Source organism: Vanellus vanellus, assembly GCF_965231255.1.
Source record: "Vanellus vanellus genome assembly, chromosome: 3".
Classification (NCBI taxonomy): Eukaryota; Metazoa; Chordata; class Aves; order Charadriiformes; family Charadriidae; genus Vanellus; species Vanellus vanellus.
The window spans coordinates 101,634,030-101,778,208 of NC_138907.1; the positions used below are offsets into that span (position 1 = coordinate 101,634,030).

The 144,179-nt window shown below is 37.8% G+C and overlaps 1 protein-coding gene across 2 annotated transcripts; it reads left to right on the forward strand.

Annotated features, from left to right (window-relative positions):
* Positions 1–649: 649 nt before the first annotated feature.
* COL21A1 (collagen type XXI alpha 1 chain) lies at positions 650–90,494 on the forward strand (the record flags this gene model as incomplete). Of its 2 annotated transcripts, XM_082481131.1 has the most annotated exons (29): positions 650–737; positions 3,196–3,747; positions 8,010–8,178; positions 8,312–8,528; positions 10,876–11,049; positions 15,632–15,709; positions 18,004–18,012; positions 19,497–19,580; positions 21,799–21,861; positions 32,999–33,052; positions 33,973–34,026; positions 36,581–36,634; positions 37,461–37,514; positions 38,763–38,816; positions 38,895–38,948; positions 42,819–42,872; positions 62,913–62,957; positions 63,318–63,371; positions 74,068–74,121; positions 75,420–75,473; positions 75,991–76,062; positions 80,618–80,653; positions 81,343–81,387; positions 83,456–83,488; positions 87,243–87,389; positions 87,486–87,540; positions 87,839–88,039; positions 89,401–89,478; positions 90,218–90,494. In XM_082481131.1, 29 exons carry the CDS (start codon positions 650–652, stop codon positions 90,403–90,405), a joined length of 2,874 nt encoding a protein of 957 aa, XP_082337257.1. In that variant the 3' UTR covers positions 90,406–90,494. The 2 variants fall into 2 exon arrangements, with proteins under 2 accessions (XP_082337257.1, XP_082337256.1); XM_082481130.1 differs by lacking the exon at positions 18,004–18,012.
* Between the last annotated feature and the right edge of the window lie 53,685 nt (positions 90,495–144,179).

Here is a 144,179-nt window from a genome sequence, read left to right on the forward strand (position 1 = left end):
AAGGGTCATAGAGTGACTGAGGTTGCAGGAGACCTCTGGAGGTCATCTCGTCCAAACCCTGATTGCCCAGGACCATGTCCAGAAGGCTTTTGAGTATCTCCAAGGAAGAGACTCTACAGCCTCTCTGGGCAGCCTGTGCCAGTCCTCAGGCACCAATGCATGTACTTCCTCAGACCAGCAGTTAATTCTCCCTTTTTCTGTCAGGGTGTTCATGTTTTCTAGAGGAGGATAAAATGTAGTTAGAAAAATTGCATTTTTCATTGTGAGATGAGAAGAAAGAAAACAAGAGATTCCATATACTTTTTTTCAGAGTCTTGAAATGAATGGATCTCTAATACAGTACTCCAAAAATGTATCTGTTCCCATTATGATTCTATTTTTTTTTTGCAATAAACATAAGCCATAAATATGGCTTAATTTAAGTAAATTTGCCAAATAATATTTATCACAGCAACATGAGACCAAAATTGCATGTTTACTTCAGGATGCTTTTGGGGATATAATTCAGAGACCATGACAACAGAGGAGACATAAACAGAGGAAAAAATCAAAAGTTGAAGATGCATATAATTTATATAATAATAATAATATTTTATTTTCATTTCTTCCCCATCTAGTTTAGTCTCAAGACTTTGAAAATACAATACACATGGCACAGATCATAACATTTTTTCAGATGCTGTTAATTCTGCTACTTCATGATTACATCTCAGCTGAAGATGGGGAAACAAGAGCAAGTAAGTGTTAATTTTTATATTTCAGATAAGGACAACTTCAAGGCATGCCTTGAATTTATAGTATCCATTTTCAGGTCCACATGTACACTTCTGTTAATGACGATTTTTTTTTCCAGTATAACTTTCCTGGTGAAAGTTCTATAATATATAATAAGTAACTTAAATATCTTATTTCTCCTTTAGGAAGGCGTTGTGTTTTAACCCCAGCCATCAATTAGGACCACGCAGCCATTCACTCTCTTCCTTCCCCCTGGTCCCCAGTAGGGCTGGAAGAAGAGGGAGAAAAAGGAAAAAAACACCTCATAGGTTGAGAGAAAGACAGTGTAATAGAACAGTAATGGAAGAGAAAATAATAATAATAATGATAATTATGGTAAAAAATATACAAAATAACTGATGCAATATAAGTGCTCACCACCTGATGATTGGTTGCCCAGCTCATCCCGAGCAGTGATCATGTATTCCTGCCCCCGCCGGCCAACTCCCATTTCTATATGTCATGAGCATGACATCTATGGTATGGAATATTTCTTTGGCCAGCTTGTCCTGTCTTTGCTCTCTCTCAGCTTCTATGAGAAACTGAAAAAATCCTTGACTTAATAAAAACATTACTTAGCCACAACTAAAACAATGTGTTATCAACACTGTTCTCATACTGAATCCAAAACACAGCAGCCACTAGAAAGAAAATTAACTCTATCCCAGCTGAAACCAGAACAGAAGGGAATATCTTTATTTCTTTTTGTGTCTTGGAAATATAAGTTTTCCAAAAGTCCTGATTTAAACTTGTGTCTTGAGTATTTGTATTTTCATTTCTTAAGAAATCATTTGTTGAATAGTTTAATGTTATGTGAGAAACTAAATAAGAAAAATAAAAGTTCTGTGGGAGGAAGCTGAGATAACCCCAGCTCTGAGACAGACCTTCTTCCATGTTCTTCAAAATTAGCATCTGAAACCCCACCAGACCAAGTTTTATACTCTAAATATAGTTAATGGAAAATAAAAAGTTAAAGTAAGGTAGCTTTTTGAAAGACAAAGTAGCTGAATAAAAAGAGTGAGGAAAACTTTCCTCTGGCCACAACAATACTTTCAGGGTAGGTCTTTTCCTCCGGTTTTGCTCTCAATCCAGCAATTTTCAGTATTTTATAACAAACTCCATAAAATTCCTTTTGGTCTTTAGAAAGACTTCTTTTTTTCACTCTACCTGCTCTAAGCTGGGACTGCTTTCAGCAGGGTCCAATGATGTCCAAAGTCCCTTCCGACTGAAATTACTCTATGATTCATATCCGTGGACCACAGAGCGATGCACTCTGCTCGCCCCTTGCTCCTTCTCCCAATGTCTTTTCTCTTCACCACTACCTGCATTGCAAAAGCATCTCTCCAGCAAACTGTGGTCACTTGCTTTCAAGGAAGATTAAATCTTGACCTGACCAGAAGTGTCCATAGGCCGATGTCAGATCAAGGCAAAACTCTCCTTCCTGTGAGGAGCTGCAGCATTTCACAAAACAGAAAGGACAGTAATACACAGCAACCCCGGTGACCCCATGTGTCATGGGATCAAAATAATCTGTCCTGGTTTTGGCAATCTCCTTGGCATCTTGTGTCAGTTGCCTAAGCTCCTTTCACAGTTGATGGAAAATGATTCTCTCCTCTAGAGAGTTATTCCCTCCATCTGAGGATGTGCATATAAGATGGATAGGACTGTCCTGTAGAAATGCTTGTGTCAATCCATGGCCTGTAGTTGGCAAGTTAGTCTAAACGCTCCATTTATAAATGACTACAGCTAGGAGAGCTGAATCCATCCCTGTGTCATCATGCAGTTACATTGTATTTGTTAAGTGCTTATGTGATCTTATATTCTGGAGGTTGAACTCGATCACCGAGCATCTTTCTTCTACTAAAATCAGAATATGTTACCAGCAACATTCAATCAAGACTCAGGATTTTGTCATAACTAGTTTTGTAAGTGCCAGGTAGCGGTGTCAGAAGTCAATTAAAATGTATTTGTAAGAGGACTGGATGTTACTGCTGAATTCTGGAGTATTCAGACTATAGCCTTCCTCTGTAGTGCGCTTGGTTTGCTAACAAAAAAGAGTTTTTATGTTTATCATCTCTGCAGACAAAGAGATATGGAAAAACCCCAAATGTATTCCTCTCTGCTGATTGCATGAAATGAGTTGCCAGCTGAGGAACTGAATTCCAGAATTTTTCATAGTTGTTTCTGGTGATAATGTAAAAACCAGAAGATGGTGTGGTTTTCAGATACCAAGTGGGATCTGTACGGCTTACAGAAACAATCTTGTTTTCTTTGACAAACTCAGCTGATTTTTTAAAAATTGAATGTATTTGTCAATATAGATTCTAATACAAACAGTAATTGATTTGAAAAATATTTCCTGTGGAAGAAGAAAGTAGAAGGGTTTATTAAAATATTTGTTTGGTTTTTGTATTTTTTTAGGTTGCAGAACTGCTCCAGCAGATTTAGTTTTTATCTTAGATGGCTCTTACAGTGTTGGTCCAGAAAACTTTGAAATAATCAAAAGCTGGCTTGTCAATATTACAAGAAATTTTGACATAGGGCCAAAGTTTATTCAAGTTGGAGTTGTCCAGTACAGCGATTACCCTGTACTTGAAATTCCCCTCGGAACTCATGAATCCACCGAGAACCTCATCAGAGAAATGGAGTCCATACACTACTTAGGAGGAAACACAAGAACAGGAAGAGCTATTCAGTTTGCCTATGACCATCTTTTTGCAAAATCTTCAAGATTTTTAACAAAAATAGCAGTTGTTCTCACCGATGGAAAGTCCCAAGATGAAGTCAAAGACATAGCAGCAGAAGCAAGAAAAAATAAAATCACTTTGTTCGCTATTGGTGTTGGCTCAGAAATTGAGGAGGATGAACTTAAAGCTATTGCCAACAAGCCTTCATCAACTTACGTATTTTATGTTGAAGATTATATTGCAATATCAAGAATTAAAGAAGTTATAAAGCAGAAACTCTGTGAAGGTAAGTAATTGATTATAAAATATTTTTGGTGTGCAGAATGTAGTTCTGTACCCATATTTCTTTATTTCACAAGCAGAATGCATGATTAATGTAACCTAAGGGACGTAAAAATCTTTACTATGATCTTTCATTTTGATCTTGTTTGCGGAAATCTCTCACAAAATGCGATTTTCTCCATTAAACAAAGACATAACTTTGGGTGCTTTAACATAGTGTGGTTTTGGTTTCAGTGTGTAGCATTTTGCCTGGAGCCCCAATTTTATTGCGTTGATAAAGCTGAAACCCTAAAATAGTTGAGCAATTCTCATAGTGCTGAGACTATAGGGCTTACTTTATCCTTTTCCCAGGTGTGGCTGATACTCATGCACAATCTAGTGTTTCTTCTTGACAGTTGAGGGGATAGCCTATCAATCATTACAAACAGGAGTTCTTCTGCTAGTATGTATGGAAAAACCCAGAAGAAAGACTCTTGGCAAAAGTGCCTGGAATTGTAACAAGCTGTTGTGATCTTTTTTAGAAGGATTTTATAGAGGAATTAGCCAAGACCAACATTGTAAAATGACTTTTTAGCCTGAGAATGCTAGCAGTGTTACTGCATTGAGTTTTCTGGTAACTTTGTAAAACAATGGCTTTCCCATATAGGTAAAAAAGATACTAACTTGCTTCTAAAATATGTCACTTGGGACTGTATTATAAAGCGAATATTTATCAGTGCTATTCTGTACATGTTTTATTACCAAGAACTGATGCAAGTCGTATTTCAGTTGTACCATATTTCTGCACTTATCAAGAATGAAAACGTTGTGGTTTAGTTTTCATTTGGTCTCACTTTGAGTATGGACCTCATTGAAAAAATATGGTGATACTTATGTTGAGGATAATAGTGTTTGTTTCTTGATACGCTTATGAAAATCATAATAATTCCTTGTAGTTGATGTAGTAAGGTGGTCAGTCCAAAAATTAAATCAGCTAAGTGCAGCTAAATTCTTTAATAAAACTTCACACAGGGAGAAATCCCCCAAAATAAGCACAATATTTTTTTAAAATAAAGTTTAGAAGAAGTGACATTATATTTCATCAAGATGGATTTTCTGCTTTCATAATTAAGTTAACTAGTATCCTTTAAAATTCAGCTGCAATATTTGACACGACTCTTACAGCAGTAATCTGTGAATGTTGACTACGTATATAAAAGTGTATTTACTGTTTTACTTAAAGTGACCCTTTGCTTCCACTCTCTTAGTTGTGCTCTTCCCTTGTGTTAGCATTGAGATGCCTCTCTCAAATAGCAATCAGAGCTGGTTGGCAGCTTCTTTTCTAACTGCAATGTCTTTAGCAGGTGAACTGAAAGACTAGTAAACTGGAAATTTTTATATCTGTGCGATGGATTATTTTATTCATGTTGTTAATATTCACTCTGACTCTGGGAGAGGAAGTTCCATGAGGGCAGAGCAGCAGTGATTTGGCTGTGATCAACCACATGAAACTGCCTGAAAATTTTACAATTCTCTCTGGATTGTTTGTTTTAACGTCTAAAACAAAGGCAAGCCTTTACTCTCTGTTGTTTTTAACTTTGTTATTATGTGAACATAGATAAGAGCATAGGGGCAGCATTTCCTTTCTGGGAAAAAGAGGCTGAGGTTTGGTGGTTCGTGTAGTGAGTTGTGCTGTTACAAAGGGTGTTGCAGATGGAGGGCTCTCATGTGCCTTTTGGGAACTCTAATGTTCGTTTTCGAGTACAGCAGGGTGAAAAAACCTGCTGAACCTGTCATCCAGAAAGGATGACATGGCTAAGAGAGTCCCCAAATATTTAAGGAATATTTAATATTTATCCTGGAGGGTGAATTTTCCTGTAGTATTAATATTCTCCAGAAAAAATATAGAAAAGATTCTATGTCAGGAATGCATTTAAAAGCAATACTCAATGCAGACCTCAAGTATGTCTGGAGGATGCTGAGAAGAGTTCCTTTGTGCTAGATAATGGGATTTAACATCAAAAAATTATTTGATGCTTGGGAAGGAAAAATAAAGCATCTGAAAACTATATAAAGACACTAAAAGGGAACAAGATTTCAGTATAGGCTAGAGAGTTGCTGTGACTGGTGCTATGGACTGGAAACACAACCCTGTTTCCCATGGAAGACAGTTCTTAATTTTGCCACTTGCTTCTGCATCCTGTATAATGGTGCAGTTAGCTATCAAAATAGTCCTGCCAGAAGGTGATCCAGAGACCCAAAAACATCTACCTTACTCGGAATGTTTTTTATGTAATTCTTCAATGTGCCTTTGGAAATAAAGAATAATTTCTTAATATATAATTTTACACATGCTTAATCTGTATTGTATTGGTTTAGAATAGTTACTTTGGCTTTGGATCCAGAATAATGGCCATCTAACATTAAGTAATTCTATTTCTGCATTTATTTTTTGATTTTATACCAGATTTCTAATACTGTAACTAATAATAGATTCTTGCATTCATTTTCTCGTCAGTGAATATGATCATCTGTAATCTGTATTAATGGCAATATGACCATTATTCAGCTTTGAAATAAATGTTTAGAAAATATTTGCATGATAACAAAGCACAGTGAAGAAAACTGAAAAAAATGAAGTGTTATTACTCTTACATAATTTCATAAGTATGTTGACTTAAATCCTGCATCTGTGTTTTGAGAAGAGTGAGAAGGAAGATTGTGTTTGACTTTTTATTTCCTTTTTTTTTTTTTTTTGGAAGCATTCAGAAGGTAGACATTTTAGTTTCCAAAATGTGGGTGGAGAGTTCTTGCAATTCTTTCTTGTAGAACCAGACAGATAACTTTAAATGTCTTTTTAATTTGGTAGTCAGGTGATGTTTTGCTGTGGGGAGGAAAAGAAAACTAAGGGGAACATACGTGGCTTCTTGCTGCCGTCCCAGGCACCTGTGACATGTCCCCTTAGGATGGATTATCCTTTCCCCACCGTGGATAGTTTGTGCATACACTTAGCTGAATTTTCCTAGAGTTTATATGTCCTGCCTCCCCCATCAGAACGGTGTAGCTTCTGACTGCCCTTGTGTTGGTTAGAAAGAGAAGTCGTGCGGTGTTGCTCATGTTATAAAGAGAAGCCAGTCTAGACCTTTGAGCTGAGAATTCCCTGGCACTGAAACATGAGTTTTTCAGCCCATGCTGGTCCAGATGGAGATGAGAGAACACTCCACCCCTTCTTTGGAACGTATTCCTAACCTATTCCCATTCTGTGAATTGATACTTTTCTGAAGAAACAATGGGAAATGAATAATGAAATGTATTTATTGTAAATAGCTTAGCATAATTTTAATAAAACAAAAAGTTGCTTGCTTTCTTTGCACTGATTTATTACTCTAATACAATGTTGGCTTTAGCATTATATTTCACTCTGCTATCTCACTTTTTTTTTTTTGAGACAACTTAGGTCCACTGCCTAGTATTGTTTTTTTTGTGTAAAGAGAATTAAACAGAGATAACATTCAGCTAACTTTAGTTTCCACAGAAAATATATCACACAGTATTTGACCAGTGAGAATAGCTTCAAGCAAATTTCAGTGTGAGAGACAAAATAGATCAAGAGCCCATTTTGAGCAAAAGAAGATGGAAAAAATAGTTGTAGATAATTCTACCTTTGTCCATTTTCAACCTTATTTTATAGTTTGGAGGGATGCTGGATTAATCCAAATAGTTAATTATAGTAATTGGGCACAAGTTAGAACACAGGAAGTTCCGTTCAAAAACACGGAAACAGTTCTTTACGGTTCGGGTGACAGAGCACTGGAACAGGCTGCCCAGGGAGGTTGTGGAGTCCCCTTCTCTGGAGATTTTCAAGACCCGCCTGGATGCAGTCCTGAGTAATGTGCTCTGGCAATCCTGCTTTAGCAGGAGAGTTGGACTAGATGATCTCTAGAGGTCCCTTCCAACTCTGATAATTCTGTGATTCTGTGATTCTGTGATTCTGTAATTAATAGTTTATTAGATAATGTAATACCTTTTAACTGCAATTAGTGACAACTCAAAATAGTGTGTGAACGTAATTGCAGTAAAATATGACATCTTGGTGTTCTTGCATCATGTCTCTGAGGATTCTGCATGTCATTTTTCTCGTGTTAACTCGCAGTTTTATTTCTTTTATATCTTTAATTTCTCCTTTATTTCTTGAAAGGCAGCCACAAAAAATTAGGTAGGTGGGAGGTTACTTTTTGAAAGTTTTAAGTCAAATTTTGAACTATACTTGCATTTATTACTTTGCAGAATCTGTTTGTCCGACAAGAATTCCAGTGGCAGCTCGGGATGAAAAAGGATTTGACATTCTTGTAGGATTAGGTGTGAAGAAAAAAGTTAAAAAGAGAATTCAAATACCAACCACTAATGCAAAAGCTTATGAAGTAACCTCACGTGTTGACCTCTCAGAATTAACAAGGTATTTAGATTTATAAATACACTGCTAAATTTAATCAGATTTTTTCATTTGCTTAAAGTGAGAGAGACTTATTTTAAGATTTATGCAAATGTTCTAGTGCTGTCTTTTTTTTCCCCCTTTCCACCTGATTTAGGAATGTGTTTCCAGAAGGTCTGCCTCCATCCTATGTGTTTGTTTCCACTCAAAGATTTAAAGTAAAAAAGACGTGGGATTTGTGGAGAATTTTAAGTCTGGATAAGAGACCACAGATAGCAGTCACTATTAATGGAGAAGATAAAACATTATCATTCACTACGACAAGTTTAATGAATGGCACACAAGTTATTACTTTTGCTGCACCTCATGTAAAGGTAAGGAGTAAGTAATTGTCGTGCTGATATACTCATTATTCCTTTGCCCTTTATGTTTTTTAAAATAGCATGGTCTTATTTTTGGCTGCTTACACATTTAAAAATTGATGGGGGGTATTTTACCCACGTTTCCAGAGTGTCCACGGTGATTGTGACTATAAATGCCTTGTGGGTGTTTCCTATTCAGTAGTTTCCAGCAGGTAATTGTGAAGGTCACAGAGACTTTTTTTCACACAACTCTTTGCTTAACATATGCCAGAAAGTATTTTCTGCCTTTGATATGGAGACTAGAAAATGTGAATGAAAATAGTCCATTTTTTAGAGGGAGTTTTTGTTAAGTGCCTAAATTCCTTGAAAACGCATAATGGCAGAAGTTACTTTTTCTTCTCCAGAAGAGTAAATAGCAGCTTAGAAAATAAGAGTTCAATCTGGATTTGTCTAGTTCTCTGTTGAATAAATATTCAGCTACTTATTTTTCTCACTGAATGGATTCCCCTGTTTGTGCAAACCAATTTTATTGCCTTTTGGTGTAATCTGAAGGTTCTCCTTCAATCTTTCTTCAGTAATTTCCAGTAAGGTATTCAACTCTTGAAAGAAAGATTATCTCAGTTGCAGGTGAGGCAGAGGGAAGGAGATTGAATGTCTCTACTTTTGCATTTGTAGCAGTATATGAATATGCAGCCTGGAGATTCCCATTCCTAGTATTTAAGTGAACAAAGAGGGATGCTTCAGCAGACACAGTGGGAAGGATTTACTGCTAGAGCGCTTCATGGCCAAGTGGTTTCAACTTTTCTTGGAAGCAGTGGCCAGCATTTGAATCCTTCCTCCAAATCAGGCTGAATGAATTTGAAATATAAATCCTCAGAGAAGGAAGGACTCCTATCCAAGAGAAGGTTTTAACTACTAAGCTTTTGCTAGGGAGAGGTATTTAATTTTTCTGTTATTGGCTGGAGAATTTTACTTTTTCCTTCCAAATTTCATCTGTCTTTTTATGATTATTTGTAGGTGAAATAATGAACTTTTTTTTTTAAGAAGCAGTGTTAAATTTGATTTACTGGAAATTGTTAGAAAATGCAGTTTCAAGTCAATCCAAAAATCTGTATTTAATTGTTTCTGGCAGCTACAGTGACAAATCAATCTTATTCCTGCAGTCCCAGGTATCCATGAACTTCACCATGAAAAGAAGACTTTTGCTTTTTTTCTTTTCTGTTTCTCCATGCTTGTATTGGTGTTATGGAGAACAACAATTTTATGACCTTTTTAGAGCTGTATGTCTTTAAAAGCATTATAAATATCGCTATGCTTTTAATGAACCTTTTTATTTAATAAACCTATATGATAATTTATCACTTTTATTCAGGAAAATGGAGATTCTATATGTTCTGATCTGTTGTTTATTTTGTCTTGTAATGAGACTCATTGTGCATAAGTAAAAACCCAATCTACAAATGAAAATTAATTAGAAGCAGAGGTGCTACCTAAGGGTGTATACTATTAAGTGAAGTAAGCTTAATTTCTGTTTATTTTTACAAAAGGTATCAAAGATATATAACATACTGAAGGATGTATGTTTCAGTTTACTTTTATGTATGCCAATTTAGTGCAGGATTAATCTCTATTAAATTTAGCTATATAAAAGGTAAGCATCTAGTCTAGGTTAGGCTAAAGAGCTAGATTGGTTTTGAAATTAATGGATAGGCTCAAGAAGAAGGCATTTCTTCCCATGTTGAATTCCCGTATCTCACCTAAGGTAGGTGAGATAAATCTTTAAAGGTATCTCTCATTTTCTATTACTTGTAGAACTATGTTATTTGTTTAAACTGAATCTTAAGCTTTAGATACCTGAGGTTTTGTGAGATGATGAATGTAATATTTGGTTTATTCATTGCAATTTTGTGATTCTTTCTGCCAATATCATGTCATCTTTAAGATTTTTTTCATAAGAGGTTAAGTAGAAAAACTTTCAGGTACTACTTTGTTTTCACTATGATTTAAGATCTGAAGCGTTTGAGACATTATACCACTACTGAAAAAGAGGTCTCTGGCTTCATGTTTTTAAGAAATACAGGTTTGAGCATATTCAAGATCACAGACTAAAAAATCTATGTGAGTTATAAAATAATTATGAAATAGGGATTGATTATTACCAAATATAACCTTTGCAATTAAAATATTATTTGGCAAATACTTTTTTGCCTATAGAGTTTGCAGTTTTTTGTGTGACAAAACCTGAAACATTGATCATCTCAACCATTACCAGTAGTTTAAGTGTTGAAGTGCAGTTTTATTGTTATTTAAATTGAAGACGTTTTGTTTCAAACAATTCTGTTTTCTTCACTTTTCTTAGACATTGTTTGATGAAGGCTGGCATCAAATTCGTCTCTTAGTAACAGAAGACTTTGTAACTTTGTATATAGATGACCAAGAAATTGAAACGAAGCCATTACATCCTGTTTTAGGTATTTACATCAGTGGCCTAACCCAAATAGGAAAGTATTCTGGAAAGGAGGAAACTGTACAGGTAAGCATATGCTAAACCCACAATAATTCAGAAATTCTACAGTAGGTTAACATTGCATTGGTGCCTTCTGTTTTCTTGAGCTTACTCTTCTAATTTACACTAGGCTGAAATTTAATATACAAAATTTTAATAGTTAAGAGGGAACATAAATGGTCAGGAGGACTCAGCACAACTGATATATCCTGTGCAGTGGGTGCTTAATTGGTCTCACTGACTTCAAGGGGCATTTGTTTTTGCTGAAACACAAATTTGATGCAACACGGTCACCCAAATTTGGGAAACAGTGTCTCAAAGCAGAGGATTTCCTTTGTGCTTGACACTTGCATAAAATTTCCATCCGTGTATGGGTTATGTTGGTAAAAGAGGGAGAGAACAGAATTTTGGTGAAGTTTCTTTCTCATCACTAGCTGTGAAGAACGTACAAGGTGTATCAACTCTGTTTCTGTTGTACTGCAAATATTTGATACTCAAACAGCCACTGTTTGATTCTTCTGTGCTGGAACCCCCCCCGAAAGCTCTGTACCATGGTTCTTCTCTATTCTGAGGAACGTTATAGTCCTTTTGCCTTCAGTTCTTTGCGAACACCAAAAAGCTGGTTAAAACTTCAGGCTGTATAGGTAAAGGATGTGTAGACCAGTGGCGAAGACTATTATGTTGACAGCGTTCTAGATGTTGGCTAAATAGATTGTTCCTTATATTTATAGCAATATGTTAATGACATTACTAATCAGACTAACAGTAATGGAAACAATACTCAGAAATACTGGGTTACGTAAGTAGCCGTTATTTTTGAAAGTTATGCTTTTTTTGTACTCTAATTTCATGATCCTTACTGCTCCTATTAAAATCTATGAACGTGTTTTGCATCATCTTCATTAACTCTCTTCAGATGTCTTTGCTTAGTTACTCCTGATTTTTATATTTTTGTAGCCAGGCTTCAGTTCTATTATTAGCATATTCTAAAAGTGTATATGGAAAATTGGATGACATGCTGTGTGTGTGACTCAGCATTTCTGGTAGTACCATTGTCTGTATACTAAAGTACCTCTTTGCGAAAAACAGTTATTGCAAGGAAAGTAGAGATTTCAGAATTGTAATCAATCGCCTTGTGCATTTTCTCTGTTGCTACAGGATGATCCCATTTTTACAGTTTTGTGCATTCTAGGATTAGAGGGTTGGTTGGTTGTTGTTGTTGTTATGTCTTGTATTTTCTCTTAAGTTGCTGCAGAAATGGGGCTTTCACAGAGTCCCACTAATACAGTTTCTGAGTTAAGGAATGTTAGTAGCAAGGCATGTTATCTAAAATAAAAATGAAAACATTTTTGGAATGTCGAATTGTGTAAGATCCTCTTCTGATAGTGTACTACAAGAAAAGTAGAAAATCTGCCTCAGGTTGCAATTTTATATTTCCAGATGATTTCTATAATCTGAAAATAAAGTTATTTCTTTTCTCCACTTTCTCAGACTGCGATGCCTTCTGCAAAGCATTAACAGTCAAAATTTGCCAGGATATTTCTATTTAAACTATGATTATAGAGAAATATTTTAACAAATCTGCATACCACCTTTCAGTGAAAAGGTATTTTGAAGTCCTTTAAGAAGGAAATCAGTTGGAGTTGAATACAAAGTATGATACAAGAATCTTCAGAAGTACTTTGGTGAATTTTCATTCTCTTTCTGTGCTTTGAATCAGTTGTTTTCTACTGATATTTTGCAAGTGTTCTTGGTTTAATTAGGATCTTACTGGCTGAAGTGCTGTCCCGTATAATGATGATACACTTGTGAATATACATAAGTGTTGTGACTTGTAGACATTTTAAATTTGAAAACACATATTACCAGGCATGGTATTAACAGACTCAATTTTCTGTGCCTTTTTCGCTTGATAGTCCAACTTATAATCTATAATTTCAAATAAGTGTAACAGGGCTTTTTTCTCTTTGCAGTCATGATAGTTTATGCTAGCAAAACTGACTTCAGTGTTTCCGTTTTTCTGGAGTATAGTGAGAGAGCAGAATGGCAGAAACTTTTGCTTGTCTGGTGCCAGTGTTTTTATTGATTGCTTTTTAAAGCTTTACATTATACAGCTAAACTCTACATCAAATTCTTTCAAGTGTCAGGGATACCTTCTGATGCTTCACCAAAACTTACTAATCTTATATCTAGTAGAGACAGGTCAACGCAGAAACATCTTCCCAGGACTGTTTAGGTAAAAACAGGCCTCTTTAGGGATCTGCTTGGCAGAGGGCAGAAGCAAGGACAGGTATGCTGGGAAGAATACAGAGAAGTTGTCTGAGCAGCCGGGGATCAGGCTAGGAAACCTAAAGTCCAGATAGAATTAAATCTGACCAGGGATGTCAAGGGCAACAAGAAAAACTTCTACAGGTATGTTAGTGATAAAACGAAGAGTAAAGAAAATATGGCCCTCTCTGGAATGAAACAGGTGACCTGGTCACCTGGGATATGGAGAAGTCTGAGGCACTCAGTGACTTTTTTTGCCTGAGTCTTCACCAGCAAGGGCTCTAGCCACACCACCCAAGTCGCAGAAGGCAAAGGGAGGGACTGGGAGAATGAAGAACCACCCACTGTAGGAGAAGATCGTGTTTGAGACCATCTAAGGAACCTGAAGGTGGACAAGTCCATGGGAATTGATGAGATGCACCCATGGGTCCTGAAGAAACTGGTGGATGAAGTTGCTAAGCCACTATCCATCATATTTGAGAAGTCGTGACAGTCTGGTCAAGTTCCCACTGACTGGAAAAGGGGAAACATAGTGCCCATTTTGAAAAAGGGAAAAAAGGAAGACCGGGGGAACTACAGGCCAGTAACTCTCATCTCTGTGAATGGCAAGATCATAGAGCAGATTCCCCTGGAAACCATACTAAGGCACGGGGAAATTAAGGAGGTAATTGGTGACAGCCAACAAGGCTTCACTGAAGGGAAATGTTGTCTATCAAATTTGGTGGCCACCTACGATAGAGTTACAGTGTTGGTGGATAAGGAAAGAGCAATTGACATCATCTACCTGGACTTGTGCAAGGCATTTGACACTGTCTCGCACAACATCCTTGTCTCTAAATTGGAGAGACATGGATTTGACAGGTGGACCACTCAAAGTGGTGAGGGCTTGGCTGGATGGTTGCACTCAAAGAGTTGTGGTCAATGGCTCAATGTCCAATTGGAAACCAGCGATGAGTGGCATTCCTCGGGGGTTGGTATTGGGACCGGTGCTGTTTAACATCTTTGTTGGCGACATGGACAGTGGGATTGAGTGCACCCTCCACAAGTTTGCTGACGACAACAGGCTGTGTGGTGCGGTCGACGCACTGGAGGGAAAGGATACCATCCAGAGGGACATTGACAGGCTTGAGAGGTGGGCCTGTGTGAACCTCATGAAGTTCAACAAGGCCAAGTGTAAGGTCCTGCACATGGGTTGGGGCAATCCCAAGCAGAAATAGAGGCTGGGAGGAGAATGGATTGAGAGCAGCCCTGAGGAGAGGGACTTGGGGGTGTTGGTTGATGAGAAGCTCAGCATGAGCCGGTAATGTGGACTCTCAGCCCAGAAATCCAGCCTCATCCTGGGCTGCATCACAAGAAACGCGATCATCAGGTCCTGGGAGGTGATTCTGCTCTTCTACTCTGCTCTGGTGAGACCCCACCTGGAGTACTGTGTCCAGCTCTGGAGGCCTCAGCACAAGAAGGATGTGGACCTATTGAAGTGGGTCCAGAGGAGGGCCATGAAGATGATCTGAGGGCTGGAGCACTTCTCCTATGAGGACAGGCTGAGAGTATTGGGGTTGTTCAGCCTGGAAACCGTATAGTGGCCTTCCAGTACCTAAAGGGTGCCTACAGGATAGATGGGGCCTCTTTATCAGGGAGCGTAGTGACAGGATGAGGGGTAATGGTTTTAAACTGAAAGAGGGTAGATTTAGACTAGATATTAGGAAGAAATTCTTTACTGTGAGGGTGGTGAGACACTGGAAGAGGTTGCCCGGGGAAGCTGTGGGTGCCCCATCCCTGGAAGCGTTCAAGGCCAGGCTGGATGGGGCTTTGAGCAACCTGGTCTAGTAGGAGGTGTCCCTGCCCATGGCAAGGGGGTTGGAACTAGATGATCTTTAAGGTCCCTTCCAGCCCAAACCATTCTATGATTTAATGAAAAAGGAAAAGGCTGGTTTTGCCTGTGCTGTTGGAACTTGTTTCCCGATTATATTGGCATCCAGTGTAAGCCGTGCTGTGCGTGTTTGGATTTATTGCCAAGGGTTAGGGAGGGTGATTTCTATTATTTTAGAAAAGAAAAATCTTGGATTGATTATTTTTCTTTAAATAATTCTGTTACAGAATATTTAATTGGTTTCACATATTAATCATTGTGAGTAGCCTGACTAGAAATCTTTTTACATCTTGAATTGATTTTTAACTGAAGTGTACACACAGAGCTTCCAGCTTCTCTTGCTTTTTAGTATTTTCTTCATTTTTTGAAACTTGTGGATGACATAATTTAAGAAGAGTATAGTTTAAACGAACTTAATGTCAGATTATTAACACTTTCTCTAAAAAAAGTCTTTTATGTTTTGAATTATAGTTTGATATACAAAAACTGCGAATCTACTGTGACCCAGAGCAAAATAATCGAGAAACAGTCTGTGAGATCCCAGGATTTGTGAGTATGATAGATAAACTTTTGAGGACTACCTGGCAATTTTTTACAAATCACTCTTTAAAGCTAACTCAGTGAATTCTTAAAATGAGTAGTACTATATTGATTGACCTGGTGCAAACAAATGCTTGTTATCCGTGCAACATCAAGTGACACTGAACTTGTCTGTTTTCAGCCTTATTTTTGCACAAATGTATTTTAGAAGGTTTTTTTAGTTTAGATATTTGATGGTGAAAATTTGACAGCAGTATAGAAGAATCTCAGAATCTTCTGTTAGAATTTAAGATTTCAAACATCATAAATTGATAAAACTACTAGGTTACAGCAGTGTAAAATACTTTAAACATTACTTTTTAACTTATCTGATATAATTCTTGCTACTTGTCAGGTCATTTAATCTCTGAAATTCTGTATATAGCCAACAAGTTTATATTTTTAAATCCCCTTTTCCTGTCAGAAGTGTATTTGATGCTGTCTCTGTTAAACATCCCATTAACTGAAATGTTGCCAAGATTTCATGAAGTATGTTATGGATAAGGCAAAAATAAAATCCTGTTCAGGATTTTATGGTTCGTGTACACATTTAGCAATCTTGTAGGGATCCTTTGACCCTCTCTTTGCCCTCTTACATAGAGTTAATTATGCAATGAAATGTAAAACACATGCAAAGAGATTTGGTAACCATTCATGACACACAGCTGCAGCCAGAGTTTTAAAAGCATTCAGTTCCCATCTGAAAATATAAGCAAGAGATTGTTTTATATGTACAGTTTCCTTCAAAATGTCCCCCTTTGGTGTCTAAAACAAACTGAGCTAGAGATAAACCGACACCAGTGTCTTTCTATGTAAACCCATATTCTTTATGTTGTGATTTGTTTTAGTGTTAGGACCATTTTGACAGTTTGACAATAGAACTTGTAAATCTTCAACATCTAGACATTTTGGGGTTTTTGTCAGACTTGCGCAGACCCCCAGCTAGTCTGTTTTTCTTCTATTTATTTGAGGCCAGTGTGTCTATTGCCATCAGCCACCTTATTTGGGCTTTTTCAAAACTCACAGCTTTCATTTAAGTAACAAGTAGGTGGATGGATGATTAGCTGTTCTGAAATCTGACTCTGTGTGTCAAGAATTAATGGGTTCAGGAACACTTTTGTAAAGTTAGTTTTAATTCCTGAAGTATTTTTAGTGTTTCGCTATTTAACTGCACCACATGTCTTTTTTGCTCTTTACAAAATAGACATAGGATATGAAAAGTAAACAAATAAAAAAAAAAAAATCTGTGCATAAAGAAAGCAGACACTAAAAAGTCCATTGTATTTTGCCTTCTCTGCAATTTGGCAAGAAGTCCAAGCAAAAAGATAGCTTTTTGCCAGTTTAGTTTCACTTGCTGTTGTAAATTAAATTTGGACATTACCCATGAAATTCTGGACTCCTTTATAAAATAAAAATGTTGGATGATGTCCAAGGAGGAATATGTGGTTTGTGGTTGTATTCTGTGAGAGTGTGGTTGTCTCAGAGCTCCTGAACTAAGCAGAGGCTGTACGTACCAATTACAGCCTGAATTCATCCCCTTTGCCAGAGATACATAGCTGCATAGTAATTTTAAGCTCCCTCTATGATCTGTAGAGAAAGATAACCTTCTCTACAGGTTGCCTGAGATGAAAATTGAATACAGAGGAAGCTGTCTTTCTCCACAGACTAAACCATTAAGACAGACAATTTCATGGTTGGTAAGCTGAAATATTGGGGGATGGATTGTTCTGTGGTGTTGCAGATACCGGAAAACTCAATTCAATTGATAGCAGAGTCTAATGCAGTCATACAGGAAAGCAAGAAAAAGCCAGGCTTGCTTCTGTGCTGCTGTATGTTTTGCCAGATGCTGGATTCAGGCAGAGATCAGAGATTTTAGAAATATTTTGGGACATTCTCTGACATGAATGAGTAAGCAGAGTATTTTTTTGATGAGACCTTACTCCTGGCAAAAGGTTTGACCCAAATCTAAACATTTAGTGTGTAAGTATTTACATGGTTCAGTATTCATTATAGTTTTGCCATTGCCTTTTAAAAATTGCTACCAGTAGCTCCTGTTGAAAGACCCTTAAATGAAATGAACTAAAAATTCATGTGCATTGATAGCAGCTGCACATAAGTCTGAGAAAGTCTAAAGTTTGGAATTGCAATCCCTTGACAGTTATAGCCCTAAATTTATGGTTGGTTTTCATAGTGTTTAGAAATGAATGGATTTTGCTTATTACAAATATTGCTGTACTCTTAAACTGTTTTTCTTCTTGTTTCAGAATGGAGAGGTAGGCTCAATCCTAAACTGCTCAAACTCAATTTAAGGTAGTATTTGACTTTATATAAACTTCTTATTATTCTAGGGAATATACACTTCGTTTTGCAAAGTGGACAGAGGTTTGCTAAGCTTAAAAGTGCTGGATTTCCATTAATTGAACTCTAGTCACTAGACAAATTAACAATCAATTTTCTGAAGAAGCCCACGTTTATTAGAATAAATGGCCTGATTTTTTTTTTCCCCATTTTAGTTCAATTGCTCTTATTTGCAGGGCTGGATGCTGTTGCAAAGTGAATGGGGATATGTACAGTCAGGTAGCTGTCACCTGCATCGTGCTAATGGGAGCTCCCTGAATGGGAGCTTGTTTGAAGGCTTAATATGATAGCTTCTCTAACCATCCTTGTAACTCCACTTGGTACCTTTGCAAAGGAAATGTGGATATGTGTTTTGATCAATCAGTTCTGAGAAAGATTTCCATTCAGAGAACATTGCAAAAGGTCTGCATTATTTTAGAAAATATGAGTAAAATGTTATAGAAAGTGTTTTAGATAGTAAATACAAAATCTGGTTTATTAGTATCTTGGATTCTTAAAATTTTGCCTTTCCATAACTCTAAGAACTTGCTGGGTGAAAAAGAATTCACTGAATCTATCTTCAGCATATAGATTTGGTACAGATGCATCTTAATTTTGAGTGCCTGACCTTGGGCAAATGGAGTTGATCTAGTAGCTCTCCCCTTGCCTGCCTTGGTAAAACACTGAGGTTTCATGTGGTCTCAATGGTGAGAAATAAATACCTAAAAATCCCCCCCAAAATCTCTAGAGGGTGATGCGGTCTGCCAAGGTTTAGTGTTTACCGCTGTTTGTATAGGGAGCATAGTTTGGAGGAGGTCACCTAATGGTCTTTGGAGGATGGGCACCCTGGGGGTCAGGACTCATGACTTGTAGGAGTTAGTGGTAGCAGCCATGCCCCACCTTTCCTCAAGTAGCTTCATAGTTGGGACATATGCCCAGGAAGTAGGAGACCTGGGCTTTATGTTCTTTTCAGGCTTGCTACAGGATAGCATGCCCATCGTTTGTGGTCATTATGCTATACATAATATTTATTAGATTCTTTTTTACAAACTTTAATTAAATAGGTAATTGATCACACTTCAAATGATGAGTATCAGTTAGCTTAGAAGAGTTTTGCACGTTGCTAGATCTGAAATTATCAAAATATATGACAAAATATTTGTGGAAAAGCAAACAGAGTCTCACATATCAGCCCAGTATTGGTACTTAATTTTTTATTTTTTTTTTCTGCATAAAATGATGAATTCATGCATGCAAAGTAGTTGAAGCACAATATTCAGGTAAGCAGAAGTTCCAGCTGAACAAAGGAGTGAAAGCCAGGACCTATGCAACCTAAGGAAAATCAGCTTTGCATAATGTTATGATACATTTGTTGAATGCTTTTGGCATGTGTACTGATGGCTGGTTTCACTCTTGATAGTGCATGAATGGTCCTAGTGATGTAGGCTCAACGCCGGCCCCCTGCATATGCCCACCAGGAAAACAAGGACCTCCAGGCCCCAAAGTAAGTTTTGATTCTGTCTTATTGAGCGTACACGACTTTTTTTTTACTTTTTTTTTTTTTTTTAATCTTATGTTGGCCACTCATAGACAGGCAGATTAAAAAAGTAGGGGACAAGTTCTCTTAGTTCTGGTTTCCAGTGCATGAATATAGTGACTAGGATCCTCAAGGCCAGGTTTTGCTGCCATAACTCCTAATAACTCAAATACATCTTTTATATTTTAAGAAAGATGTTCATGGATATAAAACTGTGTTTCCTTGCTACTTTTCAGCAGATGACCTTGCTTTGCTAATTATTTAAGAATGAAATGGTTTGCTCATAGAAGTCTTAATGGGAAGGTTTTTCTCCTTCTTTGCTAAAGAATGGACTAGATGCTTACCGGGAGGGTTCAACCTTACCTGTTCTGACGGCCTCCCTTCAGTGTTGGTGGAGGATTAAAATGAGAACCAGACTTGAGTCTCACATGGGAATGTGATGTCTAACATGGCAAACTCAAATCCCTGAAATTTTGCTGTAGTACCTATCTCAATAACTGTGCCAAGCAGTGCTTCCAGAGTTACTAGCTTGCCTTATGAGGATAGACAAGAAAATCCTAAACTGATTGTCTTTCATTAAGCAAATGATTAAAAAACCTCTACTCTCATTATATAAGGGGATTAACAGTCTGCTGCAGCTATCTCAAGTCAAAGGGCTTTTTGCTACAATGGTAAGGGTTTCTAATCAAGGCATTGGAATCCACAAGATGGAGATCATTATTATTTCATGTAATAGAATTTTTGTGATCAAATCAGACAAATTATGTCTGACAAATTTGGTGGCTGCCTACGATGGAATTACAGTGTTGGTGGATAAGGAAAGAGCAATTGACATCATCTACCTGGACTTGTGCAAGGCATTTGACACTGTCTCGCACAACATCCTTGTCTCTAAATTGGAGAGACATAGATTTGACAGGTGGACCACTCAAAGTGGTGAGGGCTTGGCTGGATGGTTGCACTCAAATAGTTGTGGTCAATGGCTCAATGTCCAATTGGAAACCAGCGATGAGTGGCATTCCTCGGGGGTTGGTATTGGGACCGGTGCTGTTTAACATCTTTGTTGGCGACATGGACAGTGGGATTGAGTGCACCCTCCACAAGTTTGCTGACGACAACAGGCTGTGTGGTGCAGTCGACGCACTGGAGGGAAGGGATACCATCCAGAGGGACATTGACAGGCTTGAGAGGTGGGCCTGTGTGAACCTCATGAAGTTCAACAAGGCCAAGTGCAAGGTCTTACATCTGGGTCGGGGCAATCCCAAGCAGAAATAGAGGCTGGGAGGAGAATGGATTGAGAGCAGCCCTGAGGAGAGGGACTTGGGGGTGTTGGTTGATGAGAAGCTCAGCATGAGCCGGTAATGTGGACTCTCAGCCCAGAAATCCAGCCTCATCCTGGGCTGCATCACAAGAAACGCGGTCATCAGGTCCTGGGAGGTGATTCTGCTCCTCTACTCTGCTCTGGTGAGACCCCACCTGGAGTACTGTGTCCAGCTCTGGAGGCCTCAGCACAAGAAGGATGTGGACCTATTGAAGTGGGTCCAGAGGAGGGCCATGAAGATGATCTGAGGTCTGGAGCACCTCTCCTAAGGTCAGGCTGAGAGTATTGGGGTTGTTCAGCCTGAAGAAGAGAAGGCTCCGGGGAGAACTTATTGCAGCCTTCCAGTACTTCCAGTACAAGGGGCCTACAGGAAAGATGGGGAGGGACTCTTTATCAGGGAGCGTAGTGACAGGATGGACAGGATGAGGGGTAATGGTTTTAAACTGAAAGAGGGTAGATTTAGACTAGATATTAGGAAGAAATTCTTTACTGTGAGGGTGGTGAGACACTGGAAGAGATTGCCCAGGGAAGCTGTGGGTGCCCCATCCCTGGAAGCGTTCAAGACCAGGCTGGATGGGACTTTGAGCAACCTGGTCTAGTAGGAGGTGTCCCTGCCCATGGCAAGGGGGTTGGAACTAGATGATCTTTAAGGTCCCTTCCAGCCCAAACCATTCTATGATTCTGTGATTCTTTGCTTCCCAGGGTGGGGGTTATAAGAGGAGTTCTTTTTTGCTGTAGGAATTACTCCTTGAGAGTAGTATCTGGGCTGGTAGCCGCTGTTTTGTGGAATGTTAGGGTTCCTCTGTGCTAATTTTAAAATGCTCTTTCATATCTTTTGTGTGTTAACATATTGCTTCTCCATAGGGTGACCCTGGGCAGCCTGGGAATCATGGTTATCCTGGTCAGCCTGGTCCAGATGGTAAGCCTGTGAGTACTAAAAACTTAGTCATATATTGTAAATGCAAAACTAACAATAGAAAAAACATGTACCACTGATAGAATTTTCAAATTTAGATGATTTTGTCTCCATTCTTCAAAATTCTGCGTGTCATTTAAGCACTATCTGAATGTAATAGTTCTATGAATATGTTACTCATAGTATTTTTGTTTCAAGCTAAAATATTGTAAATATGATAGCATGAGGTAGGCACTGTTGTAAAGCAGAGAACAGGGTATAAGTGCTCCAGTTGGACTTTGCATCGGTTTGCAGCAGTTAATCACCTTCTGTCTTTACTGCTTAAGAATTTTTGCATTAGAAAGCACTTTAGGGCAGATAAAATCCTGTCTCTCTTGTTTTCAGGATTACTTCTCATGTTTAAGCTTTGTTCATTTTAATTTCTTTCTAGGCTGCCTCAGGTAGTCCACCAAAATCTGTAGATATGCATATATAGTGTTAAAAATGTAGATATTTTACAGTTCCAAACATTATGTATTTAAAAATACATCATAAAAATACCTGTATTTTTCTCTTACCCTAGAATTTATTTTTTAAGCTGGCATTCCATTAGTATGGATGGTAAAGACTGGAAAAAAGCAGATGAATAACATACGTCCCTAAAATAAAACTGTCAGTTTTGGCAATGGCTTGTCTGGTCTTTGTGGCTAACATTTTTTATTGTAATAAAATTGTAGTAAAAGCAAATAAATATATAAAAATAGCCTAAAGTTTCATTAAAAAAATATATTAGATCTCTGAATCTGATTGGAAGCCTCTAAGATATTGACAGCCAAGCTTCTCTGTTGAGTAAGGTTTTTTTAACAGCCTGCAGTCTCTGTATCACCAAAGCAGTGGTGTGCATGTGACTCTGGAGTGTTAAGCGCAGGCAGGCCAAAAGCTGGGAGGCTTGACCACCCACGTTTCTTTTCTAAGACTGTCACCCCTGATATTGCTTACTATTCATTAGAAGCTATTTTATTTATATTAAATTAAAAAAAGAGAAAAAGGTAAAAGACATTGAGAGCAATAAAAATAATTTGCTTCTGAAAAGAGGGTAATTTCTTCAAAAGCAGGAAAAAAAAAAAAAGGGCATGCATGTACCAGAAATTGTTAATTTATTGTAGTTTTTCATTCTTATTGTGAGGACTAAATTTTATGGTTGAGTCCTTAGGTTGTAGTTTTGTTTTGAAATCTCCATGGTGAAGTAGAAGAGAAGGTAAGCACCATGTCTTGAAATTCACAGAAAATACAATTAGGGAGGAGTCCCAAATACTATTGAGAATAAAAATGTGAGAAGATGTCCCAAAACATTAGAAAATATAAGTGGGTGAGTGCAGAGAAGACAAAATCATTTATGAAAGGAACACTGGATTATGGTACTGGGGAACTAATAATCTATGGGTTTAGTTGACACTTAGAAGGGGTATTAAGTTATTCTGGGCCATTTTGGTCCACACTAGACAGACCAGAGAAACTTCAGAGAAGGGCAACAAAGGGCTGGATTGGACCTTTCAACTTCATTCTTTTAGTAATTTTCCTGTCCTGTGGAAAGATTCATGAGGATATTGTAACTAATCGTAAGTCTTTCCCAAATCTGTCCTTGCTTATTAATTTTAGTACCTCTAGCATGTTATTCCTGCTAAGCAGGCACTACCCACCAACTTCGATGGCTTCATAAAAACACCTAATTGTTCTATTTTTGTTACGTATTTTTAATACCCATCTATAAGAAAGGCAAAAGGAGGATCCAGGTAACTATAGACCTGTCAGTCTAACCTCGATACCGGGGAAGGTCATGGAGCAGGTCATCTTGAGTGCCATCAAAACCCACATAATGGGCAACCAGGGGATCAGGCCTAGTCAGCATGGGTTTATGGAAGGCAGGTCCTTTCAGCCGAACCTGATCTCCTTCTATGACAAGATTACCAGAATATTGGACAAGGGAAAAGCTGTTGATATTGTATACCTGGACTTTCGAAAAGCATTTGGTACTGTCCCCCATACAATTCTCGTGGAAAAACTGGCTTTGCACGGCCTGGATGAGCATACAATCCACTGGATCAAGCACTGGCTAACTGGAAGGTCCCAAAGAGTGGTGCTCAATGGATTTAAATCCAGCTGGCGGCCGGTCACAAGTGGTGTGCCTCAGGGCTCAGTGTTGGGACCATTTCTGTTCCACATCTTTATTGATGATCTTGATAAGGACATAGGGTGTATCATCAGCAAGTTTGCAGATGACACCAAGTTAAGCAGGAGTGTTGATTCCCAGGAGGATAGGGAAGCTCTACAGAGAGACTTAGATTGGATCATTGGGCCAACATCAATGGTATGAGTTTCCACAAGGGCAAGTGCCAGGTTCTGCACTTGGGCCACAATAACCCCATGCAGTGCTACAGACTTGGGGAAGTGTGGCTGGAAAGCTGCCTGGCAGAAAGAGACCTGGGGGTTCTAATTGACAAGCGGCTGAATATGAGCCGGCAGTGTGCCCAGATGGCCAAGAAAGCCAACGGCATCCTGGCTTGTATTAGAAATAGCGTGGCCAGCAGAAGTAGGGAGGTGATTGTGCCCCTGCACTCAAGCCCTGGTGAGGCCACACCTTGAGTATTGTGTCCAGTTTTGGGCACCTCAATACAAGACAGATATCGAGGTGCTGGAGCGAGTGCAGAGGAGGGCAACGAAGCTGGTGAAGGGCCTAGCAGACAAATCATATGAAGAGCGGTTGAAGGAGCTGGGACTGTTTAGTTTGAGGAGGAGGAGGCTGAGAGGAGACCTCATCACTCTCTACAGCTATTTGAAAGGACACTGTAGAGAGGATGGTGCTGGTCTCTTCTCACAGGTAATTAATGACAGAACAAGAGGGAATGGCTTCAAGCTCCAACAGGGTAGATTTAGACTGAACATTAGGAAAGAATTTTTCACAGAAAGAGTGGTCTGGCATTGGAATAGACTGCCCAGGGAGGTGGTTGAGTCACCATCCTTGGATGTGTTTAAGAGACGTTTAGATGTGGTGTTGGGGGATATGGTGTAGGGGAGAACTTTGTAGAGTAGGGTAGATGGTTGGACTCAATGATCCCAAGGGTCTCTTCCAACCTAGACAATTCTATGATTCTATAATACATTTCATTTCTATGTCAGCTAAAGATGTAAACAGTGAGACTGATACTTACTTGGAAGTTTGAACGCTGTAAGGGTAATAAATATTACCAGTTACAAAGAGAAAGCTCCATGCTACGCATTATATAATGTTCGCATTTCTCCTATTTTGTTGCTTAGTTATGTGTTGGCCTTTTCTTAGGGATACCAGCTGGTTCATTTAACTGTGGTGATTCCTTTTGGAAGCAGAGTTAGTTTGATGGGAAAAAAAATAGGTACTGAAAAAAAGAAATGCAATTGTTTCTAATAATTGAAAGTTCCTCCGGTTTAAAATATTGGAATTGGTATGTTGAAACCTGCCCATGGCAGCCCTGATGGCCCAGGACACCACTGAGTACACAAATTTTTCTGTAGTTCTACAAGCAAAGATCCTTAATTTTTTCTGTGATATAAGAACATTTGTATACTTTTGCTTTTGTCTTAAACAAGTTTTGATAGCTATTATCTTCAAAGTTTTTTGGAACTAGAAATAGAGAAAACAATCTGAATTGAAATTGTCAGTGCTATAAAATACTACATTTTGGTTCCAGACATTCATTAAAATACAGCTTTTAAAATGGGAATGTGTAGAATCTGAGCTGGGGAAGTGTAATCTAATCAGAATAACTTTTCAGTTGATTACTGATCATGCTTAAGCTTCTGAAGATCGGTCCTGTTCTCCTATACAAAGACAAGTATACAAACTGTCTCAACCCAGAGTTGCATGGAAGAAGGTGTCCATCACAGTTTGACCATGCTGATTGCTAGAAGTAGACTTGCAGTATGGATAAGCATAGCAGAGCTGTCTTTAATCTAGCTAACTCTGATATTTTGAAAAATAAAGTGATATTTTGTAAGCTTTTGTGAAGCCAGAATGGACTGGATATTGGTAGAGAACTGTCAGTTTTAAAAACTAGATTAAGACTTTATTTCTGAAGTGTCCAGTCAGCTGCAACAGTATTGTTTTATAAACAGTTTGTTATGATTTTCTCATACTTTTATTAATAGGTTTCCACTTCAACGCTATATATCTTCCCATAAGGACTGAAAATTGTAAGAGTGTGAATCATGAAGCAGAAAGAAATTGATACTCTAGTCTTTCTGTAGTTTTGTAATCTGGCAGTTATGTTTTGGGGTTTTTTTCCTGTGAGTGAGTCATAATGTGTATATATGGGCATTCTCTGAACATAAAGAAGATTAATAAAAGTATATCAGGCAATTAGAAGAGAATCAAAAAGCCCCACGAAAGAAGAAATTTCACCATTTTGCTGAATTGAGGTTCTTATGTTATTTGCAGTGGCTACAGTTAAATCTTACAGTTTTATTAACTGACGAATATTTTTTGAAAAATCAGCTGTAGCTTTTTGCACTTGTTCTTTGTAAGGACATAATTGCAACCCTATTAGATCATCTGCAGCTCCAGCCAGTATATTATTGTTCCTTACAGTAGATTCTTGAGTACTTTCCAGGCTAGCTTTTAGCCATGAACGATGGGAGACCCTTTAGATACACCGTGCAGGAAAACGGATTCCTCTCGCTGTCTTTTTCTTTCTGTTTTACTTATTTATTTGATAATATGACTTGCATGTTTTCTGTGCTGTCAGTGATTTTTCCTTGTTTGAGATATCGTTGCTCATATGAATCTTTTTAGCTGTATCCCCTGGAGAACTCTGAAAAGAAAGCTCTTAATTCAGACAGCACAATAGGCTTACAGGTAGTTGTGTAGTCAGTGTTGTTTAATCAAATGGCTTTTGCATGAAAAGCTTTTCCTGGAAAGTCAGTCTTTTCTGTTCCCAAACACATTTTTATGTTCTTCTCTAAAGTTATTCCAGTCTGCCTATCTGGTATTCATTTTCTTGGAACAGTGTAACTGGTCAACAAAATGTTTCTTGCTCTGAGAAAGGTTTTAGGCATGCATTTATATTACTATATGTAACTGATTTTTAAAGTAAAACATCAAAGAAAATTTTGTTTATTGTTTGTAGGCTGGCTAGATTGTTGTAATACTTGAAGTTAGTTTTAGTCCAGAAAAATTCAAAACAATTCACATTAATATCTTCAGAAAATCTACCAGAAAATAATTGTTCACCTGGTGTTACCCAGTAAAATTGTTTGCTTTAATATTTTGTGAAATGAACATAAAGATGACTAATTTTCAGTCATTCTTTAATTGTTTTTTAAATAGTTTTGTTTACAGGTTCTTTGTTTTTTCCCTTTCATTGCCACCTCTATTTATTTTCCATACTCTGATAGATACAGAAAAGATCAATTGAAGTAACTGGAGAAAAGCACAAAAATGAGAAGCATAATAAGTAATGAAAATACATTTTTTTTCAATCAAAAATGTCATTCGGGAGACCTGAAATGATTAAATTGTCCTGTCAGGAGAAACAGCACTGGTAAATAAGCAAAAGGGTAAAAATAGTATTTGAATCTCAACTGGAACTCATTTTAAGGGACATTATTCATCAGAAAGGAGCAGCTGGAGTGGTTGCTGGCTCTGAGAATGCTCAGCAGCCTGACTGTGTGGTCACAAAGCCATGTTTTATTCCAAAGGATACTTTAGATGTACTGGGGAAAAACTCAAGTTAAGGGGAAAAATAAATGAACAGTCTATGCTGTGGTTAATAGAGGTGATAGGTTATCAGTCTGCTGAAAGAACTTAAAAAATACATGTATTTCTCAATTTTGTTCTTTGAGCCACGCAGCTGGCAAATCTGGACAATTTTCCAATATTCCATCTAGTTTCATTCATGAAAGTTTGGAACCGTTTGCCTTGTCTTTACAGTGTCCACAAGCAATAAGCAGTTTAAAAATAATCTGGTGAGACTGACTTTACTGATACACTCAATACAGAGTTCAGAAGGTATCAAAAGCATCACATAATAAGTAATTTCTGATCATTCCAGTATTTCTTAGAGTTTAGTAATTTGGTGACCAGCTGAAGGACGAATCTTTTATTATGAACTTACTATAATGGCAATGGCCAGCTATTTCAACAGTACTTTTGGAATAAAAATGAATAATAGTTTCTTGTATACATAGGATTATTACCTGTGCTATTTGATGGTTTTCCTGGGGATTTAAGTTGATATAAACTCTGGAGATCCTTTTCTCAGGAAACTTCCGCAGATGTAATTGATAATTCAGCTGTAAAATGCAGCTCTCAATTCCAGAAAAATACATATTCCTTAGTAACACTGTGACCTTGTTATTCTTAGGGGAAATGTGTTTGCTCCATTCTGATTAATACAGTGATGTAATGGCTTCACTGAGACCAACTACTTTTTGAAATCAGGTAGATGCCTGATGCTGACCTGTGTTGCATACAGCTACCCATTTCAGACAAAAGACCATATGACTTTCTTCAGCAATGGCCATGTGCAGATGATAAGGATGAACATCTAAGCAGCGAGCAGGAAGTTACACTCCCTTGGTGCATCATCCCATCTCCCAGAAGTCTGAAGCTCGGGAACTTTTAAAGCTGGTTTTATGACCTTTTGTTTAATAATCTTGATGGATATTTTTTTCCTCTGTGTATCTGAGCACTGAACATCATGCTTAGGTAAAATATACTGCTAGCGGCTCTGAGCTGTGAAAGCCTTGGCAGATGACGGACTAGCCAATGGAAGGAAGTGTAATCAAATGGAGAAAAAATTAAATGGGCCAAACCAAACCAAAGCAAAAAAAGGCAACAAACAAGGCAACGAAAACTCTTTTCTGTACTTTTACCATAATGTTCACTTGATTACAAATCTTTGATCAGGAGTCACCTCCGAATTTATGTTGGAGCGTAGAAGCTGCATTTAGTTACCTTTGTGATCTAATGCTGGATCTCCCCTTCATTTTTGTGTTTTGGTACGTGTAAACAGAGAGGCTTCACTGCAGAGACAGTTCTGGTAGCCTGCAGAAGCAGATGCCACAAGAAGTCTTTCTACAGGGCCTTGCTGTTTAACAGAGGGGAGAGAGAGATGGCAATTGTTCTGAGCTCCTGAGTTACCATTGCTTAAGAAAGTCCCAAAGAAAGGAACAAGGCACAGGCTCCAAACAGACCTGCTGGAGAGGAGTACCTGACTGATCCACATGTCCAAAGGGGCAGGAAAAAGACAAGCAGTAAACAGATGAGTACAGGCATAATGAGGTGTTAGGGAAGGTTGGTTGAGGGTGGGATGGGAAAAAAGCTCCTTGAGTAAAGGAGGCAGAAGGACCAGAGGCAAAAACATTAGATGATACACAACTTCTCAGAAAAAGGCTAAAACACTTAATTCAAATACGTCAAGTACTTTCTAACATTTCCGTTTCCTTGCAGGATTTTAGTTACTGATATTGCCAGTGAGGGAAAAGGTCATAGTGTGACTGCAAATTTGAGTGTAGGCATGGATATGTGTCTGAATAGCTGTAAGAATTTATGTCCTTAAAGATGTAACGTGTTTTATGAAAAGGGTTTGAAAACTTCTCGTCTAATGTTTTAGATAATTGTGCTTTAAATGCACTAAAGATTTTCCACAAGAGGTACGAAGACCTCTCTGTCAGGATATTTTCCTAACACCGAGTTAATTTTTTCTTTTCCAGTTGAATTCCATTGTGCTTAGTTACATCACCCTAAATAGTTCTGTTTACTTAGTGTTTACAGTCCTTAAATATCTTCAGACCATTAGTGCTGATCCTTGGCTATTTCCTAGCCAAATTGAGCTTGTTTACTTCTCCCTTGTCTTTCCCAAGTAGTCCTGTTGTCATGCCCTCGTCATTTATGTTCAGTGATTTGGAGAGCTTTTCAGTTAGGAAGTGCAGTTGTCATTGCCTTATCAGTATGTCCTCTATTTTTATTTGATATTTGTCTGATGTGATACACCTATGAATTCTGTCTGAACTCCTGTCCTTTAGGCACGCAAATGCATTGGAGATATACTTCTGAGGTTTACTCTGCTATTGCACTTACAAGTTCTTTGGAATTAATACTTGTCTTACGTCCATCTTGCTCAATTTTTTCCCTACAAGTAAACTAACTTTCATTTTCCAGCAAGGCTATTGATTCACAGAGGATGACAGTATTGCTAATTTGACTGTGTCCTTTATGTAAGTTCTTTAGCGTAAGAAGTCCATTCAACTTTTTCCTTAGAATTATTTGTAAATTATTGGCATTTTCTTTAAATTCCAAAGTTTCACTTTATCTGTGATTTTTTTTAAATACCAAGCCATCTGGTACAAAACTAAGTATCTCAGTATCATGCTGTTTATCACTTTGCCTTTACAGATTTCCAGGCACTAGAAATTTATCAGTACTGTTCTCACCCATAAAAAATCGAAAGGGAGTTTTTGTATGATACTGATTTCAGTTGCACTGATGTAAAATAACGAATGAGAATATAAACAAAGTGCTGTGGAGTAGCACTGATTGATAGCATTGTTGAAACTTTATAGGTGGATTCAGTTTAAGACACCTACATTTAGTGTTTACATGTGTATAGACACACTGGGTGTCTAAATTCTTGTATTAGTCAACAGATATTTAACTAATATACCCCAAGAGGTATGTCTTATCCTGTAAGGTATTTTGTGTTGCCTACACTGCTGCTTCAAAAGGATGAATGCCTAGGGAATCTCAAAAGGCAGGAGCTGCCTATGTTTAGGCAACTGGATTAAAAACTGAGTATCAAATTCAGGGTTAGCTATAATACTTTTCACACCATCTGTGTGTCTTCTGAAAAGTTCATGAGAGAAGACCATGGAGAGAAACTCCAGATAAAGAGAATTCTTTTGGGTGGCAAATTAACTGCTTTCACCTTACTTGAAAGCGAGCCTTCAGTCCTGAACTCGTCTGTGTCAATTGGACAGGGAATTTTCACTTCTGTCCCTTTTACATAAAATGTCAGCTATGGCACAGCTGTTCTTGGAGCACATGTATGTGTGTCACATATGTACTCCTATTGAGGGCTTTGAGGTTAGGGAAAGAGGACTTGAGCTGACTTTACTGCAAAAAAATTTTAGGCATTAGTATGTAGATTGATGATCCGTACTGCAAAAGGAGTAGTGATACAAAGACATGCTCAGTTCTTATGAAAACCAGCTTTTGTAATTTATAGAAGGTGTTTTTAACTTGTCCAAACAATTGCTATATTATTTATACCAGACAGTGATTCTCGGGTTTGTGACCTTCTATGAGTTTCCTTTTGAGTCTTCTCAGTTCCGGCTTTCCATCAAACAAACACGCTGACAGTATGTTTGATTTGCTCTGAAATCACATTACAAGATCTAGCTCTGAGCTAAATATGCAGTTTTGTAAGCTGAAGACTCTTCTGCCATCAGCCATTCATCTCGTGAATTTTGAAATTCAGTTCAGCCAGGAAATTGTCCTCCTTTACTTCTTCCCCTACTCAGTTAGAAGGAGAAGGAGGGGAAATTGCATTTCAGAGATCTCAAATGTGAAATAAGTTTTATTTACATAGAATTATATCCTACAGGAAGTCATACAAACTTTTTGCTTTTTTTTGGAGAGGAAATAAAAAGATAATCTTTTAAAGGCTTTTTTTTTTGGCTTGGTGAATTGTTTCAGCTACAGGGGAAGCTTATAAGCAATCTGTGAATGCTACACCATTTACAGTTAAAGCTGATTATGCTAGAACTGCCTTGAGCACTGAAAGTGAAATGTTTGATAAAGGATCCATGTATGACAGAAACCTAGAATTCTGTTTACTTCTGTACTAAACATTACCAGCTGGCTTGTCGGGCATCTGCTCAAATCTCTTTTGGGAAGAGGGCACAGCAAGTACTCTCTTGTATCCAACCCAGCAAATAATTTTGGCTCTGTTTATTCTTCCCAGAAAGCTCTGACTGATTTAAAGAAGAAATCAGACGTATGCGTTGCCTTCCTTGTATTGAAAAGGTTCTCTTAGCTCCTTTTTACCAGTGTGGAAATCCCTCCATTAAATTTTGTGCGAAGTTTTTAAGACTGAAACTCATTTAGAAATAGGATTATTAGTTTCTTCAGTTCAGATCAAGATCAAATTCTGGGTATTTGAAATTGGATAGTCCATTTTATGGGATTTATCAAATTTGGTTTGGGCTGCCTGTTGAAAGGTCTGGGCCAAATAGCCTCAGAGTTTTTTTAGGACAATTTCTCTTCTTGTTCTGTATGTTTTCTCAACAAAAACCCTTTTTGTAGCTCATTTTGTCTATTGGAACCTGTTTTTAATGGAGCTAGGTAAAATTCCTTTTCTTCAGTTACTTGCCTCTGTTAAAGGATTCTTCTAAAGCACTTGTTAAATTTGCATAAAACCAGGCTATTTTTGCTGTAGATACATTTGCTCGGGCATGTATTTTGGGTTCTGTAAATGTTCTCTTGTTCTGCCAATGTTAACTTCTAGTAAAGCATTCCTGAAATTCTCTTTTCAACTCATGAATTATTTAGTATTTCTTTTCGTAGTCCCAGTCATTCAAATTGTTTTTTTACTTGCATAGTCTGGTGTATACCTTCAAGTTCATAGCTAAGTGCTTAGTATTGAGAATGGAATTTTTATTATTGAGAGATATTATAAAACTAACTGCATAATCTATCAGAACATGCCTTGTTTGTTAAAGCTTACTTCTATAACTGGAAAGAAGCCTTTAAAAGTCCTGGCATTTTTCAGCTACTTTTCTTGAGAGAGAGGGGAAAAAAAAGTGTCTACGTATGTGGGTTAATTTGTTCTTTTCTTTTTTTTTTTTTCCAATAGGAACTAAACAATATGTCTCATGTAACAATTCTAAAATAACGGATTTTAGCATAAAGTCTGGAGGCTACAAACTTCAGATGCAGAGATTAACACTTCTGAAAGATGAAATCTAAATCTCACATGTATGATTGTGATAGCAGTTACTGAAATTTGGGACCTGAAATGACAGGGTTGTAACAGTTCTCTAGTAACCAGGGGGATTATTTTTTCCTTAAATAGGTGTTTGGAAATTTGTAAATATAAAACTTATGAAAAGTCACAAGTCTTGGTTTCTTTTCCTTAGGGATATCAGGGATCAGCAGGAACTCCAGGTATCCCAGGAACTCCAGGGGTTCAAGTAAGTTTCTGTTTCATTTCTGGAATTTGAAAATCTTGAGATGAATCCCACCAAATCTTTCCCAGTATCCACTGTTTGTCATTGAGAGTTGAGATGTGGGGAATGTAGAGGGCTCAAGGGCATAAAGTCAGGGGCCATCCTTGGGTGAATTGCTTTGGAACTTGCATGGCTTTGGGGTTTGTAGGTAGGCTGACAATTACACTGCAAATCTACTTACTGCTAGGTAAGGCCAGTAGGAGCAGGACTCAGCTGGGGCTTAGACATTTTCACCCTGATCCAGAAGCCAAATGTTAGTTCCTTCCATTTTTTTATGAACCAGTAACAGTGATCTGAAGCACTGTCATGGTGACTGATTACCTACAATTCACATGTCCAAAAGAAGGTTTCAGATAAAGCCCAGATGGATGGAGAATTCTTTTTCTTTCTTCATTGTATTAATTTAGTAGCCCGTACTGGGACAGGTATTGGAAAGCAGTGCTGTATTTCACCTGTGGCATGATCCAGTCTGGCTGGATAGTCGAGAACGTACTCATTTGTTGAATTAAATATCTGAGAGCATTTTGGGGCCAAGAGTGAGCCTGCAACACGGCATATGTGGAGGCTGTCTGATGGACATTTGAAAGGAAGGGGACACATCTGGACTAGTACAGGCTGTGTGATGTCTTTTTTTCCTGGGGTGGTCCTTAGTTAGAGCAAAGAATTGTTTTGGTGTTCTCTGGTCATGGGTTATGAGAGTGTGCCATATTCATACATGCTGGATGCATTTCATGGTCTGTTCTGCTTTTGTATCCAGTTACCAAAATGTTGTGATCTGCCAGCTGACACATCGGTCCCCAGGTCATGTTGTATTACATTTCTGTGTCTCATTCAGTATCAGATTGTATTTTTATTTGAGCTGGTTCTCATTTTTTCTCTCTTAGGGACCACGTGGCTTACCAGGTATCAAGGGAGAGCCAGGGAAAGATGGGGCTAAGGTAAAAAAAAAAAAAAAAAGTAATAGATAAAAAGATTTTACTCTTAGATTTTACTCTTACCATTTATCATTTCTGGCTCTACAGTTAATAGTATCAATATTTTCACATGAGGCTTCTGTGAGAATTGTTTACTGAAAAGGTAATAAAGAAGAAATAAGAATCCTAAATTTAGAATGTTACTTCAATTCTGAATCTGGTCTGCTTTATTTAATAAAGTTTATATAGACTTTAGCACTGCCAGTAACACCTTTATTGCACTGAATAATTTATATTTAGAAAGCATATCTAAATATGGGTACCTGGAAGCATGATACAGCCATCTGTCAGAATGGTTTCTTTCCATCTCTTTTCACCCTTTTTCTCTTTAAGTAAGCACCCAGATGAGCTAGGTAGAAATATTTGGATGGCACTTTTTATCAGAAAACACTGACTAATTGAAACCAAAGCTTTTTGTGGAAAAGTTCCAGCTGAGGTGTAGCCAGTAGCTTGGAGCTGCAGACAGATGTGGAAGCTTATATATAACTCCCTTCTAGTAATCAGGATAAACTTGAATCTGGATCTCCTGTATACGCAGTAAATAAACTAGCCACTGGCTGTTGGCAAGTCTCATTGATAGGTAAATATCTGTCTCTACCCTTCTCTCACACTTTTGCCCTATGTTTAAAAAAGTTCACTGCAGTAAAAACATATTTGGGTTTTTTTGGTTTATTAAAACTTCAAAGTCTTTTTTGTAAAACAAACACTTGTTTTCCAAACAGATTTTATTGTAGAATTTCCTTCTTCTAAAGTTCCCAGTATTGAAAGCAGGTCCTTAGATACATCACTGTTCAGCAGAATTCTCAAATGCATGATTAGAGCTGAAAAACGTGCTTATGTGTTCTGTGCATTAGGCATCTTAGTCTAATGGATCTTAGATGTTAATCTAACTGATCAGTCAGTATTATGCCACGTGCAGAAAGATACTGATGATGAAAAACTCTATTCTCCTGGACGTGCAGGGTTGTGACAGATAGAATATTTCCTAATGCTCAGTCCAGCCTTGTTTAAAATGTGCCAAGAAATAGGGCTTCCACCACTGTTTTAGAAAACTTCTTCCATTGTAAAATATGTCTTGCCATTAGAATTTTTTTCCTTATGATTCAGTCTAAATGTTCATCTCTTAATTTCATCCCATTACTTGTAAAGTTTCTGTAGCAACTAATTTAAAACTGTTTCCATTGCCCAGTGTTTTAGTTTATCCAATAATTGAATCATCACTCTGAGCAGAAATTGAGGTTCCATTCTTTTTCATTAAGAAGCAATGGATGCATGAAGTGTTTATTTCATAAGCTTTGCTAATTTTTTGAACTCCATTCCATTGTGTGTTTCCAATACTTATTTGTTGAGAGATATTTTGATAGCATTAACCCACAAGCTGTCATTCCTGTGGTCATGTTCCTGTCTTCTGTGAATATGTGACAGACCTCTCCAAATCTGATTAGGCATGAATCATTTTGATAAATACCACTGAGAAGTGTTTTCTTTCACCCTTTGTCTTAGAATGAGAAATTTTATATAAAATAACTTTCTGAGCATAATTTACTATTCCTCCTTTATGACTGAAATATATTAAACAAATTGAAATATATTGCTTAATATAAATTTAGATATTAGCAGAGAGAAAATGCTGTGATTGTCCAAAAATTATTTGGTGGTTGGCTCTTTGTTCTGAGTGAAGTAGATCCTGTCTACTGAAACAAGCAACAAAGCTTTTTATTGTTTCAAGTCAGGTAGAGCCAAGTTATAATTCAGCCTTTTGTTGTAATTTTCCATGGGATTTTGCAGACAAATTATCAGATAAATATCTTCAGTACCAATAACAAAAGTTTTGGGATTTCTGATATCTGACATCTGTGAGGACAATAAAAAGAACTGATGTTTTGGCTTGTGTTTTCAATTGGCAATTGCTTTTACCAAAGTGGATTCTTTCTTCCACTGAAATGATAACTCATTTGTCAAAGTGCCAAAGTTGTTTTATCAGTGCATTTTGGTTTCATTTTGTTTATATTTTCAGAGAAAGTACTTAATACCATATTTTTTAATACTTCATTTATCCATAGTAAGCTGGTAAGATATTTGATAAGGCCAGCAGGTCTTTAATATTTTCAATAAGAGGTAGGAGCAAAGCCATCCCAGATTAAGGGAATTTCCTTATTCTTCGGCATTTAGGAATGGATGGCAGAATTATCACAGCTCCTACAATTTTCAAAGCTTTTTTCAAACCTTTTTTTCCTCTTGTCAAAGCTAAATTGCTACTTTTGAACCTCCATGGCCTTATTGAGAGATTACAGTAAAATCTATTCTAAATGATTTAGTGATTGTTTATTTTTTTTATTTTACGTATTAAAGATCAACAAACTCTCATCAGTCAGCATACCAATGTTATGTTATGTAGTTGATATGGTAACACATAATGTTTTTCCACTATTTGTTGATCATTAAGAATATGAATGTTATTATAGTCTATTACTGTTACTATTTTACATATAAGAATTTAAAATGTTTGCTCTTTTAGGGTGACCGTGGACTACCTGGTTTTCCTGGATTACATGGGATGCCAGCACCAAAGGTTGAAATTAAATATTTCTTGTTACAATATTCATGTGTTTCAGCTTGCTCTACAGTTTAATTTAAAGGAAAAATAAGTTTATATGCAATATAATGTCAGTGCATTTGATGAAATACATAAAATGAATAGATACGATGCTGAAATTGAAGGAAGATACATGACTTGGAACTTCATTACATACATATCAAGCAATGGAAACTGCCAAACTGCCTTTTTTTTCATTTTTGTTCTGTTCTATGGTATTCTATATTAATTACTTTGAATTTTAATTTTATTACTACTTAGAACCTTCTTCATCACAAATAAGGTGTCAAAAAAATTATATAATTTTCTTGAAATCATTCCATTTGAGTGACAGCATTTTGAAGGATACTTCTGGTCTAACCCAATGAGTTTATTTCATGCGTATCTTCCCCAAAATATCATCAACTGTGTCTTTTGCTGTATTTGCTTCTTAGCTTTTCCAAATTTTATTTTAAACTTTCCAAATAATGAAATAAGGTCTTCAGAAGAGTGCAGCACTTTTCAGAGAGCTGAATTTTCACGTATGTACCTACCTATATTGAAGCAACCAGAAACTCATAGTGCCTTCCATTGAAAATAGAAGCGTTAATCCAGCAGTGTTGCACATTCTGGGCTTCTTCCCTAGGACAGCTTGGAAAAGTCAAGATTTGCATTTACCATCTTGAGCGTATTTGTTCATAACAGGTGGAGCTTTTTGCCTGCTGCGTTTTATGTCTGCTATACATTTATACTTTGTATATATCTATCTATATATAACTAACTCTATTTTAAAAATTAACTTACTCACACACATTTTGTCTAGGGAGAAAGGGGTCCAAAAGGAGATCAAGGAGTGCCAGGAATATATGGAAAAAAGGTGAGTAAATTTATAATGATAAAATAAATCAAAGTGTTATTGGTATCTGTGGTGGGGTGACCTTGGCTAGCTGCCTAATCCCCACCCCACCAGTCACTCTCTCATTCCCCCTCCTCAACAGAACAGGTGGAAAAAATAAGATGGAAGAGCTTGTGGGTCCTTATGTATAAGGACAGGGAGATCACCTACCAATTACTGTCATGGGTAAACCAGACATGACTTTGGGAAAATGAATTTAATTTATCGCCAACTAAAATAGGTTTGGATAGTGAGAAACAGAGACAAAAACTAAACCACCTTCCCCTACCCTGCTCAACTTCGCTCCTTCATGGGAGCGATGGGGAATGGGGAGCAGGGGGGGGCGGTCTCCTTCCTCCTCACACTTCTTCCCTGCTCCAGCATGGGTCCTTCCCATGGGCTGCAGTCCTTCAGGATAAACCTGCTCCTTCATGGGGTCTCCATAGGCTGCAGCTTGGCTACCACAGCTCCACCAGGGTCCTCTCCACAGGCTGCAGGAGAATCTTTGCTCTGGTGCCTGGGGCACCACCTCCCCCCTTCTTCACTGACCTTGCTGTCTGCAGAGTTGTTTCTCTTACTTTTGAACTCGCTCCTTATTTTGCCTGTGTCATGTTTTTGCCCTTTCTTAAATATATTTTCCCCTGAGGTGCCCCCACGGCGGCTGCGGGGCCCAGCCGTGCCCTGTGGAGGGTCGGTCGGAGCCGGCTGGAACCGGCTGTGTCGGCCCAGGGCAGCCCCGGCCTCTCCTCACAGAGGCCGCCATGCAGCCCCCCTCCTCCCCCGCCAGCGCCTGGGCACCTGCACCCCGTACAGTATCTTTTATATTTTTATAATAGGTGTGTTTACAGAAAATTTAATTAAAAAGATATTTTTTGCGAGTATGTCTATGCCTTTAAATATAGGGGCTGTGTAATAATTATATTGCAAAGAAGTCTGCGCTTTTTAATACATAGCAAAGTACATGAACCATTTAACCAGATGGGATAGTATTTACTGGTCTAGAGTTTTAAGCAATTTGAAAGTGGGTCTGTGTTCACATTTCTATATTTTAGAGCATATTTACATTTCCGTAACAGGGCGTAGTTATTAATTGACCACTGTGTGTGCTAAGAAAAACAGATCTTCTGTACATTTTCAAAATAATAAATAACATACACGAATTATAGGTTAAATATACTGAATTTGCAGCATAAACATTGAGCACTACTTTTTGTTTGCTGTGTTTCTCAGGGTTCAAAAGGAGAGAAGGGTGATACCGGGTTTCCAGGAATGCCTGGACGATCTGTAAGTTTTGTGAAGACAATTTGCCTTTAACTTTTTCTTGTTAATTCACCTACTGATGACTGTTAACCGTTGCCACAGGGGGACCCGGGCAGAAGTGGGAAAGACGGATTACCAGGAAGTCCTGGTTTCAAGGTATGTACAAATGTATATTCATGTCTTGCCAAAGTCTTCAATAGCATTGCTATAGGTCTAAATATATTCCGTTTATTCTGTGGACAATTACTGGAAATTAAAATAATGTGTGTTACTGGGAAATGCCAAAGTTTACTGCCGTCAGTGGGCAGACTTCATTGATTTCAGTTGGTTTGTGAGCAGGGGCAAAGCTTTTATCAAGACCGTATAAGCGATCATCAGAGATTGTTTATACTTCGTCTCCCTTATCCTATTTGTGTTTCTCTAACTCTGTGAATCTGTTAATGAAACTTATATACAGGCATACACTACAGAAGATACCTGTTGTGTACAGTTAAGAGGGAAGTAATCTAATTATTATTATTGCTTTTGAAGGGAGCTGCATGAAGGTTAGGGGAAACACCTTTAGTGTTGGATTCATGTTTATGTCTGTATTCTTGTCATTGTACACTGCCCTTTATATTTAATTTACAACAGTTTTTCAAGTGGACTAAGTATCTGTCTGCTGCAAAAGAGACTACAGGATCTGATATTTCCATAATGCATTGAAGTCTGTGAGCTCACTGGATGTTTTCTTTACCCAGTTGTTTGCACTGTTCTAATTTGTGAAAAGACGGACTTAAGCAGTATCAATTTTCAGTTCACAGGAAAAAAAATTATTAATATGCCATGTAAATAGTTACTTGAATTGATCTAAAGAAGCTTTTTAACAGCAGCTTTGTTCTTATAATATTTTTCTTAATAATAATAATGAAGTGATCTAGGGCTGCTCAAGATTAATGTTCCTTCATTGTCCAAAAATGCAAGTGTGCTTTTAAGTGCATTTGTCTATATTCCTATTATTGTAGTTGGAGATCTGTGTATTTCTTCCATTTTGTGACCATGCTTAAATAGAGGGATACCATGGCATATGCGTGACATCTGCTGCATCAGGGAGATATGACACAAGACCTATGAGAGACCTAAACCCTTCCTGGCGGCAGCTGCCAACAAGGTGGATCCAGCAGGATCCCAGGCTCACTCAGGCTGGAGGGGACTTCGGGGCATCTCCTGGACCAGCTTCCTACTCACAAATGGGACAGCACTGAATCCGTACCAGGTTGCTCAGCTGGGTCTTGATAATCTCCAGTGATGGAGACTGCACAACTAGGCAGGTTGTTCCATCCTTGACTGGTGAAAACTTACTTCTAGCAGAAAATGGCTCTTGGTTGGCAACCAATGGTCTGTGTTGACAACTGAATCAAGCTTTTAGGAAATATAATAAATGGAGCCTCTAAAGTCATTCAATTGCTGACCATTAACTGCTCTGACTTTTGTGAGATTCCACATGTTTGCAGTCCTGTTTGCTGGTTTTGGGTACCCCAGGTGTTTAAGTGCCAGTTTGGAAGGACACAGGTCTCCTGTAGGTGGTACCTACCAGCCTGATGTGGAAGCCTTGGCTGCCCTAGAGCACCTCGAATAGCACCAGGCATTTGTGATTAGGTAATTGAATCAAGCCCCTGTTCACTGTACTGGGATCTTATATCCCTGACATATCTCTAGACAACTTCAGGTAGAAAAACACATGTAGGCATCTTAATTTGAAGTTAAAGGGTGGAGTTAGTAGTTACATACAACACTACAGCACTGTTATTCTAAAAATTGTTCAACTTCAATGTATAACTAAGCGTCCTGCAATTCAGAAAGTTATTAGGAGAACACATCTAAAATAATAGCCTCTGAAAAGTATGTATAAAATTTAACTTTTACAGTAGGTAAACTCAATATTTCCTATTTTATTTGTTCTCTTTGAGAGAGCCTAATGAGACTGTTCTAAAAGGTAATGGAATAACTTTATTTTATGTCAAATTGGTGTACTGCTTTTTTTTTAACTGCCCTTAAGTTTATGTTAGTAAACTGCCCTTAAGATTTACAACTTCTTTTACTAATGTATTTTAATTATGGAAAAAAATATTTTCTTATTGCTTGTTTTTCTGAAGTTAACTTCAGCAACCAAAAGCAGATTATTTCTATGGTACTGAAGGACTTTTTCTTTATTTGTTACTTGGTTTAGTTTTAAAAACTCCTATATTCATTTCATTTTGATCTTCAAATCCCATTGATACCTCCCTACAAATTGTCATTATTAATATACATCTACAAGAGCATGAAACTCTGACACTTGCAAATATGTCAGGCAAAGACAATTTATTGGACATTCTTAAAACACTGAGCTAAGTTTCTGTATATGGACGTAGTAGCTACCTATGTTGCCACTAAAGTCAATGGAGGTCTAACCAGTAATGCCAGTGGAGTCTGGAGAGCTCAAAGACAGCAGACTTGTAGGTACCAGTTTAGTTGCCTACATAAAAGCATCTGGTGCATTTGAGATGCATTAGTGTCCAAAGCATCCTTAGGGAGCTGACAAATATGACATAAGTCCTATGGAAAGCCAGTGCCTTTCTGGAACAGGAGTAGAAACCCAGACAGGACACCCTTGGGTATCCCAAATATGACTGGATGTCTGTGTGTGGGTAATGAAATTGAGCTCCTGGTGGCTGATCAGTTCAATAAAGCCTCCGTCAATTGTCTTGACTGGACTTCTGTTGGCTGTGACAGGAGCTTAGTTACCTACGTGAATTTATTTCAAATTAATCCTGCCTTATTATTATATATATAAAAAAAATATATACACACACATCTATAAACACACGCAAATATCTCTGCTAAGCTGGTGGAGAAATTCCTTCTTTGGTACTATAGAAAGTAGAAAAAAATAATTACATATTAGATTTTTTCCTTTCTGGTATTTGATAAAAAGGACATGTAATAGTCACAGTTGTTTAACATAAAATTTTGTCATTGGTGGCCCTTTAGAGTGAAGTATTTTGTTGATAACGCATGAATTTGGAGAGTATTTTGATCTGGTTTTATGCTTGTAAAGAATATACAGATAATTCAGTGTATTAGTTGTGTTAACCTGTATACATTTACAGTGAAAGACATTTTCTTGACTATTTTCTTAATTTAATTATTGTAGTACAAAAATATAACATATTCATTAGCTTTTATTCATTTTATAATATAATAGTTAACAGAAGCCATGTTCTTCATTCAAACATTTTGTCAGCTTGACTTCAACATCTGCTTGCTATAAAATGTTGCTTCATTCTGGGTCTGTAATCAAATTCAGAGCAGTAAGAAACAGGCTGTCTTTGAAGGAAATTTCTGCTGGAGCTTTCCTGTTTTCTTACAATATTCATACTGGGAAAGAATGTGGAATAAAAGCATGGCTTGAAACCCAGATGCTAGCCATTGTGAATGCAAGTCCAGCTTTTGTAATTTTAAGTTAATTATTACCAGGTTATTTTATATGTATATATTAATTAATCTTTGCATTTTTTTATGTGCTTTTATTTCTGGAATTGTTCTTCAAATTTTCCGAATATATTTGGTATCATGCATATTTTGAGTAAGGACATAAAGATTTTATCGTATCTGGTGCTGCTGTATTCTGGAATGCTTTGAAATAGTTTTCAGACTGTTAGTTGTACTAACAATTAGACAATAGCAATTTAGTACTGTTTTATGCGCTTCTTCAACCAGTAATTGCTGTTCTGATTCAGAAGACAATTGTCTCTTGGCTCTTTTTGCAAACTGTTTGACAGCTGTCTATTGGAGGCAGCATAAAGGAATATCGAATTGACAACACTTCTTACTCTGAAACTGTTTTTAAGACTTGTTTGTTTGATGAAGCCTTGGTCGTGTGTATTGGTTTTACATTTTCCTTATATTAAAAATAATAATTTACTATTTGAAATAATAATTTTTATTATGGAAAGGAAGATCTTTTTTTGAACATTGTATTTAATGGTCTTTTTTATTTTAAAGGGAGAAGTTGGACAGCCTGGATCTCCAGGCCTAGAAGGACATCGGGGAGAGCCTGTAAGTGATTAAATTGCTAATGTTATCCTTATGTACTGATTTATTTGGGTTTGGGTATTTTTTTTTAGTTAATGGATGTTATACTTCATGTTTCATCCACATTGATTTGAATTAGCTGATATATGCATTTTTGTAAAGTGCTTTTTTATTTTCTGGTGTTGATCTTTAAATTTGGATTTAGTAAAAGAAATAAGCAAGCCTTTAAAGTCAAAGATGCCATAAAAGAAAATATTCTTAACTATATTGCTGTTATATACCAATTTGTATATATGTTATAAAATTGTCAAGTTATTGACTTCTTTCCACGGAAGGTATGGTTTCCATTGGATGGTATGGTTAGATATTGATAGTTACTTACACAAGGAAAGATTCTGGGTGTTTTTTTAACTCTTGTTTCTGCAAGGTGGTATATGTTCTCTTATGTACTTGTTAATTGCACTTTTAAACTTTATTGTTTTCACTGTGTACCTCCCCTTCTCATTTGTCCAGTTTTATTGGTCTTTTACTTCCTTGCATCTTGTTACACTGTCATGCTTTCTGTATCTCTCTTATTCTTGCTTAGCTGGGGAACATGCTGCTGCATTTTTGTTTTGCTTGTTTCCAAAGACATTGTTCCTCTACTGGTGTTTGGGCCACTCCTCAGGACAGCTCATTTTTCCTCCTCTTTATGTGTGATAGTTAGGTTTTGTCCTCCTTGTTTCCTTGTTTGGCTCTTTAAGGCCGCCACCAGAGTTTTCTTGAAGCAGAGGAGCCAAGATATCTGTAGAAATAGCTGAAAGCTTTGAGTGCCAAGAGAGTGCCAGCAGTCTTCAAACCATCAGTAATTCTTCTGTAGGCCAAGAGCAGTAAATGGAGCTCAGTTTGTGGAACACTGCCTTCCAGATGAATTACATTCTGAATTTCATTTTGAATTGTAAGATAAGGAGATACAGCTTTATAAATTCAGAATTGTGTGGTATTGAATTGTAAGATAAGGAGATATGCAGTATGTGTTATATGCTACTGAAGTCTGGTAGAGTTTTGATAACTAGGAGATGGAAATACCATTCCCAGCTGAAAAATTCTGAAGATCTTTAATTTAAATTTTTTATATATTCACCAAAACCTCATAAAACACTGAGTAGACTACAAAACACTGGGCAATCATTCCTAAGAGACTTTCTTCCTACTTGGATGGCTTAAGTGAAGAACAAACATAGTTCCTCACTTGGCTTTATTTTTTACCGTTTTTCTACTCCAAATAAGTGTGAGATATATTGGCCTTTTACAATCTATGGTATCTTCAGATGTAAGAAAGACTGAAAGTGAATGTTAATTAAAAACCATAAAATACAAGTAAAGAGTTCTTGGTATATTGTTAGTTAGTACACCATAACAAATGTGTTGAGATAATAAGACTTCTGTTATTGTCCCTAGCCTTGTTTTGTCTCTTTTAATTTTTAGGGAAAAAGTTAGTCATTGTGATTTTTTAAAAAATTAATCTAAAAAATAGGAAGGAGAAGGTATTTCTGACCTAGGGAAAACTAAGTATTTAATACTTTAACAGCTCTCTTTCTGATCTGACAGCTTTGATTAAGTCTGACCTATGTGTACTAAAGAAATATACTTTGGCCTAAAATTAATATAAATGCTGTACAACATAACATTTTAAACAGCAATGTAGACTCATCACTTAAGTCCCATACTTTTGCTTTAAAGAGAAATGAAGTGGCACATTTAAGACATTAAAACCAACAAGAAGTCTTTTAAAATCACCATAAAATAATATAGAGGAAGACTTCCAATATATAAACAATTACAAAAGATTTACACAACCCTAGCAGGGTGAGCCAGATTGCACTATATGCTTCATTTATAATCAGTGGAGGGAGTACAGGAAGTTTACATGCTGACCAGGAAATCGCCTCAAGGTCACCATTAGGAAATGTTAGACACCTAGTCGTACCTGCTCCTCTGCCTCTATTGCTGGTGTAGCACCAGATTGCATGTGCAAACATGGTGTTCCCATCTGTTTAGAGCCTGGAGGAGGAGCAGAGGGCATTTCTGTGCAGCAACTTTGTGGTAAAAGTGTGTGGTTGGGCTGTGCAAAATGAGACCTATCCTCAGCCATGGGATATGTGGGCTCCCCTATTCAAGTAGAGAGTAGTTGACTTTCATCCAATGGAAAGAGGGATGGATTGGGGGGGCTGTGAGGGATGTCGCGTGAAACTTACTGCTTCTGTTGTTGCTCCAATGTATATTTGATGTATAACATCTAAGCACCTCCTCTCTGCTCCTCTTCTGTGCAATTCATTGTGGTCTTCTCTGGTGGGATACCTTGGTAGTTAGGGCACTGATATGAGGGAGGATGACTGAACTCTGCTGTGCCCTCACTGTGATAACCAAATAGGCTGTCTAAGCTCAAGACAGGCCTTGGATGAAACCGTTGAAACTGCATGACTCCATATCGGTAACCAGCCAGATGCAACTGTGGCCCTGGGACAGCTCAGCAGGTTGCATGGTTACTCCACCCACACAAACATACATGCCAACAGTCTTTATTTCTTCCATTTAGCTACATTACTGTTAGACATGGCCTAATTTTTAAGTTGGTCTTTTTAAAAATAGCCATCTTATGACCCCTCTTGCTTTAGCAAATAAAAAGAGCATGGCTGCGAAATGAATGCATCTTGAGACAACATCTAAGAGGCAACTCCCTAGGATGGAGAGCCCAGTTGAACTGAACTCGCATTGCCTCCAGCTTCTGAGTGGTGTGCTTATTTTCTGGATAACATACTTTCTGGTATGTTATTACTCTTATTAATCTCCAAATTTATGAACAGGAAAAAGGAGGTTGTAAAGCTAAATAAATAATTCCAAGTCATGTGGTTGTTTTCCCTCAATAGTGCTATTTGGAACTTAAGTTAGCCAGGCCATCCCAATCCTACCCACTCCATGTGAGAATAATGTTTGACAGTGTGGACAGAATAATTTAGATAGCATTTAGTAAAGCTAGTAATCAAGCTCATTTTACTGATGACAAAAATAGGCCATGCTCTCACTTGAGTAGTTTAATGGCTACTCATCTATCTAACTGATGACAGGCTGTTTTGATAAATACACTTTTTTGAGGGGCCAACTGTCTAAAGGGTAGAATAAATCACGATTTATTTGAGCTTAATTTCAGCCTGGCTGTCCTTTTTAACATAGGTAGAGTTTTGTCAGAGTTTGGTTTCAGTGGAAGCTGCGTTAGTCTTCTTGTGTTTACAGTCATGCAGATGGGAACTCTGAAGTGAGTGCTTGTGGGTGAAGCTGGCAGGACATTTATAGCACTTTTCGAGGCCTAGCATATGCTGTCCTGCCACAAGTAATATGTCTGAACATTTGCAACTGCTCATGTTTACTCTCCAGAAACCGTATTTTTCAGAAATACAGCTGCAAACACTTAAAGTGGCAGAGTTTGCCCTTAATATTTAGGTCACGTCACAAGACCTCAGATGTGGCCTCATTTGTGCCAGCAGTAGCAGCGTAACATGTCTCAGCTTCTGACCTGACTCCCACTGTTATGCCTATGTTCCTGGTTTGTCTGTTGATCTCTTATAACTGTACCAGGAATGCCAGATCTAGATCTATGCATTCTCTGAAAAATGTGTATGGTAGCAGAATTCTTTTTGAAATGTGTTCAAGATATGCTAAGGATATAGAAATCTCCAGAAGAAGTTGCTATATTTTTCTTCTTAAAGCACAAATCTTTAAAATCATGGAATCATAGAATGGTTAGAAACTGGTTTAGCCAGGTGGCCTGTATATTTATAATGCAAACCTAAAGTTAAAGTAATTCTACTGCATCTATATATAGCCATGCTGAGACTAACAGAAACAGGAACCAAGGGAAGAAAATTCCTGACTTGGTTATGCGGTAGTATGCAGAACAAAATATTTTTTTGGTGTTTTCTTCTGTGTGCCATGTAATATTCTCTTCTCTCCCTTATTATACAGTTTTTCAGATCTCTTCCCTATGAACAAATTTGCTTTACTGGAACCCTTAGAGTCTAACACCTTGAGGCAAGATAGGTTGTTAAATAGTCTTGTGTTCAGTGTTGCCTCTCTTGTCTTTCTTTGCATAGGGAACTATGAAAAAAACCAGACACAAACCACAGAACTATTAGCACCTGTGTTATCTCTATACTGACAGTGTTCCTTAGAGATCCTGTTCTCAGAACAAATGCCTGGCAGCCAATCATCATAATAATATAGGAAATAATGATGTTTACTTATTAAAATGTTAATGTAGCTGATTCTAATGAGCTTTCTTCTTCTACAGTACAGCTTTACACATATATCACTTACTGTCATTTCATAAACTGACATATAAATGAGCCAGTATTTTGAGAATGGATGAGACTCTGAAAAATGATATGTTGCCTATATTTACTTGCTGCAAAAAAAATGTCTTTCACGTTAGTTGCACCCTTTTATGCCTCCAGCCATGTGTATATTCTCATGAGAATCACTGAGGAGAGAAATATTAACACCAGAAACACCATATTTGAGTGAAAAATGTGAAGTGAATGATGTGTAAAGAAACATCTTTTATAATATTATTTAATATAGTTAGATGAGATGTGCAAATTGTAAGGTGTTCAAGTCTGCCTTCAAGTCTACGACAGAATCAGAAAGTAATTTTAACATGATTTCTTGGTTAAGTTAGGTAGACCATATGAGAGGGAAAGTAGCTGGTTACCTGTGGTGTAGTATGGGACTGTGAATAATGGAAAACTTTGTAATTTTGTTGAACTATTCATGGACGGAAATTCACAGTCAAAACCTTTGCAATAGGCAGTGGAGTGTAAGAGCTATGCTAGTCTGTTTAGGAGGAGAGCTACCACTCCACTATAATAAAATAGCTCAAATTTTGTGCTTTTAGTGGCCATATTTATCAACTGTATTTGCAGAATTCTTTCTGGTAACAACCATATTCAAGAATGCAGCATCATGTATGAATACTTTGTCAGTCCTGTCTTCCTATTTCACAAACAGAAGGAGCAGCACAGTGTGTTAGTGTTGACTGAAACAGATTATCACCACTGGCTAAGTGGAAATGAAGTACTTACAAGACACGTGTGCTCAAATGTGGTTTTCAATGATCACAATGATATGCTTTGCTTGATGCACTTCATATTAGTGTTACGTTGGTTTGCACCAGTTTTAGTTAATAAGATGCCATTTACTCAACATTTGTGTTTTATATCTGCATTTAGATACTGAGTTATGAAATACTTCAGTTAGAAACAAACCTATAGTGTATCTATGCACTAGGCCTTGTGAAAAATTTCTTTATTTCTGAAAGTGTTACTTAATTTATTTTTTAATGCACCTAGTCTGATTATTGTTGTATTTCTATTTTTAATCTCTCAGTAGTTTAAAGCATAAAAATCCTGTTGTGTTTCTGGTGCTCAAAAGATCATGTGTTGTGTTGATTTAATACTTGTGAAAATGTTTCACAGAGTACTAAATATTCATTCAAGTTTTATATTATTGCCTTAAAGTAGGCACTGTGAAAAAATAGCTCGCTCTTTATAAGTAATATATTTAGAAGAAATTATTTCCTGTCAGTCTTTAAGAGAAAAGCGAGGAGACTCAGTAAACTGGTTGGTGTGAGTCCATCAAAATTCTTAGCTTCAAGCCTAATATTCCTGCTTTTCCACTAGTCTGAGGTGACTCAATGGTAGCAGCCGAACTCTGAACACTGATGGTCTGCTATTCAAAGATGTCAGCATTACAGTATTAAGGGAAGTAAGGACCTGTATTTGCTCTGCCAATGATGTCTTGTGGGTCTCAAAGGAATACCTTATTTCTTTGTTGAAAATTCTGTCTTTGATCTGTAAATACGTCTATGTATAAAGTGAAATGGTTATTCAGGTGAGGTGTTTTTTTCTACATAAAAAGCTGATGCAGTAAGACTTTGGTAGGCATGTGGCATACATCATTATTTCTTTACGAGTACGTTTGGTTAGTTGAATTAGTTTTTTAGTAATTGTTTCTTTATTTCTTCTTCTAATTTCTGAATTGTTGGAGTAGACAGGGTGGAGTCCTGGTGATGACTTTCTGATTGATGGAGCTACTATAATAGATGTTGTTAGTCTTGTTCTTACTTGAGGAAGGTGGAGATGACAGCTTTGACAGCACAATACTTTCAGTAATGGTTCTTTAATTATACAGTGCTTGCTGTAATCTCAACCACATTTTTTAGACTGAATGGAGGTTTTCCTGTCAATTATAGCTTTTAGGTCCACTTTAGGTGTATATATTTTTAACAGGCTTTATTTGCAACCTTGGTTATCTTCTTCATTCTGCCTGACAAGTTATTTTAACTAAATTCATTGCATACATTTTCAGCAGAATTAATTGCTATTAAGGAGATAAATATGAGAACGGTGCTGTAAAGAAACAGGTAATTAAAGGCTTCTGGAACTTTAGGCAGAGTAATCTGAACTACTCTATTATTCCCAGTTGACAAAAGTGATATAAGACATGGCAGCATAGTTGCTGATCCAGAGTGTGTTGAAGTCAATGGAAAGATTCCCATTGAATTCAGTCTGGACTGGGGCCACAATAAATGCAGTAATAAACTTGGACCCACTGACCTAATGCAACTTGGAAAATAATGCCTGCTTCTCTAAGTTGTAAAACTAACAGTTCTTTCCCATCTAATCCTCACTTTCTGTCTGTTCCTCATCAATTCTGAGTTTTATTTTTTTTGTCTTCACACACTATGCAAATACATTAATTATATTAGTTTTCTGTCATTATATAGTATCATTTTTATTTTGTCTACAGAGACTTAGGAAAGTATTTTTTTTTTATTTTTTCAGTTAGTACCATTTCAAATTTGATAATCAAGTACAGAAAAGGTGGCATACCTTGCTGTCATTTCTTTAAGTCTGTTTTATAGATGCAACGTTAACAAAGCCAATTTCTTAGAAGATGTAAGGAGATATGAAAGGAGCTGTGGTTGTAAGCCTATTATGGACCTGAATGGTGTGTGCTATAAATAGATATAAGCAGTACTCAGAGTAGTCTGTTTTATGCTTGTATGCTGTAGTGACTATTTTATGGCTACACTGGTACTTTTCTTAGTAATTCATGTGCTGATAGAAGTTACATACCAGCATTCCTCCTCCATTGCAGCTGGTTTTTAAACATAGTGATAGAAATAGCTCTGGCCAATATGTTGTACCAGTTTTAAATCTCCCTACTGACTTGCTGAGCTGTATTACAATAAAAAGATGCTTGTCATTTGTTAAAATGTCTCTTAATAATTTGTTAATCTTTTGTAAATTAAAAAATCTGTTAAAACAGTGTGACTCTGAAAGAATTGTCCTGTAGCAAACACTTGAAGATGCAGCTTTATTAGAGTGCATTAACTATCTTCTAAGCACAAAATTAGTGGTAGTGCTTATTTATTTGTATGCCATGAGTGATTCCGATGAACTAGTCCTGTTTATACACAGAACCAGAAATTCTTCTGAAGAGTGTACTTTCTTCTATGCATTAAAATAATTTTGAGTATTTATTGGAAATTTTCATGTATAGACTTTAAACTTGATATTGTACTTATTAGTTATCCATACTAGAAAGTGAGCTTTAATTCCCAGATGAAGTGCTTTGGCATAAGCTTATACTGTCTGTATAGTAAGAGCTGTGACACACATTGTTCCACCTGTGGTTTTTCCCACTGATGAATGATCATATTAACTTCATACTGCAGCTTCAGCCTGCATCTGTCATGTTCTCAGCTTGCCTAAGATGGAGTCTAGATCCAGTATGAAACTAAGAGTATACAGTACACATCAGATATCCCCTCTCATGGTAATATTACTCAGAAGTACATATAAATGTTTACCCATTCAAATGCTTGTGCATTTAGGAGACTGGGGGCCTTCACATCAGTTGCAGAGACTGCAGTATGCTTACAAACATCACTACCTTATTTCTGCGTACCAGAAACTAGATTTGCTTAGTATTAATATTGCAGTGGGCCTTTCTATAGAGATGGTTTATCTGTATTTAAACAGTATAGCTATACAATTTTAATGTATTTTTAAGTGGGAAAAAGCTCCTGCAGGTACATCAGTGATAAAAGAAAGACTAGGGAAAATGTGGGCCATCACCGGAAGGAAATGGGAGACCTGGTCACCTGGGATATGGAGAAGTCTGAGGCACTCAGTAACTTTTTTTTGCCTGAGTCTTCACCAGCAAGGGCTCTAGCCACACCACCCAAGTTGCAGAAGGCAAAGGCAGGGACTGGGAGAGTGAAGAACCACCCACTGTAGGAGAAGATCATGTCCGTCTAAGGAACCTGAAGGTGCACAAGTTCATGGGACCTGATGAGATGCACCCATGGGTCGTGAAGGAACTGGTGGATGAAGTTGCTAAGCCACTATCCATTATATTTGAGAAGTTGTGACAGTCTGGTGAAGTTCCCACTGACTGGAAAAGAGGAAACATAGTGCTCATTTTGAAAAAGGGAAAAAAGGAAGACCGGGGGAACTACAGGCCAATCAGTCTCATCTCTGTGCCCGGCAAGATCATGGATCTTATGTGTTTGCTTAATTGTTTAATTTAATTTGATCTGATCTAATACTTTCCAGGCATAATGGGTTAATTTACCCTGCTAAGAGAATAACCTCTAAAGATCTTGAAAGTTATGTAGCAAAACTGCTATGAAATAGGTGTGCCTTAAGTGATTAACATTCACTTCATTTTACATGTGATAATTAAAAAAGGGCTAATTTCCATTACTTTGGATCCACCTGATGTCAATAACAATACTGCCTGAACTTGTGTGCTAATTTCATACATCCAAGAAAGGCTTTTCTGAAGTAAGAGATGCGTAAAGAGAATGTTTGGAGGTGTATGTTGTGTATTGGGCTGACATCTGCTATTTTAGTGCCAGGAAAGTTGGTGTTTATACTTCCAGTAAACAATGTTTCACATGTGCTCATTAATCTTGAAACAGCAACATGTCTCCATTATTCTTGCCTTCTTAACTCCCACAGTTTTCAAGGAACACTTCAAGACACTGTCAAATCATTCAGTAATATAGATAACACATTGGAAATTACTTCTTTAATAAAATGGATTTTGTATATTCCTCAACAGAAACATTATGCCTAGGATGAGAAAAATAAATATATGCATAGTGAAATACTTACAAATTTGAATGAACTTCTGACCAAAGTACTCAACTGGGTGGCAGTATCATGACATGATTTTGGCCTGATTTAGTCATATATGCATCACCTTTTAACCAAAATATGATATGATACCAAAATACAGTCTTTGAAATCATTGAAGTAACAATTTTGCAGTTTATGGGGAAGAAAGAGCAAAAAATTTTAAAAAGTTCTTTTATAAAGGAGAAAATATTTGACAACCAGTGCAGTAAACATCCGATTTGTGGACTGTGGCAGAGGAGTTACAAGTAAGTAATATGCGACCTATTTTTTTCTCTTTGTGTTTAAATATTTTGCAGCGATGCCAGATTTATCATTTGTGTATTTGTCTATGCTAATGTTTCACTCTCAAGCACATTACAGAGGTAGGATATAAAATACCTCAATTTCTAGTGTCTTTACTAATGGAATTAAAAATAGAATAAAAAACTATTTTTAGTAACAATAAATGGTCATTTAGACAGTAGATTTTATGCAAATATACAACACATAGAACATACTAATTTAGTTTACCAGATTAGAAATAAGAATGTTATTTTTGCATTGCTTTCATCTGTAATTCACAGAGATTGTGTTCAAGATTATTACTCGGTAGCTGTTCTCAATCACTCAGAAAGTGTCATGTATGTTAAACTATGTTAGACTGAGAAATGCATGAGTGTGTAATTAGTATGTGCCTGTCCTAAGTGGCAAGTCACTAAACAGTGTGTTTACTATGTTTGTTCATTTTATCAGGTCTCAGAAAGAAGATACGTAAAATCAAGATGGATCTGGATTTTTTGGCATTGTTTTAACATATGCTGCAAAATGAAAATGTTTTGAATCTTTAAATATTTGTCAGACAAGTTTTAGCTCTAAGATTATAATTTATGGTGAATAAAAGCAAAGTGTGTGTAGGGTTTTTTCCCCTGTTTATGGTGTGTAAATGCAAAATTCAGATCAAGCTTTTTAAACTGTATGTTGGCAATTCAACATAGTCACAGGCAATGCTATAGGAGGTAATGCTTCACAATGCAATTTCTGTTTGTGTGTGCAATTTCATATTTCATTTTTAGGCACACACATTGTCAATTGTCACCGGTTTGTGTCATTGCATTTTGGCATAACAGTAATATAAAGTATGATTGGAATCTTAGTAGTATGGCTTAAGGACAAATTCCTAGACGAATTTAAGTGTTGCTCCATAGAGCACTGGGACATGGTGTTTCAAGTTTCTAAGGAAAGCACCCTCTTCTTGGTATGAATTGCATCTCTGTTAACGTTCATGCTAGAGAATAATCAAAAGACGAGACATCTGTATGCCTTTAACACATCCACTAAATATTTCTGTCTTCCTTTCCTAATACACTATGAACACTAGGAATTAGCATTTTGATTTACAGCTTAGGTAAATATCTGCTGGAGTTTCCAGTCACTCTGGAGACGGAAGAGAAACCTCCCTCAGCTGATTCCTATACTTAGCAACCAAACACAGGCTGTAGACAATGAATGAAGAGGACGCTCAGTCAGAATGTAGCAGCCATAAATACTTATTATTTCAGTTGATTTCATTTACACTTTGCCATTCTGTTCTGTGCTTCTCAAAATGTTTATGGTCAGTTACTTAACCACAAGTAGAAAGAGAATTACCAGAAGGATGTTTCACTTTCCTTCTTCTGATCCAACTTCAACAGGGTAGTAACAGGATAGCCAATTTTCTTGCTAGTCATCGTTCTTCTTCAACATGTGGGAAAAGCCAGAGAAAAGGTTTGCTGTACCTATGTCCTCAGAAGGTCTGAGTAACAGCCTCCTTGAGAACTGTTGTCAGGGTGGTGATGTGAAGCAACCTAGCTGTAACTCCTCGGGGGCTTTAAGTGCTGCATGTGAGCATCTAATCTACAGTCTATACTCTGACAATTATCCAGAATGGTCTTCATTTCACCTCATATAGTCAAGTAGGCATATTTAGTCCACCTCTGTGTTACGGTTCTTCTCTGATATGGAACTTATATCTGTATAGGATTATTCATCCCATCGTGAAATACTTTTCTCAAATACAAGGGGTCATTTTCTTCTAAAGTTGCCTGCTTCTTTTAACAGGTTTAGACAGTTTAGATTTTTAGATTAGTTAAAGTTAGTTGAATTGAACCCCTCCAGAAAATGTGGAAGAGGAAAACAAGCAAATAACTTAAAGCAAGACATCTTTGTTACTTTTGTGTTCAAGTGGTAGCTGGGCTGTCAGAGTAACCAGTTTCTCATCATGCTTCTTCCATGTGTCCTTTGTGATCAATAGCATTGCATTATTCTTGTGCCGTATGCTCAGTTAGGGCCATGCCAATTGTTCAAGATAGATTGTCACATTTCTACACTTTGTAGTGTAGAAATAGGAAAAGATATAGTGAAATTAAACAAGGGAGATCTGCACTACTTGTGAGCCATAAAAATTCTTTCATCAGAGAAACCATGTTAGTACTGCTTATACTCAATATTCTTGCTATAAAGCAGGTGATAAAGATGATTTTGTAACTGAGATACATTGGTTTGCCTCTATTCAGGAACCAATGAAGACAGTCCCTGTCCACAAAGAGCTTTAAGCCTGAAATTGAGAAGTTGGTACTCAAGTCTCAGGCACTCAAGTAGACACAGTGCTAGCAAATTTGGGGAAATTTGGTGCAGCTGGTGTTTTCATTTTTGTAATCTTTATGTTTTAAAATTACAGTGAATTGAAGCTATAGAAAGTCTTGCCTGAATATAGGCTGGCTTCCTATCCATAATGAAATAAAAAACTAAACAATCTTTAATTGGAATGAATTTAAATTCATTTGTAAGGTTTAATTAATGTTTCTGCTAAGATTAAAATATCATGATGGTATAAGACCTCTCCTTCCCAAACTGCAAAAAAAACCCCATGATAAAAATACATATTTTTTCATTTGTAGCATTGGAAGTAGCAAGTCTTGGAAGCATTTGTAGCATTGGAAGTCTTGATTATTATGTATGTTATGACCAGCATTTGTTTCTTTTCAGACAGATAATTTTAAAAATACTGTGTATTTGTGCTTAGCCATTGCTCTAAAAAGACTACATATCACAAATCAAATAGTACTCTGGGCTAATAAAGCAACAGGAACTCAGTGCTTATGGGATCCTGTTCTTAGGTTAGTCTTAAAAAAAAAAAAGACTTTAGGATTTTTGACACATTTTACTCGTATTGGGCCAGTGCAGAATAAATTTCTACAGGGCCAGCAAAATCAAGGTTATTAGATCCACTAAGACCAAGAATAAAGAAATGCGCTACAGAAATATTAAACGATTTAAGAAACAACCTTTGACTCTCATTGTGCAAATTAATTTTTGCTTTAGTAATTAGGTTTAGTAATTAAATTTAGTCTTAGTGATTGCTGCGTGAGTCAAGGTGTGATTTTCCTTCTTCGTGCTCTGAAGGGGTTTGATCCCAGTCTCCACACCAACTTTTCTTAGCTGTTTCTTAAACAGATAAGAACTGCCAGGCAGATTCAGACTAAAGGACTTGTCACAGAATTTACTCTCTGACAATGGATAGGAGTACATAGAAAAAGATTTTTTTTCGCCTGTTATTTACTGACAGATTCTGTCTGTCAGAGATTTTAGGACTTAGCCAAATTCTCTGTCAGAGATTTTGGGACTTCCTTAGCCAAAAATGCCTGCTGGCCCATCCTATTTAATAGCCAGCAATGGACCAATTTTCTAGCAATTTTACAGTCCTTTTTGGAACAGAGTTTTACTGTTTGCATTTGCTACATCCTGTGACAAATTTCACAGTATGCACCATATGGAAAAAATGCATAATTTATTGTTAAACCTACTCACTGCTAATTTAACTGAGTGGCTCCTTACTACAGGAAAAGGGGAAGGCTGAAAATTGCATCCTTCCACACCAGTGTGACCTGTGTGAACAGAACTGCGATTCTTGTAGTGTCAGACAGCTGGGCGTGTTGGGTGCCAGGAGCAGAGCAGCAGTCACTGCCCTTCGAGGAGGCTCTGCCATCCTCAGCTTGCCCTCTCTTATATGTGCAAGTTGCTCAAATTGTGTGACCCATCATAAGCTTTTCTCTGTAATTTAAGTAGTGGAGAAATTTTAGAACATTTTGAAGGCATGTAACTGCTTGAGTGTGTTTACGTGTAAGCGTCAAACATGGGTCAGTTTGTCAGCTGTTAGAAGTCAGTGTAAACTTTTTAGGCAGATTGGATGCTGGTTTGCATAGTCTGTAAGTCTGGTGCCTGGCATGGCAGGCAGAGGGTGGGCATCGCAGGGCTGGGGGTTTGGGTTTTGTCTTTGGATCCACAAAGATTTGACAAGTCTGATACTCATATTGTCTTGAAGGGTATTTACAAGAAACAGTCACACCAGTTTCAGCCTGTGTCAAGATATACAGTTTTCTTTTCTGTTAGTATTTCCAGCTTTCAAATTACAGTTTTCCAAGGTCTGTGTTGTTGGCAGTGCAACAGGGGTCACTGTGTTCCACATTTAATATATGTGTGTTTTATTTTTAATAAATGATTTGCCAAAAAAAAGTGTTTGCAAACTCTGGTCTTATAACTGCAAAGATCTTGGTAATGCTTTTTCCTTTCCTGCATTTAATTTAAAGCTGCTCTGCTAGTCTGGTGGGTGCTCGTTATGTCTGTGGGAATGCTTCTTTGTGTTTGGCCCATTTTTTTTTGTCATCAATTCCAACTACTCAGTAGTAGCAGATGCAGCTTCATTGAATTTCTTTTACATACATTTTCCTTCTTTCCTCAGTAGAAAGTTTTATCCATTATCCAAATTGAGTTTGTGTCTTTCATTCTATTAGGATTATCAAGGATTTGCTGTGATCTTTTAAAAAGTATCTTGACTGTTGTACTTTTATCCAAATTATGGCTTGATTTGTACTTTTTAACATACCTCCAGTAAATCTCTCATATATCTTCAAGTATGCTTTTTCAAGTCAGGATCAGTAATACATAAACAGTTGTGTTTTCCAAGTGTTTAAAGGCATCATGGGAACATCTGGGTGGATAGGTACGTTTTGTGAATCTTGTTCTAGTGCTATAATTCATGTAATATCCTTTAGTGTCTTCCCAGATTCAGAATTGCAGATTTTTCCAAGTGGAAGGAGCCATTTGATTGAAGCATAATTAAGAGAACTCATATACACTGGAAGAACCATCTTTTTATCAGTAGTCCTGACTTTTATCTGTTTTAAACCTGATCCTTCAGCTGACCCTGATTAACAGTTACCCTGTTGAAGAAAGAGTAGGGTCAAAACGAACACCATTCTGGCAATCTTCTTTAAAAGCCTATGGACTTTTTAAGACTGAGACTCTGATTACAGTTTCTCAGTGCCCTGCTGGAATCTTCTGTGAGGCTTGTGTCACTACCTGAATTATGAATGATTCCTTAGGGATACAGTTTGAATTTTTGTTGTGTAAATGGGCAATAGCCTAGAATGTGACCATCTTTTAAGAGTAGTTTGTAGATGTTACTCAATAGATCAAATTTTAAAAATTAACATAATTTAAACAAGGAAACATTACAGGAAAATAACCTCACTCACCATCCTCATAAAAAATTAAAATATGAAAGCAGATACTGTCTTCAACTATAAAAGAAACCCTAATATTTACTGATATTCAACAATAGTAGTAGAGAAGCTGGTAGATTTTTTCTCCCCAAATAATGACCTCTGAAATAAAGGGTGTATGTTTACCTTACATTTTACTACTTTTTCATTTGTTCAGAAGGTCTTGCTGTTTAAACAGGAAGTATTGTTTTATCATAAATTTTTAAATCATGATCGTTTTTAATAGAGAAAAAATATATTATTTCAGGTATTTTTGTCCTGATGTTGAAAGAAAAGTGGATAGTTGGAAAAACTGTTCCATAGTCATTTGTCCTAGAGGGTATTTGTCAAATGTTTGACACATTACAAAATAAGTCCAGATGTACTGTATTCAGTGAGGAGCCTGTTTAAAGCAGTATGTTGAAAGAGTATAGTTTTGTATACCTACGCTAAGAAAATAAGATAATAAAATAATTATACTAATATTCTCTCCATCTTCTTGGGGAATTGACTGCAAAACAGTTTGCTCATAACAGAGAAGATTTTGGAAATATTCTATAATTTTGCATCTTCCAGAAATAGAATTTTATGATAATGGATATGTTATCTGTAGTCTAGAAACTCCTACTTTCCATACTGGGGTTATCAGCAAGTACTGAATAATGGAGTCCTACCAGGCACTGAAGAGATGGGGAATATTAAAGACAGTAGCAGAAAATAAAGAATGGAATAGGCTAATAAATATTCATTTTAGGAGTAACATTTTTGGTTTTGTTTTGGAAAAAGTTTTTATGCATGGTTTCTTCTGCTGTTTGCAAGCATAAAGTTAAGCATGAGGGAGATACAAATAATCCATAATACTAGGTATAAAAAGTGTGAAAAATATTTTGAGAAATGTATCTTGTGGCTTAAGTAAAAAATGCTTACACCTAGTTGATCTGTATATAAGGCCTCAGGCAATTTACTTAATGGATTTTTTGTGGGGCTCCATGGAAAGAAATCCAGCTGTTTAATATAATCCAAAACAAAAATAGACACGTCATGATTAATGAAAGCCACAAGAAAGATTTTCCAGGGATTGTGAGACCATGTTCCTTTTACAGTTAAATCCATTGTATCTGCCAGGTATTATCAAAGAAAAGAAGATTTATTTCAATTGCTAAAACTGGGATAAAATAGACTATTTATACAGCATTGCATAAGTGTCATCATTGAAGCACATCATCACAATAGAAAAAAATTCTTCCTATTGGGTGTTCTGAAGTCCCAGCTTGGGGGGCTGGAGCTGAGGAAGACTGCGTCAGGGGATTTAGTTGCATACCCAGATGAGCTTCATTCTGTGATGAAGCTGTGAGACCCATGGCTAAGCATTTTTATTTATTGCAAGTAAAGCATACCAATGGTTCCTTTTACCTTTGGATAGCCTAGTTTATACTTACATGTCTTGTGATTCCTAACAAATGTTTGTCAGAAGCTTTTGCTATCTGAAGATAGAGACCTATCACACCAGGCATATACAAACAAACAAAGGAAAAAAAAGATTAATTTTGCTCCATAGAATGAGACACCAAGGTGTGTGGGTTTTTGTCACCTAGGCATTGGCACTGAGAGCCATTTGTGATGTATGAGGGCAACGGCAACATCTGGCATGTATGACTTAGTTCTTAGAGCAGATAGATTGACATCTTTTTCAAAGGGTAGATCAGCTATCCCACAGCACCTTCAGTGACACCAGAAACGATTTCAGTTATCTATATGGCATTCAAGTGTCACTTTAGGTCCTGGGGCTACCCTGCAAAGCCTCCCCAGGTCTGTAACAAGAGCTTAGAAAGCTGACAGACTTCTCAGTACACATAGGTTACACAGGGTGGAAGATAAATTATTAAACAGGCAAAGGAGGCTGAATAAAGGGTAATGACAGCAGTGTCTCAGTAGATAAAAAATCTTGGTTAGCTGCCAGACTGATACATGATCACATTAGTTTTGATAAACTGCAGTTGAAAATCTTTAGAATAGACATGTTTTTAAACCAAGGAATTAACTTTACTAGGCTATCTTGTTGGCTTTAAATTTGATGTGATTCTAGTGCTTGCTGATTGAGGATAATGAATAATATTACAGGTAAGGGAAGACTTTCCATTTAAGGGAAAATTTCGGAGGAAGGCATTTGAATGAAATAAAGGTAGCTGAGAAAGTCAGATTGATGATGCTGAAAGAACTAAGGCAGTGGTAATGTTTGCAATAAACTTCATTTTTAAATACAAAGAAACACTGAATAAACCTTACATGAAATTTGATGTAAAAGAAGAAGGGGAACAAATTAACTGATGCAGAAGTGTAAGACGGTCCAACTCATGTATGGACAGAAATCACTAAAGCATGGTGGATGCTTTGATTTTTAGCTATTCTGGCTAGAAATGTAATGCTATGTTTTATTGGTATTATAACTGCATATATCATAAATACAAACCATTTAAAATAAGTTTTCTGGAAAGACAAAGAAAAGAAAATCTAGAATTACAACCCCTTTTTCTTCTTTCGTATGAACAAAATGTTGCTTGATAGCTTTACAAAGGACATCGCCAAAGGCATTTTTTTTCCGTAGGCCAGTGAATCATGAATTATTCCATAGCATTGATTCTGTTACTCCCAGTGGGTGGCAGTTTTCCCATTTGTAGTAGTTCCAAACATTGTGTTTCCCTTAGTGGCAGAAAAATTGCATGATGAATCTGTTTCATATTAAGTGTTGATTAAACACAGGGATTTGTGATAATTTTAGTTTCAATATACTCTTCACAAGAAGTACATTTTTATCTTACTAATGGAGTAAAACTAGTTGCATTGTCTCATGCTTTAAAGTAAGAATGCATTTTTTGATAATTAGAGTAAAGTTTCCTTGATATTTTAGTGTTATGTCACCCTATTAAACATAACTCCTTATTAAAATTGCCTTATAACTGACGGTGGACAAAACAGTGCTCAGATTCTGAGGATTTGTACTGCATGTGAAATCTCTGTTCAGGAGCAAGACACATTTCTAAAGCTTGGTTTGGCTTTTGATCTAGAAGTTACGGAAGAAGCTCAGGATATCTAAACTGCTTTTAACCTTGTCTTCTGGGAAGGTGCAAATAATTCTAATTGGCATAACCGGGGATTATCCATGTGAAAGGAAGTAATAGATTGGGAATAGATAATGAGAAGGAAACAAAATTTAATTTTTTTGGGCATCCTGGAGCTCATCCTACAGAAATTAGTCTTTGTAATTACTGAACCATGGAAGCTATACAGGAGAATAACTCATGGGAAAAACTCATTCTTTATGACCAAATTAGCCACTTCATTCTCCTTCTTTTGTGCCAGCTGACATGCAGAGAATAACTGAAAATCTCCACGCCATGTACTCTGGGAATCACTCGCATTAGCATAACTGATAGATTCATTCTTAGCTGAGTGAACGTGAATGAGCCATAAGAGAATTTTAAGGGTCTGGACCAGCTCCCACTGAAATAAGAGCCCAAGTTCTGTGTACTTCAGTAGGTGTAGAATCAATCAAAAGATAAAAAAAGGAAAAAAAATATGAATTAGTTTTACAATTGTTCTTTGACTTTTATCCTTCTTTGCCACTGATATAAAGGTAAAGTTAAATGTCTTGTATTCACAATTTCTTTTAACCAAGAAAGTTCAACAGAGCTCAGCAGGACATTGTGTTTCTTCCTTTAGGCATGCTTATATAATGGTAAATCATTTGCTGTGTTGGATAAGTATGAGGAACTGTCTTCTTTCAACCCTGCAAATAGCATAGAAATGTAACCATGGAAAGCATTGGTACATCATTTCAGTACGAGAAGGTTGCTGCCTAGTGGGTGTTTTTTTCAGCATACATGAAATTCTGTTTTGTGTTACAGGTACAAGTATTCATAATTTAGTTTTATATTTTACAGCTACAGAAATTAACTGTTAAATAATTATACTGAGAACTCATGGACAGGTCTGAAAGTTCCTAAATGTGGTGATAAATATGCTCTATTTCCCATCTCTTTATTTGTGCAAAAGATCTAAGATGGTTTTGGACAAAAGTTTAGCAAGAAGAGTTATGTTACATGATGTGAGTAGAAGTCTCAGAACGAGGCATTTCTTTCCAGTTCTTTTTATTATATTCTTTGATCTCTTCTTTTAATGATAAATACATTAGAATTTCGTTGGCCTGTAAAACACTCAGGATGTCATTGTTAACTCATGTGCCCTTGACCAATGAACTGTTTCTGCTTGATGGGGTCATTATTAACTAGAAGCTGTGTGTAAACTGCAACACAATGGAACTATCTTTTCCAAGCCAGCATTGCACAGATGTAATCCATATGGAAACTATCAGGTTATTCCTGGTTGTTACATTCAGTTTTTGGGGTTTGTTTGGTTGTTTTGGTTTTTTTTGGTTTGTTTTTTTTTTTTTTTCCCACAGAATGCATTTGTTTTGGTGGTGTTTAGATTAAAATGTAAAGTCGGTAAGCCAAATTCTTACTGCAGATTAACGATGATACAAGTAAGAAGAGTGTCCAATAAATTTGAATAGTTTTACTTGAGAGAAGAAATAGATTGAACGTAGACTACAGTTTTAAGTATATATGGAGTTTTGTTTTAAAACTGAATTATGTTCAACTAAATGATCACTGTACGAAAACTGTGAGATATACTGTAGAGCTAAAATGAGCAATGGTGCTGAAGAAATTACAGAGATCTTCAAGTATTTATGGAGGTGGAAGTTAGCATACAGCAAATATACTATAGCTATCTCTTGTGTTCTGTTACAATCACTGTATTTTAGACAGGAATATAGGATTTGTCATACTTATGGTCCTATTGACCAGGACTTTTGCTCTATCTTATGTGGGAAATTTTATGGATAACGAAAAGTGGTCTCTTTCCCTGTGTCACTCAGGGTTTTCAGCAAAGCATTGCAGCCCTTGATGGGCAACTGGGAGCATGTGAGCCTGCCCAGCGGCAGACATGGACTTCTGTCATGAAAGCACTGGGGAGCAACTGAACATTAGCTTTGCACTGTATCCCCAAATGAAATATTTTGCATGTTTCCAGCTGAAGGTCTTTTCTCTTACACGTTTTTTTAAATTTTCTATTTCCTGCCCATATTTTGGACTCTGATCGTACGGCAAATGTTAAATTTATGAGGACATGAAGGGGGGTTATATATTATTTTCTGGAGAAATTATTCTATATATTTAAAAGTTTTTCTTTTTTTCCCTCAGGGAATTCCTGGAATCCCTGGAAATCAAGGAGCAAAAGGACAAAAGGTATTATTAATAGTTCAAAACACAGTTAAAACCTGTGCCTATATATATCCATTCCAAAGTAAAGGTTCAGTCTGTGCTCAGTGGAGAGTTTTCATAATGGGGATTTCGAACATCAAATCATGCTGCAAATGAATGGAAACATGCTCCAAATTCTTTATTGCATGTTTGAAAATCTCTCATTAGGTTTTATTTCAACTATTCCAGAAGGAATGAATAATTTAAAAGTAACAGAGTTAATTTCATAATACTTTCAGAAATAATCCTAATGAAATAAGTCTGCGTAATTAAAGAATATTTAACAAATTTTGTAACTATACCTACGTTAATCGCAGAATTCTTCTCTTTATGTTAAAAATATAGGGTGAAATTGGACCACCGGGTCACCCAGGAGCGAAGGGGTCACCAGGGGATACTGTAAGTTTGCCAAATGATGTAATGATGTTATTATGAACAAATAATTCTGATGCTGTCATTCTCTACTTGTAATAAGCAAACAAGCAATGGCAGATACAGTAGCTACCTAGCATTTTTAGGTTGACAAATATGATCATACTAAGTCTAATCTCTGAATTCCCCCCAAAATGTTGATGACTCAAAACTGGGAGAAGTGGCTGACACACCAGAAGGCTGTGCTGCTATTCAGTGACACCTGGACAGGCTGGAGAGTTGCTCAGAGAGGAAACTAATGAAGTTCAACAAGGGCAATTGTAGGGTCCTGCACCTAGGGAGGACATAACCCCATGCACCAGTAAAGATTAGGGGTTGACCTGCTGGAAAGCAGCTCTGCAGAGAGGGACCTGGGAGTCCTGGTGGACAACAAGTTGACCATGAACCAGCAATGTGCCCTAGTGGCCTAGAAGGCCAAGAGCATCCTGGGGTGCATCAAGAAGAGTGTGGCCATCAGGTCGAGGGAGGTCATCCTCGCCCTCTACTCTACCCTGGTGAGGCCACATCTGGAGTACTGTGTCCAGTTCTGGGCTCCCCTGTTCAAGTAGGACAGGGAACTACTGGAGAGAGTCCAGCAGAAGGTGACAAAGATGATCAAGGGAATGGAGCACCTCTCTTATAAGGAAAGCTTATAAGCTTTAGTCTGGAAAAAAGACGGTTGAGGGGGGACCTCATCCATGCTTATAAATACTTAAAGGGTGGGTGCCAGGAGGATGGGGCCAGGCTCTTTTTGGTGGTGCCCAGTGACAGGACAAGAGGTAACGAGCACAAACTTGAGTACAGGAAGTTCCACCTAAACATGAGGAGGAACTTCTTTACCTTGAGGGTGGTAGAGCACTGGAACAAGCTGCCCAGGGAGGTGGTGGAGTCTCCATCTCTGGAGACATTCCAAACCTGCCTGGATGTGTTCCTGTGCAACCTGCTCTAAGGTGTCCCTGCTCTGGCAGGGATCTAGATGATCTCCAGAGGTCCCTTCCAACCCTATGATTCTATGATTCTATGAAAGGCTGAGGGACTTGGGTATGTTTAGCCTGGAGAAGACTGAGAGGGGATCTCATCAATGCTTATCAATATCTAAAGGGCGGGTGTCAAGTGGATGGGGCCAGACTCTTTTCAGTGATGCCCAGCGACAGGACAAGGGGCAACGGGCACAAACTGGAACACAGGAAATTTTGTCTGAACATGAGGAAAAACTTCTTTACTTTGCGGGTGACAGAGCACTGGAAGAGGCTGCCCAGAGAGGTTGTAGAGTTTCCTTCTCTGGAGACATTCAAAACCCACCTGGATGCGTTCGTGTCCAACCTGCTGTAGGTGACCCTGCTTTGGCAGGGAGGGTTGGACTAGGTGATCTCTGAAGGTCCCTTCCAACCCCTACCACTCTGTTATTATGCAATTCTGTGATTCTATGAAAATATATACTCCCTTTTCTTTTAAAATTGATGGTTTCCTGACTGCACATTTGATAAACAAATCCAGGAAAGACATTAGTCTGAATTTGCTCTCAGAATTCATTAACTTTGAATTAACTTTAAAATTATTCAGGTAAATTTATTTTGAACGTTAAGACCGACTTAAATATTGTCATAGTTTGCAATGAATTTCTGAAGATTAATTTTGGGATGCATTTGTGATAGTGCTCTTTTGACAAATACTGTGAGAATAGCTGTAATCAATGCATTCCCAAAATGCTTAAAGAGAGATTTTTATTTTGGAATGTAGGAAACTGAAAATAATTAATTTTTTTGGACAGTCCAGCTTACCACGTCTTTGTTACTGTCTGACTGATTTTCGTGTTCTTTATAATCCTTTAGGAAGCACAGTTGTAAAATAATTGTTCTGAAAGTTGGTGCAAGTATATATAGACTTTAAAAAATGGAAATTTTAAAGGCAAAAGCGACAGCTGCTTAAAACTAGTTAGAGATCTTTCATTAATTAGTAGGAATTTCATAATTGGTTGAACACATGCTGCCTTTAGAATAATTATCTTTTCTATTGAAAAGTTCAACAATGTTTGCATGGTTCTATTATTAATCATCCTCACTGTGAACATGTCTTTCTGCAGTTTTCGTTTTGTGCTTGAGATATTTTATCTTCTTTGATGTATTTTCTCTTATTTGCTGTCTAAAATGCTTCTGACATTCCTGAGAGATACATGGCTTAGCATCATAAATAAGCTGTTTGCTGTAGCTTTTTATTCAGTTATAGAACATATGTTTCACGCTATATTCAACCTCAAGCAGATCAATATAGACTATTATTGCTAGAATTAAGTAAATACTGTAGAGAATTAAGTACAGAATTAAGACTGATGCTATTATCTCTATCGTCCAAACAGAAGAAACTTCAGTTTCTCAGGAAGCCAAGAAAGCAGTTCAGTGAAAATATTTAATTGTGAAATTTCAGCATTTTGTTAGTGTTATTACTGGGATAAATATGATTACATGGGAAACTGTAAGATACTGCTTAATTTCATTGGCTTGGAAAATGCATTTGAAGATAAATAATCACTAAGTCCAACTCTGCCTGTGATACTGATTTTGATAACAATAGTGATCAGTTTCCTAATATCTGAAGTGAGAAGTATCAGTCTTATAAATGCTTTGATAGCATTGCTTTGATAAATAAGAGACTAACATATGAACACTCTTTACAAAAATTAGTCTCAGAGCAATAATTCTCTTGCTAATTAATTCTGTCTGAAATGTAAGGGTAAAAGGAAGTAGTAAATGAAATTATCTGGACAAAGCTGCGGGATTTGAATAGCAGCAAGAAGGAAATGGTCTGGACAGAGCTTCAGAAAAATCATTAGAAAGAAGCAGATAGCATTCATGAAACAGAAGAAGAGACCGAGACGCTCGGATAGTGATCCATTGAAGGTACAAATGGCACTGACCATTTTATTCCTAAGTAGGGAAGCTATGGTTAGAAGTTGCAATATTCCTTTTATCAGCAGCAAAAGACAAGACTATGGCAACTGTAAGTTTTTAGCCTGGCAGCATATTTGAAGTGTGGAAATAGCAGGTGAAAGCTGTGAACTGTTCTTTCTGCTGCCCTTGCTGTTATGTTAAGCCTCTTGATATTTTGGGTAACAGATGAGACAACACTGATAAAAGTTCTTGGATTTTGGCCATTTTTAACAGATTGTATTGTTCAGTTTCATAACTTACCTGTCTCTCAATTTATCTACCTCATCTCTTTTCAAGGTCTTTCTCTATGAAAATGCTTTATCAGTAGTGAATTTCGTCTTGACATCCAGCCATCAGGCTGGATTTCATCCATGCCAAAAGACAAAGGGGTTTCAGGTGACACTTTGTACTGTTAAAAGTAGAAGAAAGGGAGAGGGCTCATTCTGAAATTGAAGAAAGGGAGAGGGCTCATTCTGAAATTAAAGAAATCCATATTTATATCTGCAAGGTCAAATACAGGACAGTCAGCTGCTCTCTAAAAGGGTCTTGATGTTCATTCCTCGGGCATCAGGATGCCTACTGTCACACTGCTAAGGTCATCTTACTGTCAGTATCTACCTTTCATTGCAGAACAGGAATAATGTTATCAGGGACCTTTCTTTTCTGCTCTCAGTGACTCCAGTGGTGTTTATCCAGGTTGTAGTGGTAACTTGTGCCTCATTCTGTTGGGTGACAGGAACCTTGAAGAAAGAGGATGCCAAGGATCTCAGTGTGGACCTTTTGATTCTTTGTCTTTTTTGCTGAATCTCTCTAAAATCTTAGTTAAGGTTACCATCTTCTAGAGTACATAAGGTCAGACCTGATATCAAAATTATTTGGGGCTTGCATCCCACTGCATCATTCCCCATTCTAAAGAGAACCCTTGTTTGGATGGAAGTTAGCAACACATATGTCTGACCATCTTGGTATATGCAGTCTTGTGTAACTACATGTTGCCAAATTAACCAAGTATGAAGGTAACTACTAGCCTAAGGATCATTTATATGCTAAGGCTGGAATTATTCTCAGGGTATGACACTTCTCTGTTTCAGATTGTTACTGGTGCTTGTTTCCCTCCTAAAACAGAAAGGGTATCCAAAACCAGGAGTCTCTTTTCTCCAGAGAAAAAGAAAATACACATTGATATATTGGAATTCAGAACTTCAGGAGGAGTCTGTTTATAAGGAGCCTGGGTTAAGGGCTCAGTATAAGCAAATAGTGACTGAAAACGTGATTGTTTCCATCTCCAAGCGAAGTAATGAAAAGGTTTTTTTCTTCTTTTCTGGGAAGATACTGCAATTGTTTTGTCAGATATGCAAGTCACATATGAGTCTTGAACATCATGTCAGACACTCTCATTCACTTTAGAATATTTAATCAGGAGTGGGAAATTTGTTCTTGATGTCATTTTAATGAATGGAGTTTTCCAAAATCTTGTCTCTTTTGCTTTCAACTGGAAATACAGTCTGCTTTCCTTTAGAGTTCTACACTTTTGAAGTTGAAGTCACACAGAGAAAGAATCCTTTATGCCTTTTCCATGGCTGTCTGAGGATCACCAAAAGATGAATTCAGATGCAGTCTACCAGATTTTGCCTACATCTGGCCAGCTAAGACAGTTTTGGTTTGTGGATTTTCTGAGCTTGGTGATAGAGTCCCATGCTCTTCTCACACCCAGCAGACTTGACAATAAAGGATTTAGAGAAGACAGTAAGCTCCAGTTACAACACGTGTGGATGCTGGATGGTTCTTTATTTCTACGAAGAGTGTGGGATCTGGACAGACTGGACCAATGGGCCGAGGCCAATGGTATGAGGTTCAACAAGGCCAAGTGCCGGGTCCTACACTTGGGTCACAACAACCCCATGCAGCACTACAGGATTGGGGCGGAGTGGCTTGAAAGCTGTCTGGCAGAAAAGAACCTGGGGGTGCTGGTGGACAGCTGGCTGAATATGAGCCAGCAGTGTACCCAGGTAGCCAAGAAGGCCAACAGCATCCTGGCCTGTATCAGGAATACTGTGGTGAGCAGGACTAGGGAAGTGATGGTCCCTCTGTACTCGGCACTGGTGAGGCCCCACCTTGAGTACTGCGTTCAGTTTTGGGCCCCTCTATACAAGAAGGACATTGAGGTGTTGGAGCGTGTCCTGAGAAGGGCTACAAAGCTGGTGAGGGGTCTAGAGGACAAATCTTATGAGGAATGACTGAGGGAACTGGGGTTGTTTAGCCTGGAGAAGAGGAGGCTGAGGGGAGACCTTATCACCCTCTACAACTACCTGAAAGGAGGTTGTAGAGGGGTGGGGGCTGACCTCTTCTCCCTGGTGACAAGTGATAGGATGAGAGGAAATGGGTTTAAGTTATGTCAGGGGAGGTTTAGACTGAATATTAGGAAACACTTTTTCACTGAAAGGGTTATTAAACATTGGAATAGGCTGCCCAGGGAGGTGGTGGATTCACCATCCCTGGAGGTTTTGAAAAAAAGGGTAGGTGTGGTACTTAGGGACATAGTTTAGAAGTGGTTTTTGTCAGGGTAGGTTAACGGTTGGACTTGATGATCTTAAAGGTCCCTTCCAACCTCAGCGATTCTATGATTCTCCAATTACTCTTGGTAAAAAGAGCAATATATGCCTACCTGGCTAAATGGAGCATGTACTTGGCCTAAGGATTATCTAAATCTAAGTCCCCTCTATCCCTGCTATTTTTTATTATATTTTAGTGTTGAATTTTTGATTATGTGCATCATCTTAGTTAAAGTCCTTTCAGTATCTGCTCTCTGCCTGAAAGCACGCCTGGGTTTTTTTCTGCCCCAAATTTATTGGGATTTTGTTATTTTGTATGGGATTATTTGGTTGATTATGTGGTGAGAGGGTCTTTGATTTAATAGAATATTATGTCAATTGTGGGAAGACTTCTTGTTTTTCACTGGCCATTTGTTCTCTATTTTCTCTATTTTTCTGTGAAAATTGCCTTTTCTCTCCAGTTAGAAGGTGGGTGAACTTCAGATGCTTAAGGCCTAATAGTAGTCTAACTTTACTTTTCAGAGAGAATATATTTGAAGACCCCTCCCAAGTTTCTATTTGATCTTGCATCTGAATTGCACTTAAATCAGGTGCTAGATTTCATTTGTAATCAGTCAGGTTTTTCAGACCTCTAAAGGGAGGAATGATCACACGCCCTGTAAGTCAAGGCTTGCTGTATGTCTGTCCAGTAATGTATGTCTATCCCATCACAAGTAAACCTCATGATTTTTGAGGTCATCTTTTGGTTTCAATTGTGCATATGTCAGAATGATGCCAAGATCATTGATTCTGTAAAGGACTCTTAAATCTTTACTTTAGCACGGTCTGATTGTGCTAAGTACTGGTTAGCCATATGGAATCCAAATGGATAGGTGGATTATCACTTGAAGAAGCTGAGGAAGTTATTAAACTGTAAATAGACTTTTCAAAGTGGTACAGTCCACAGATCTCATGTTCTTTCCTATCTGTTTTCTTAATTTTTCACTTTTTTATTGTTTTTCATCAAAGAACATTCCAAAGAACTAAGGGTGTGATTTGTGCTTTCTCCTATATCTCTGTAGATAGCCACAGATGGAGAGAGCTCTGAACTTGCTTTCTGGATAATGATAGGTTTAAAAAACCTTGACTCTGGGTTCCAGATAACTAAGATTATATATAGGCATATGAATGCCTATAAATGTATTGAAGAGGTCACTTCTTTTTCCATGTTCACAATTCCTTAATAAAATATCTGATCAATTAAAACCAATGCATCCTGGCTGGAGAGAAAGACTGAAACCAGTTTTGGGTTTTACAAATTCTGGTCTACTCTGTCACCCAATAAATTCAGAATTTCCTGCACAATATACAGCTACCCTGTATCCACCCAGCAGCTTTTTCTTTCCTAACTCTGCCACGCGGCGACTACATTACAGCTGTCAGAAGCCTTTTTGTATAAAGTGAGTACACTGGTTGATTTTCTTTTCATGAACTTACAGGACTTTTTCAGCCACTTAAATATCTCCTCTGGAAAGAATAAATTTCCTTGACAACCAGTTATTACAGTTCCTTCGATCAAATTTGGATGAAACATTGCCTGAACTGGAAGTGAAAATGTCCCTACTCCTAGTTAACACATGCACATTTGGTCTCTCACCTGTGCGTCTAATAACTTTCATTGCCTATTCCTGGAAATTTTTTCTCCACTTCTTTCTGAGCAAAGTTGAACAAAATGCCGGAGGGAAGGCTGTATCATCAGCTATAATAAAGCCTTGTGGGATTCCAAAGTGTACGTATTTGTTCAAGTAACTCACCTACCATGTTTTCTTCAAATTTTATTTAGATAAATAACATCTGGTTCTTAATACACTTGAAAATAATTTATTCATGCTTCCTGTCAAGTCACTTAGTGTATCTTTTGTCACCTGATAAAATAAGTAGGAAATTGATGCATGGAATACTTGAATACATTATATGGCTTTGGGGAATTTCAACCAGAAAAGATAGTGGGATTTTCCTTGTATTAGTCATGCTAAATGTGTTTGTTCCAGAAAAAACAGATGGAAAGCTTGTGAATGGTCTATTAATACCTTGGGAAAATTCTTCAGTAACAAGCTCTTCTTCAGTAATAACTATCCCTATAAAATTGTCAATGTCAGTAATTTATTAATTTATCTGCCACATAAATAGTGCCAGGTCTGGAAAATGGGGGAGTAATGCTGCATTTTATGTCCTTGAATTGTTCTTTATCTTTACTCAGAACAAGCTCTTCTCTTTTAATTTTACATGCCATTGTTTTCAGATAAAGTTCTCAAGCTTTTCCTATATTGCATATGAAAGTTTTCTTCTTGCAGTGTACTGTTTCATGTAGCCGTCTTCCTGTAATTTTTTTAATGGAGTATGTTAAATATCGCTAGTAATGAAAGTGCAAGAAAGGAAGCCAGGAAAACTAGGTTTTATTTCTCCCTTTCCTGCAGCTGTATGCCTGACCTTTAGTTGTATTAAACTCATTTTCTGATTTGCTTTCACTAGTATGTGTTTTCATGTCAATGTAGATATATACACATATCTGATTGGAGAAAAAAAGAAGCTATTCTGTACACATAGTGTACAGAATCGGTTTCTCTACCGATTAATGTGCTGGTAAAGAGCACAGAACAGGAATCTGAGGAGAAGAAAATAATAATTTCACAATGGTTTTTGGAAAAGGAAGGTAGCCTTCAAGGAATGCAAAAAAGATCACACAATGAAGAGAGCTGTATTTCAGGAGTGAGGAGGTCAATAGATAACATGAAATTTGATTTAAAGCAACCAAGTTGAATTAAGCCTTACAGTGTAATGAAAATTAATAAACCCTTATTTTGCTATGTAAACAAAAAGAGAAAAAGTGATGAAGCAGGCCTGATGTACAAGTGAATTAAGAGAGTCTTAGTATAATCAAAGTTGGGTTCCAAAACCAAATGAATATTTTCTTGCACTTGCTGTAACAAAGCTGGTGCTGAACATAGGCCATAAGCAAATGGTTAATGGGAATAAACTATCTCTTAGGTTATGAGTGGAAGCAGACCTCTGAAATTTCACTCCAGCTGGAGAGGAATTGTTAATTTCTCTTCCAAAATTATGAAAGAAATGGCATAGGGTATAGTAAACCTTTATTTACCAAATAATCGATTATACTAGATTAACAGCATCATCTTTGATAAGATGACTGATTTTCTGTGTAACTAAGAACAAACAGATCTAATCTTCAAAGTTCAGGAGAGTGTTGGAAATTATTTGATGTATGATATTATTAGTTATTTTAGAGAAATTGAAGTTTAGTAGAAGACTTTTCATGTGCAATTGACTGAACAGTAAAAGTCTGAGACTGAGGAAAATTGGCAGCAAAGTTACTCAAGTTTTAGTCTTGTGATTGATACCATTTATTTGTATTCACAGAACTGTGTCTATGGCCTAAAGAGCAAGTTGCTATGTTTACTGATGGAAAGCTTTGGTGACCAGTACTTTCTTACAACACAGCAGGAAAGAAATCTGAGTTAATCTGTGCTGCCTCAGTTAACAGTAAAGCACAGGTGAAATATCAGAAAATTGATGGAATCCTGAAAACCCAGCCTATAAAGAATTCCTGTTCCAAATATTCTGAATTTTTAAAATTTTGCAAAAACAAAGCCATTCTTTAGTTTTACCAAAAGAAGTTAATATTTTTGGAAAAAAAGTTACAATCTGTGTAACAAACTACTGTAGACATGTATTTCTTTTTGATCACATGTAACTTTTGAAGGAGGTCTGAGATAATGTTATGGAACTGATTAGTTCCTAACATCTGTCCTAAAAACCTCTTTACGGTGAGGGTGACAGAGCACTGGCACAGGCTGCCCAGGGAGGTTGTGGAGTCCCCTTCTCTGGAGCTTTTCAAGACCCGCCTGGATGCAGTCCTGAGTAATGTGCTCTGGCAATCCTGCTTTGGCAGGGGAGTTGGACTAGATGATCTATAGAGGTCCCTTCCAACTCTGAAAACTCCGTGATTCCATGATTTATTACTAAATGGAAGGTGGTTGTTTTTATCTATATGAAATCAAAGATTAAATAGCAATAATAAAAGTAGTTTTTGAAAATACTGTCAATTAGAATAATTGATAAAACTTCATCTCTGACATGTTCGATTTTTGCCTTATTTAATTGCTTGACTTTCTTTATTATTATGCTCTTATTTTATGCTGTGTCTTAAGTACACCTTTATAGCAGATCATATTTCACAGTATATATGCAAGTCCAAACAAACCAATAACAACAGATTGTTTTTATTGACACATGCAGTTCTAGAATCAAAAAGAAGTGAGATGAAGTGGTGAGAAAGACATATATTAACACCAGATGTGGAAAATATTATAAATGGGAATTCCTTCATGGAAATTATGATTTTAAAAAAAGATTTATTTTCTAATGTATACTTGAGAGTAGCTTTAAACAGAAATTAAGAAAGCCAGCCATTTGATGGTTTAACACCCTTTAGCTCTTATTTTATGTATGGAACAAAGACAACTAAACATGCCTTTATTAGCTTGTTTCCATGAGATGCGTCCAAGGGACTGTTTTGTCAATGCTCTGGCTTTGTACATGTGCTGAAGTGTCATGATCTGAAATGGCAGAAGACACTGAGTTTTTGAATGAACAGTTCAATCCTGAAGATTCTGCAGCAGATGCAACGGTGTGGCCTCAAAGTTGACTGCTCCCAATAAATCTCCACAAAGTTTGCAAAAGGAGTCAAGGCAACCTTTGAGGGACACAGTCAGAAAGGAGAGTTATGAAATGCCACATATATTTTTGCTGATTTTGGGAACACTAAATGGAAACTAAGAAACTCTTGTCACTTTCCATTATAGCTAAGGACATAGTAAGGATATGTTAAAGATTATATCACACAGGAAGGGTTTTGAGTTGCAGAATTTTTTCTCTCAGGGGTGTTTCATGACAGTGCTGTGCTTTTTTCCTGCATGTTTTTTTTCCGTTGCATAGTAGCCCTTCCTTAGGCCATAGAAGGTCTAAACAATCCACTATGCTGTATGAAAGCTACAGCCTGCACAGTAATACGATGAAAGACATTATATTTCCTATCTTATTTATTTCACTATAGAAATATAAGACTAATACTAATAATACTAATGCACTATACTGAATCCATTAGCTTAGTACAGAAACGTCTCTGCCTTTTTCACAAATGAATAGGGTTTGATGGGACCAGAAGGTTCATTTGGTCTACCTGGAGCTCCTGGGCCTAAGGTAGGTGTTTGTGATAATTTGCTCATGATTTTGATAAATGACTACTTTATAGATGACAAAACGCCAGGATTTTTCAGATAATTATTTGGTATATTGAATGTTGGTGAGCAGTTGTATGATTTTTCCCTATATTACCTTATATGATAGTTCAGTCTCAAGAGAGTTTAATATAGCTCAGTAAATGGTGCCTGTCATCCCATGAGGTTTGGAACAATTGCAGAAATGGTCATGAGACTTTGTTTCAGCTTTGCAGTCCTGGAAAATGTTCTGCAATGCTGGAGCCAGATAATTTTCAGTATACATCAGAAATTTCTGCCCATGTTACATGTATTTATATTTTAGTTGTGTTAAATAACACTACGTGCTCCTTTTTCCACCCGGGGAGCCAAATTTATTTCAGATGTTACTTTATTGATTGCACTGCAGCTACAGCAAGAATTAATTTGACCCATGCTCTCAGAAACTAAAGTAGATACTATAAATTTAGATCTGTTAGTTTAATCTTCTAATTTAATCCAAGATGAGTTTTGGCCAGTAAGCACTGAATTGTATGTCCTAGAGAATATTTAGAAATCTAGAATCCATTTCCTGAACTTCGTATTTACGTTTAGATCCATTTGCACCCATACCTTATTTTATATCCAGAAGTACATATGTATTTATTTAAAATTGTATACTGAAGGTAGCATTTTTTAAAAGTGGTCAATGTTTTCTATGGTCAAAAAGATTGGATACCTATGAAATGACTAAAAATTAACTAGCTTTATTTTCATTTGTGAAAAATGCTTTTGTTTTGTGTATTTATCTCATTCAGAATATGTTTCTTACAGGATCATTCTTAATAAGCTAATTCTTAGAGAAAAGCATCATGAAGTAGTCAGTAATTCTTAGATTTTAATGAAAATCCTCATGCTGAATATATGCCTAATTCATAGGCTACAATAAAACCCAAACCATAAATAAATATTTTGGCTCAGACAGGTATGAGGATTCTCAGAGTTTTATTAAATAAGGAGGTGGAAATATTAAGTCAGTACAGAGAAACATAGTATGACTGGGCAAGGGAAATAAGGCAGGCGGGGAAGGGACAGGTGAGCAGAGACTGGCAGATCACATTTTGCCTTTGGTATCTCATGTTTCCTTGAGAGCAAGTTGAAACTTCAGGTTTCCTGCAGAACTTCAGCCTTTCAGTCACTACCTTTGCCTATTTTTAAGAGCCAGTTTCCCAGCAGTAACTGTTTGATAGTCATACCACATGTGACGTGATTTGTCAGCTACACCCCTATATTGTTATATAGGGTGATAAAGGCGAACCTGGAATACAGGGGAAACCGGGATCATCAGGAACCAAGGTAAATATGAATCCAGAAGTATTCTAGTTAAAGAAGGCATTGATTTACTTTTCCGCAATGTACTGTTTTTCCATTATTAGTTACAATACAGTTTGTTTCAAAATAAAACAGCAGTTAACATAAAATTGCATCAGAACCCATGTGATGGCTTATTCTTACTAATTTTTATTTTAGATTTTAGGCAATGTAAGTCAGCTGTTCATGAAGTTCAAACCTGCAAACGTTGCCATTACTTCAGATGGTTTTATATGTGTAATTTTGAAAAATCAACATCAACTGTATTAAAAGGCAATTAAAAAAGATAGATACTGGAAAACTGAGGTTAAGAATTAGGAGTCACTTTTGTGGCTTCTCTGTATTCAACATCCCTTCACAAATTCTCCAGACATTTCAATCATCCTCAGTTATAAAATTGCAAAATATCATGGCTAAAGCATATCATGTGACCTAGAGAAAACATGCAATGTATGTTTTTACACACAGCACGTGACTGACACAAAGCTATTGTATCACTCAGGGAGAACTAGGATTACCAGGTGCTCCAGGTGAACCAGGCTACCCAGGCATTCCTGGTACCCAGGGTATAAAGGTAAGTGTTTTTTCCGGTTTTACATTAATCATATCTTTTATTGGAAGTGCTTTTCTTATAAATGATCATTATTAAAGGAAATCCTTTTTCTAAACACACCATTGTTATTAGAGAACAGTTGGTATATTTCGGAAGGCCCAATCGTTAGAAAAACAATAATTTTTCACAGGAAAGTGAGAACGGCCGAAAGGGAGAAACTGTTAACATAAAATGCTACGACATAGGTATTAATGAGATTTCCATTATTAATTGCAGTACATAATGTTATGATCCATGATTCTGTATTTACTTATATCTTATAGCAAGTGCTACATCTATAAAGTCTGTTGTACAAAGTCTTTTGTGGAGCACCCATAAGAACTGTAGCAATGAACCCTAGGCAGCTGGGACAGATTCACCTCAATCAGCCTTAGCCGTTAAGAGTTATGTGATCTAAACAAGCAGTCCTGGTTCTCTCCATGTTTAGCTGAGAGAGTCTGAGCTCACTGGGGAGTCGTTAGTTCACATCTCTGCCTTTCTTTGACTGTAGCTGAAGCCTAGGCAATTAAATAAATTAAACGTTGAAATTTTAGATGGCAAAAGTTAGGTTAGATGGATCCTACATCTGCTGTGCAGGTTGAAAATTACTTCTTTTCAGACAAACATATGTTTATTCCTCTTGCATACTGAGTTCTCGCAAAGAACATGCCTTCAAGGATCTCACCATCTCTTGGTGCAGCCTTACATCTATCAAACATTGCTTTAGACCTGCTTGTGCTGAAATTCTTCATTGCTGAAGAACTGTTTTGTAAACACATCGTAAAATTTCGTATTGATGTTTGACTTATCTGGATAGTCATCCTTATTTTTAAAGTGTAGCTATGTAGGATTTTCTGACAGTCACATGTCTTTCCTGGGTTGAAAAGACTATAGGCAATATTGTTCTTTGGTGTGTTTTGAAATTCAAGCACACAGCTTTTTGCATAACTTAAAGCTGTAATTGACATTACGCTAAATGCTTTCCTAGAGATTTTCTTCTATAAGATGACAGCGTTCTACTTAAAATCACCTGTGTGGTTGAAACCTCTCAGTTTTGTCTCAGCCAATAAGGCAGAGCTTTTTGTTTGGCTGGAAGCTGGAAATCCCCTAGAATATTTCTTGTTTTAAAATACTGACTTATTTTTATCTTACTGTAACTCATAGAACTCACTGGAGTGTGAACTGAGTCTCTTGAGGAAAAATCAGCTATGCTTTGTCTATAAAATGGAATTTAAGAACACAAAAATTAGAAGTAATTGAAAATCATTACTCTTCATGCCCTGTGTGTAACTACAAAGAACTTAAGAGAATTGTGTTCTCTAGATGATGTTTTTTCAGGACAGCACCTTTCTTCTATGTAAGTCAACCAAGAAACAGAAACACCAAGAATTTATACTTTACATAGGTTATTAGGCAAATATATGTGAAAGAAACACTGCGTGTTTATTTGAAACAGCTGGGGAAAAATTATTCGCTGTTATCTTCAATAACATGATTTGAGTAGAATTTCAGGGTTGAACACCTGTCAGCTCGCATGGTTTGAAACTGGCTGAAGTCAAATTAGTAAATCAAAAGCAAAAATTGCTGTAAATCAAGCAATTCTAATTGTAACTGAGGTTCTGACTTGCATCCATTACGTTTTTCAGTCTAAATTTTAATTAAGATTTCTTTATTCTAAACACTTTTAAAGCAGTAATATGTGCATCCTGAAAATTAAGTGTTTCATTGCTTTGCAAGATAATGAGTACTGCTATTACTTTCATTATTTTACTGTGTTTTTATGGCAAACATGACAAAGATTTCTTTTATGTTGAGTTTCTTAATTGGCATATACAAGTATAAACCTTATTTTAATGTTATACTGTTTCTTTGGAGCAATGTAAGTGATCTGATGTCATGTAACAGATAGACTTGTTTCCTTAGAATATAATTTACTATAACTAACAAGCTTTACCTGCAACTATTCAAGCTAAATATTTATTCAAGCAACAAGTTGTTGAGGCTAAAAATTTCACTATCAGCCCAAATTTAATACTTAAATGTAAATTTTAAATTTAAAAAAGTAATATTGCATTTAAATGAATTAAATGAACACAATTAAATTAATAAGTTAAATTTTAAATTGTATTTGAACTAATTTAATAATAACTTCAAATTTGAATATATAGGAAAAATTATATAACAATAAATTAAGTGTGTTTATGTAATGTATCTGACACCTGTGTTGGAAATCTAGCAATGTTTCCTGGGAAACACTGGAGTGTCAACGAGGGCAAAGATTCCTCCATTACCTATTCAAATTACAGATTTCAGAATAAACAGGAAATCCTGTAGAACCAAAGGAAGCTCAGGTAAGGTGTCAGATAGAAATAAGCAGTTAGTAAAAATTGGTAATGCATCTGTGTAGTATTACCAGCAATGCAGAGGACTACCTTTTGAAGGATGAAGCCCTTCACCTAAATTACAGAAAATAGAGTTGAATCAGGTACTTCACTGTGGAAAGAAAAGTTGAAGGGTAAAGAAGCAGTAAGTTAGAAAGGTTGTGCTATATTTAAAGTTTTATGAAAATCCCATGCAGAGGTATTCCACTAGACTTCAGCTTCTGCTTCAGAAGGGCGCAGGTTTACTGTATGTCCAGTATTATATACGGCAGCCAAGTATGGATGTCTTAGGTATGCTAGAGCATTTCAGGTGTCAGTAGACACATATGGGTATGCCTTGAGTTGCCTAGAGCATCTTAAGTGCCCATGTTTAGACAATGGAATCAAGTTTCCTGGTCAATAGAGGCTAGAGAATGACCCAAATTTAAATGAGGTTATCTCAACTAAATGAGACAATGGAGCCTGAGCTCCATTTTCTAAGACAAGATGTACAAAAATTAGTCTTCTGACCAGTTTCAAAACAGTGATTTCCAGAGCACGTAAGGACAAATATTTCCTGGCTTAAGTCTTTCAAAATATATTGAAGCCCAATGGAAGAGTGTCTTGAGTTGAGTCAGTGTCATAACAATGGTTTAATTAGTTTTGTTATCACCATATATTCAGTTTTAACATCAAAGGGTCATGTAAGGTACGTGTACCAAGACAGTAATACTGATTTTAAGAATGGAGATTTTGTTAAAATTTATGGAACCTCTCTAAATTTTAAACTGAAGAAGCTTTTGCAGAAGTCATTATTCATTTTATATGAAGATGCAAGTCATACTATATATTGCTGGTTGACAGGAGTTACAGGTCATAAATGACAAACTCTTGAATTATTCGGGAAAAAAAGTACATTTTGGGCATCTGACAGTAAAAGTGAAACCTTTCAGCTATAGCTTATTTTAAAACTTGAAACCAACCCAAATATTTCAAATTCAAGTACAATACAACCAGTTGCAGCTGGCATAAATGCCCTCGTATGTTCTGGGATTTTTGATCAGGAAAATATTTGCCATGGCCAAAATCTCCGCTTTACTACTGTTTAGCATTTAACTAAATATTCTGATTTTTCAAAAAACAACCAAACACACACATGTTTGGCTCTTACAAGAACACTGGCAAAACAGATCCAAAAAATTCCATCCTAATTCTTTTCTTTATTAAATGCAGTTTTGCACACCCCCCCCAGATCTGTCTTTTGTTTCATGAGTTGCTATGTTCTCAGCCCAACATTTTGATTCATGTCTGTTTAAACTGATTTAAGAGGTCAGAGTTTGGGCAGGAACAATCTCCCATAACTTTAAGTTTCCTTTTTGGTCAATGAAGAGAGATACGCATGTTCTGGGAGTATGTATTTTATACCCCTGCCGTTAATAGCATGAATGGTTTTTGAGAGGTGCCTATTTCTCTCCAGTGTCAATTAGATGGTGTTCAGACAACTTGAGAAAACTAGATACCTGCCATTTAAGTACCATTTGCACCGTTTGATTGCCAATCACCCCACTAATGTTTACTTCCTATAAACATTTCAATGAAAGTCAAAAAAAGTGAGTGGATGTGGAACTTGGAGCTTACACAGTTTTGATTAAATTTAAATAATTTTTTCTTTCTGATTAAAAAAATATTATTTCTTTGATGTTTCATATATAACTTCTGCATTCAATGAGTTTATAGTAAGTATTACAGAAATTATTTATACTCTGTTCTGTGTGGGTGAAGGCAAGCATACTTAATGCTAGCATTCAGATGAAATTTAATCCAGCAGAAATACTGCCCCCCTCCCTGCCTACATCCTCTCCACTCCCATACACTAAGTGGATAAAATACTGCTGGATTTTCCACCTCATTATGTTGTAATTTTAAATTTTGACTTGGTATATGAGTATCCACTTTTCTTTTTGACAGTTCTTTCTGTGACAGATTCCCTTCTTAGTGTAACTTTCTATACTTTTCTCAGTTTGTGTACATGGGGATGAAGTGATTTGTTTTCATTCAGTATAAATAAAAGCTATTAGATGCTCCTTTTGAATTTACTGTGTTAAATTAAAACACAGACTACATGTCTTTGAGATGAATCATGTTACAATGGAGACTATTCTTCTAATATTTTACAGGGGGACAAAGGAAACCAAGGTGAAAGTGGTATCCAGGTATATTAACTTTGTTTCTAATGAAATCATCTGGCAACACTATTAATACAAGTTTTATGTGTTAATTCAGGAGCTTCTTTTTAAGATTAAGCTCCACAGAAGGTTTTCTTGAAGAATGGCAGCAGTGATCTTCAAGGAAAACTAGCCAGCATGCCCAGTATGAATGTACAGCTGCGTTTCTGGGGCTTATCAGGCTATTGGCATTTGGTGCAGAGCTGTGTGGTCCTAGCAATGGTGTGGGCTTAGGGATGTGGGTTATGCTGCTGCCCCAGGGGCCTGGAACATGACCCAGCACTGTCCTGGGATGGGTTGTGTCCCTGCCTGCCCCAGACACTGTGGGATCACATAAATGCTCATAGTCAAAGTAACGCCACGTGGACTCTGCCTCTCGGCTATATTGTAACAAGTGGGATTTTTCCCCTTGTTATCTAAAGTCATGGAAATACCCACAAGAAAAAGAAGAGTATTGTGTTACTACTCAGATCCTAACTTGGCTGCTCTGTGTTCAAAGTAGAAATTGTATCCTTCTGCACAGTTTCTGCTCTGAACTCTCGAACAGTAACTTTTCAGATTGATTTGGCCTGTTTAAGATGAGATTTTAGGGTTTACCTCTTTGTGTTATTTTTGATAGTTTAATTACATCTTCCAGATGAATGAGTATTTTAAGAAAATGTGCTTCTTTTCTGAAGGGACTGAAGGGAGAAAAAGGAAGGCAAGGAAATCCAGGCTCACAGGTACTGTTAAAATAGTGATCCTAGTTTAAGAGAGCCACGATTCATATTTGTTTCTTAAGATTACTTCCATCAACGTGGATAGTTCTTTGCATCAGGTGAAATATATTTATGTATAACATGATTACATAGTTATATAAATTACTTCTTAAACAACCTTAGTATTTTTAAAATAACAAATACAACACATATAGAGAAGATGGAGCCATGGAGCCCTGCTTTTCTCAGCTGTGCACAGTGGAAGGATGAAAGGAAATGGGCACGAGTTGGAACGCAGGAAAACCCAGCTTCATATACAAAAGCACTTTGCTTTGAGGGAGGTCAAACACTGGAGCAGGGTGCTTACAGAGATTGTGGCAACACCTGTCTGGACAGGGCGTTGAGCAGCCTGCTCTAGCTGGTTCTGTTCTGGAAAGGAAGTTGAAACCATGGAGGACCCTTCCAACCTATGTGTTTCTGTTGTTCTGGGTTATTATATCTTGAGAAACAGAGCAGAGTACATTTTTCTAGATTGTTTTATTAAATCCTTAATTATGGAAAATTCTCATGAAACAATTAATATAAAATGCAGATAACAGCACAGAGTGGCTTTTGTGTAAAGGTTCTAAGAGTGATGCTTGAAATGTTAAGATTTTGCATGTACCATGCTGCACTTTCCATGTAGTTCATTACCTCCTAGACTATGCTGGGAGTCATTAGTGACATCTTCTGTGCTCATAAATTACAGATGTTTCCTGTTTCAGCTGCAAATCAGTGAGATCCAGTTGTTTCTCTTTAACTCAGGGCCAATGTATTCTGATTGTGTCATAGTTGGCTATCTTGTTATACCACAGAAAATAACTTAGTATTTATAGATAGTTGTTAACTACATAATCTACACTGTGTCTAAACAGAGAAGTATTTGTTAGAGGTACATATCTAAAACTGGACTTGGAAGGAAGTCATAGTTGCTTTTTGCAGAATTACGACATCGATACAGCTGCCTGTCTAGCCAGAAGGAGCTGATTCCAGTGGAGCATGGGCAGGAGATCTACACTCTATGTTAGCCTAGTTTTATCACTTTCAGGGGTATGTGGGTTGACAGAAGGGTGGTAGCAAAGCTGAGCGGATATTTTTGAAAAGAAATGGTTTAAACTAAAAGGTTGATCATTGGTTTTAACCAAATGTAATGTCCTACTGTAACATTTCACAAATTAAACTGTCTGGTTTTTCCTTTTGCAAATAATGGACAAATTTTTCATGTATTTATTATTTTAATCATAAGGTAAACCAAAGTGATAGTGAAAGAAATTTTTTTTTTCAGGTGGAATGATGCAACTGAATTGCTGTTGCTTGCATTTTTTGTTTGGGTTTCTTTTTTGAGAAAGCTGAAAAAATAATACAAGCTTGGTCTAAAATTGTTTCCCATGCTTATCTAGTTTGGTCAGCAACCAAAAAGTCAGTCATTTGTATACTTTTGGTAGACAGTGCTAGGTCCTTCCAAGGTTTCTGAAGCCTCCAGGACTTCTCAAAGATGCAATGCAGATTTCCTTGTCCATAAGAGTATATCAGAAAAGTGAAAAAGCCTGTGCTGAAGTGGCATCTTGCCATGGAACTTAATGATCAATAACACCATTGAACCATTTGGCAGAAATTTGCCAACATGCAAAATCTGACTTACAAACTGAGTTTGTATTTCAAAGGCTTTGAACTTGATTTCTGTGTAGTAATACGGTATTAAACAGTTGGAATCAGGAGTTTCCTTTTGCTAGAACACAAAATTTAATTTCTTTTGTAGAGTGAATAAGGTTTTGTCTATATGTCTATATTATGTCTGTTTGTTTAGAATATGTGCGATGTATTCCAAATGTATCATTTTGATGTATGATATTAAAGGTATTACCAAAGTGTTAGTTCACTATGATATGCATTTTTCATCCCTATATGCAGTTTGGGTTTTTTTGTGTGAATAGCAATCACAGAATCTTTAAAAATTGGCATTTGTGATTAATTATTGAAAACAAAGGACAAAAATATTATTTTCTTATTCTGTGTAATTGCTTTTTTTTTTTTTTCATATTAATTCCTAAAGGGAGTAGAAGGATTGAGTGGAGAACGAGGAGAGGTAAGTATTTCATAATGACAAATATAGTATTAAAAAATCATTCCATTTGTTTCTGCAAGTTATGTGATCTGTAAAATGTGTGTTTACAGTCTTATTTCTGTACTCGCATCTCGATAAGCAACGGAAGAGAACTGAATAGAGAAATATTAGACAAGAGAAAGAGTCGTTCGTTAAAAAGAAACAGAGTGAAATATATATTTCATGAAATGAAAGATTAAAAAATAATTAAAGCCAAATATATAATTTAAGAAAATTAAATAAACAAACAAAATGAGAAGGAGCTGGTTGAAGAAAGCAAGTAATCATAAAAAATGTAGAGATTCTGAGTTCATTGAAAAATAAAAATATATTCATAAATGAATACAGAATACTTGATCAAAATCATCCATATTGTTCAGTAGCAGCCAATAATAGTAGGGCAGGATACAAAAGTAAGGAATAGGATACACACAGAAGATCCTTCTTGTATACCTTCACTCTTTTTGGCAGTCAACAAAATTTAAGTTAGGGGATTTAAGTTAGAGATCAAGACCATTGCGTTTGATGTCAGTCTTGAATTTGCCCGATTCCTTTTGAACTGTGCTGAAACAGTTTACTTTCAGCTTCCATAAAAGTCTGTGGTAAGGACTTTCACAGCTGAACATCTTGTCTTGTGTGTTTTAACCTTTACTGGTGAGATTTTTTTTGTGTGTCTTTATTTCAAAACTAATGAAACGAAATATAGTGAAGACTTTACAAGGATTTTTTTTTTTTTAGAGGATTCTGTCTTTGAGGCTGACTCAGAAAATGCAACACAGCTTTCTTTCTCTCTACTACTTAATTTATCCAAGAATAGTACAATGCAGCCTGAAACTTGAATCCTGTTTGAACTGTTCTTGGTCTGTAAGAAACTGCATTTGTTGCTCTCCAAGATGTTTTTAGAAGCCCCATCTTTTTTTTTTAGCTTGTGTTTGGCTAATGTAGATATATTTATGGCCAGACCTTTTAGTCTTTGTGTTGCATGTTGTTTAAAAATTGATATTTAAAAAATTTACTTTATTAGTTATTTTTTATTTATTCCAATATTTTGATAAATCAAGGTACACACTGTCCCATTAATATAATTCTCATTATAATCTGTTTTTTCCTTTTGCAAATAATGGACAAAAAATTTCATATATTTATTATTTTAATCATGAGGTAAAACAAAGTGATAGTGAAATAATTATTTTTTTTTTCAGATAGAATGATGCAACGATTCCTATTAATACAATTTTATTTAGGGATTTCTTTGTTCAACTCTTTCATTAAAGCATTGTTGCATATCAGTAAGTGGACATATTTATTGGAAGGTCAAGTCTGATAATTAAAGAATTTTATGCATTTAAACATATAAATTGCCCTATATGCTACTGTGGTTCTATGAAATACTTAAAATTATTTTCTGGCATACAGGTGTTTTGCTAAATCATTGCCAAAATTGGTAAAAGATTCCTTGTATTCTCTTGAACTAGCTTCTTTAAATATTGTAAATCATGGCAATAATATATTTCTTCTGAAAAATCCTTTTAATAATATTCTTACTATACACTAAGATATAGGAGATGTCATTGTCTTTACTTACCAGACCTATAAAATGAGTTTATTTTCTGTTTTTATAAAATATGTTCTCTTTTGTTAGGCTCTGACTCCTCAATAAAACATTTCTTCAGTCTATAGTTCTCAGCACTTATCGAGCTCTTTTCCTTTTTATTTTTTTTTTTTTCCTTTGCCAGTAGCAATGTTCAACAAACAAGGCCACACATGGGATGTGGCTGAGCATTAAAAGACCAAGATATACTGCAGAAAATGTTCCCTCAGCAGTTTCATTTGTGTTTTGGCAAGTTCTGCAGGCAGTTGTGCTGATGCTTCCAAAGTTTTGTCCTGGTGTTTTTATACTGGCTTCTTGCCTTTAATATTTTTCTACAATAGATGCTATTTTCCCAATATTTCAATATGGTTCTTAATACTTTCTAGCCCCTTTAACATTTAGTCCAAATAAATCAACTTGCAAGTCAGATGTCTTCTATGAAAACGTAGTCCATAGCTGTAAAATAAATTAAAATTAAAACAAATAACTTCTAGCTACAAGAACAGCATCATTTTCAGATCCCAGCACATATAGCTTCTAGCATAGCCACAGGCAGCTACGTACGCTCCATATGTTTATATCTGAGCCTTGCTGACCCTGTTAAATGAAAAAAAATTGTAATTATGTAATAGAAATGAACAAGTACAAATCTACATGGTGTGACTAAGACTATCAATTCTCTATGACTACAACATTCAAGTTGACAGTATCAAGAAAGTAAAATACAACTACAGCCTTGAAAAAGTCAGTTCTGAATTAGTGTATAACTTTTATAGTGGGAAGAGGGTATGGACTGCTGTTCAGTTCATGCATAGCATCTTACTGGTGGACCATCTCTCCAGCAGTACTCACAGGCACTTGAGTGACATCTGTTACGTTTTGTCTCATTTCTCTGTTGTTTTTTTTTTTTGTTTTTTTTTTTAAGAGGAAAAACTACATGTCTTATTTTAGTGGCTAAGTCTCTGCATAAAACTGAGTAATCCGATACTGAATTTGAAGCTGGCTACCCTGTAATAATTGATGTGGAGAACTCTGAGCATTGTTGCTAATTCAGACCAGGCCAGAAAGCTTTGAATTTTTCTGATCTAAAGAGTTTTGATAAGTACTATGTAGAATGATACAAATTAATATAAATACCATAATTCAAAATTCAGTATAAGTCTATGAAGACTATGTGCCTGAGTGCTTCTTAAACTTGCATTATTTGCTTCAATAAGTTTTGTCATGTATAGTAATCCTGCTGCCTTGTTTCCATAATTCCATCTAAAGTAGTTGGAAAGGGCGAAAGAAAATTTTGAAGCAACTGATAACATTATGCAGAAGCTGTGCAAAAATGGAAGGAAAAAACTCATCAGGAAGCAAACATAGTGTACTAACTTTAATCTTGGGCACGTACCAAATTACATTGTACTGATTTTTTGTTGGCTCCAGCATAGGGGAAGAGTTCCACATGAACTATTGCAGTAGTTAATTCCACACATAGAAGACCCATTGCTTGAATGAAGAGATATCAAAATATTTTCCAGTATTGTTTTAATCTTTTCCAATGAAGCAATTGGACTACAGTTCTTATCAAACATATGGAGAATAAATGAAGTCAGAAAAAAAAAAACCAAACCCCTTAACTGAAATCAAACCTTTTTTTCCTTTCTCTTATACACTACAGACATAGGGTAAAAGTTTTGATTATTATAGTAAGTTTGCCAAGAACTTCGGTGATGCCAGAATTTCACTTCTAATTTTTCCAGCCTTCTAAGGATTTTAATGTGCTGTAACAAATGATCTAATTCTCATGAAAAGGTGAATAAAGCCTTTCCTTCCACATGTTAATAAGGAAGACTATTTTGTTTTATATTAATTAGACAGTAAAATGGGTCCTTAAGGTTAAAAAAATATAACGGTAATTTATTTCTAGTTATATTTGGCAAATAATTATATCTGAAACATTTACTAAAGAATCTAAATACTTCAGTACATTTTATTAAAATAGATCTCATCAGTATCAAGTTAATTTTTAGTGACGACTTATATTCATTTTATGAAGATCATCAATGAAGATTTTCTCAGAATATGTTTGTTTGGTGCTACCTAGCTTCCAAATGATCTGTGAAGATACGATTGGCTTTTTGTTCATTTTCATTCCAGAAAGGGGAGAAAGGAGATCCAGGTATTCGAGGCATCAATGGACAAAAAGGAGAATCCGGTATCCATGGCATGGTTGGACCTCCTGGTCTCAGAGGTCAGCCAGGAGATAGAGGACCCCCGGGACCACCTGGATCAGATGGAAAACCTGTATGTACAGGACCTCAAACTTGTCATTTTGGGTACTTTAAAAACCCTAAACAAATGCATATTGTCTGTTTTTTGACTGTTCTCTGTTCAATTCAGGCACGAGAATTTTCAGAAGAATTTATTAGACAGGTGTGTTCAGATGTATTGAGAAGTAAGTTTCAAAGCCTCTTTACTGTTCTTGCCTTGTTTAAAGTGCTAAAGAAGTTTCCTGATAATTATAAAGAAGCTTTCTTGAAAGCAAGGTCAATATTGCTGATTTATCACTTGTTTTCCTGCAGGTGTGGAAATATATTTCCACATTACAGGTTCCATACTTTAACGTTTTGTTTTCTAAAGGTATCATATTCTCTAAAGAGAGGAAACTACTGTTGTATTAGTGGGCAGGGGACAATATTTTTATATTTTATTGCTGCAACACTCTAAGCAATTTTTTGTTTGAATTCTCCCAGCCCAGTTGCCTGCCATCCTCCAGAGTGGAAGACTACAAAACTGTAACCACTGTCAATCCCAAAGTGCTTCTCCAGGACTTCCAGGACCACCAGGTCCAAGAGGCCCTGAAGGCCCAAGAGGGTTTCCTGGTTTACCAGGAAATGATGGCATTCCAGGGCTGACAGGCATCCCAGGTCGCCCGGGGGCTCGTGGGACAAGAGGTACTGTGTGCATGTGTCATGGTGCGAATGGCCTTTATGACTTTTTTCTGCTTCCAGTTTTGGATGGGATTAGTGCAGGGTGGAGCGGGGGAATAGATGGGTGTGTATCACAGAGTGTAATTGATGACATAGTCTAATGTGAATGTTTCACCGCTTACAAAGAACGCATGTCAGAAGAGGAGAAAATACAAGAACACAACAAGATAGCTACTATAGTGAAACTTTGTTTTGATCTTCTTAGAGAGTTCTTAGTCCCATGTAAATGTTTTAAACTGCATTTACATTATTTTCTTTAGATCAAATATGCTTAGACATGGATTTTAGTGTATTTCTATGTTTTCTGGTTTCTTTTCTTCCAAACTTCTTTGTTTCTGCTATTTTAAAGAGCGGTATTTATTCACTGGCTCTTTACTATCTGATAGGCTGATTTTTGGCATGTGACAATCTTTATGCTCCCTCTGATTTCCTGGGGCTTTCTCCTTTCGTTCTTTTTATCTCATCAGGATTTTTACTCCTTTCTTTATGCTTTTCTTAAGCATTCTGGTTACTTTTTAGGCAAGCTAGGGTTTATGCTTTCAGGTAACTCATCCATTTGCACATTCCAACTGCTTTCTCTGATATATTTCCAGATTTTCAGTTAAGAATGCATATATAGGCTGGAACTAGACCAAGAGACTGGGTGAAGGGCATAATTTGGTAACTGGTCCCAGCAGTGCCTGTGTTTCCTATAGCATCAAAACAATCAGGAAAGCTGTATGAAGTATGGCTGACTAGTAATGTGCCAGGGGTAGGCAGGCAAATGTGCAGTTTTCCTCCGGAGCTGACACTGACAGTTCTGGCTAATCTGTAAGAGTTCAAAAAATAGATACCTGTTTCTATGAAGAAACTGAATTTATTATAGGATTGTGCTAGTGTAAGAGAGCACATCTTTTGCCCTTCTCAGTATTTCTTCAGTGGAGGTTTAATTCTGCCACGTGTTGTGGAAGATCGGCTATATAATCTGTATATCACCGGGACTGTGGTGAATACCTTACACTTCCTTCACACAACTTCTTAAAAACTTTGCCAATGGAAAGGCGATGACAGCAAATTTCTTAATTGCCCATCATCTGTTCTCTCAACTCATAGTGGCTGTCTGCTTAACAGGTGCTACATCAGCTCTTAATTGAGTAGAAATTATGATAATTTAGAACTCAGTTACACTGTAAAGGTTACAAGGAAATGTTTATTTTACATCCCATTATTTACTTTTGGATTGTTACGTTTTATATTCAATAAGAATTATCACATGCTGACTTCCTAATTCATTGGATGAAGATATTCTTAGTGTACAAAAATATACATGTGTTATTAATTCACAGGACTGCCAGGGAAAAATGGCGCAAAAGGCAATCAAGGAATTGGGGTTCCTGGGATCCAGGGCCCACCAGGACCTCCAGGTGAGGAATGGTTCAGCTGTGCAGATTCAGTGCATGCTATCAATCTCCAAAAGAATATGGTTTTGAAAAAAATGTTGATATAATTTGGGAAAATTTAGATAGTGTTTATTCATCTTAATTACCATATATGGTTTATGGTTAATGCTTGTCTCTTGCATGCCTTTTAAATTGTCATATAATACAATATATAAGACAGGTCTTGTAGAGATTGGTACCTGAAGCTGCTGTTTCTTGATAGATGGATCTTGAAGTCTGAAAACTGAGCTCTGATACAATCATGCGACTTGTAAGCATTACTTAGTGAAGTAAAATGTTCTTCCTGACAGCAGTGTATTCATGCGAAGTGCAAAGTTGAGCATTTGGAAAAGATATTAGGGCCCGATCCAAAGCCAGAGAAACGAATAGAAATAGGACAACTCTGATTCATGCCATGGTGGTTCCAGAGTATATGATAAAGTATAACAATGTACTAAAGTAGATTTTTGGTTTTCCTTTTAAAAGGTATTTTTATTTAAAGTGTTTTCCACATGCTTTTGAAAAAAATTGTAATAAGCTATCATGTGGGTTATATAAACATATAAGCAGTTTGTGACAAGAAGTGCCTTTTTCAGAAAATGACGTTTTCTTAATCTGCATACTTCATCAAAGAGCAGGGGGTTTGTGGGTCCATACTTGCTTGTATTTTCATTTAGTAAAAATACTCTGTAATGTATTTGTTTATTGCATGTGTGTCATTAAGGTCCTGAAGGTCCACCGGGTATGAGTAAGGAAGGACGTCCCGGAGAGCGTGGGCAGCCCGGTAAAGATGGAGATCGTGGCAGTCCGGGAATGCCAGGACCGGTTGGACCCCCTGGAATTTGCGACCCATCACTATGTTTTAGTGTAATTGTGGGGAGAGATCCATTTAGAAAGGGACCAAATTATTAATTTGTAATACAATAATTTAGAGGAATAGGTATGGTGCTTGTCTTTTGTGGTCTTTCAAGTCTCAGGAAGGTGACCAGCAATAATCCCATAAGCAGGAATAAAAGTACCTCTGACATTATGAATATATAATGATCCCAGAGGTTACACATTCCTTTAGAAAAGAAACTCCAATAATTTTTTTTTGTAACTTGCATCGATTGAATCTCAAGTGTTCTAAAGAGATCATGTTTTAATAGGAATAAAATTAACTATAATATTTGATTTTTAGTATTTAAGTGTCCTATTATACTCCTGTTACCACTGAAATCCTTTGCTAAATTGCTGGAGATGCCACTGGGAGCAGGATTAGGCCTTAAGTGGTATTGGTCAGGTATAAATTACTGTGAAATTTTTCACATGCAGCCAACATATACAGTATTTGATTTTGAAAGAATGTGGCTGGCTTTGACTTCATATGTGTGTGAATCTCATTGGCTTGTGTACATTTCATATGTCATAGCTCCAAGTGTTCTGTAAGCGAAAGCATATATCAGATTTTTATAAATTAAGAGAAATATCTGGACTTATTATGGAAGTAATATCACCTATTTTGCCATGCAACTCTTTGCTTAAATCCAAAGTGAAATGCAAGGGTAGAACTACTGGTTCAAGAAGGGCCAAGGTTTTATTGAAGACGATACTGTCAGCTACAAAAGGTCAAAAGGTTCCATGTGAGTGATTCAACTTATATGAAACCAGTGTTAAAAATAAAAAAGAACAAAAACCTGGTGTAGCTGGCTTGTAGCTATGATTTGACAAAAATAAAAATGAAAAAATGTTTGCACAACCCCAATGCAACAGTTCTGCGTAATTAATTTTGAAGTTATATATCCTTCACTGTTTCTCCCCAGGGACTGCAGTTGCCAAATTGAAGAAGTAGGTTTACAAGGAGAAAGGTCTAACTGCTGGCTGACTAGCTGCAATGTTTGTTACGCTGTTTCCTTTTTCATTTTAAGCAAGCTATGTGTAATTTTCATGGTATGCTTTGCTAATGAGATGTATTGCTTGCTTTTACATAAAGAGCAAAGGCACAGTTCCCATGAGAATTTAAAATCTGTTTCTTAAATTAAGGCAGAGTCTTGTATTGAACTTAATCAGCGCTTTATAAGTGGCTTTTTCTAATGTGTTGTTTTTCTGTTGTCCTACTATCAGAGGTTGGTAATACGCTTGACATTCAAGGTAAAATAAAATTTTGTAAAGAACTGATGGTAGTTTGATAAGCGATTGCAAAAGTCACCTGTGTCCCGTGTCAAAGAAAAGAGTGATGCCTGTAATACATGGAGGGATAGTTCCACCTTGCATCTCTTCCTTTTTTCCCCCAGTGTCCTTCCATTTCCTCTGGAGAAAGCACCGTTCCTGGGAGCAGCACCTTTCTGCTGGGCTCCCGCCGTGTGTGGGTCAGGGAGTGCCAGAGCAGCTGGCTGAACTGGGCCCAGTGGCTGCTGCGCGCCCAGAGCTGCGTCCTGCAGAAGGGTGCTTGCAGTTAGCCAAACTACAGCCTTGGTTATAGCAGAGTGCAATCATTAGCGTCTCCTAAAACCTAGTCTAAAACCCTCTCCAGCCTGTCCACGTCTTTTTTGCATAGTGGGGACCAAAACCGAACACAGTATTCCAGGTGTGGCTTGACACACACTGTGTAGAGTGGGATAATGACTTCTTTATCTCTGCTGGTGTTGGTGACTAATTCACCTGTCCCGTTTAACAGCTGGCCAACATTTTCCTTCTGTTTCTGTTTGTTGTTTACATACCTGAAGAACCCTTTCTTGTAGTTTTTGACATCTCTGGCCAATTTCTATTCGGGCTGAGCTTTTTCTTTTCTAACTGCATCTCTGCACGCCCTGGCAATGCCCTTGTAGCTCTCAACGGGTATTTGTCTGCTTTTCCATCTCTGTATGCTTCTCTTTTGGTTTTGAGCTGTCTTAAGCCAAGGGGGGTCTCTTGCTCTGTCTGCTACCCTTACCTTTAAGGGGAAGAACTGTTTTTGTGCTTCTAGGAGAGTGTCCTAGAAAAACTCCCAGGACTCGCTAGCTCCTTTATCCTCCATGGAAGCTTCCCACTGAATCCCTCCCAGCTGACCAATGAGCGAACTGAAGTTTGCTCTTCTAAAATCTACAACTTTTGTCTAGTACTAACCTCCAGCGTGCTCAGCAGGGTCCCAAACTCCACAATATTGTGATCACTGCAGCCAAGGCTATCACTAACTGAGATATTACAAAGCAGGTGTTCTTTGTTTGTGAGCAGCAAGTCCAGTACCTCATTCCTGGTTGGGGCATCTAACATTTCTATGAGGAAGCAGTGTTCTACGCATTCCAGGAACTTGATGGATGACCTGTGAGCTGCTGTCTTGTTCTTCTAACAAGTGTCTGGGTAGGTGAAGTTACTCATAAGAACCAGATTCTGTTGGCCCGAGGCTTGCTTAAGTGACCCGAATATTGCTTTGTTGGCCTTATCATCTTGGTTTGGAGGTCAGAAGCAGATGCCTACTGTAAGATTATCCTTGGAGACAATCCTTCTGATCCTGACCCAGAGGCATAGGGCTTCCCCAGTCGCCGTAGTTGAATTCTATGCACTCAAGGTTCTCAACATAGAGTGTGACTCCTCCCCCTCCTCTTTGTCCCTGCCTGTCTTTATGAAACAGCCTATAGCCATCCATCGCGATCCTCCAGCCATGTGAGTTGTCCCACCATGTTTCAGTTTTTGCAATGTTATCATAAATTTCTGGCTGGGCGCAGAGCTCCAGTTCTGTTTGTCCCCCCAGGCTGCATGCATTAGTATACATACACCTGAGGTGGTTGGTCTTCTGGTTCTCATCTTGGGAGGCAGCTAAGAAACATTTGTTGTTTTTTGGGGGTTTTTGGTTGTTTTGTTTTGTTTTTTTTTTTTGTCTATGGAAATCAAAGAGAGACTTTTACGTTTCCTCTACTCCTTCTGGTATCTAAGGTAGCTCCGTCTGGTCTAGCATGAGTATTTCTTCACAGTGCTGCTCCAAGAATACAATCTCAGTACATGTCTTTGTTACAACTTTAAAGCAAAATCTTATGTTGGAGCTATTTCACTTTGTATAATAAGATAGTAAGAAAGACTCTCTTTGAAAACTAAATAAAGAGGCTTCACTGAATGTAAAACAAACTTCTAACACTTGATCTCCACAAGGAGGAGATTTGAAGTTGAACCTATTTGATTGCCTTAACTGCTGAGCTGTTTGGATGCTTTGAGCTTCAGTACAGCTTTATCTTTGGTATTTTGTGCTGAATTTGAGTCTGTGAACATGTCACATTTCTACAAAAAGGATTTGGTTTTGACAAGTTGGAATTTTCCACAGGAAATGTTAACCATCTGACCTGTGCGGGTGCCTCTTTGAAAGCTAATAACAACGTAGCTTATTTAAATGAAGACAAACACTTAGAAAACCTAGTTCTATGTGATTAAATTGCCAGAAACTATTAGCAAGTGTCTTACGTCACATTAAAATGTATAGGTTCTAGCCTAGGAACCTGTGATTTAGATTATCGCTCCTTATAAGATTTTGTTAAACCAGAATTTAGCTGACTTCACAGTCATTTAATTTTCTGACTTCATTTGATATAATGGGATTTTATAGTAAATGTAGGTGTGTTCAAGATCGTATCTTGATTGGATCCTTTAACTGAGAATATGAATATTTTTCCCAGATCTTCACCGAATTCTAAAGCAAGAGGTTAAACAAATGGTATGAACTTGAATATTATCAGAATAATGATCCACAGGAGAGAGAGACTCTTATTTACTGAGAGAGAGACTCTTATTTACTATTCATGCAAACTTTATGAGGTTCTTATGGGTGCTGATCTGCAATCAGAAGCTGTGAATACAAAAAAAAAACCAAAAACAATCACTGTGAAGCATGTCACCATCTAACTACCAGACATTGCCTGGAAACAGTTAAAAGAAACTATGTCAACTGACATTTACTCACTCTCCTGATGACAGTCTGTAAAACTGGATCTTGGGCTAATTTTTAAGCAGAGGGTAAAGGTGCAAAAAGAGTTTCTGGACTTTTTTTAGTAGCATCTTGCTGCATGACCTTGACTTAAAAATTACACTCCCTGGTTGGTATAGTGCCTCTTGGTGTCTGTAAAGGAACTATGATTCACTACACTAAATTTTGAATACGGCTTCAACTCGTATCTCTCTGTGTATAAAATGGATTTAAAATTTACCACTTTACTATGGTCATTGATTGCCATTGCCTCTTAGATACTGAGGCATGTACTTGAGCACAAAGATACAGAATTGCAAAGTATTACTGTGGGAACTGAATTTCTTAATGAAAGCTTAGCAGTGTATGGAGCTCAGCAATATGCACCTCTGAGAATCATGATCTTAGGGAATTTTGGAGTAAACACATATAGAGTGATGTGGCTATATGTACATATATCTAAATTGGTAAAAGACCAGATGTCACAGATGGCTTCCACATGTGCAGATTGATTTGGTGAAAATATATATATATGTATATTAGGTGTGTGTGTATATATATGTATATGTATGGTTCTCAGTTCTTCATTTGTTTAACTGAAAGATATCGTAGTCTTCCAATTAAAAATGAAAAAGTAAAAGAATAGAATCTAGTCGTCTTGTGAGAACTAACTATCACAGTCCTGCTACTGCTTCAGAGCCAAGGTGTCATTGTCAGTTTCAGGTGTAGCCAGTGTATTTCAAGGTTGGTCGCCCTCTTAGAGGAGGAGCTGAGAATCATTAGCTGTGCATCTTTCAGAACTAGAGAATCTCATTTCTCAGAAAACTCAAAGTGCATTAAAATGAAATATCTTATCGGTGCATCTGACTGTCCTGGCAGTGAACACTGTCAGTATCTGTCATTATAGTTCACAGAGATTGAATCAAAGCCCTGTGAAAAGAGACTATAATATTTTCCTGTAGGGGGAAAACATAGATGACATAAACCAAAATACATCTCATTAATCCAGATTCAGAGACAGTAAACCATTTTAAGAACTATTTTCTTCTGGGATGCTGTTGAAATGTTTAAAACTTGAATTAATATAAAAAATAATTGTGGGTTATTTTCTTCTGTTGATAAGCAAGATTTTCTTATAGAGTACATGACCCATGTATCCTGGAGAATCTAAGTCCATTTTTATAATAGGGAAATTGTTACTGTGCGATTCCTGAGTTTTTCTTTACAAGCATCTTCCCCCTCCCAGTATTTACTATATGTGCATGAAGTGCTTTTTGGTAACAAAGAAATATTCTGGTGATATTCCAGTATATTGTATTATTCTGTGTTATTCTTTCCTTTCTTGGCAAAAGATGCGAGCGTTAGAAGATGTTTTTCCAGAAGCAGTGTCTGGCCACTCAGCTAGATCTCCAGAAGGTATATTGGCGGGCTGGAGGCTCCTTGGTTGTCTGCCATAGGCTTAAGAACTATTTAAGTGCTCTGTATTGATTTTCTGACACTCTTTGACAAGTTTCCTGTTGTCACTGATAAAAGTACATAGTATTCTTCCACTTAAGGGAAAGGTAGGTGAGAATTCATCAGAAGATTGAGCCATGTGACTGTTACAGCATCGTATGTCCACACTGCCTGCAAAAAGCATCTTTCTCATGTTGGGACCTCGTAAACTCCAGAAAGTGTTCCATTTGTTGTTTTCAGTTTTTCCTTTTTTAAAGCATGAAAACAATTCATGGTATCTCTTTGACACATTGAAATCACATATTAAATATCATGCAAAAAAGGTGATAATGCCTGGAAACTGTGTTTCAAAGAAATAACTTTCTTGAACCGTTGAAAAATACAATGCTACCTGAGAGACGAAGGACAAAAAAACCCACCCAACTCTCTTCTAACTGGAGCATGATTGTTCAAGATATGGGAAGCTCTTACTGATGTGGGAGTGAATGTTACCTTTAATGTAGACGAGAGAGAGCCTGAAGAAAAAACTGGCTTAAGCAGAACAGTAGCCTGGATAGCAAATGAAGGAGAAGGAAAAGGTCATTCACTTTATCCCTCTGCTCTAATATAATGTGTTTTGAATGAATTGTGCTGCTTCTTGTCCTCCTCAAAAAAAAAAAAAAAGAGAAAGTAGCCCGTGGGTGTAACACCCCCCTTGGTATGAAGTGACAGACCTCCCAGAGGTGAAAGCTCAAGACAAATGTGTCAGCGCTGAGCACCAGGAATCTCTGGCAGCCAGGACCAAAGTTCTGGATGAGAATTCAAGAGATCATAACAGCTGTCCCACCCTGATATTAACTCCTGCTCTGGAAATTGGCAAGCAAATGCTAGCACTTAAGAGTGTTTGTGTTATGAAAGTTTAAAGACTTTTTTTTTATATACACAGTAAGTCCTTTTACAATGTTTCTTAGGAAAAAAAAAACCAAAAAAACCCAAAAGAAACCCAACAACACAAAACCAAAACCCAAACCTAGAACTGAGCAAAAAGAATCTGGCTTTGTGTGTTGTGGTCACATAAATCTTGTACTGAATATCCAAAGCCATATGTGCTGGGGAACTGGGTTAGTTTGCCTTCATGAGAAAGGGGCTGAACTGGCGTTGATAAAATACCCCCGTGCTTACTTTTTTTTGCCCCTGCACTAGAGCTTCTGTTACACCCAGGAATCCAGCATCCAGCAGCTTTCTCAAGGGCAGTTCCTTCTTACACAGTCTAACAGAAACACGGAGTTTAGTATTCATTTACAGAGTTCATTGTAAACAGATAGGTGCTAAGTGATGAATCGAGCCTTTTGTGCACACTGGTGTTTGTTGGAGGTGCCTGCCACGTATCAACAGGCATATATACCTGTGAGCTGATATGTAGGCAGCTACTGGTGGTACCCGTGAAGTACCAGCTGGCAAAAGTAAATAGCTGTTTCAAGTTACTATTGATGCTCCTTTAACAGGCAGATGTAGTAGATAATAAGTAGGAAAACTCACTTAGTTGGTGGATGTACTCAGGCAGGGCCCTCCGTGAGAAGGTAGATTTTACGAAGCTCAGCATAGAACTAAATTAATACCATATTTCCTCACAATGACATCATTGCTGTAAGGATATCTTTGCATTAGGTGCATACAGGCAAAAGCTTGAGAAACCTTGGAATAATACTTCCATAGTAACTCACTAGTGAATCATTATGATAAGCTTTACTGGTTGCGGAGTTGATAGCATAGCCCTGACCACTTTAACATCATTTATTAAAAACTGGATGAAGAGTGAGTAAGCCAATACTTAATGTATGCTTGGTGATCAGCTGATGAGAAGTAACTTGGAGCTGTGCTTGATAAGGGAGTGTGATAACGTCTGTGAACGTTCTGGTGACTCCTATGGGGGGAGGCTCCAGCTCCTGTTTGTCACGAGCTGGAGCCCTTACTGAACCTGCACGTGATAAGCATCACGAGAGCTTAATTTCCAGCAGGCTGAGGGGTGTTGCTGCCGTATGTAACGCAGCTGAACTAAGTTCCCAGATATAATGGGAAAAGGGAGAAAGCAGTGGAAAATAGGTGTCAGAACTGAGCATTTCGGGATGTTAAAAGTTTTTGACAACAAAGAAGGGCTCTGTGACAAGACTACATGTGGAGAATTTCAATGCATATTTGGCTTATGACAGGTTTGCCTCCAACAAGCGTTCTCTTTGTGGAAGAGTTTTCACCTGAGTTGTTAGCAAACTAGTTGACCTTAAAGACCAATTGAAAAAATGGATAACAGCTGATAAAATGGGGGCTATCTTTCTGCCTGCGGACTTTGTATGAGTATTATATATATATGTGGCTGGAACAGTATAGACTCTGTATCTGTGGGAGTGCTGTGCAGCCATCTAGCCAGGAACAAAAGACACGGTGTAGAAATGTATGTCCTGCAGACCAGAGTCAACTGCAGGAAAAATAACTGAAGCCTTCTCGTCTCCTCTCCTAGTTACATGTGGCATAGGAATGTGGTTAGAGAAGCACTGATGTGATAAAAGCGAAAAGAACTGCTACCTCGATCATGTCTTCCGGACATTAACTCCTAGCTTTTATGCAGAGTAGAAGGCAGTAGGAACAATATTAAAACGAGAGGCAAATTCCAGTGAAATTATAAATTTTATACAGTTAAGACTGTTGCAGTGTGAAGTCTAAGAAAATAGAGATAGCGTTTGCATCTTGGGTTGGGATTTTTTGGGGTTTTTATGATTTAAAGGACAGATGGTATCTGTATGGTGAAGTCCTGCAAAGTGTAATCCATAGACATTTCATGATTTTTATTGGCTTTCTCTCTCTTTCCTTCTGCTCTCCTCCCTCAGGTCACACCCATGGCCTATCTCCTTTGGCACACATGTAACTTGTCCATTCACCGGGTCCCTATGGTATATTTCATTTCTTTCTTGTGATAGATACTTGTTCTGGTTTATTCCTCTATCTACAAATGACTTTTTTTTAATATGACTTTTGTTTTCTTTTTTTTTTTTTTTTTAATTACATTTCTGCTTTCTTTAAGCTCTGTCACACTGTACTGTCTCTGCGTGTCTTTATCCATGTCTTCCTTCTACTTCGGTCTCTCCTGCTGTGCTTGCAATTCTCCTGTTAATAGGAGGTGCAAAAGCCAAGTATTTCCTTGGGCCTTGAGGTATGAGTGCGTTACTGGAAGATGCAGAGGCTGTAGCCTGGCTGTTCAGAGCTGCGTCCCTATACCGTTACCACTACATGATGGTTCTCCCTGTGACTCATCTGGTTGCTGAGTTGTGTGAGGGGGAGAGGGCTGCTTGGAAGAGGCAGCAGATGCTGACCAGATCTGTTAGCAGAAGGACTCACATATCCAGTGTTGTAGGGCATCTTTAGCTGTGTGGTGGGAAGGAGCTCTGAGACATTGACAGGGGAAGTCATCACCTTTCTGGAAGCACTGCTCTTTTCTACTTTGCAGCTGTTGCCAGAGCTGGAAGAATCTGGCAGTAAAAATAATTACTCTCAGGAATAAGGTTCTTGCCTGTTTTGAACTCGGTTTCCTACATTGTGCATAAAGCAAATACAGCTCAAAACACTTATTGTGCATCCCTTCCTTTACTGCTTAAAAATTGAGGCTGAAGAGTTGGCTAGAGATATAACTAGGTGCAATTTAATACATTGCAATATATAAGATGTCCAACAGTCTCTTTACCCCTTCAAATCTAACGAGTTTGATTTGCCTACCTAGTGTAACAAAACAGACCACGCAAAGGGCTGTAGCTGCCTTCTGTAAATACAATGGGGTAAACAGTAGGGAGGAAAAAGAAATACTTACATCAAAGGACAATGTTACTGTACAAGCAGATGGATATATCTGACCACAGGTGAACTGCAATGGCAGGCACGTGGTGAAGGACAATAGCTTTGCCTCTGTTAGGCAGAAGAGCCTAAGGGAGCTGCCAGCTCCTCATGTGTAACTGTTCTTGTGATAAACACTGCCTATGGATCCACAAATGCCTGGAACAAATCCAGGAGTGTGTGTCACGCTCCTACTAATTCCTTGTAGCTCTTTGACCAAGTCCTGCGGTTATATATACAAATACTGTTTTTTTTCCAGAGCTTTTACCTTTTAGCTCTTTGACTAAGTCCTGTGGTTATATATACAAATACTGTTTTTCTCCAGAGCTTCTACCTTTTGTTTCATTCATGTAGAATTTCTTCTACCAATGTTTGTTAACTGAGCTGTACCAGAGTAAATTCCTGAGCAGAGGTAGGCAAATATTTTTGAATGAAAGGTTTTTCTTTGTTCCTTCAAATAAGATCTCTTGTCAAAATGCAGACTGAATGGGAAGCTCTTCACCAGTTGAATGAAGAATGGTATTGTTCCTCTGTGTGTGTGTGAGAGAGAGAAAGAGCGAGCCAGCAGCTCCCAGCTGTGTGGGAACTGAGTTCTCATGTGGGCGGTTGAAATTGCTGATGATACTCAATTGGTCCAAGGTCTTCTCTGCTTCTCCATGCCAGTTCCTACGGTTCCTGGAGTATGGCTGAGGCTGCGCTAGGCAAAGGCTGGTGCTTTCAATTTGTAAACTCTTAACTTCAACCTGAAAATGAAACAATTTATTTTTGAAATATTACATCTCTGTGAAATTAAAAATATTTCTCATGCTATTCTATACTTAAGTTCTACTGCTTTTAAACAAAACTTTAGGAATTTAGTCCTAAAATGCTGTCATTTCTGGTAGTGCAGATGCCTTTCATGTAATGTAGATTATCTGAGACATAGTGGGGTGTTCCTTTTCTCATCCTCAGATTAAAAAGTCACTGCATCAAGTTACTCAAAAAGAGAGGTTATTACCACGGGAATGAGAGATAACCTGAGTGGAGATCCAAGGTTAAAGAACTCTATAGGTCAAGCTCAGTAGTTAATTCTAATACTGTAATGCCTGTGAAGGAGAAAACTTCCGTTATGTCTGGGGAGTGCTCTGTTACACATTAGTGAAGATGATGATAGGAACATTTATTCCTTGCAAGATTATGCCATGTGTGCATCAATGGTATGACGTACCATTGACTTCAAGGAAGTCAAGCAGGAAAATCTTAACATCAGTTCCAAACTCTTCAAAATTGAGAAGAACCTTTTCTCAATGTTATAGCAATTTCTCATATTTACTCCATCTGTTGTGCCCATATGCCAAGTAAAGAAATACTGTTTGGAAGAAGTGAAATTTCAATCATCTCCAGTAAAAATATTTGGATTCTGCAGAATTATATGTACATAACAAAATGTTCCTCCATCTAAATGCTTAAAACAAATGTTTAAACAAATTGTCATCTGTTAAAGTGCCCTGAGAGCCCTGGGCATGGGGTGCTGACAAATGGAAATTCGTTTTTATAGCACATATACTAATGGCAATTCTTTTATGGTTTTGGGAGGTGTTCCAGCATATCCCTGATGCTCAGCAATCTCGTTTGCCATGCTGGATCATCAAAAGAAAGACACATGCTTGTGAACCTTGGCATGGTCATCTGCTCATTTTCCTTGTATAATAGCAAGGGGATATTCTCTCCACTCCCCCCTCCCCCCCCCCGCCCCAGTTCTTCAGGGTCTTTCTGGAGTCACTTGCCTTAAGACTGCAGGAGAAATCCCAAGTTAAATTAAGGATTTCTCTACTTTCACATCTGCATTACAAGTGACCCAGCTGATGTCTCTTCTCTGCCAGTCTTGACTTCTGTTTTGTAATTCTTGTGTACGTGGAGTGCACCAGCCTGGCCTCCAGGAGGTCTTTCACACCCATTTAGATTCAGAAAGCCATATAGTCCATGACCCACCTGAGGCTCAGTTCACTTGCCCGCATACAATGTCTATATGTATGTGGTATATGGTTGGCTTGCAGATATCTGAATCTTGGCCAGTATGCAACTTGTGCGAGAGGCTGGAGTAAGGTCTTCTGTCACTGAGCTGTCACATATGAGAGCCCTCAGAAATTACTTCCTTTCCTTATTTTCGTCATTGCTCGTCAGTTGGATCACAGAATTGGTGAATCACATGTGTACATGCAGGCAGATCAGTAAACTCCTTGGGGTGTTAGACCTGGAAGTACTTATGGGCTTCAAACTAGACACATGTAGGGGCTTTACTTATTTGTGGCCTTCTAAATAGCAGAAAAGTACTGCCAAGAGCATAGGGAGCAGCGTTTAATAACAGCTTTGTCAAACTTACAAGCTTCCGTGATAAACTTACAAGCTTCCGTGCTGGGATAAAATTATCACGTGGTTATTCACTAACAAATTATGTTTGTATATATACTCATGTATAGGGATTTCTTTATGTGAAAATGTTAATTACAGATATAGCTGAGACACCACATTTTGCATGAAAATATATTTTTCTTTCAAAATATCAATTTAGACACTGCAGCTAAGTCCCAGGTCCTTTCTAAATGGGGGAAAAAAAACACCAAATTCCCCCAAAACCTAAAACCCTGAACTTCTGGTGAATACAGAGATCACTCAGATCAGTAACAGAAAAAAAAAATAATTCTGAAACTAAAAAAAACATTTTGAATTGCTTCCAGCTTTTACAGAGATAATACTTGTATGTTAACTGTTAATGTAAAATTTTACTGTTTTTCTTTGTTTTGTTGTTTTGTTTCCAGATTTTGCTTTGAAACAAAAACCAGGACAAAGTTATTCAAACTTCTCTGGGTAAAGAGCAGTCAGTGTTATATACCCAGTGAACCAAATCACATGGTGCCCAGTACCAGGATTTCAGTGGTGAAGAAAACGGCTACAAATTCATCAGACTTCACTGGGCTCCAGACAAGGTTTCTGAAACAAGTATTAAAATTGAAGAATACAAAAGAAACAATTAATTTTAGGAATGACCCCATCTTTAACCACCTTTTACTTCTTACTGTATCTATGTACTATTTTTAAAAGAAAACTAACATGCTCTATGATAGAACTAAGAATCAAAAAAGTTAGAAACAACAGGTTGAAAATACATTATCTGCCTGGAAGCTTTGATTTGGGGGTTTTGTGAAGAATTTTGTTCATAAATTACTGACATCTGCCTTTGGCAAGTTACTTAAAACTAAGAGTGAATTTGCTTTACTACAACATTTCTAAAACAAAGGAGAACATCCCAATGCAGCCATTAGTACAATATTTTAATGCCATATTTTTTATTTTCTCACTCTGCCTTAGGCTTAATGTTGCAGGCCACTAGTCATAGCAAAAAAAAAAAAAAAGGGATAGATAAGCAAAAGTGTCATTAGTGCTTTAGATGTCTGAAGGAGCTGCAAAGTTGTTTGATGACATTCCTAGATAAAGCTAGGAACAACTTTCTAGTGAGCAGTTTTCCATTCCACAGAGAGAGGTGAGTTCTTTCCCCTTCTCCCAGCAGCGGTCACGACCCGTCTGATTGTGGGAGAAATTCCTTCATGATCTAAAACATGATATTCTGTTTAAAAATATGTTCAGACAAAATGTAATTCAAGAGACTTTGGTACCATGAGGGGCACTTTTACACATTGCCTGAAAATGCTATTTGATGACGTGGACCTCATCTCTGCCTCCTCTTTACTGTGCTCAAGGTAGTGAATGAATAGCTCAGCTTCAACTCTATTAAAAGTTCACCTTTTTGTGAACTTTTCAGTGAATTATGTACTTTGCCATGAACTTCACTTCTCAAACTGTTTAAGATAGTTGAAGATCAGTGCTGCGCAGAAGTCAAAGACTATCTTGTGTTTGTGCTTTATCTAAGTGTTCATTTCATTCAGAAAACAGATGCAGCTCATTAAAGTGCAAACATTTCTGAGCAGTTCAGCAATGTTCATTCAGCTTTAGAAAGTATATATTCAGTGCTAATATGCATGGTCAAGTTCTCTCTGCAATATCTTTCTCATTTGAAAGCTCATTTAACGCAACGTGGCATCTGAATCAATGCACGCGAAGTCACGTTGGCTGAAAGACAGTAGCAACTTACCATTCCATGCTGTTTAGGACTTTCATATTAGAAAATAACCCAGAATTTGAAGAGGAAAAGCATATGCTAAACACTATTCAGAAACAGCAGAGCTTCAAGTGTTCCCAGAGTTACAGCTGAAGGAATACTGCAGGCGTAGTTCCCTTGTTCCAGCCAAGAAGGTTGAAACTCCTCCATGATGTCTAGGTGTTTCCCCTAGCGCCTGGGCCACAATGGATGCTGCTGCCGACCTCTTGCAGATGGGCAGCCGCCCTTTGAAGGAGATTGTGAGTGGCAGACCTGGCTGCAGTGGGGAGCCTGGACTGAGGGTTGGGGCAGGATTTCTGCAGAGGACAACCTGGCCCAGGAATCCTGCCTGGCTGAGAAATAAGTCATGTGCCATGTTTCTCTGCTTTGCTGGTGTCAGAGGGCTCCTGGCATGTCCTCTGCCACTACTGCCCTGCATCCTGGAGCCTGCCGAGTCCTTCCTACCTTCATACCACCTCCCAGACAAGCAGAATTGGAACTGACGGCGCAGGCAGTCAAGGGGGAAGGAGTTTCTGCCCCCCTCCTGGGGCAGAGTGGGGAGCTCTGAGAGCATGGTACCCCCCCTGTTTGGAGGTAGCTGGGCCAGCCACAGACCCCATCATGGGGTCAGCAAGGCTGTTTTGTGCCAAAACCACCCTCTTGGTATGCCCACGCATGGACGGTGAAGACAGGGCTTGAATTCAGGCACCAGGTCAACTTCACATCTGCTTTTAAGCAGCAGTGTTGTGCTGTCAAAATGGTTAGGTAACTTCAAAGGAGAAGGTGCGGCAGCGCTGAGGCCGGGCTGCTCTCTGCATCAGGCGGTGCCTGGCTGGGGAAGGGGGATTTCAGGATCGCAGGTTTTGACTGAAATGTTCAATCAGTTGTTCTGTGGGTTTGGCCAGTTCCAGTCCTGGGCCTGGGCCCAAGTGAGCAAAATTACCATCCACATAAAAGACAAAACCCTCCCCCCCGAGATTTATAATTGTCCTCCCGTAAAATTCCTCCTACAATTCCATCCTGAAGGACTATTAAATTGTTATGTTTCCTTTGGTTCACAACCTGGTATGTTTTTTCATTCCTGAAAAATCAAACAAAGCTTTTGGAGAAAAAAGATATGAAAGAAAAGGGAGGGAAAAAAAGCCAACGAGGCAGATAAACCCATTACAATCAAACAAATAAAATGCATATGTGTGTACAAATGGGAGATATTAAGAAAGGCAGTCAAAAGGCGCAAAACCTTCTTCTCTGCTTCAGCCAAAACTTTTGTTAAATAACATAGCACAAAAAACTAGCTGAGAAATGACATATTTAATTATTACTTATAATTGAATTGCGAGACAGAATCTACATGAAATGAAAAATAGTTGGGTTTAGTAGTTGGAGGGGGTTGCTATTTTCTTCCCCCCCCCTTTTTTTTTTCTTATTTTTTTGGCAAAATGAGAGATGTATGACAACGAAACACACCATTTCTGTGATGGAAACTGCAGAGTTTTACTTGTGTCCGATTTCTCACTCAGCTGTTTCATTCCACCATCCAGCTTCTAAATTTTCTCCAAACTGGATATAGACTCCTCACTGAACTTATCTTTTCTAAAATCTGTGAGTTAAACTGCTCAACTTTTCCATACTCTTCACGATTTTGTAGGTCACTACCACATCCTTTCTCAAATATCTCTGTTTCCGGTCCTAATCTACCTAATGGTCTTTTGTACAGGATACTTTCCATATCATACTCATTGCCTCCTTCCCCGAGCTTTTCCTAGTTGTATGATATCCTGAAAAGTATGATGTCATGGCAAGATGCAATGTTTTACATTTTCTGTATTATGTTTACTGTTTTCTGGTGTGTTTTCTTCTTTTATTTTAGTAATTCCAAATCACATTTGACTTTTGACTGTGGCTGAGCTTTGAATTAATGTTTTCACAAATATATTCAAAATAACTCTGAGGTCTTTGAGAAGTAACAAGAAATTCAGACACACCTTTCTGCATCTGTGCTTAGGAATTTTTTCCCCTACGTACATAGTTTTTCACGTACTGGATAATGGCTTTAATCTTCAGGCAATTTAATTGCCTGTTAACTCTTTCTAGTGAAAAATTTTTATTGCTCTATTTAGCCAGTTTTAGATTTGATGATCCTGAGTACATGTCTGTCATCTGTGAACTTGGCAACCTTTGTGAACTCGGCAACCTTTGTGAACTCATTATTTATTCCATTTTCCACGTAACTCCTGAAATCACGTAGCAGCAAAAAAGACCTGAGTGCAGATTCTTCCCATCTCAGTGTATTAATTTATTTCTGCCTAGCTTTCTGTATTTTAACCAGGTACTCATCTCTTAGAAGACTTTTACTCATAGTGCATGATGGTTTCTTTTCTTCAGCTTAGCAAGGGATTTTGCTGAGAAGCTTTGAAAAATCAGGCATACTGCATTCCAATCATCATCCTAAGTTGCATTATTAATGATTTTTTGTTGTCTTGCTCTGGATTTACATTTACAATTTTAATATTTTTGCCTACGGTTGGATGTTGATTGAGCTATTGAAATTGTTTTAATACTTTAAATATTTTTATTTTCTCCTTTTCTGCTATTTATCTATACTTATTTTTTTTCTTTCTTTTGCTAAGATCGTAACTTGCTGTTTAAAATGTCTCCATCATGCCTTCAAACCTTTTTAGCTTTTTTTTTTTTTTTAATAAATTCTCCTGTTTAATTGTTCTCCTCAATAAAGTTAAAGTAGAAGAGGACCTGGGGAAAGAGGAGAAGGATTTTTCCATTCTCCAAGAATGCTGAATATACACTGTGCTTGTTACATTTTTCTGTAGCTGCATTTTGATTTTGATATATTAATTACTCAAGAAACCCCATAGTTACTTTTTATGGATTTTTTTTTTTTTCCTAGATTTTGGCAGCCACACAGTCATATCTTGTTTTGTTTGAAATTTCATATTTTTTCTATTTCCTCCCCAAAACATGCTTTAAGTTATATAAACTTGTTGAAAGCATGAAAATAGCAAACGATTTTCTCCATGGAGTACTTTGAGACTTCTGTGTTACACAGTCTACATGTACTGTAAAGTATTAATGTTATCATCTAAGTCAAATGCATTGTGAGGGTCTCACAGAAAATCTTTAAACAATAAACCCTTCATATTTCTTCTGTGTTTCAATGTGCAGTGTAAAATACCTTAAATTATATTTTTAAGGCATGTAAATTTTATCTCTAGATATAAGAAGTTTTCGCTGTGCTTTGAAGATGTGCCTAATAACATTCTGACACAGAGGAAAAAGGGAAATATAATAAGGTACAAGAAATAAAAAGTATTCTTAAATGACCAGAAAACTGACGAAATCCCACTGAAAGAAGGAACAGGCATACTTCTGTGCTTTAAAAAGAGGAATTAGTGTGAGACATAAATATGCGGGTGTAAAATCAGAGAGGTGAAGATTCAAATAGACAAAATTATCAACAGACAAAAGAGAAAACAAGTTAATAGGAAGTTTGGCTAAAATGAAATGTTTTATTACAATTCTTATCATAATAAGAATTGTACTTTTAATAAGAATATGGGTCATGAAAGCAGAAAGGTCAGTTAGTGAATATTTAGAAGGTCATCCTTCTCATCCTTGACTCTTTTCTGCTTATTTTAGGAATCCAATATAAGAGAACAGTCATTCTCTTTTGTATCCAAGAATTGCTTATTATATTTCGATTGTTTCTCCTCTGTGTGAAATTCATCTGATCACATATAGACATAAACATTGCAGACATTTTTATCTGAACTCGTAATCCATCATCAGGAGAGAGAAATAGGCTGTGATTTTTTCTCATTTTAAAGTAAATGTCTAAATTAGGCTAGATTAATTCCTTTCTAAAAGTGCTTGGTTTTGTTTACTGAGTACGAAGGATTACTATGTTGGGAGTAGCATCTACATTGGAGGTATATTAAAAACAGGCAAGATGAATCCTTCTCTCAGGCTGAATCTGTACAAGAAAGTGAAGCACTGCCAGTGAATGTTTTTGTGTCAGTGAATTGCTGGGAAACTCCCTGGCATGATGACTGATGTTCTCCCGAATAATTGCCAGGTGCAGTTCAGAAGTGAAAACTCCAGAGACTTTCTCACTAAGCCGTGCGCATCTAAGCACCGTGTTTTAGACACCAAGAGAGTTCATCAAATTAGACATAGCCAATTCCATACCAGCTGACCTTGCTGTCTAGGGAAGTCACTAACTCATGTGCCTGGGAAAGTTAATAAATAATTAGTTTAGTAGCATAGAAGTGTTCATTTCCCCTTTCTAGTTTAGAGCTCCCATTAATACCGGTTCTTGTGCTTTGGATATTTACACTGGCTGCCCCCACAAAAGCTTTTGTCCACTTGTTACTGGTTGAGGTACCTATGGACAACCACTGTTGTCCTTAGCAGGAGTGTGGTCCCTGTTTCCCTCTGCCCTAAATCCTACATGAATATATATGGCCATGATCCATGATTTCCAGGTAACACCTAAATCATCTTCCTACTGTATTTTAGTGCTGAACAAGCGACATCTTAGTGAAAGCTGTATCAATAAATCTCTGCTGTTCTAATCAGGTCATAATTTTGATGATATGAAGGCTTCCAGATTTTGCTAGCACTCTTTGCTTTAGGATGAAGCTATGCAAGTTATTCAGTAACTTGACAAGTGAACTTTTTTTTTCTGATTGTCACGCCACCTTAGTCTATAATCCTCAATGACTGAAATTTCATTGAGGTTCAGATGACTGTATCAAAAAAGTTTCTTTTCTTTCTTTTTTGGCTGTCACAGCATCTTTACGCTGTGTAAAGTCTCTTTGCAGCATAGAGAAGGAAGCCAAAGTGCTACCAGAATAGGTATACACATAAACAGGGTATTTTTTCTCTTCCCTTTGCTAACTGCTTTTATTTTCTTCTTCTATCCCTGAAACGTGTATACATCATATTATCCAAAAGAGGTCAGTCATTGTCTAGCTTTTTCATATGTATGAAAGAGTTCAGGAGAATATAACTTGAACCTCTGGCTCTAGTACTTTCTGATCAGCTCACTTTTAGTCCCAGAGGAACCATCAGTGCATATGTAGCTTATTAATGTGGTGGAGTAGTCTGTGACTCAGATGAGCCCTGTCAGCTTTTCCATAGTGGATTTGGGGCCCTTTGCAGTGGCACTTTCTGACACTTCACAAGTCAGCAGATCCATTCTTCCAGGTTCCTCAGTGCTGAGTCCCAATAGCACTGCTCTTTGAAATGTATAAGCACCACTACAAAGAAGAAACAGAGTTCTTAGGGCATTTTTTTTTTTAAATCAGTTGGGTAGATTCCTTGCTGGTCACCAAGATAGCAATCGCTTACTGGCCTTGGTAGCTGGGGTTAAGCAAGCAGCATTTCCTGCCTGAGGAGCAGCCACATTCCTTCTCCCCTGGTGGAGCTGCTTCAGATTCCCTAGATAACCTAGAGCCTTCACACTTCCTTCTGCTTCACACAAATATATATTTCCTATGTTTCAGTTCTCCCACTTCCTTCTCAAGCTTTCCTGCCGTTCTTGAGAGAGTCTACTAACAGTATCTCTTGCAATGGATATTTTTATTCTTTTCCTTCTGGATTTTCAGTGGATGTAAGACCCAGTCTTTAAAAATCCCTAATCATTACATGCTTATATTTACTGGGATCCCTGTTTGCACACAGATTTCACAGAAGCAGTGGAAGACCTGCCAAGGCAATACCTGCAATGAAACATTGAGGGTGCATCATTTTTGTCCTTGCTTATTATTGTGATCTTCGTTTTCCTGTTCTGTAACTCTGACAGGAAACTCCTCCGCAGCTACCTCTTCACTTCCCTTTTTTCCATGGTTTTCTTTAGGTGGTTACAGAAAGGGAAATGCTCATTAGAGCCTAGAGTATGTTCCTACAAGATAGTGATTATGGAAATACATACAGATAAGCGGTTATTATAAATGGATCTCTTCTTTGGGAGTTTTAGTGAATGTTAGTTAATCTCTTTGCAGGACAGAGAAAGATAGAATAATTTAGAAAGGACCTCTGGAAGTCATCTGGTCTCTCTGCTCAAAGAAGGGCCAACTTTGAAGTTAAATCCAAATTTGAAGTGGTATCAAGTTACTGATCCATAAAATCAGCAGTTGTATTAGGGCCTTTTAGTTATGGACGATGCTTCCTATTTCATGTGATAGCAGAAGCTATTATTTTCTATTAATTCTCTGTACCCAAAACCTATATTTTTATAAATATTTTATAGATTCCTGTCATTTGATGAGGAGGCTGCAATACTGAATACATTAAAGGCATGATGTATAAGGGACCAGAAAACAAAGTATAAACGATGTCCAGGAGCAACAGAGAAGGGTAGGAACAGAAAAGCTGTGTTATTGTTATAAAACCACTCATCACCAGTGCACCAATCAAGGCAGAATTAATGGAGACAATAGATTGGGCAAGCTTCCCTTTAGTGACCTTTTGCATTGTTGGAGGGCACAGTTCCTTCACACAAACCTAATTTTTTAGCTGTGGTATTCTTGAGGGAGGGGAGAGAAGAGGAAAATAGGAGGGGCTAGACTGAGCCTGGCCCTGGGCAACTAATAAATAAACTAGAAGGGTTCCATACACACCACACATTCCTGTACAAAATGTGCATCAAAACAGTCTTGGGGTGTGTGATCTGCTACAAATATTTGTATTTTGTGAGCTTGTACAGACTCATTTGGAGCATGCTCATGTTTGATGCTGGTTGAACCAGTTATGCTTTTGGTTGCATTGAATTCTGTACGGTTAGTTCCCTTCTACTTTAGCTTTGCTATTGTCAGGTCAGGACATCAAATGAAAATATAACGGATACTCAGATCTACTTCTGACAATGGTAGCTACTCTTGTCCACAGCAATAGCTACTAATAAATCCCCATAGTAAAACTATTTGCAGGTGACACGGCAGCAAAAAGCTTTGGTTTTCTTTTGATACCTCTAGTTATTAACTAAAGTGAATCCTACCTAACTTGCAAGAATTTATATTGTAGTGTAGTTCCATCATAGAATATTCCAAGTTAACCATGAAGGAACAAGACAATGTCATAAGTCTATCAAAATCAAAAGGTGATTTCAGAACACCGTTATAGTCGCCCAAGTCCTCAAAACTTGTAAATAACTTTACTCATCAGAATTGTTTATTAGCTGTTACACTGAAGATTATTTTATTGTAATGTATTCTAATCTTTGCTACTTTTCCTCTTTTTTTTTCTTTTTTTTCTTTTCTTTTTTTTTTTTTTTTAATTGTTCAAGTACATTGCAGGCAAAAAAACCCTAGAAAGTTACTTTGCATATGTTCTTCCAAGCACTTAAAATTGCCAAGAACCATCTAATTTCTAGCCAAATTATTTGAACAGTTTGCTGAGTTGGAAAAAAGTACATGTAGCTGACACAAAATTAAGCAGCTCCCGTGTGCAGCTGATCTTTGGGGATTCTTACTTGAAAACTCCGAGCTAATAGAACTACCACATGTGTTGGCTACCAAAATGCATCTTGTTACTTGTTGCTATGGTCATTGCCTATGGAAACTTACTTTTCTGCCTAATGTTAAAACGTAGCACTTCTTTCTGTAAACACGGTAAGGAGAACTGGAAATTTCCTTCCTAAGGCACATTATTATAGCCTTGGGCTGTGTTTTAACATGATGTGCTCTGAGTTCATGTATACTGTCTTTTTTAAACAAGTAATTATGAATATACCGCTTTGCGGTTGAAACACTCCCTGCAATAATGGCAGTATAAAGCAAAGTCAGTTTCTTTGATTTTTTGGTGCCCTCCAACATGCGTCAGTATTTCATAGATATCATCAGCATCTTTGAGGAAAACTTGCTTTTAAAGAAAATTATTTGGATGATACAATTCATAATGATAGAGATAACTTGTCAAATCCTTACTAATAGAGTGAAAAATACATACAATACTTTTGGAAGATGATTATGTGGAATTAGGCAGAGAAATCATAGAATCATAGAATGGTTAGAGTTGGAAGGGACCTTCAAGATCATCTAGTTCCAACCCCCCTGCCATGGGCAGGGACACCTCCCACTAGACCAGGTTGCTCAAAGCCCTATCCAGCCTGGTCTTAAACACCTCCAGGGTTGGGGCATCCACAGCTTCTCAGGGCAACCTGTTCCAGTGCCTCACCACCTTCACAGTAAAGAATTTCTTCCTCATATCTAATCTGAACCTGCCCTCTTCTAGTTTGGAGCCATTCCCCCTCATCCTATCACTACATGCCCTTGTAAAAAGTCTTTCCCCAGCTCTCCTGTAGGCCCCCTTTAGGTACTGGAAGAGCACTATAAAGTGTCCCCGGAGCCTTCTGTTCTCCAGGCTGAACAACCCCAACTCTCTCAGCCTGTCCTCGTAGGAGAGGTGCTCCAGCCCTCTGATCATCTTTGTGGCCCTCCTCTGGACCTGCTCCAACAGGTCCATGTCTTTCCTATGTTGGGGGCTCTAATACATAGGTAATTCAAAATGTGATGCTTTTGAGGAGCATCAAAGGAACATAGCTTTTTCCTCTTGCATTTCTAACCAACAGGAAAACTGTAACCAAGAGGAAAACTGGAACTCTTCACTCTTCTAGTCATGGTGCCCCGAGGAGCATCTGATCATTACTGTGCACCTTGTATTGCCTTTTATCTAATTCAACTTATTTTTAAGATTCTACCAAGTCAGTATTTACATGTCATTCATATACATAACAAGCATAAAAAAACAGAAGTAATGCCATATTAAGTCAGATCATCTGTCCATCATGCTTGTTATTTTGTGCCTTGCAATGACCAGTAGCAGACACTTAATACAAATACGATAGAAGTAGGGTGTGTTTAACCTGCTCAATTCCTTGGAATGAATTTTTCTTTTATGACAATCAGTGGTTGTAAGCATTTCCTGAACTGTGGGTCTCATCTGGACAATCATGCTATGGAACCTCTGCTGGATCTATTCTCCATGAGAATTTTTTAATGCCTTTTCGAACTTTTTGGACTTTTGACCTCCACAGCATCCTGTGATAGTGAGTCCCACAATTTAATTTCGCATGAGATTTAATTATGCGTGAAAAATGACTTCCTTTGTTTGTTTTAAAGTTTCTGCCTGGTAAATAAATTGGGTACTCACTGATTATTACACTAAGAAAAACAGTGAATAGTGCTTCTCTATTCAATTTCTCCACACATTTCATGCTTTTATAGACCTCTAGCACATCTCCCTTTTTTTATCTCTGTCCTAACTGAAGAGGCTCTGTCATCTCTTCTTGCATTAAAATGACTTCCTATCTTTGTTCGAAGATGTGCAAGGATACGTAAAGATGGAACTGGGAAGGTGATGATCGTCTTTATGATAATCACTCACACTAAAATGACTGTGACTCCATTCCTTTTCTGAATTAGTGGGACTTTTGGCCAGCCAGTCCTTCTGACTACTGGGCTATTTTAAAGCAATTTTAAACCAGAAAATTTCCATGACTTTGACTTCAGAGATGCTGGTTAAATTTCCACTTCGGAATTACTCTGTCACCTTTACTTTCCTCTCTTCAGTATGAAATTGGAGTACTTATGTATGATTTTTTTCTAATCTGAGAATTAAAAAGTGCCATTTAATTGCTAAATATTCTAGACACCATCGGGCCCAGTCACTACTAAAGCTACCCTATGTCTTCGTGACCTGCTTAGATATTAATAGGCTATTAATGCAAGTACACAATTAAGAGAATTCACACCTACAGAAAATGAGATTTCTACGTCCAGCTGCTTCGTGTCACACCACAAAGATGCCTGAGTCACCTGACTTGGGCATCACTGTCAGTCAGAGGCATGTGCAGAAGGGGCTGTGGGAACCAATGGAACCAGAACTTCTGTTCAAAGTGCTGTGCACAGACAAGTAACTCAGATCCCAGATGTGCTGCTTTTTCTTGTATTTCCAAAGATAGCAGTTTCATCTTATTTTTATCATATGAATGCTTTTATCCTGTTTTGATTAAACATTATATTTTATAATAACATTCAACGATTCTTTTCCATTAACGTTTTTCAGGTGTATACAAGTTACAATCTGTTAAGGAAAGGAAGTACGTGGGGGGGCGCTCTTTGTCCTGGCAACATTAAAATGCACTGACACCTGGTCAACGTGAACCTCTCTGGGCTTTGGCTTTTGTTATGTTCTCAAGCCAGGTTCCCGACATTTTGCCAATCTTTTGGTGATTCTTGGTCATGTTCCACCAAGTTGGGGCCAAGTTTTAAGTACTCTGGAAACTGGACTCGGTTCAAACCTTAGAATAATTTATAGTTTGGGATGATATTTATATAAAAATTACTTTGATTCAGCCAGAATTTGGTGGATTTGTACGAGTTTTATTTCTAGTTTTATATCCTACTTGATGGATCTGTGTAACTGGAATCTGAATCTGATGAATGCATATGCTTATGGAAAAAAAAATGCTTAGCTTAACTAAAAGTACCAGCTGGTTTTGCCTATTTCCATGAAACAAAGAGTGAGATGAGTAATTTTCTTCCATACTACATTGCAAAATTAAGAAGGTTTAGCCATCCATTGCAATGTAATAGTTTTCTGGCAAACTGAGATGTTCTACTAGGATCACACCATGATCTTAAATTGTTCTGTGCCTATAGGGGCAAACATGTATTGTACACCTACCCTGACAATATGAATCTCTCCATGGTCTTCCTACATTATCTATAAATAATGTAACACACATGCTAGAAAACATCTGAGATCTATTTTGGAGTGGAACATGTAGTTCTCTCACACACAACATTTGGAATGGTTTACCTCTTGCATGTTAAAATGTTCCTCACTCAGAGAGAGGTCACAGAGACCAACAAAAGACAATTTGACTGAAGGCCTTCACCTGAGGGACGGTGTGCAATTGCAGAAGTCCACAATATCGCCACCTATGGGTATGTTGCTGAGTGGCTTCTCACTGGAGATTCTCAGCTCAGCCTGAAAACTGTTCCTGAAATAACAAATAGACCCCAGAAGAAATGTAGTCTGTGTAAAAGATGTCCACGATGTGCCCAGTGTAAGGGAGATGGAGAGACTTGGACGTGAGCAGGCACAAGGACCTGTGGAGCCGGGGACAGTACACAGTAGAGGCTGCTGCTCATGGAGAGGGAAGACATCAGCTGTTCCAAAGGATGCATAAAGGATCCTGAAGGTAGTATAGACGTAAGAGAGAATTTAATTCTTGTCTGTCAGTTTAAGCCAGTTTGGAAGATCAGTCTTCTTTGACTTAGCACAGTTTAATTCAGAAACAGACTTAAGACAATGGAAATTTCTCAAGGTTTTTTTTAAATGCAAATTTTATCTCTTGGTTTGCTTTGTAAGTTGCCTGTGAAAAATTGTTTTCTCAGATTTAGATGCAATACTTATTTAGTAATTTTTTAAAATTAATGTTGATCAGTGGCTTTTGCAAGAATGATTACAGTGTGTGATATTAACAGCTGCTTCAATTTAAATTGATGACAGGTCTGTTTCTTTAGACATAACGTATATAATTGGATTTTGAGGTTTTGGTGTTGTAATGAATAATTTTTTTCAATCAATACTCTATGATACTTATTTAAAGTCAATCTTTGGGATACAAGCTGGAAAAAAAAAAAGAATGCAAGCACAGTTGAAATGAACTATTCCAATATTTTAAAACAACCATTTCCTTACAGGGACATAAACTTTTAGAAGCCTAAAAGTCAATGGCATTTAATCTTATTAGGACAAATTTTGAAAGAGGTTTACAGATGCATACAGGGTCCATATAGGCTTGAATATTTATGTGGAGTCACATCAGGCTGAAAAATTCCATAATTTACATTTTTTCCCCATTAGTGGAGATAACTTTACCACATTATTCACATATTCACACCCAAACTGTACATTAGATGACTTTGCCTCATCTGGGCCCTCGGTCATTAACTGAAAATTTCTTGAGGGTGCAATTAAAATGTATTGTAATTGTTGAAGGCATTACCTGATCTGCTGTTTTATATAAATACAGAGACTACTTGGGTAAAGTTTAATACTTGGTCAGATAAGCTCAGCAATGAGAGAAATTTTCTATTCTCTAGAATGTAGTTTACAAAATCACCTCTGCTGAAATGCTTTCAGGTTCAGCACTAAGATGCTGGGAAGTACAGGTGGCTGGTACTTCAGTTTTTCTCCAACATGCACCTCAGGAATGTCAGTATTAAATTAACGGTACTTATGATGAGATTACCTATTGAAGATAATGTTACTTAAACTTTACTCTGACATTTGTTCTTTTTAATTTGGCATTTGATCTTAAACGCATTATTTATTCCAAAAGGAAGAATACTCCTCTGCTTCCAAGACCATGCAATGACTTTTGCATATCCCAAATGGCACTAGATGCCTATGTGAGGATGACTGAATTTAACCATTTGTAGTAATGAAAAGAATGAGAATGTTTTCCTTTATTTTAGAGAGATATCTTATTTGAGAAACAGAATCACGTGAAACAGGCTTACTTTTTGACTTACATATTTTGTTGTCCTGTCTTCATTTAAACTCTTAACATAAGACCCTGGAAAATAATTAAGCTGCTATCCTTCCAATACATATCAAAAGGAAGCTTTCAACTCACAGTGTACAAACAGTAGTCACAGCCTTATTGCCTTATCCAAAGTCAGAGGAGTATAGCTGTTGCTATTTCCTAATCAGAGAGCTGTTTGGGGAGAAAAGCTGTGGGAAACTGACGGGAAGCTCATCTGGAGTCTCAGGCAATCTGCCCTAGCGTTACTACCTAGTCGCTTCAGTTGATATATTTCATCCCCAGACATATCAAACCAGTTGAAAAGACTCCAGTAGACTCCGATGGGATTACATCAGGCAATTGTATGATTGCTAGAGAACTGGAAATTGATGGGTTTTTACTTTAAGCAGAAATTCTTTTGAAATCAATGTAAAGTGATATGGGAGTATCTTAGCCTATATTCATCTTAGGTACATATGTGTGTTTTCCCCTAAGTACTGCCATTGCTGAATATTAAGGAGTGAATAGGCTCGAGGTTTAATCAAATATTTCCTTCTAATTGAGTTGGGCAGGGATGGAGAGTTTGCATTGTAGGAGTGCGAGGGAGCTGGTACTGGCATGAGAGCAGCTGTCTGCTTTCTGCCCATGCAGCGATACACTCGCTGAGCCCACCCAGGCACCGGAATGGTTATTTTCCTAAAATAATTTCAGTATTGCATTTCCACTAAGAGAGTTCCCTTTATACTAACAAATTGATTAGCTGACATAGACAATTGCAGATGTACTGCATTACAACATTACATTGTAAAAAAAAGTATTTAAGATTTGCTATCTTAAGCAAGTCTTAGTATCCTGTACTGCCTATGACTGTCAGGTTACTATCCAGACTCCTCACCTCTCTGTGTCTGAAACCATGAATTAGTGCAGACTTCCCTGAGGCCAGCTGGGAATAGCTCACAACATGTAAATGATACGTTAGAAACAATTATCTGCTCTTCATTTTCCCCAGGGTGTTCTGGGCCTTCACACTTAAACATATGAACTGCCTTCTTGAACTCGGTGAGACTACAAGCAACAGCTTTAGGATTGAGCCGTTTGTAATAAGTTTCGTCTTCAGGGCTTTCTCATTGATTTATTTCCGTTTATAAGGTACTGAGAGTTGGGCGGTATATAAAACACTTCCGATGTAATATTAAAAGATGAAATTGTGGTTTTGGAGTATTACTGGCTAGAAATTTTCAGATTCAGAAATAAATACACTGAAGTCGGAGTCAAGCAATCCCATAGGCATGCTTGTTTCCCGGCCAGGCATTGTAGTCTTTCTATACTGACGCTTTGTGTTCAGGTTTAGAGTTTCCCCAATGGGCAATAACTTCTAACAAGACAGATTTTTGTTTCTATCTTTTATAGACTCTCTAGCTCTCTCAGGAATGCCAGGAAGATGTTTTGCTGGATAAAAGGTTAAGACATGAACCAGCATTGACTTTTTCAAATGGTTTTGTCTGTAGTGGTCTGCCATCTATACTGTACAACACACATAGAGTTAATGCAATTTCATATCATGTGTGCTGACTAGAAGGAATCAGTGTTGACATTCATGCATGCTTATTTCTATAAGGAAGTACTTCAGTTATTGTCTTTGTCTTCTATTAGTCTCCTTTCTTTTTTGCCAAGCAGCATGTTTTTTTCAAATGAATCACTAATTTTTTTCCCAACACTATTATTTTGTTTAGCTAAATTTTGAGGCCCTCTTAATAATCTGGAAGGAAATCTTGGCAAGAAACAAACCAGCGCTTGAATTAGTTGTCTGAGTCCGTTTTTACACTCCTTTAAAAAGACCAAGGAAACATTTCAAAGGAGTTCAAAGAGAGGGAGTAGAACATTTGGTGCAGATGTGACTTTATGGCATGTGACTGGAAATGAATAGTAATGCAAAATGTACATTTTGACTATCATATGTAAACAACTTTGTTTCTTATTGGGTTTAAGGGTGGTTTTTCTCCTTGCTTTATTTCATGGCATGTATTGATTGCATTTCAGCAGCTGGATTGACTCTGGGTTTTGGATTATTTAGGTTTTTTATGTGACCTTAAATCTGCGTTGAGTGTTGAGTATTTGTTACATGCTTCACTACAGCTTTCATTCAGATGCAATTATTTTAATCCTTTATGCAGTATTTATAAATTATAATAGCACATAACTGTGAACAAAGTTTCAATGCAGTAGGTTCGCCTACATATTTGTGCCTTGGGTAGATATTTAATAAAAGCTGAGCTGATGCTGCAGCTTTGAGGCATTAAAAAAATCTGTCTTCTTTTGATCTGCCTATTTCCACCAACTTCATGAGGTCTTTGTCAAGTTTGGTTAACTTTTGGTTACCTTGAGATCAAAAGTGTGTGGGTAAGACTGACAATATACTGATTTTTATTTTATTTTCATTAGTATTCAGACAAAATATAACACAGCAGTACTGAGCCTTATCTTGCTGTTCGTTCTATGTCCCTTCCCCTCTCTTCAGCTTTTGGCAATCAATGGCTTAGGGATTTCCTGAGCTAGAGGCAGCATCTGGACCATCATATTTTAATAGCCACTGGTGGATCCTTTCTCCATGAATTTGTCTAATCTCTTCTTTAACTCCATTTTGCTTTTGGCCTCAACAACATCCTGTTGCAATGAGTTCCAAAACGTAATTACGTGTTGTGTGAAAAAGTACTTCCTTTTGTTGGTTCTTAAATACTTGTTATGGGCAAAGTGCGTTCTCTGCTGAGTGATAACACTGATTTCTTTACTGTGCTGGGAAGCAATCACTCCCTGGACAATAGGTGCTTCCAGCAGTAGGCCGATGTGGTTATATGTGGACATCAGTGAGAAGAGTGACAGAAGACAAGAGAAATGTGTAGTGGCCCCCAGTTTATTTGACTTTATTCTGTCGTGAGACTATGCATAAGTACATTATACCCTTAAATAGGAACTGTGCTGCTGGGTCATTTATTGATGGTGTTCAACAAAGTGGACAAGTGTTTATTGTAGGCTCTTCCTCTTCCCTTACTTTGCAAATGAACTGAAATATAAACTCTAATTTACCCTGCAGGGTTATATGCGAGTTTCCATGGCTCTGTGTTTAACAATATACAGTTAATATATTACGCACTAAACACTTGTGTTTGCAACACAGCAACATTGTTGTCTGACCCACAAGATATACTTAATGTGTCACAGACTTCAGGGTAATTTATTTTCTGGCCAAGAGCTCAGAACTAGCAGCTGCATTGCGGGATGTTGTTGTCAAACCATGCCCCTGAGCATCAGGATCAATACTTACGTTACAAAAAATGTTTTATTTGGTAATAAAAGTTTTCCCAGATAAGATGATTTAATTGGAATTGCTAATTCCTTAGAACTTAGGCTTTTTACTTATGCAGCAAAATAAAGATATGGGGAATTGTTACCCATCATTAATAAAGAAATCAGTGCCTGAAAGGTAGGAAAAATTTTGACCAGCTAGATCCTCTTATTCATGACAGTAACGTCCCAAAAGTTTAGGACAAATATAGGTTTTCAGTGTTTTTTTCCTGTACTAGCATGAGCTAATTTTGAATTATATCCAGTTGTTTGTTGTTTGAGCTTACATTTGCAGATCAATCCTACAGGTTTTAAAAGGAAGATTCTTGAATCTTCATACATACATACAATACATACAATAACTAATGTTATTGTAGAAGTAGATGAAGGTCACTCTTCATCTGGGTTTTGAAGACTAGAATGAAATTGTTATAGGGACATACTTGGCTCCATTGTAATGTGATCTCCTCTTTCAGTTTTCATTAAATTGAACACTTATTTAACAATCAATAAAAACAAAAGGTGTCCAAAAAACCACCTTATTTTACTTGTAAAGGAAAACAAGATATTGCTTTACATGGTGGTGACAGACTGTCATAATTTCACTAATCAGTGAAAGTATCTTGAGCTGAAGCCATGAAAATGCAATATAGTCTATATGACTAGAATGTCTTTTGAGGGGGAACACATGGATCATTTTGTGTTGTTAAATTGTAGGCATCTCCCTAAGTTAGAGGGCAGTCTCTCTGTCTTCCCATATACAGGAAACCATACGAATAAACAAGGTATTCAAAGAGAAGCTTAAATTCAACTCCTGTGTCAAAGAGAGACACTATTATAGGAGGTAATCCCTTGCTCCTATTCACAATTGCCCTTTGGAGGTGCCTGTTTCTCTCTATTAGCTGTATACAGATGTTAGCAAAACAAAGCTATTTGCTTGAAGTTTGGAGATGTGAATTTCCTGCCCGCAGCTCTCACTTCAGGGAAGCATTGTGAACTCTTTTGCAGGTGCTAAGGGAACTCAGAAGAGTGTAGCAATGAAAGAGAGGGAAATTACAGCATTCACATGGACTGTGGGATTCAGTTAATGAGGAATTTCACTTCCTTCTAGATGTTTTTCAAGCACTTGAACTTACTGCCATGATTTATGCAAACTTGGGAGGTCACAGTGCAAGAACTTCAGTCAGCACTATTTAACTTGAATTTCACACGCAAAATAATTTCCAGTGAAATATTTTCTTCTTTTGCTTCAAAGGAGACTAGCAATTTTCTTGTTGGTAAAACATTCAGGAATAAAGTCAGTTGTTTACAGCCTGGCTTGCACCAGGGGCTCTAGAACTGTGCTTACAAATCTTCTCCTTTAAAACACAGTGGTCAGAGGAATCAGGATAGATGAACTACAGCTCCCAGCATGGTACGGTATAGTCCTTGAATAAATTCCTAAAATTTACTGGGAAAGTAACAGGCTTTTTTTAGCGTTAATATATATCACATCATCATTCTTGAACATCTGATTTCTGAAATAAATAAAATCTTGTTACTTAGTTAGGAAATATTATATTTTTTCATCTGAATGGAAATTGCTGAGTACCGTTTTCCAGAATTTACACTGCGCACATAGGTCTGTTCATTTACTTCATGGTAAACAATTTCACTCTAGTATTAAAACAATATATTTGAATAATACAATGTTTTCTCTTTTTGCAGACTGTATCTGGTCACCATAAGCGGAGGTAAATTGCAGATGATGGTAATTTCTTTGGTATGAACCAATTACATAATTACCATCTGCTATAAAATGAAGATATGGGCATGTTCTAAAAGAGCAGGTTCTACTTCTTCTACAGAGTCTCCATTTGGGAGGACCTGCTACAAAAGGCCCATATTCTCAAGAATGGCTAATAACCTTTCATAACGAATTTTAGATCCTTAAAAGGATCGACTTGTAGTGGGAGGAGTGGGTAACTGCACAAAATTTCTGAAAATCAGGTTAATTTATGATGCTCTGCACTGGTTATTCGCAAATGGAGGTTACCTGAGCCATGACAGCCTACAAGTTTATTTGCCAGAGTATTTTGCTATTTTTGGCAGACTACTCACTGAGAAGAGCTAAATGGAGAAGGCCTGAGAATAAAGAGTAAAAAAAGGAAAAACGCTATAGCAAGTATAAACCTCTCAACTTTAGCTTCTGAATTTCATTCAGCAATTTCTTCAGTTATTTCCCGGTCTTTTTAAAATAGGTGGTCAAACTATTAAAAATCCTCATGCAATTGAAATGTGACCCTATCTGTGCAGGCACAGCTGAGCTTGCTTAGACTAATTGGCTTGGGTGCCAGTAACAGCCTTAGCCACAGCAGTGATGGCAGTATGAATTAGCTGCCAACATTTTTTAACCAGTTTCCCAGCCAGGTTTTACTGTCTAAGTTAAGCTCCCTGTCTTTATGGTTGGACTGTATGAGTACCTGAGTGAGTTAGGTTAAGACTCAGGAATGTCCCACCTATAGCTGCAAATGTATGCATAATAAAAACATACTGCGTGTTATACAATATTTTCATCTCAACATACCTGTAGCATTGGCTATGCTCATTAGGGGTAGATGAAAAAAGTTATCAGGTCAGAAATGTAGCAAAATGGGAGGAAAATATTATTATTTTGGACTCTGGCTGATCTATGTAAGTGGTCAAATTTTATTTTGGACTGCTACAAGTATATAAGGACAAAGGAATTGGAGCTGGGTTAAATATAGTCACAGTTTTTATTTCTTTGACCTAGACTTTTTGTATGTCCTTCACAATCAATGGAATTGCATTGAATTTGCACACAATGCTCACTGCAAGTACCTTATTTTTTCAATTTCTGTTAATAGGTGTTTATTTCCCTGTTTGGAAAATAACCTAGATGATAAATAAATATTACAATGCATATTGTCCCATTAAAATAAAATTTATGAACAATTGAACTTGTTATTCTGTGAAAACAGAAGTTGGAACCCCCTTGAGGCTTGGTAGAGTTCTGTTTTCATATCTCAAGACAAAAAAGTATCCAAAGTCCCTTAAAAATATTGCAGCACAGAGGGAATGGTATTTATAACTGACACTTTGGAAATATTTAGCTTTTAAATAAAAGTCAAGAAATCCCTGTATTGGGAAGAGTAGGCAGGGTGAGTAACATGGAGGATTTATTGGAAAATATTTGTAAGTGTTCAGGACAGGCTTAAAACTTCTAGCCATACGGACAACATATGTATACATTAGCTGAAAACAATATGTAGCTTCCACTGCCCAGGAACATAGAATTTATTTTGTAAATGCATTTTTAGGTCAATAATTATAAGACATAATTCCTCATATCAATGAAACCCAAAGTTATTTGTTTATTGACTGAAGTAAGCAGGAAGAATCAGCACATGCATTTGCAAAACTGAAATGGCATCCCATACAACTCCCTTCTGAACCCAATTTTTTAATAATTGAGAGTGATAGAATCACAGAATTGTCTAGGTCAGAAGGGACCTTTAAGATCATCAAATCCAACCATCAACCTAACACTGCCAAAACCACCACAAAACCAGGTCCCTAAGCACCACGTCTACCCATCTTTTAAATACCTCCGACTCCACCTGGCGACTCCACCATATCCCTGGGCAGCCTGTTCCAATGCTTGATAACCCTTTCAGTGAAAAATCTTTTACCTAATATCCAATCTAAACCTCCCCTGGCATAACTTGTGGCCATTTCCTCTTGTCCTATCGCTTGTTACTTGCAAGAAGAGGTTGACCCCCACCTCTCTACAGCCTCCTTTCAGGTACAGGCAATAAGGTCTCCCCTGAGCCTCCTTTTCTCCAGACTAAACAACCCCAGTTCCCTCAGCTGCTCCCTGTAAGACTTGTTCTCCAGACCCCTCACCAGGTTCTTTGCACTTCTCTGGACGTGGTCTAGCACCTTGTCTTTCTTGTAGTGAGGGGGGCCCAAAATTGAACACAGTATTTGAGGGGGGGCCTCACCAGTGCTGAGTACAGAGGGACGATCACTTCCCTAGTTCCTACTCACGACGCTGTTCCTGATACAGGCCCAGGATGCTCTTGGTCTTCTTGGCCACTTGGGCACACTGCTGGCTCATATTCAGCTGGCTGTCAACCAACACCCTCGGGTCCTTTTCCACCGGGCAGCTTTCCAGCCTCTCCTCCCCAAGTCTGTAGCGCTGCATGGGGTTGTTGTGACCCAAGTGTAGGACCCAGCACTTGGCCTTGTTGAACCTCATACCATTGGCCTCGGCCCATTGGTCCAGCCAGTCCACATCCCTCTGTAGACCCATCCTACACTCAAGCAGGTCAACACTCCCGCCTAACTTGGTGTAGTCTGCAAACTGATTGAGGTTGCGCTTGATCCCCTCATCCAGGTCATTGATAAAGACATTAAAGACAACCGGCTGCAATACTGAGCCCTGGGGACAACCACTTGTGACCAGGTGCCAACTGGATTTAACTCTGTTCACCACCACACTTTGGGCCTGGCCATCCAGCCAGTTTTTTCTCCAGGAGAATGCTGTGGGAAACCATGTTGAAGGCTTTACTCAAGTCCAAGTAAACAATACTCACAGCCTTTCCCTCATCCACTAAGAGGGTCATATTGTCAGGTTAGTCAAGCAGGACCTGCCTTTCATGAACCTGTGCTGACTGGGCCTGATCACCTGGTTGTCCTGTTCATGCCACGTTAATGGCACTCAGGATGATTTGCTTCACCCTTCCCAGGCACCGAGGTCAGACTGAACGGCCTGTAGTTCTCTGGATCCTCCTTCTGGCCCTTCTTGTGGATGGGTGACACATTTTGCTAACCTCCAGTCAACTGGGATCTCCCGGTTAGCCAGGACTGCTGAAAAATGATGGAAAGTGGCTTGGCGAGCACTTCCACCAGCTCCTTCAGGACCTTCAGGTGGATCCCATCTGGCCCCATAGACTTGTGTATGTCTAAGTGGTGTAGCAGGTCACTCACCATTTCCCCTTGGATTATGGGCGTTTCATTCTGCTCCCTGCCCCTGTCTACTAGCACAGGGAGATGAGTACTCAGGGAACAACTGGTCTTACTGTTAACAACTGAGGCAAAAGAAGGCATTAAGTACCTCTCTTGAGAGAGAGATACAGTAACAAAAAATATCATGTTTGCTAATATATGCTAAAAATGGTAAATGAACTAGCTTTTGAAAATATAAGGCTTTGCTTGGGGGTTGGGGTTTTTTGTTCTGTTTTTAAATCACGGAATCATGGAATCATGGAGTTTTCAGAGTTGGAAGGGACCTCTAGAGATCATCTAGTCCAACTCCCCTGCTAAAGCAGGATTGCCAGAGCACTTTACTCAGGACTGCATCCAGGCGGGTCTTGAAAAGCTCCAGAGAAGGGGACTCCACCACCTCCCTGGGCAGCCTGTGCCAGTGCTCTGTCACCCTCACCGTAAAGAAGTGTTTCCGTGTATTTGAATGGAACTTCCTATGTTCTAACTTGTGCCCATTGCCCCTCGTCCTGTCACTGGGAACCATTGACAAGAGCCTGGCTCCATCCTCCTTCAACCCACCCTTTAGATACTTGTATGCCATAATAAGGTCTCCCCTCAGCCTTCTCTTCTCCAGGCTAAAGAGTCCCAGCTCTCTCAGCCTTTCCTCATAAGGGAGATGCTCCAATCCCTTAATCATCTTAGTTGCCCTTCGCTGGACTCTCTCCAGCAGTTCCCGGTCCCTCTTGAACTGGGGAGCCCAAAACTGGACACAGTATTCCAGTTGTGGCCTCACCAGTGCAGAGTAGAGGGGGAGAATGACCTCCTTCGACCTACTGGCCACACTCTTCCCTATGCAGCCCAGGATTCCATTGGCCTTTTTGGCAACAAGGGCACATTGCTTGCTCATGGATAATTTACTGTCTACCACAACCTCCAGATCCTTCTCCTCAGAGCTACTTCCAAGCAGGTCCGCCCCTAACCTAGTTGATATCTTTGTGCAGAGCTTTTGATTTTAAAGGTATGTGTTATTTTTTCATAACGACTTCTCCTACAAATGTGTCGTGACTTGAGAGAGGTACATCATGACCTTAACAATAGTTTCTGGTATTTTACTCCTGGAATGGACTACTTCTGAAAGTAAGATGAGTGTAAAGACATAATCAATCTGGACTTAGATTAGCCCCAAAATTCTTACGTTTGAAGGGTACCTGATATATTTTGAAAGGTATCTGGTCATTCTTTGCAGATTTTTTGAGTATTATTTTATTTGTGGAAGGGTAGTTTCACACTACCTAGAACTATTTCTTGCAGAGATAGAAAGAACTGCTGGGGTCCCACCCATGCAATCTGTTGCAGCATTCCTAGACTGACTGGTACCATATCAGCCCATAAAGTCATGTCAGGAGCAACATAGCTTGTAAACAGCATGAGCAACTTGGAGAACAAAACCCTGCAACAAAATGGTGAGTGACCTAAAACGGGTGGTGTGCACATCTCTCTGTGTACAGCAGTGGGGAGGAGGTCAGCCACTGAATCAAGAACATTAGTTGCTCACTCATATAGCTTGTCTTTTATATATTTAGACACTTTCAAACTAACTGTAAATAGTTCAAAAAATCAGTTGCCGTTTTTTTAAAATTTTAATTTTCTGGCCTTTTTTTAGGGGGGGGACGGATGGGTGGGGGTGTTGTTCATTGTATGATCTTCCAAGTGAGTGAAAGGTTCACAATTCTCTGCAGCGGATTTAACTACCCGATTATTTTTCCCCTGTAGCCATGACTATCTACTTTCAGGTTATACATATTTCTCAGGGTTTTGGAAAAGAGGTAAGTATACACTCAGACATAAGAGAGACACCGATTACTAATGAAGCAGTTTCAGAAGGAAATTCACATCACCTAAAATCTTTAGAGAGCCCCAGAGGGCCTCTCCTATCTTGTTCCATAGAGTTCCATCCAGAGATGCTTTGCTACTAACTTCAAGCACATACCCCTGATTTTGGTTTCAAAAGTTAAGACAAATAAACGTGGCCTACAATTTTCCATTGCATTCTTCAGTGGATGAAGAATTTTTGGATGTAGTGCCCTGAAAAGGCTTTCTTTGTAGAAAAGGTGTATTTTTAGGTGGACCTGAAATAACCAGAAAGCAATGCAACCCTCAAGAAGCAGAAGTGACAGTAAAACCTGTACTTCTTGTGGTATGAATTAGGAAGAAAATGAGACCTGCAGTTCTTCAATGAAAGTGTGGAATGTGCTATGGCTCCTGATAACACCTGGGACACAAGATGCCTTGAGCAGTGATCCCCTAAGCAAAAATCAGGAATTCTCTTTTCTCCTGGAATGAGACTCTGATATGGAACAGGCTGCAAATCTGTGGCAACTGGTGCTGTGGTCTAGCTGGGTGCAGCTGATAAAAGGTGGAAGACAGGAAGCTGCAACTGCACTAAAACAGAGCTGTTGTGATAAGCAGGATTAATACTGGCTATTCTATTCTATTCATTTCACACAATCACCATGCAAAGCTTGTGCCGGTGTGGTTTAGCTGTTAGCTGTGTTACTGCTGAGAAGAAAAATCTAATAAATATACGCATTTTTTACATTGAAGGAGATTTTTAGGGTTTCACATATGCCTTGGCCTCTTCTTCTGTCGAACATTACTAGGCACCTTTCTTTGGCAACTTTTTAGAGATGACAAGGTTTATTACAAAGTTGAATGTTGTCAGATGAAGACTGCAGATGAACCCCCATAGACTTGCTGACTTGCGGCTGAACACTAATGTTGTTTTACTACAGGTTTTTTGTTCTGAGCATCCATTTTCATTAGACTGTTTTAGAAACTCTCAAATCAAAAGGGGCCTACAATACAACTGCTCACATAAATCTGAAATCTCAACTTAAGATATTGGATTATACAATACTAAAAATTGCCCTTTAAAAAAAGGAAGTTGAAGAAGGTGTCTGCTGTGATTTTCAGGTGGAGGGTCAGACCTGCTCATCAGAGCAGTTGGATCAATGTCTTCTGGGTTGGTCTCATTTCCAGGGACAGGTTAATCAGCACAGTGCTTGGAAATAAGCAGCTGTGATCTAATGATATCCATGGAGCAGTTCATTCAGCCATTTTTGAGAATACATTGCCATCTGGTGTACAAAATTTTGAATTTCTTTGTCTTTACTGTTTAAAATCTAACGTCCTTGAGCAGAAAATCTTCCATCATTTGAAACTAACTTCCTGGAATCAACCTATTGACCTCAGTGAACTAAAACTTATTGTACCTTTCAATGCAAGTGTGTCGTAAAGGTTTCTCGAACATTTGTGAGTTCATGCGATGGAAATAATACATTTAAATTGGTACAGAGACTACTTGCATTTAGGGACTACTGGTTCCTCGTGTGACTGAAATATCTCTCTTGGTTTACCTCTCAGATAAAAGCGGAAAGTGAATATAATCCTACAAAACCAAATTGGGCTCATATGAATAAGACAGGCACTGCACTGAGGTGCAATATTCCTACTGGTTGTACCTTGTGCAAAGGGAAGTTTAAAAATAGAGGAGTAGATCTTCATCCCAAAGAGATTTAGGGGATGTTTCACTGCTTTAAATTTTTGGAAGGTTTGATTCCTAATATATAGTTTGATTAAATTGTATCTGTGTCCAAAAAATCTGGTTAACAGCAGATTTTGAATAGTTACTTTCTCACAATAAGCAACTATGTGTTTATATTAGCTCCTAAGAATATGTCTTTGCCTCTTCTGTAAGGGTTGATCAAGGGTGATCATGAAAGCTAGTAAAACTGGCTCATCAAATATTACATTTGTCAAATGGTAGGCATCATACAATGATTTTCCAGCCAAAAATACAGGCAAGCTGGACAAAAAAAAAAAAAGATTTAAAAAAAAAAAGATGGCTTGCTTAAATGTATATATTTTTCTGAAATGTAAATAAAAAACTGAAGTGCCTTAAAAGCAAAAAAAAAAACTCACATCACCCCGCAATCCAGTCTATACCCCACCCCCATTTACGCCCAGTCTGATGAGATATGGAACAGTCCCCATTTGAAATTTAATTTTGGGATTGGTTCTGAATTTCCATGTGAAGAATTTTTTAAACTATTACAATGAAGTTTTAAAAAGCTGCCTTTTTTAAGAGCTGATTTAAATTTTAAGTAAACTAGTAAAGTGACTTCCTGACAATGGCAGTATACTTGCGGCTCTGTGCCTCTATGATGTTTAGTACAATGGGGTCCAACTCTCCTTGGTCATGAAGGACTGCCATGCTAATAAACATGTTTAATACTAATCTTTCTTATCTTGGGTTTCTGAGGACCTCTTTTTCTCTTCTCATGGAATCTGAGGAACAAACACACGAGGTTATTGGGTCAGGCTCTAGTCCTTCTAACAATGAACTCTGATTTGTTTAATTCATCTGTCAGGATTTGTTTAACTTTACATAATTACTTCCAGGCTTATCTGTGATAACTTAATGGCTTACTTTTGTTGTGACCTTTTTGGTAAGGTTGTATATAAAAAAAATTGCACTGATTGCTTAAGAGGATGTGGGCAGTTTTATAAAAGACATTTGTTTGATTAAATGGTAATTAAAAAGAGAACGTAATTAAAAATACAGCTATGACCAGCTCTTGTTCAGTATGACTCTTGTGGGGCTTAAAGGTCAGTCTATGCTGCTGCTAAGAGTGGTTATTACTAGTTCTTACACGTATGTTAGAGTAAGTGCTGCACAAATGAAAAACTACAAAATAGTTATTGCAGTCCCTTTCAAAAAAAAATGTTGTCTAAAGTAAACTTCTAGTGAATTGCATTTTAAAGCTCTTCCTATTTTTTCATCCTGAAGTTGCTTGCTGCTGTCAGGTTGAAACTTGCAGTAGAAAGCTGACCCTTAAAAAGACAGTAATTTGCAACACAGAGGAATGTTTTGGCACTGGTACTGCAGAAAGCTAGAGTTGCTTTGATTTTTCTACTTTCTGTTTTGGGATAATTAATACTTTGAGGGAAGCTAGTCCCTGCTGTGTACGAGGATATAAAGATACAGTTGCACAAGCGTGGGAAGACAGTGAAGGTTTGCACCTCCTAACGAAGAAAGACTCCCTAGATCCCCATCTCACTATGACAGATTTATCTTATCCCTATTAAGCTATGCTTTGCACCTGATTGCTGATGAATGAGGAAAATAAGAAAAAAAAATGCTACAAATTAGAGAGTTGTTTAATTATAAATGTAAGTTAGAAAAAGCTAAAGCTGCCTGATTAGGGAAAAGTATCAAGAAAAAATGTCAGTTTTAAGACCAAGTATAGACCTTTATTTCTGCTTCCTCATCAGGCTGATTTACAACATTATCTCTGATTCTATGATCACATTATAATTTTTAAATAAGACAGCAATCTGTGTTTTTCCAATTTACCCACGCAGTCACAGCAAGTTAATCAAGGGATAAACTGATGCATTTTGTTTCCTCACTGAACTGTCTTTTTGTCTGGGACATAGGCTAAGGCTGGAAGCCATAAAGTCGTGATTTCTGTTTCTACCCTTTTCCTGTTGGTCAGTTTTAATACATTTTAAATGTCCTATCTTACGAAGCTTCGCAACATATCAGACATGGTTGCAACACCTTCATTTAACAATGGTCTCAGAGGAATAGAAAATTGAAATGACAAATCTATCCAGAATCTTGTTGCATAAATTGAAAAAAAATTCCAGATCTTGGAATAAACTAGTTGTTTTTATTCTTTTCAGTCTTTTTTCTGTTGTTGCTGTTATTATTTTGTTCCTACATAGTTTTCGGGGGAGGCGGGGTATTTTTAATCTACTTGCTTCATTATGTTATCTGTGAATAGTGATCATTTATGCTTCTCTGTCAAAGATTTGTAATCTGCCTTGAATGGCAAGGTAGTTCAGTTAATTTGTGTTTGGATTTTCAACCAAATAAAAGTCTTAATGAATCTGATAATATTAAAAAGAAAAGAATAGTATTTTTTCTGCGGGCTTAATGCTAAACTTGGATTCCCTTTTGTGTTTTGCTAGCAGAGTTAGCTGTAAATTCATCTTGGTCTATGTTTTTAAAGAACTTGAATACTGCAGTGCTGTTCCTAATCTGCTGTGCTTGTGCCAGATCTAGATCTCTCCTCATCTATATTTCTTCTTCTGGAGTTAAAATCCTAATTCAGGCCAGCTGCTTAGGTAGTTAATGTCTCGGGTTTTTTTCAACCAGTGAAGAATAGCAAATAGTAGTAAACACTCACTGTGGATGTGTAAGATGGGCAGCTGAGTCTCTGCTCTAAATCAAGCATGAGCTGTACCAGCTGTAGCAGGTATTCACATGGCAGATGAATCTCCCAAATATTTCTGTGCTGACCTTTGGCTGTAAGTATGCTCTGAACAAGCCTGTAGGTTTGAGCTCCACTAACAAATTGGGTGTTTTCTATAATGTTACATCTGTAAATGACAGTAACTGTAAATTGCTTGAGAAGCTCCTTAGTGGAAAATGTACCTTTCTGTGTGACTCAAGGGGACAGCAGCTTTGAGACCTAAGCCGATGCAACTTTGGCCATCCCTTTCTTTCTCTCCTGCTCATTTTCTGGTGGGAGAAATATATGATGTGAAGTTCAGATGTGAATATAGATCAGTTTGTTTCATCTCTTCTTTCCGTTTGGTGTGCAGGGCAGTTGGCTAACCCTCACCCAAGCAGTAGCTGCTAACTTTCCATGCCAACCAAAACCATCTTCTGGTGTGTCTCCAGTGAATCCGCCTGCTCCCAGCCCTACCCAACCACCTGAAACAGGATTGCTCCTGGAAGGAACAGCTGCAGCATATACAGGGACATAAAGACAAAAGTTCAGGAACAGATTTCAGGTGGTTTTTTTGTCTCTCTTTCAGGATTAGAGTGAGTTCACAAGATGGCCACAGAGGAGAGGGCTGGATACTGCTTTCATACCCAAGACAGAGATATTTTATCACCCAGTAGAAATTAGTCCAGCGAGCGTATTTGATTTTGTTGTTGTTGTTGTTTTACATTTGTTTGCTAGATTCAGTGTAAATGCTTAGACCATTGTGTCACTTTAAAAAAAAGTGGGTTTGAGCCAGACAGGAATAGTAAATAAATATTTCCCTGGTGCTTTCAGTTACTAGGGACCCGTGGAGGGAAAACAGTGCAACAAACACATGCGTGGGTAACCTTACTCAAGTATTAATTTTATTTTTACTGTCATAATTAATCCTCCAGTGTAGGATGTATGATTTCTTTTACTGCTACTTTCAATATTATAAAAAAGTAACATCAATCTAGGCTTTATTCAGTTATCAGCTCCTCTAGACCCCAAGCTATATTGTGTGCGGGTGCCCAGGCGCTGGTGGGGGGACTACATGGTGGCCTCGGTGAGGAGAGGCCGGGGCTGCCCCGGGCCGGACACAGCCGGTTCCAGCCAGCTCCGACCGACCCACTGCAGGGCAGGGCTGGGCCCCACAGCCACAGTGGGGACACCCCGGGGGAAAATATAGTTAAGAGAGGGCAAAAAATCCCCGAGGGACACACAGGGGGAGAGAGGAGGAGGGAACGGAGGAAGGAACAGCAGAGGGAACAGCGAGGTCAGAGGTGTAGGAGGCCATCCATGGCAGAGCAGTCACCCCCCCAGAGGGACTGCAGCCATGTTTAGTGGGAAGACTGTGTGCACTTCACAGAATCACGGAATCACGGAGTTTTCAGAGTTGGAAGGGACCTCTAGAGACCATCTAGTCCAACTCCCCTGCCAAAGCAGGATTGACAGAGCACATTACTCAGGACTGCATCCAGGCGGGTCTTGAAAAGCTCCAGAGAAGGGGACTCCACCACCTCCCTGGGCAGCCTGTGCCAGTGCTCTGTCACCCTCACCATAAAGAAGTTTTTCCGTGTATTTGAACGGAACTTCCTGTGTTCTAACTTGTGCCCATTGCCCCTCGTCCTATCACTGGGAACCATTGAAAAGAGCCTGGCTCCATCCTCCTTCAACCCACCCTTTAGATACTTGTACGCCATAATAAGGTCTCCCCTCAGCCTTCTCTTCTCCAGGCTAAAGAGTCCCAGCTCTCTCAGCCTTTCCTCATAAGGCAGATGCTCCAATCCCTTAATCATCTTAGTTGCCCTTCGCTGGACTCTCTCCAGCAGTTCCCTGTCCCTCTTGAACTGGGGAGCCCAAAACTGGACACAGTATTCCAGTTGTGCCCATGCCCATGGAGGACACATGCTGATGCACAGGAATAGTGAGAGGAGGAAGGGAGCTGCAGAGAGGAACCACTGTGCACTGACACCATCGCCTCTGCCACCCGTCACCTCACCAAAGGACTGAGTGTGACCTGTGGTAAGAACAAGGACAGAGGAGAAGCAACTGGAGGGGAGCAATGAAGTTGAGACCAGATGTGTGCAATAAGTGCCTGAACTGAAGTTGAGACCGGGAAAGGAGGAAGGGTGCTTTTTTCCCTGAAGTCATTTGGTGTTTGTCTTCTTTGTTTCCCAATCCTTGGATCAGTAATTAAGTTCTGCAGGCTGAGTCTGTTTTGCCCATGACAGTGCTTGGTAATTGATCTCCCTGTCTTCATCTCAACCCATGAGCTTTCTCGCTTCCGTTTGTCCTTGGTCCCACTGGTTGGGGGGGGACTGAACGAGTGGTTGTGTGGGAGCTTAGCTGACAACAGGGCCAACCCACCACACAAACCCTTTCCTAATGGCTGTTACTGTGGCACCAGGGTCTCTGACACCTTGATCCTGAAGTGGCCTGAAGTCCTTGTGGTCAATATTTGGCCCAGTTCTGAGGTCAGTGAGGGATTTGAGAGGAATAATGCCCACCTAGTCAGTGACATGATGAGGATAAGATGTCCAATTTGGATAGGCCTGAACTGTGATTTTTCATAATTGGATGTGGATCAGAATGACCTCTTCTCTGCTGAATTCCGGGCTCCTCAGCTGGCCCTTCTCTGTCCACAGTCTTTGTGGATTTAAGGTGTTATTTCCTTTATTGCTTGACCATGGGAACGTGGAGGGACGTTATAGGAGCTCTCTTGGTTTCCTGTCACTTTCCTCCAACAAAAGTGCACAACATAGCTTTCCAAGATATATTTCAAGGTCAGGATTGTGACTGTGTCTGTAAATATAATAATATATTGCATCTTAGGACTGGCAGTTCTGATTTGTTTATGTGAGATATTAAACTCCTTTGAAGCCCAGCTAAGAGGAAGTCTAATGATCAGGTATGGTACTCTTATGATGTCTTCTGGTTTTATTTGGGCTAAATGTTGTAAGATTCTCAACTAATTATATACTGGAGTAAATATTTTTAAAGTTAAGCATCCTGAATGTAATAATCTACAAGTAACTGGCAGGATTTTTGAAAGCACTGTACCGAGGTTTTAACCAGTATATAGGTACACTGTCTTTTAGTCCTTTGCATTTTGACAGCAAACCATCTCAGGCTTTTCCTTGAAAATGAAACTATTGCTTTGGATTCCTCTTTCAGATCGTCTGAGATTATAGCACTTTTGTCTTTCGTATGTATCTGATATGCTCAAATTTAAGTATACCCTGAAGTACTTCAAGAGATAAAGTTGTGGTTTTAAACACACCCAATGTTTAAAATCTTCATTCATAGAATCCAATTTTAATGAAAAATTTCCCGGAGAAACACTTATATTAAAGAAGATTTCAGCAGTGAATCTATTTTGTTGCTAATTGCTTAACAATTACGATTGCTTTTCCAATCAGTGCAAGTACTTTTTATCTTCTGCAGAGCAGCATGGAAGAACCTGGCCTGAAGGCAGCCTATGAGACATTTTGCCCACTAGATGGCAGAAGATACTTTAGACCAGAATATTCAGCAATTTATACAAAAACTACGATTACTGGCTTTAAATACGGAGTTTTGCTCACAACTGCAGAGATTTTATTTATTAAAAGTATATCTGGTCATACATTATCCAGATTCCTTTGAGTATGTAGGCTCTCTCTCTGCAAATAAATGTTAAAATTAAATCACAAAAGTTTGATTACAAAATTCTCCTGTACTTATGTGGCATTGAAATGATACATGGGTTGTAGAAATTTCTATATGACATAGAAAAATCTACTTATTCAAAAGAAGCTGTAAAAGTGCAATGAAACTGATGTGAATACCAACATTATAAAGTATATCATGTTTTGAGACTGTATATATAATATACTATATGTATTTTAAGTGCTTTATATTAGATAGCATATTGAGTTGCTGTATGGCAAGCTTTTTACCCAGTAATAGTTTTCACCAACATCCTCATGGATGTTCAGTTTAATGTGGTTTTGATGCAACACTGTGACAAAGCAGTAATCCTTATTTTGCCAGCTCTTCTTAGACCAGTTGCAGTTCCAGCGGCTCTAATCTTCACTGAACAATGCAGCAAGCATGCACTGCGCACGTGCATAGAAATCACCCTCTCTCTAGCATACACGCATATGTGTAAATATGTACCTATGCTTTGACTTATTTTTCCCCAAGTGCTTCTCTGGACCATCAGGCAAACGCTGCAGAGCTGATGCCATTGTTTACTGTAAATGTTTTCCATACAAGTTTGGATTCAATAACATCTGCAGGCTGGAAACACTGAAAAACCCACCTACCACTCAGGCTGAGGGTGACAGAATATATTCTGAAATGTTCAGTGGAAAGCAAAAGGGTGTCAAAGACATGAACTCCAGCAAAACTTAGCCTATTGTTTTATATTTGAATAAACAGATGGACTGCTGAGTATCAGTAGAAAGTTTCCAAATAGAAAAACATTTGGACCTCAGTTAGTTTGCTTTAATTAGCTGATACTTAGTTAACTTGTCTTTGTGACTTAAAAGATTTATTAGATAATATGTAAATTATATATTACTGAGACTAATAAAATCACCCATACTTTTAATATCGCCAGTTCTAACCCCCATTTTTCAGCCCCTTATGATTTTTTGAACTGTAACACTTCTTCAGGGTAGTATTTTATATCCTAGCTGTGCCTCAGGCAGAATTTTTTGGAAATTTTTGGCTGAGAATGTTCAGCCATTTCCAAGACAGCCTAGAGAAAATGAGTTATTTATTCCATGCTTAAAAAAAAAAATAGATCTGGGATCTTTTCTTTGAATGACTCTTGCTGTCTGGTGCAGTGAAGTTAGGATTCGAAATCATGCTACGGAGGAATGGGTAAGAAAAGGCAATTTAGAGTCAGAATATCACCTTTGTTTCTCGTGGAAAAATCTGTTACAGGCCTTCACAAAATCGCTCCTTGCATACAGGCAATATAATCTCTCTTGGTTGTCGTAGCGAATGTCTCCAGAGAGCATACTTTGGAATCACAACTGGAATACTGTGTCCAGTTTTGGGCTCCCCAGTTCAAGAGGGACAGGGAACTGCTGGAGAGAGTCCAGCGAAGGGCAACTAAGATGATTAAGGGCTTGGAGCATCTGCCTTATGAAGAAAGGCTGAGAGAGCTGGGACTCTTTAGCCTGGAGAAGAGAAGGCTGAGGGGAGACCTTATTATGGCGTACAAGTATCTAAAGGGTGGGTTGAAGGAGGATGGAGCCAGGCTCTTTTCAGTGGTTCCAAGTAACAGGACGAGGGTCAATGGGCACAAGTTAGAACACAGGAAGTTCCGTTCAAATACACGGAAACAGTTCTTTACGGTGAGGGTGACAGAGCAGTGGCACAGGCTGCCCAGGGAGGTTGTGGAGTCCCCTTCCCTGGAGATTTTCAAGACCCGCCTGGATGCAGTCCTGAGTAATGTGCTCTGTCAATCCTGCTTTGGCAGGGGAGTTGGACTAGATGATCTCTAGAGGTCCCTTCCAACTCTGAAAACTCCGTGATTCCATGATTCCGTGATACTTAGGCCACAGAGGGCACGCAGCATCCCCGCAGCATGAATGAGAATGCTGCCCTCCGCCACTGTTCCTGGGCATGTCAGGTTGGTCTGTGAAACGTTTCACTGAGCACACGGCAGTCCATGCGGCTGGGGCCAGAGTCGGGAAAGGGGCAGTCTGCATTCATCACGCTGTGTTTCAGATGTCTGCATCTATGCAGCCACTGCGTGCTGCCCCCTGTACTGGCTTTCTTAGGCACAATACATATAATCTCTTTTAAACTCTTAAGATGAGCTGCTGCCAGCGGGTAAAGTAACCTAGCTAAGATATATATACTTCTAATCTGGATGAATCTGATCTGACGACTCCGGTGAGAGAACAGGATATGCAGTTCTGGAGAAGGAAACTGGGGCTGGCTGAGCATAAAGAGGGTTCATATTCTCAGCATAAATTGGTTTCAGGTACCTTCTTTTTCTTGACAGAGGAGGCTTTCTAACAATACCCAAAGGCACCTCTGTACTTTTGGCATCAGGCATTGTCCTCAGAGTAGCTCCTGCAGCTTAGTGACAATCCTGTCCCCCAGTTCCTGAAAAAAGCAGTTTCCTTAGCGTGCTTAGAGTACGCTGGTCCACCTTGGATAGGAATTCACTGTTCCTTAAGAACTCCTAAGCTACCACAAATGTTTAAGAATGGAAGAAGTCTCTGTTATTCTGTTAGGATAAAGGGTTAAGGATTCATTTGCACGAAGGGAAACAGTTACCAAAAGCCAGGACAGTGATATGCTGCTGGAATTTAACTAAGCTGTTTTCTCTCCAGCTTGTCCTGAGCCTTAGGAGGGAGAATATGCTCTTGTAAGAATTGTCTTGTGCAGAATGAAGCCTGAGAAAACTACCCCAAAGCTACCCCAAAACTTCTAAATTCTTACCTTGCATAAGAACAGAACACAAATGCTTTCTCAAAGGCTGCGCATTCCTCTATTGCGTAGTTTGAGGAAGTCCATTGTATTACTTTAAACTACTAAAACCATGTGCTGAGCAAATTATTTTTTTAACTTATTAGAGCTCGCCTTTTATTTTGGATGTTTGGGGTTTTTTATGCTCTCCATTCTTCATCCTTTTATTAGGCAGAAAATACAAGTATTGTGAAATTTCTTTCCCTTGTTTTAACTGATGTCACTTCTCTTTTGTAGCAGCAATATGCTGTAGGTTAACCGTATTTCTTAAGTGAGCTCAACCTTGCCTTCTCAGTTAGCATTTTCAGATCTACTATTTCACAAATTTTATCTCTCAAGAAACAATTATTATATCAATATCTTAATAGCACTGTAGAAATCAACTTGTTTGCAACAGCTCATAGAGAGCAATTAGTCTAAATAAACATATTTTATTCCTGAATTGGAAGAAGAATCTTTGGACAGTATAATGCTTCTCTCTACACTGCTTTAGGGAACTGTTCCAGTGGGGTCTGTCACACAGAATGGTATCACAGTCTAGAAATATCCTTTCTTGTGTATGAAAAGTTGTTTATATCTATATCTCTAAAGAATTTCATTAAAATGATTGCCTACATGATTTTTTCCTACTTTCCTGTTGCTAAACATAAAACAGAAGAAAAGTGTTAGACAAAGGGAAGTTCTTTCTGTGAAATAGCTTCTTGTGATGACATTTCCAACTGATCTGAGACCTGCCAGAGTTCTGGTCAGGTTAGGGTAGCTGATAATGTTGCTTTGAGGTTCTAAGCAGGTTTTAATGCTCTTGCTGATACCATATAAATATTCCAAGAAGACTTACACTTGAAACCAGTTAAAAAAATCAACTGTGTCATTTGGGGGTATATTTGGGTCTATATTCCCTTTGTTGTTGCTGTAAAAGATAACACAGCACTCCTTTAAATATACGTTTCCTGTCTCCCATAAAAATCTTGGCTCTTAGTTTGCTTTCATGTTAGCAGAAGAGATTAGTTCCAAATGACATTAAGAATCAAAGAAGCTCAGCAAATTAAGGTGCCTTGAAAAATCTGTGAAATAAATCCCGTGTAATGGGTTGTTTGGTCTTGATAGCGAAACAGAACAAACAAAAGCAACATCCCATGTCTGCTAAAACTTCAGTATGGTGCTGGAATGGAGGTCAGAGCTTCCTCGATATGAAAAGGAATCCTGTTACGGGGATAAGTAATCAACCACCTGGGAGAATATAAAACTAAAATGAGAGGTGTCCACGGAGACGCAGCAGTGCTGCCAAGTTAAAGATTTAAATCCAAATAAAATATTACAGTAGTCTCAGGTGATAGCATCCATAGAAGTTTGGACCTCATTAGGGGAATTGAAAAGCTTAGAGCTGTTTCCAGTAATAACACTCAATTTAGTTGGTTAAATTAAAGCCAAACTAATCTCCTTTCCATGAAGTGTTTGAGCAAGTTGTAGAAAACTCTCCCATCAGTTTTCTTGTAGGAGAGAGAGAAGTCTCATATAAATAGCACTGCAAGACTGAACTCAAACTCTTTACCCCAACCTGGCAATTCCCGATTACACTTTGGTGTGGTCATATCTCTTCACCTATTAAACAAATCTAAGACCTCACTGTTTCATCCTTCATCAGATCTTATAAAATCAAACTTGTGGAGAGTGTTTGGGTTCATGAGTGTCAGATTTACTCTTGTAAAGAAAGTGGTGAGTTCATGATTTCAACAGAAGCTGGTGGAATTTGGTTTGAAGGGACTGGAGTAGAGTTTTCCTTTTCATGTGGTGTCCTCGGTGTTTTTTCATGTAGTCCTCAATCGCTTATAAAGATTCTTAGGAAACATTTAACTAGACAGAATTAAAATGAAGAGATGACTTTAAAGGAACTACTGAAGTAAGAAACAGAACATGTTACATACATTAGAAGTCAGTATTAAACTGAAAATGAACCAAACTAAGCAAAAGCTATACTTCTTCAAGGAATACCAAATACAGAAAATGACTCTGTACAGCGTATGTGAATATCCTTCAGCAAAGCCTTTTCTATGAACCATGCTCACAACATGTCAGTCAAATTATAAATTCCAATGTTTATTGGTGATTAAACTTAGTCAGTGTCTGTCTCAGTCTTGATCTAGCTGGCCTTAAACAGCACTACTTCCTCTCACCCTCTGTAGTTTTCCACGTAACTTTTAAAACGAGTGTCAGTGGTACAGCAAATTTGTTTTTCCAATTTTCCTTGTCATTTTTTAATATATATATAGCCAGACTGAATACATTGTCTATGTTTAGATTTACCAAGAATTTTACTCTAACTTAAGTTAGACCACTACAGCAAACGTGAGCTTGATACTATCATAATAAATTGAAAGTTGTGAACAACACGAAGGCAAAATTACCTTGTTTTGTATACAGAGTTTTAGAAAAAGCATAGAAATAAATCTTGAAAAACATGACATGTCTGTTAGACTTTTTTGTTACTTACTGTATTCTACAACTTATCCTGGATCCAATAAAGTACTTAAGAGGAATTGGCCTCAGTGAATTTCAGCATGTGTTTAAAGGTTAGCATATGCTGGAGGGTTTTGCTGAACTGGACATCTTGCTTGTGTCCTGTGATTTATCATGCTTTTATTATGCTTTCCAAATTTCTCATGCTTGTCACCTTTGCTTTCAAAGCTTAGATAATTTCTTACTTTAAAAATACTCTTTGCTCTTGGTAAGCAGTGTAAAATTTCACTTTTCAAAGCAAAAACTGTCCCATAGAAGCTTTGTACAGCAGGGATGAGAAAGACAGGATGAGAAGATCAATCAGAACTGTTGAGTCAATAGGACCAAGCTCAAGAAACTTCTGTCTTATCTTCCGCAGTAAGGAGGCGTTTTATTATAAACCGACTCGTTTCTTCAGAATGCTGCCACCATCATGTCGAAAAACCTCCAGAGTGGTCCATTTGAAGCTTATTTGGAAATGCACTAATTGCACTCAGAGATGAGGACAGAGTTCCACAAACATGCAGAAATTAAGACGTTGCACCATTAGGGATCCAGACTCCCCACAGGACTATTCTTGGGCAAGTTATGGCTGCTTTCCGTAAGAGGAATAGAAGATTACATGTACATAGCATAGGTGCTTCAAACTGATCTGTCCAAGTTTCTGCTACCCTGCATGTGACTACAGGATCCACAGGCTGTGAAGTTTAGCTGGTGTATATTGGAGGAAAAGGAAAAGCTGTTGACTTCAGGTTGTGAAACTTCAGCTTGACATGTCAGTCTTGCAGGTATGGTCATGTTGTCACTGAGCAGATTACAGTGATTTCTGAAAAAACAGTTTCTGCCTTGGACATAGACGGACCACTGAACTATGGGATTGTGCTGTATGGGTTGGACTTAGCAGCCTGGGGCGTGACAGGAGCAGAAAGGCTCATTCCAATGGCATGGATGTTTCCGTGCTGACTTACCCAGGCAGAGCATGACAGAGACATTCCCAATAGTACCCAGAGTCTTGAGTAACTTACACATGTATCTAAAATATACTCTAATAAATGCCTTAATAGCTTGAAAAGTTGTAGAGAAAAGAAAATAAAAGAAATAAATAACCTTGTTTAAAAATAAAATAGCAAAAATCAAGCCTAGAGAGCTCAAAGGTTAAGCTGATATTCCATGTCAGATATGTCCTATTTTGTGCAATAGTTGAGGCCATTTATGTTCCTCAAAATACCTTGTGTTAAAGTAGTCTATATTACATAACACATAACAATGGTCACCTCGCACTGATTTGTTGATTTAGTGGGATCTTCTTTAGCCAGTACTCTTTCCTTGCCATGCATTTTTTCTTCTCCTTATTAAACTTTCTTTTTGTCCTTTACAAAGTCCACTGATACACAAATTGAAGTACCATGAGGTAATTAAATACATTTCTTTTTCTAAAAAGCAGTTGATCCAAAGTCGTCTTCAACACTCATTCTAGATAATAAATATTACAAGTAAGCTGTAGTCATTTAAAAACTCCTCTATAAAGAGCTCAAGCTAGCAATTCTTGTTGAGAAAAAATCCAGTGGAAGCTGTGCTGTTGAAAGTAATGCATACTTGGACCCCAAAAAATCACAAAATCGTAATATGATTTCATCTTATTCAGTGCTCCTGAAATTGCTAATTGTAGAAATTGAGTTATAGGAATGAATCATGTGCTTTCTCAATACAGCACATTTATGAAACTAATTTCTCATTTATGCTTTATTCCTATTGTATAGAAAGTCTAGAGATTTTGTGGGTTTGTTTTGTTTTTTTTTTTTTTTTTTTTAATAACCATGTATAGCTCTCTTAAACTGTTAGAGTCTCTTTGGAATATAAGCCTGTTTATTTTATTGTGCTCTGTTTAGTTATTCTAAAAAAAAGTTACAGACACATAATTGTAGCCATCTGTTGTGTTTTAAGTCCAATCTAGCCCAAAAGTCAAAAAAGTCATGGCAACAACTTATAAAAACAATGGCAATAATATGAACTCACTATGGTTACTGGTGAACCTTTATTTCTCCCCTCAAATGAAGTAAGTTTCCTCAGAGAATTATTTAATGTTTGATTTATTTCTTTATTAAATTTGCCCACAGTACGACCAGCTTCTCTATCAAGATTGTCATATAGCTGTCTCCTTGATAGTAAATCTGTGTTTCTCCAAAAAGGTGAGTTCTGTTATTATACAAAACCAAGCTCTAAGGGAAACCCCAGTGCTTGCCATATATTACCCTAGCGTAAACCAGCAAGCAGGATTAAGATTGTTTAAGAAAATTTATTAGTGAGGCTGAATAATATTTATCATATAGTATATTTAACCCGTACTCTGACAGATTTAAAATTCATTATTCATAGATTTTAGATATTTAATTTGTCTGGTTTAATAATTCACTGAGATATTTAGTAAATAGTTTCTTCAATGAATTTCATCAAAATGTCAGTGACTTTTATGAGAGATTGTTAATTTTCAGTATTATTCTGTCTACTTGACATATCCAGTTTGTAAGTGTACCAGTTATTTTAACTAAGAGCAATGCATTGCATGTACATAGATACTTGTACTGTGAGCAATAAATGGCACACGTGTGTTGAAAAAGACCTCTAGATGTATTGGATAAAGTCAGATAGATGGATGCTTTCCGCTAATGCAGATTGTTAACATGGTGTATTTCATTATTTCCCTTTTCTATGTATTTACGGGAGAATAATAGAATCATAGAATGGTTTAGGTTGGAAAGGACCTTGAAGATCATTGAGTTCCAGCCCCCCTGCCATAGACAGGGACACCTCCCACTAGACCAGGTTGCCCAAGGCCACATCCAGCCTGGCCTTGAACACCACCAGGGATGTGACCTCAACAACCTCTCTGGGCAACCTGTTCCAGTGCCTTACCACCCTCAAAGCGAAAAACTTCTTCCTAATATTCAATCTGAACCCACCCTCTTCCAGTTTAAAGCCATTCCCCCTCGTCCTATCGCTACATGCCCTAGTAAAAAGTCCTTCCCCAGCTCTCCTGTAGGCCCCCTTTAGGGACTGGAAGGCCGCAATAAGATCCCCCTGGAGCCTTCTCTTCTCCAGGCTGAACAGCCCCAACTCTTTCAGCCTCTCCTTGTAGGAGAGGTGCTCCAGCCCTTGGGTCATCCTCATGTCTCTAATGACATTATAGAAATCCATGCACAACTGTTTTTACGTAGTCGTTCACACACCTACCTCTTTTTTAACAGAAAAACTGAAGAGTGTTTGGGGAGCGGTGCTGTCTTTTTAGGAGAATTACAGAGCACAGGATCCCAGTGGTTTCTAATTCCTTGGAAAGGTGAGGATGCCCAAGGCATGAAATTATCCAATGTCAGAAATCACGTTTCCTCCAGGTGCTTGAGCAGTGGGCATTGCTGTCTGACCTACAAAGCTCCCTAATAGTCACCAACAGGGAATTGGGTTGTTTTTGCCAAACCAATTGGGCACAGTGACGGTAAAGTGAATAGGAAAAATAAGAGATTAGTTTCCAGGTGTTTCAGCCACTCTGTGGGAAATAAGAGGGGATGTAAGTAACGCTTGTAGATGGTTTTATTTAGCTAGTAATAATGTAAATAAAGCGGCAAGTATTTCACATTGCTGTAAATGGGAGGTGAACTAAGAAATGCAAAAGGTGGTGTATGTGCAAACTTCATTCACAAGTATAAATGTCAAGTAAAAACTAACTGCTATTTTTTCACTTCCTATTTACTGAGTTAATCAAGATTGTGTGTGGGTGGCTTTGCTTTTACTCCTAGTTCTTTTGATAAATATGTCTACTGAACAGGGGAGTGAATGCACTCTCATTAATATCTGCCTTGTAGTACCATTAAAACTGATGGTGGGGACTTGCTTTTACAGGTTATTGCTAACTTTCTTTTTTCAAGAGTGTACAAAAAATACTGGTAACCTAAAGATGACATATTTACAGAGTGATAGTAACTACAAAGCTTTGGGCCAAAACATCAGCTGTGATTTTCTTTTTTTTTTCCTGAGAAACTTACAGTGAACCATTATTTAGATGGTCAGACTTTCCTGTATTTTCTTGAGTTACAATGAAGAACTTTCCATACAACATCATCTCTCATTTAGGAGTCCTTGGAGACCCTCCTCCTT